This window comes from Pinus tabuliformis, chromosome 1_2 (genome assembly GCF_031772625.1).
Source record: "Pinus tabuliformis cultivar Carrire ecotype Pingquan chromosome 1_2, CPIR1, whole genome shotgun sequence".
NCBI classification, from domain to species: Eukaryota; Viridiplantae; Streptophyta; class Pinopsida; order Pinales; family Pinaceae; genus Pinus; species Pinus tabuliformis.
This window is the reverse complement of record NC_142298.1, coordinates 1,256,310,981-1,256,455,159: the sequence shown is the minus strand read 5'-3', so window position 1 is coordinate 1,256,455,159 and position 144,179 is coordinate 1,256,310,981.

Genomic DNA, 144,179 nt, shown 5'->3' with positions numbered 1-144,179 from the left:
GGAAACAACTAGGTTGCTTGGAGGTGGGAACGAATAGATGGTCGAATACAACTCTGACGAACTTCCTTCCCGCGGTAAAGGAACGGGTAGATTGCCCCCATGTTCATCGGAGTCTGTGCTTACGAAGAGAATTTGAATGGTGTCGTTCTTGTTCTCTTCGGTGACTGTATCATCTGAAGATGGATCCTCTGAAGGCAAGACCGGGTCAACTGCCGCCTCGACCTTTTGACTTTCGTCTGGTGTGGATTTAGATGGTTTATCTTCAATGATAGATGCTTCGGCCGACCACAAGGGCGTGTCAGCCAGATTTTCAACTAGTGATGGACTCGGCAAGAGTTTCTTATATCCAGGAGGAAGCCGTAACGGTGAAACCGGACGGTCATCCAAAACTCTTTTAGCTTCGTCTAAGAAGGGACAACGGTGGACGGCGTGATCGCCTTCACACAATTTACAAGGAAATTTATATTTTCCTTTTAGTCCAAGGGCTTCACTTTCACTAGTTGACGATGTATGCTCAACATGATCGTCAGAGGTTGATGACACCGGATTGTGCAAACGAGGAGACCAGTCCCTTAAGATCCGGGGGATGCAAGGACAATCTTGATGATAGTGGTCTCCTTTGCAAATGACACATGGTGATTTAGGCCTGGATGGTGCAGTGTGTGGATTTTCGCTAGACGATGCCTGGTCACCCCTTTTCGCCTTTGGCTCCTTCTTCTTCTTCTCTTTCTTCTTCTTCTCCTTCTTCTTCTCAGTTACTTGATTTTTGGCTTTACCAGCTTCATCAAGCGAAGAGGAAGGAGGAGAGGAAGAATTGGACGAAGTAGAGGGTTGGGGGGTAACTCTGGTATCGTTTAGTTGCTGACTTGATTGTTCAGGAATCACAGTGTTCTGAACGACAAAAGTTGAGAAGAGCCATACGCGCAAGCCAATTGTCAATCCTGGAAGAGACAACGTGGCCATATGGGGTGCACCAACATCTCCCCAAGAGGAGAAGGGACTAGGATTTCCTCCAAGGGGAACCCCTTGGTTGGTGGAATCCATTTTTCTCAACCTAAGACCAACATAGGAAAGGTGATGTTTATTCCGATTAAAATAAATTTTAGATGCTTTGACACAACTTGTTTTTTCAATTTTTAAGAGTCGAGAAAAAACAAAAGATGACTTTAGTCGTCTTCAATTTTTAATGAGCTTGAAGTGACAAGTGCTCAGATGGACCTTTTCCTTTAAGGAGTCTAAAAAGGAACGAAAGAGACTGCTCTGGAAATCTAGACAGAGGGATTACCAAACCAATCACAAAACTGAAGAATACTTTTTACAGTACGGCAGTCAATCTTCCCGAATGCTGTGTTCAGTGCATTGTGATCGATAGGGCGGCAGACACGGCTTCCTATGGATAAAGGATATAGCCTATTGTGGTCTCCCAAAATATACTCGACGGTACGTGGGAGCACAAGTCCGTACTAGCACTTGTCGCCTCAAAGTGGAGGAATCACCCAACCAACAATGAAAACAACAGTTACCAGGCTTTACGACGTTGGAATACGTCTCTAGCCTAGACTTCTAGATGTTGTGCGTTAGGTTCCAAAGCGTTTTTAGATTCATTAAATTTATTTTATAGTTGATCTTGCTTAAGAAATTTGCCTTTCAGGTTCACCGCATGATGTAGATGTACAATTCCTAAAATGCAATCTAAGATGATAAACAGTGGTTTAATCTTCTTTTTGCAATGAAAATCCTAACCTCTAAGGAAAGAGAGATGACGTTCTTTCAACATAGAGCACAGAGCACACACTATATGCACTGTCCTAAATCAAACCAACAAACGGTCTAAATGAAAATGCATGTGCATGTATTTGCTTTCAACCTTCTTAATGTGTGAATGATACAAAGAAAGCTAAGCGCAAATCTGAATTATTTTTCAAAGCGACGTTACTAACAAGTTTCTTTTTAAGACAAAATGAGGACAATGATGACACTTGCGACTTGGAAATGAAAACTTTCTTTCGACACTTGAAAAACTACTAATTCAAATCAAATACAAGAGTAACAACGTAATTGACTATCAAGAACAACCGAATTCTCTTCTATGACTGAAAACGACACTTGCGACACTTTCAAATCAAGAAACTACTGTACAATTACGCTACTTGTTTGTAAAAGAGAGCTGAAAATGACTCAAAATACATAAAAACATTTACAGTTCTTTGCGCAATGGAGGCGGAATAATGGCAAGGAAGGGGGTTTCCAACAGAGGTGTACTGACTACAGACAGCAAAACTCCTGAATAGAGCTGAAAAGAGTGAACACAGAAACCAAAATCTAAGAGCAGAAGAGGTCTGATCAGCGCACCTGTAACACAGGGAAACTGAAATGCAACGCACCTACCACACTCGGGAAGTGTGATGCATTCAAGTTTCAAAGAAGAGATAGTGCGATGGACCAGGGACGATACTTTAACTGGGTTCCAGGTCACAATTTGCAGCTCAGTTCAGGGATTTAGGCTGAGCAAGTGGTAATCAGTAAATGAATCACAAGGGTAGATCTAAGGAGGTTACTAGAGCCACCACAAGGGCAATTAGAGAGCTTGTAAATCAATTGTTTAATTTATAAACAAAACCCGGAGATAGACTGAAGCAGCATTGATCTACTTTGCACTTGCATAGCAAATCTAATTCAAAGGCTAGCTGTTAGGCCCCTATACTACTAGTGTAACCCCTTATTGTTATTAGTATAACCCACTTATTATATTGATGTACCCATGTAGTGCCCATATTGTTACTATTGTGCCCCATAGAAGCCCACTATTGTTATTATTATGCCCTTACATTATTATTGTTATGTCGGCTCTGATTATGTTATAACCCCTTAGACTCCTATATATAGAAAGGAGGTCTTTTCATTTGTATCATCCAAGAATTGTTCATTTATGTAATGTAAAGGAGGTTGCCCCCTCGAAGAGGCTGAATTCTAAGACGTGGATCTCTCTTTTCTATCTTTTTGTGAGCTGGTTTCATAACATTTGGTATCAGAGCTTTGGATTCTAGGGTTTTGCTGCTCCAAACAAGTCATCGTGGAATTTTCGCTATAACTTTTTTTCTCTGATGTTTCAGAAGTCGCAAAAAAACCCATTTGAGAAGAATTGACGCGGAACCTTGGGTCAAAATTTCAGAGATTTTTACACGATATTTTCGGAGATATGATCTGAGAAAGTTGGTCTTTTTGCAGACTCCTGAATTACACTCAAAACAGGTGACCTGGGGAAAATCGTCATAACTTTCTTTCTGAGCATTGGATTGAAATTTCGTAAGAAGGTACAGAAATAGAACGGACTGTAGTTTCTGTTTATAGATTTTTCAGAGTCACAGGTTGAAACAGTGACACGTGGCACTTCATACAAGTTCGCTCTACTGAACTAGTCTATAATCAGGTCACCGCGGGAGATTGTGCATAACTCTTTCTTGGAGAATCCAATTTGGATCAGACTTGTGGCATTGGAAAGAGGATACAGAGGGCTACTACAGGTCACAATTTCAGAACTTAAAGATCCGAAAGTACAGAGTTACAGTCGTTTCAAGGTAGAGCTCCTAAAATCAAGAAAAAGCAAGATGAGGAAGTTTGATGGCAAGGATCCGGTAAATTGGATACTTCAGATGGAGCAATATTTTGATATACATGGTGTACAACTGTTACAAAAGGTATGTATTGCATCTTCATATTTAGAAACAGATCAATTTTTATGGTACAAAGGGCTTTGTTCTCGTAAAAAACTTGTTACGTGGTCAATTTTCACGGAGGAAATGATAGCACATTATGAGGATACAAAGAGCAACACCTTCTTTAGAGCAACACCACAACAATTGTAAAGAGTAAAAGGGCTTTGTGACATATTAGAAATCAAAATTATGGAAACCAGGAAGCATACCCCTCACAACTATAAAGATGGAAGTGTTGTTTCTCCCAGCCTTCCACAACCTACAAGGGTTACACCACAACAATTGGAAGAAAAAAGAGAAAAAGGGCTTTGTTACAATTGTGATAGCAAATGCACTAAAGGTCAGAGGTGTGCTGAGAAGAAATTATTTTACATAGAATATGAAGAGGAGGAAGAAAAGGATCAAGAAACATCAAAAGAAGAGGATATACGTCAGGACACCACCCCAGAGAAAGAAGAAATGAATCAGACCATATCTTGTAAAGCATTGGCAAGAATTACCACTCCTCAAAATCTCAAGATAGAAGGACATATCAAGAAGAAAAAGGTGAAAGAAGTGAAAGATCACATCGAGAAAGAAGAAATGAATCCAACCATATCTTGTAATTCAATGGATGAAATTACCACTCCTCAAACTATCAAGATAGAAGGACACATCAAGAAGAAAAATGTTCAAGAAGTGAAATATCACATCGAGCATCAAGAAATGAATCCGACCATATCTTGTAAAGGACTGGAAGAAATTACCACTCCTCAAAAGATAGAAGGACATATCAAGAAGAAAAAGGTTCAAGCAGAGAAAGATCATATCGAGCATCAACAACAAGTTCTCCAACTTTTAAAGGATAACGCCACTTCGGTGCAAAATCAAATGAAACAACAGGTAGATCAACATTGTAGTGAAAAATGTTTTGATGTAAGTGATTGGGTATTTTTACTGCTACATCTCAAGCAAGCTATTTATGAGAAGGAAATGTTGGCAATACTACATGCACTTAAAAAATGGCGACCTTACCGAATGGGAAGACGCTTCAAGGATGAGGATGTGGAAGCATTGTTTTGTGCTATTTATATTATCCAATGAAATTGGATAAACGAAGCAACGGATGAATGGAAGAAGAACGAAGAAGTATGGCCACTTATTCAAAAGTTGCAAAAGATCCCAATTCAAGCAATATTGCTAGAAATTGAAGAGGAAGGAAAAATCATATTGGAACCTGGAGCAGTCACAGAAACAAGAACCCAACAGCTATGAAATCGATCAATTTCAGAGTATCTCATCAAGTGGAAGAACTTACCTGCTGAATATTCCACATGGGAGGACAAGAATTTTATATAGAAGCATCAAGAACTACTCAAGCGTTGAGGACAACGCTTTTTGAAGGAGAGGGGCATGTTAGGCCCCTATACTACTAGTGTAACCCCTTATTGTTATTAGTATAACCCACTTATTATATTGATGTACCCATGTAGTGCCCATATTGTTACTATTGTGCCCCATAGAAGCCCACTATTGTTATTATTATGCCCTTACATTATTATTGTTATGTCGGCTCTGATTATGTTATAACCCCTTAGACTCCTATATATAGAAAGGAGGTCTTTTCATTTGTATCATCCAAGAATTGTTCATTTATGTAATGTAAAGGAGGTTGCCCCCTTGAAGAGGCTGAATTCTAAGACGTGGATCTCTCTTTTCTATCTTTTTGTGAGCTGGTTTCATAACACTAGCTGGCTTGACTTCAGGCTCCGTCTGTAAGTTTATAAAGCAAACAAATGTAGATAAACAAACAACCTATTCCCTCCCCAGTGGAGTCGCCATTTTGTTATCGGGAAAACTAATGTCTATGCAGAGCTGCTAGTCCCACTAAGGCTGGTAGCTACCTTAGAAACAAAAAAACTAAAAACCACTTTCGTTTTCCTTTATGAGAAATAGATAAGAGGGGAATAAGGAGACCAACCTCTGTCTTGCGCTTGGTTTGCTCGATTCCTCTCCCTTCTGATAGGTCTTCGCCACTCGCTACCTCGTCTACCCAGCTTCAAAGAGCACCTGTAGAATCAAAGCATCATAACACTATCCAAGAACACAGATCTATTATCATAAACAATATAGGACCAGCTATATATTGACCACACAAATGCATATAACATCAAACATACAAGAATGTGGAGGAAAACTTGAATAGCTTTATTGATAATCAAGAAAGAGCAAAGAGGATTACAACCAATTGTTCTGACCCAAAATCATCCTCTCAGCAAGAAAGCCCTTCTTCACCTCATGAAAAGCTTAGATCACCCAACACTATGATATTGTACCAAGAAACCAACAACACTTCCTTACAAGATACAAAATTCTAACCTCCAGATCTCTGGGATGAGGGATCCATATATAGATGTTTGCAAGGGGGGTGATTTAGCTTTTGAGATTTGATTAGTGTCCTCTCTCTGATAGTTCTTGATTCCACTTGGAGATTGATGATCTCTTACTCATCCCTGGGCGAATGCAGAGAGGCAAGTGTCACAGGAGAAGTTTATGGAAGATTCCATGATCCTCCACCTTGCGGATTGACCCTGCCATTTGTCCACTCTTGCCCATTGCACCCCATAGAAGGGCTTTTCAACATGCATCGCACCTACTGTGTGTATTCAGGTGGGATGCAATGCACTTTGACATGGAGCAGGTGAAATGGTCCAGTTTTGACCAGTTCTGAGTAGTTTTTCATGGAGAACTTCTGGGAGATGTTGTAATCAGTTGACCTTGTCCTTTTAAGGGTTGTAACAACACTTTTAGAGACTTAGGAGCCCTTGGTTTATGGACATTTATGATTGGGGTTGCAGTGCCCAAAAATATCTATACTAGTTGCCCCCTAAAGCATGAGGTCGTTAATCTTTTGATGTCGGGCGAAATGTTTTATCATGAGGATCCGAAGTTTTTTCAAGCTGGAAGGCGACCTGTAATAAGATACAATACAATACATTATCTTCATAATATTTCCATGATCTAGCTGAGGCGGGCATTCCCATGCTCAACTTTATAAAGTCATTTTCATGTACACGAGACAGACAATCGTCTGAGTGTAGACTGATGATTCTGGTAGAGCCATCATCCCTTATATTGGATGATTATCTGTGCAGCAATGATGTACATTTGATGTCTTTATTTTCTTGAATATATATTGCAGCCTGGATGGATGAAACTAGATCCGGGGTCTTCAATCTCGTTCGATCATTACTCAAAGTACAAGTCGATCCATGTGAGAGATGTTTTGGAGTCGAACATGGAAAGACATCGTCTGATTACTAGCCAATGATGTAAGCTTTTAACAGGCGCGAGAGGGATCACCGATAATGATGATGACCCTCAAGGTACTACAGTACAATTCACGTGGTGTGAATAAGGGACTTGGCATCGAACACCAAGCAAAATCTTTCAGTCGAAGGCCATTGATGTAAACCTGTCGCCGGAAGTGAGAAACTTGCCATTGAGGCATGCAAGCTTCAAAGTAATGAAAGGGTTGTTCCTAGATCGACTTCTTGGATAATGAGCTGATGTCGAAAAGAAGCGATCCATCATAGGAGGGCCTTAGTGAAACCCACATCAATGACACAGAACGGAGCAAATGATTTTAATGGAGGTGAAAACGATCTGGTGATATAAGGTTCAAGGTGGCAGTCATGAAAGAATGGAGCGTAAATGTGTTGCAGTGGGTGAGACAAGGTGAATTCTCTGAGCGACTTCTCTTGAACATATCGGCGACACTAACATGATGGATCGGTAGCATTAACCCCAAATATGGATGGTGTGACGGAACCATATGGTGAAGAGCGACTTGCTACCAATAAAGTTTCTTCAAGTTTTCTTCTCAATTTTTCCCCAGTCATTGCTAACCAGTACCTCTTTATTTTTGTCAAGCTTGAGGAGGATAACATATGCTTGTTTTATAATTTTCCCTTCGGGAAAACCCATCGCTATGTTTTAACGAGCCTAGCAATAGTGAAATTCGTTCTTGTCTGTTATGGACAAGTTTGTCGCTATTCGGTTTTAACGAGTTTAACGACAAAGATAACTCGGTCCTTTTCAATTTTAGAGAGTTTGAAAAGGGGCGTAAAGAAGACTCCAACAATCCTTTTTCGTCATATAATCCCTTAAGTTCAAAAAAGTATAAAATAATACAAAAGGGATGAATTTTCGGTAATTTTAACGAGCCGAACAAAACAAGCGCTCGATCTTTTTGTGTAATAATCCCTCAGGTCCAAAAAGATTAAAATATAAAGGAGGGATAGCACTTCCGGTCACTTTAACGAGCTGGAGAGGCCAATTTCTCAACAATCTTTTCATATTTTACGAGTCAGTTGAAAAGAGCTTAAAGGAGACTCGTTTTTTGGGGAAATAGTGATAAATTTGGGTAGCAGCTAATTCCAGGTAAGGTTTGGAATTTTCCAATCATGACAGTGTCACAAGGATGGCTAACAGGATCACTCTTCACAGCTATTCCTCAAAAAGGGTAAACAATCAAATGGGGGTGAATGATTGGCCAATACAGAGTGGAGGTGATGATGAGAACACGACCAAGGCTTCAAAGGCTGATGATAATACATTCATGATGGTTATTTACCGGAAATTGGTTCATTTTTTAATGAGCTTAAAACTCTAGAGGAACATTTGCTCATTGCTTATGTTTGTTTTTTAACGAGCTTGAATTCCGCGTTAAAACTGCTCGATCCAGTCATATAATAAGGATGTCTCATTTATAAACGACATCTTTTCAAAGCTTTGCCCTACATCCTTTCTTTATGCAAGTTAGGAAATGACCAATCCTACGAGTTTAAAGGGTTAGAGGACCTATAAATTTAAAAAAATAAATGGTCGCTCTTCGCTTGCACGCCAAAAGGTTTGCATGCCCCCAGGTATAGCGAAGTAGAGTTTCCAGGTTACCCCTCAATTTGCAGACAAAACATTTGTTTTATCGGGAAAGGCCTACCTTTTCAGGTTACCCCTCAATTTGCAGACAAAACATTTGTTTTATCGGGAAAGGCCTACCTTAACAGAGGTATCTTATTCCGGTCTAATCCCATTTTCCAAAATGGACGGGTGTGTCAGGCCAGTCATATACTCTCTACGGAAACCTACCCTATACCCAAGGTTTTCCTGTCAAAACAGGCCAGGGTGCATGCCCCCTGGGTTTCAGTCATATCCTCCGAATCACTCGCACTCATCAGGAGGACGGACTAGGGATTGATGAGACATTCCTTGCGTGAAAAGACCATTTAGGGTTGGTATATGACTATTTGCTATGTGTGAACCAGGGAATGAAAGTTGGTCTACGAGCTTGACCACTCTTCCTTCGTGCGGAAAACACATTACTCTAAAGAGTGAGGAGACAGCGGCTCCCATGCAATAAATATAGTCGCATCCAAGGAGTAGATTATAATCCAGGGGTCCTTGGACTACCATTACGTTCATGTGAACGGTTTTCCTTCTCAATGTTATCGGCACATCGGGATGGATCCCTAACGGCCGACTGGTTCCTTTGTCAAAGCCTGTTAGATTTCTCATCTCAAGCAAAAGTGATGGCGAACCAAGCGCTTTCCAAGCAGTTGAGGAAAGGATACTCAAAAAAGCCCCTTCAACTATGATGGTATCGGCCATGACCATTCTATATATTTGAGCAATGATTCGAAATGGTACACTAGCCGGTAAGCGGGGTCAATCGAAGGAAACAACTAGGTTTCTTGGAGGTGGGAACGAATAGACGGTCGAATACGACTCTGATGAACTTCCTTCCTGCGATAAAGGAACGGGTAGACTGCCCCCATGTTCATCGGAGTCTGTGCTTACGAAGAGAATTTGAACAGTGTCGTTCTTGTTCTCTTCGGTGACTGTATCATCTGAAGATGGATCCTCTGAAGGCAAGATCGGGTTAACTGCCGCCTTGACCTTTTGACTTTCGTCTGGTGTGGATTCAAATGGTTTATCTTCAATGATAGACGCTTCGGCTGACCACAAGGGCGTGTCAGCCAGATTTTCAACTAGTGACGGACTCGGCAAGAGTTTCTTATATCTAGGAGGAAGCCGTAACGGTGAAACCGGACGGTCATCCAAAACTCTTTTAGCTTCGTCTAAGAAGGGACAACGGTGGACGGCGTGATCGCCTTCACACAATTTACAAGGAAATTTATATTTTCCTTTTTGTCCAAGGGCTTCACTTTCACTAGTTGACAGTGTATGCTCAACATAATCGTCAGAGGTTGATGACACCAGATTGTGCAAACGAGGAGACCAATCCCTTAAGATCCAGGGGATGCAAGGACAATCTCGATGATAGTGGTCTCCTTTGCAAATGACACATGGCGATTTAGGCCTGGATGGTGCAGTGTGTGGATTTTCACTAGACGATGCCTGGTCACCCCTTTTCGCCTTTGGCTCCTTCTTCTTCTTCTCTTTCTTCTTCTTCTCCTTCTTCTTCTCAGTTACTTGATTTTTGGCTTTACCAGCTTCATCAAGCGAAGAGGAAGGAGGAGAGGAAGAATTGGACGAAGTAGAGGGTTGGGGGGTAACTCTGGTATCGTTTAGTTGTTGACTTGATTGTTCAGGAATCACGGTGTTCTGAACGACAGAAGTTGAGAAGAGCCATACGGGCAAGCCAATTGTCAATCCTGGAAGAGACAATGTGGCCATATGGGGTGCACCAACATCTCCCCAAGAGGAGAAGGGACTAGGATTTCCTCCAAGGGGAACCCCTTGGTTGGTGGAATCCATTTTTCTCAACCTAAGACCAACGTAGGAAAGGTGATGTTTATTCCGATTAAAATAAATTTTAGACGCTTTGACACAACTTGTTTTTTCAATTTTTAAGAGCTGAGAAAAAACAAAAGATGACTCTAATCGTCTTCAATTTTTAATGAGCTTGAAGTGACAAGTGCTCAGATGGACCTTTTCCTTTAAGGAGTCTAAAAAGGAACGAAAGAGACTGCTCTGGAAATCTAGACAGAGGGATTACCAAACCAATCACAAAACTGCAGAATACTTTTTACAGTACGGCAGTCAATCTTCCCGAATGCTATGTTCAGTGCATTGCGATCGATAGGGCGGTAGACACGGCTTCCTATGGATAAAGGATATAGCCTATTGTGGTCTCCCAAAATATACTCAACGGTACGTGGGAGCACAAGTCCGTACTAGCACTTGTCGTCTCAAAGTGGAGGAATCACCCAACCAACAGTGAAAACAACAGTTACCAGGCTTTACGACGTCAGAATACCTCTCTAGCCTAGACTTCTAGATGTTGTGCGTTAGGTTTCAAAGCGTTTTTAGATTCATTAAATTTATTTTATAGTTGATCTTGCTTAAGAAATTTTCCTTTCAGGTTCACCGCGTGATGTAGATGTACAATTCGTAAAATGCAATCTAAGATGATAAACAATGGTTTAATCTTCTTTTTGCAATGAAAATCCTAGCTACTAAGGAAAGAGAGATGACATTCTTTCAACATAGAGCACAGAGCACACACTATATGCACTGTCCTAAATCAAACCAACAAACGGTCTAAATGAAAATGCATGTGCATGTATTTTTTTTCAGCCTTCTTAATGTCTGAATGACTAAGCGCAAATCTGAATTATTTTTCAAAATGACGTTACTAACAAGTTTCTTTTCAAGACAAAATGAGGACAATGATGACACTTGCGACTTGGAAATGAAAAATTTCTTTTGACACTTGAAAAACTACTAATTCAAATCAAATACAAGAGTAACAGCGTAATCGACTATCAAGAACAACCAAATTCTCTTCTATGACTGAAAACGACACTTGCTACACTTTCAAATCAAGAAACGACAGTACAATTACGCTACTTGTTTGTAAAAGAGAACTGAAAATGGCTCAAAATACATAAAAAACATTTACAGTTCTTTGCACAATGGAGGCAGAATAATGGCAAGGAAGGGGGTTTCCAACAGAGGTGTGCTGACTACAGATAGCAAAACTCCTGAATAGAGCTGAAAAGAGTGAACACAGAAACCAAAATCTAAGAGCAGAAGAGGTCTGATCAGCACAACTGTAGCACAGGCAAACTGAAATGCAACGCACCTACCACACTCAGGAAGTGCGATGCATTCAGGTTTCAAATAAGAGACAGTGCGATGGACCAGGGACGAGACTTTAACTGGGTTCTGGGTCACAGTTTGCAGCTCAGTTCAGGGATTTAGGCGGAGCAAGTGGTAATCAGTAAATGAATCACAGGGGTAGATCTAAGGAGGTTACTAGAACCACCACAAGGGCAATTAGAGAGCTTGTAAATCAATTGTTTAATTTATAAACAAAACCCGGAGATAGAATGAAGCAGCATTGATCTACTTTGCACTTGCATAGCAAATTCAGTTCGAAGGCTAGCTGGCTTGACTTCAGGCTCCGTCTGTAAGTTTATAAAGCAAACAAATGTAGATAAACAAACAACCTATTCGCTCCCCAGTGGAGTCACCATTTTGTTATCGGGAAAACTAGTGTCTATGCAGAGCTGCTAGTCCCACTAAGGTTGGTAGCTACCTTAGAAACAAACAAACTAAAAACCACTTTCGTTTTCCTTTATGAGAAATAGGTAAGAGGGGAATAAGGAGACCAACCTCTGTCTTGCGCTTGGTTTGCTCGATTCCTCTCCCTTCTGATAGGTCTTCGCCACTCGCTTCCTCGTCTACCCAGCTTCAAAGAGCACCTGTAGAATCAAAGCAGCATAACACTATCCAAGAACATAGATCTATTATCATAAACAATATAGGACCAGATATATATTCACCACACAAATGCATATAACATCAATCATACAAGAATGTGGAGGAAAACTTGAATAGCTTTATTGATAATCAAGAAAGAGCAAAGAGGATTGCAACCGATTGTTCTGACCCAACATCATCCTCTCAGCAATAAAGCCCTTCTTCACCTCATGAAAAGCTTAGATCACCCAACACTATGATATTGCACCAAGAAACCAACAACACTTCCTTACAAGATACAAAATTCTAGCCTCCAGATCTCTGGGATGAGGGATCCATATATAGATGTTTGCAAGGGGGGTGAGTCAGCTTTTGAGATTTGATTAGTGTCCTCTCTATGATAGTTCTTGATTCCACTTGGAGATTGATGATCTCTTACTCATCCCTGGGCGAATGCAGAGAGGCAAGTGTCACAGGAGAAGTTTATGGAAGATTCCATGATCCTCCACCTTGCGGATTGACCCTGCCATTTGTCCACTCTCACCCATCGCACCCCATAGAAGGGCTTTTCAACATGCATCGCACCTACTGTGTGTATTCAGGTGGGATGCAACGCACTTTGACCATGGAGTAGGTGAAATGGTCCAGTTTTGACCAGTTCTGAGTAGTTTTTCATGGAGAACTTCTGGGAGATGCTGTAATCAGTTGACCTTGTTCTTTTAGGGGTTGGAACAACACTTTGAGGGACTTAGGATCCCCTGGTTTATGGACATTTATGATTGGGGTTGCAGTGCCCAAAAATGTCTATAACACTCCTCCAATGATCTAGGCTCATCGAATTCAATCCCATCTTTAAATGTAATTGGTAGTCCACTGATGAATCTTTGAATCTTAGCCTTCTCCTCCTTGAGGCAAGGCACATACCTCAATAGTTCCAAGAACTTACTGGTATACTCATCATCTGTCATGGATCCCATCTTTAGTTCATAGAATTCTTCTTCCCTGTCATGAAAGTACCTTTCTCACAAGTACTTCTTCTTAAATAGCCACTCAAACTCACTCTAAGAAAAATCTTCTTCATTTATGTCCCTGACATTCTTCACAATTTCCCACCAGGTGTCTGCTTTACCTTTAAGATTGAAAGTAGCCACTCTAGCTTTTGTGTTCTCTAAGTAGTCATGCAACCTGAAGAACGTCTTCATACCGACTAACCAAGCCTCTTCATCCTGTGATATCTTTACCTCTCCATCAAAAGTAGGTGGCTTTACTTTCTTAAACTCATTCGGTAAGTATCCCCTGTCACTCCTCTTGTAAGGATGATAACGGTGATGAACATAGAATCATACCTATGTCTGTCCCTTCTCCTCTCTAGAGTGTCCAACAATTGTCCATCTTGGATTGTGTCCTCTCTATTTGATTTGTGACCACCATGCGATCTAATGAAATATGCCGCATTAGTTTTATCCTCCTCCTCATGACTGATTCGAAGTGGTCCTTGCTGCTGCGAATATGACAATCTCTAGAGTATCACTACATTTACTTCTGCTAATTTTTCTTGTGTCTATATGATTATGTAATTATCTACCTTACAACTCCTTATCTCTTCCTTTAAGCTTCTCAGTGTTATTACCAAATCAGAAGAGTTCCCAACACCATACTGCTCTTCGGATTTGTAGGGAGAGTTTCTGTAGTCAACCATCTAGCTAGCCATTTGATATTTCTTCCTGCAAGGCATAATATGTCAGATAAACCAAATCACAATAAATCAATGTACCTTAGTATAGCTCGAGGAGGATACCTTGTATGAAATATCACCAAATCAATGTGATACATGTATAACATAATCATAAAATCATATCTACATATGCAATTAAATGTATCAACTCAAAAATATCATTCTAGCTAGGGTCTAGTCATTAATGCAAGGCCATATCAACAATGCATGCTATGAACTCAGGCATGACAACAACCATTACTCCATTATACACAATGCTACATGCATCCAACAATATGCATAAGAAATTCCTAATCAACTACAAATATACATAAACGCATGTAGTCGAACATAATCGATCAGTTCTTTCAATCAACCTACAAGACTGATACATGTAATCCAAATATTCAAGAATGTAACCTAACATACAAGGATGTAAGTAGGTTCCATAAAATAAACATATAAACAACATATAACCATATGCAACCAGTCACATGCTCATGACAAATATGTTTCATGAAATCAATATCAAATTCTCCATGATAACCATACTACAACCCTAATCAATCATCAAGCAAATGTAACAAGTATATAAGTGTAAGAGACACACATGCAACTGACATGCATGCATGACTAACACATTCAACCCATCTAGTCTAAGAGTTGAACCATGCTCTGATACCACTCTGTAACACCCTCCTCTTAGGCCTACCCAAAGTAACCATGCCAACCGGTAAACATGAGATGAGAGGCTACTATGATCATATTCGACCTCCTATGTGACCTTAAGGAAGTGGAATCGATAGAACAACATATACAATCATCGAAAATCAACAAAAGAACCCTCAAGAGACAATTCAACCACTTAGATAGCGTGTCCCTGGGTCCCACGGTTGTTTTAGATCTCTCAGGCCAAGTTTGTTATGAAACCAACTCAAGAAAAGATAGAAAAGATAGATCAACGCCTTAGAATTTAGCCTCTTCGAGGGGGAAACCTCCTTTACATTACATAAATGAAAAATTCTTGGATGATACAAATGAAAAGACCTCCTTTCTATATAGGAGTCTAAGGGGTCATAACATAATCAAAAGTGACATAACAATAATAATGTAAGGGCACAATAATAACAATAGTGGGCTTCTATGTGGCACAATAGTAACAATATGGGCACTACATGGGCACATCAATATAATAAGCGGGTTGTACTACTAACAATAAGGGGTTACACTAGTAGTATAGGGGCCTAACATGCCCCTCTCCTTCAAAAAGCGTTGTCCTCAACGCTTGAGTAGTTCTTGATGCTTCTGTATAAAATTCTTGTCCTCCCATGTGGAATCTTCAGCGGGTAAGTTCTTCCACTTGATGAGATACTCTGAAATTGACCAATTTCGTAGCTGTCGGGTTCTTGGTTTTGTGATTGCTCCAGGTTCCAATATGATTTTTCCTTCCTCTTCAATTTCTAGCAATAGTGTTTGAATTGGGATCTTTTGCAACTTTTGAATAAGTGGCCATACTTCTTCGTCCTTCTTCCATTCATCCCTTGCTTCATTTATCCAATCTGGTTGGATAATAGAACTATCACAAAACAATGCTTCCACATCCTCATCCTTGAAGAGTCTTCCCATTCGGTAAGGTCGCCATTTTTTAAGTGCATGTAGTATTGCAAACTTTCCTTCTCATAAATAGCTTGCTTGAGATGTAGCAGTAAAAATACCCAATCACCCACATCAAAACATTTTTCACTATGATGTTGATCTACCTGTTGTTTCATTTGATTTTGTGCCGAAGTGGCATTATCCTTTAAAAGTTGGAGAACTTGTTGTCGATGCTCGATGTGATCTTTCACTTCTTGAACATTTTTCTTCTTGATATGTCCTTCTATCTTGATAGTTTGAGGAGTGGTAATTTTGACCAATGAATTACAAGATATGGTTGGATTCATTTCTTCTTTCTCGACGTGATCTTTCACTTCTTGCACCTTTTTCTTCTTGATATGTCCTTCTATCTTGAGAGTTTGAGGAGTGGTAATTGTTGCCAATGCTTTACAAGATATGGTCTGATTCATTTCTTCTTTCTCTCGGGTGGGGTCTTGGCGTATATCCTCTTCTTTTGATGTTTCTTGATCCTTTTCTTCTTCCTCTTCATATTCTATGTAAAATAATTTCTTCTCAGCACACTTATGACCTTTAGTGCATTTGCTATCACAATTGTAATAGAGCCCTTTTTCCATTTTTTCTTCCAATTGTTGTGGTGTAACCCTTGTAGGTTGTGGAAGGCTGGGAGAAACAACACTTACATCTTTATAGTTGTGAGGGGTATGCTTCCTGGTTTCCATAATTTTTCTTTCCACTATGTCACAAATCCCTTTTACTCTTTCCAATTGTTGTGGTGTTGCTCTAAAGAAGGTGTTTCTCTTTGTATCCTCATAATGTGATATCATTTCCTCTGTGAAAATTGACCACGTAACAAGTTGTTTACAAGAACAAAGCCCTTTATACCATAAAAATTGATCCGGTTCTAAATATGAAGATGCAATACATACCTTTTGTAACAGTGGTACACCATGTAGATCAAAATATTGCTCCATCTGAAGTATCCAATTTACCGGATCCTTGCCATCAAACTTCCTCATCTTGCTTTTTCTTGATTTTAGCAGCTCGAACTTGAAATGACTGTAACTCTGTACTTTCAGATCTTTAAGTTCTAAAATTGTGACATGTAGTAGCCCTCTACGTCCTCTTTCCAATGCCACTAGTCTGATCCAAATTGGATTCTCCAAGGACACGTTATGCCAAATCTCCCACAGTGACCTGATTATAGATTAGTTCAGTAGAGCGAACTTGTACGACATGCCACATGTCCTGTTTCAACCTTTGGCTCTAAAAAATATATACAAGAAACTACAGTCTGTCCTCTTTCTGTACCTTCTTACGAAATTTCAATCTGATGCTCAGAGAGAAGGTTATGACGATTTTCCCCAGGTCACTTGTTTGGAATGTAATTCAAAAGTCTGCAAAAAGACCAACTTCCTCAGTTCATATCTCCGCAAATATAGCGCGATAAGCTCTGAAATTCGGACCTGGGACTCAGCACAACGTATTCTCAAATGGTTTTTTTTTAGCTTCTGAAATGACACAAAAAAAAAGTTATAGCGAAAATGCCACGATGACCTGTTTGGAGCAGCGAAACCCTAGAATCCAAAGCTCTGATACCAAATGTTATGAAACCAGCTCAAGAAAAGATAGAAAAGATAGATCAACGCCTTAGAATTGAGCCTCTTCGAGGGGGCAACCTCCTTTAAATTACATAAATGAACAATTCTTGGATGATACAAATGAAAGACCTCCTTTCTATATATAGGAATCTAAGGGGTCATAACATAATCAAAACCGACATAACAATAATAATGTAAGGGCACAATAATAACAATAGTGGACATCTATGTGGCACAATAGTAACAATATGGGCACTACATGGGCACATCAATATAATAAGCGGGTTGTACTAATAACAATAAGGGGTTACACTAGTAGTATAGGGGCCTAACAAAGTTTCTCTCATGCTATGGGCAAGGGAGTGACCAGAAACCCAAAGTTTCTCGCATAGGCCTGCCTACCAGCGACTGTGGACAAAAATTTCTAGTTCTGTGCTAGCAACCCGGGGAATTAAGCCACTTTTTTAGGCCCATAGCCCAGGCCACTGCCCAGAATGGATTGAAAGCTCAAAATCAAGTAAAGTATAGGGAAACAATGATGCAAAAGTAAATAGTTGATGAGAACCTTAACTAGACCCCTACTAGCCATGATAGGTATTTCATCAAACATATCATCGACATGTAACCTACAAGTGTAAACAACATAATTAAGCGTAGGGATCTCATACTTATCTAAGAATTGCTATGAACCATTGTTCCTTCATACCATTTGCTACATATTCATATGTTAGGTCATAAACACATTATCCATTCATATATAAGTAAAATCATGTTGAGATCCATACATAGTCACTGTCATAAATTGTACATATCACCAACATAGTAGGAACAAAAATACAATAAACATATCAGCCATCAAAATCCATATATACATCAGTACATTTACATGTGAAAATCAAGGGAATGAATTTCTCATTAATGAATGCAATAAACCAACTGAAGATGGGACTACCATGTTCCACATGACCATAGAATGGCTGAGCCAAATCTCTCTTTATCCATTCACCCCCGTGCCATATTCCAAGCATGAATGTGGGATCTCATAGAACACATCAATCAAAACTCATCCAGGGCTTCCATAGACCATCCTCCTCAACCACTCAAATAGTGATTCCACCTCACGGTCTGACATCACAAAACCATCATCAAATTGGTCTCCATCCAAGCCTTCCAGGGATTCCAGAGCATTTTTCCAACGAAGGCTTCTAGAACTAGTAACTCAACCCACAACTTACATAGGGCTTCCAGATTTTTTTTTCCAACCAAGGCTTCAAGGAATAGTAAATCAACCCACCAAGGGCTTCCAAAGTGTTTGTCCAACCAAGGCTTCTAGGAATAGTAACATAACCCAAGCTGGTACAGGGCTTCCAGAGCGTTTGTTCAACCAGGGCTTCCAGGACTAATAAATCAACCCAAGCTAAGGAAACATGAGAACCAACCAAAAACAAACCATGAAAGTAAATCCACAATCACCATGGCTAACTAGGAAATGACAAGGCTAGGCAATCCACTTTTGATCCAGACAATCCTCCATGCCAATGACAAATCACAACCAAGAAATCACATGCATGTGCCATGCATGCCAAAACTAATGAAGAAAGCATACACGAAATTCGGTACATGTAAGAAAATCTGATGTATCTATTGATGCTGATGCTTTCTTATGGTTTCCTTCTCTTCGCTTGCCTTCTTGCTCCAAGAATCCAAGTATGCCACACCCTCCAAGAGTGCTCCAAGAAAACTCTAAGTATCGAAGAGTATGAGAGAGAGAGAGAGAGAATAATGAGAGCGAGCTCCAACATTGAACTAAAGAAAGGTTACCAACTGATCCTCATAAGCCTTTTTATGGATGAGGCCTCTATTTTCTCCATTTTCCATTATTTTCCTTCAATTTCCTCCTGACATGCAACCTGTGACCTTTCACCTCCTTTTTCTCCTAATTTCCATTACTTTGATAAATAAATGTGCCAAAAATTCCTTTTTGCCTTTTTAATACCTTAGTCATTTCTTTTGCCAACTTCCTTAGCCATAAACAACCAAATGAACACCCCCCTAGGATGTATTTCCCAAGATTCAAGTTGGAATAAGTGTCCCATCGACCATGGTTATTGTTTTTAACTTTTATTACATGGAATTTTCACCAAGGTTGTTACAAATCCAAACCTGGATCAATAGGTCCTAAACCGAGACTTCCCCCCCAGGATTGACTGTGTATCCCACCAAAACTAGTCAAGGGATTCCTAGGCCTTTGGGAATGAAACTTGAGACCACCTCCGCCCCAGATTTTGAAATCCATTTGGCAAACCAAAGCTCAAAACCGAGATAAACATCCCAACATACCATGACATCTAGAAAAAGGAAAGCCTAGGCTAAAAACCACTATCATAACTTGATAAAACCATGAAATTGATAACAAGAGAGCCATACACCAACATGAAAATCCATGCATGTCAAAACTAGTGAGGAAAGGACACATGCAATGTGTTACTTGCAAGTATTCCTGCTGAAGCTATGTGATCCTGCTCTTCTGATTCAAATGGAAATCGACCCATGGTATTTACCCATGGTAATGATCTGAATGGAAATCCGCCCATGGTATTTACCCATGGTAATGTAACTAAAAAATGTTATAAATAACGAGCCTCTTTTTGTAAGAGGACAGATGGGTCCGCACAATGTAGTTGTAACAAAATTTCTCTCTTAATAAAGAAATGGGGTTTTATGGTGCATTTTGTTATCTCTTTTCATTTTATGGTGTGTATTTAGTTCATGATTTATTGAGTGATGTTCTCACACAGGGTCCTCTGCTTCTTCTTCTTGGTTCCGTATCTTAGCCCCTAAGATATGGATTAGTGGTATCAGAGCTAGTTTTTCATGGGGGAAAACATTCGGCCAAAGGTCCCCTGATCAGCTCTATGATTCCCCTCTCGCATTGTGGGGATTCTAGAAAATGGCCACCTGTGTGAACAAATTTTTCCATAGCGGCCCTGTTACAAGCCTTCAATACGTTCGAAATGGGCATGGCGTCATTGCCCCCTTCAGTGACTTCGCTTTCTACATTATGAGACCAAGGGACGAGCTACTGCCAATGATGTTTCTACTATTAATGGAGGCAAGAAAATGTGAACTGTTATGATAAAAATTTTGTGTTTTTGGTACGTAAGACTCGTTGTTGGCAGCAACCTCGATAGAGGTAACAACGACAACCTTTGAATCTCTTCCTTCTTTAGGATTGTTGGTATTATTGTTATTGGTTGTGTGAGAAGTAATGTGACCACCCATGACCACAGGAGTTGAGAGTTTCTCCCCATTACAAGGAGGAGAGAATACTAAAGGCAAATACTCATCTGTATCACAAGCAAACCTGGAGTTCCGAAAAGGATCTTCTAGCGTGACTTGACCCTGAACTCTGGGATAAGTTACTTCACAGATCTTTCAAATTGAATGATTCCCATGGTTGTTTGTGGAAGGCCTTATATAGTTTCTAGATGGCCTTAGACATGGTCATATTGACAAATGCATAACCCAAATTACATTTGTTTTGAAATCAATTGGCAAATACACAAAATCGTAAGCCGAAAATGGCTCGCTTAGGTCCGTGATGTGCTTGTTTCTCTTGATACAGTGTTGTTCCAGCCTCAATAGAAGCATCTGCTGATTGTACTTATTGGGAATGCTTTTTGACAGTTGTTCTGGCTTGGCTAGAATTGGATTCTGCTTTAGCCTTGTCAAAGGCAAAATGTGAAGTGGTTTCGTTGTGTATTCTGGCAGAATTATTACTGCCAAACTTAGCAGAATAAACAGGGGGAAGAGGAGGCTTCATGCCATTGAATTATGTTGGGGAGTACTCACCTCTCATTTGTTTTGATTTCTTATGTTGGTGGTGGCTACCACTACCTCTCCTCCTTTTGACATCAATGCCCAACCTCGGGGTTCTCAGACTTTCACCTGAGAGCGTCTTCCAAGTAGGCCAGAGCCCTATTAGCTCTTATTCCTCTCATACCACCACCGTCGATGCTCAGAATGCACACTTTGCCTCTTAGAGAGCCTTATATAGTGGCCTTCTTGTTTCCTGACGTCATTGTCTCAATCAAACTTTTGACAAGCTCCTATAATAGCTGCAAAATCTAGATCTTGTGGTCACCATAGCCGAAGAGCCAATTTTTTTCCATCTTTGAGAAGATTTCACATCGTAGATTATCTGTGTCATAGCTAAGCTTATTCATCTCCTCTCCTTTGAAGCTCTCAGACGTGAAAGCCATTGAATAAAAGAAAAGAAATTCCTCCTTTTTATAAGCTAAAAGATTCAAAGTTTCTTCAACACAACTTTTGTACAAATCATGCCTATATCAAGTAATGCATTTGTTCATTACTGGCCCGTTTGTTGATGGGTTTTTGACAAATGAAAATGTGTTTGCAATTAAATATATCCCTCATGTTCTAATCTTCATTATTTTATCCTGCTTGATCTCGGCAATGACGACGATGGTCCACTTCAGTACATTCCTTATGGCTGGCCAGACATCTTGAGTTGCATATCAAGATCTAGAACAATTGAAGAGTGACTTGGTTCTGGAATTTGGCTACATTTTACTTCATGATCCAATTAGATGGAAAAATATTCTTGTAGTTGGCATGGGCTGGTATTGTTATTATCAATCAAAACAAAGTGAGCATCTTGTACGACTGTCTCAGGTCAAGTCTCTCATCATCCCCAAGAATGGATCCAAGAAGGGAAATGATAACACATGTATTAATTATTCCCTTGCCTTTATTGTAAAGGAAAATTTTGATTGGGCCCTTAGGGATATCTTTACTAAGTATTTTGAAGCATGATTCTGGCTACAAAAAATGCCTCTCCTGATGTTTGTTTTGGTGGGAATATCAAGTCACAATAGCAGGAATAAAAAATGTAAAATTTGATTACTTGGAGGAAACTTTTACAACATCTCATTGGATGGTGAGAATTTACAAAGATAAACCACTAGATCTGTACTGGATAGATCGAAAAGTGATCATGAGGTTCATTACATAGTATCTCTACCCTTGAACCTTCGTTCATTATGGTTATGGGTTAACCACACAAAACCCTTTGCCAACGAAGTCCATTTTCTCAGCCACGCACTATCCACCTCACAGTTATCCCACCAACATTATAGGGAATCTCTTTCCTCAACTCTTCGTTCATCATGGTTATGGGTCAATCACACAAAACCATTTGCCAAAGAAGTCCATATGCTCAGCCACACATTGTCTACCACACAGTTGGCCCATTAGAATTTGAAGGTATCTCTATCCTCAGATCTTCGTGCATCATGGTTATGGGCCAACCATGAAAAACCCTTGGCAGCAAAATCCATTTTCTTGGCCACACACTGTCAATATCACTGTTATCTCACAAGCATTACAGGGTATCTCTATCCTTGAATCTTCGTGTAACAGGGCTACGGGTCATCCACAAACCCTTGGTTATGGGTCAACCACACAAAACCCTTGTCCTTGATAGCACTTGGTCATCCACAACTCATCCTCGACAAAAGTTTCTCCAGAGGGAACTTCACGTAATGGGGACCATTTCTTCCTAAGGAGGGAGGAGTGATCTGAATGGAAATCTACCCATGGTACTTTCCCACCCATGGTATTTACCCATGGTAATGATCTGAATGGAAATCCTCCCATGGTGTTTACCCATGGTAATATAACTAAAAAATGTTATAAATATCAATCCTCTTTTTGTAAGAGGATAGATGGGTCTGCACAATTTAGTTACAACATTTCTCTCTTAATAAACTACTGGGGTTTTATGGTGCATTTTGTTCTCTCTTTTCATTTTATGGGATGTATTCAGTTCATGTTTTATTTAGCGATGTTATCACGCAGGGTCCTCTACTTCTTCTTCTTGGTTCCAAATCTTAGCCCCCAAGATCTGCATCATTTTCCTTCCTTGATCCTTGCTTTCATTCCTTTCCATTTTCTTTCCTTTCCTTCCTTAATCCAAATCTAGAGTGCTCCAAGAAAAATCTAAGTGACCAAGAGTGAGAGAGAGAGAGAGAATAATGAGAGAGCGCCAAAACGTGAACTCACAAAAGGTTACCAAATGACCCTCATAAGCCTTTTTATTAATGAGGTCTCTCTTTTCTTCATTTTCCATTATTTTCCTTCATTTTTCCCCCTCGCATCCAACCTGCGACCTTTCACCTTACTTTTCTCCCAATTTCCATTATTTTCATAAATAAATGTGCCAAAATTGCATTTTTTCCTTTTAATTCCTTTGCATTAGCCTTTGCCAATTTCCTTAGCCAAAAACACATCTAGTGATGTCCACTAGGATATCTTTGCCAAACATTAAACTTGGAATAAGTGTCACTTAACAATATATATACATATACCAAAACATCAACAAAAAATATGCCAAACATATACCAACATCAAACCAAAACTGCTTTGCCTCAACTGGAAAGCAATGAAGGATACATGGCCCACATCTGATATTTTGGGTGACCTTCTTAGTAGAACTTCACCACCATCAATGTCTTCTGATATACTGGGTGACCTGAGTATGTCTTGATGTGAAACCCCCTCAAGATAATATTCTTGAGCTCAATGCAATTTGACACATAGATCTTGTCCCTAAATCTCACCAAACCATCTACTATGAGACGATAATCTACATCTTGATCACCGGTACCTATCCCTGTCCCTGTACTTGTATCTACACCCACACCTGTGGTTGTACCTGTACCTACACCTGTACCTGTACTCTGCTTTAACCTATGCATGATCTCAATGTACTTGTCATCTTGCTGTCCTGCCTGCAAGATACTATCCTATAGCTTTGTATCATAAGAGCTCATAACTTCTATATGATTTAGCTATACCTTCCTGCTAAGAGCATCTCTAACCTGGTTCTCCTTCCCTTTGATGTATTTGATCTCGAAGTCAAACTCACTGAGGGTGGCCAACCATTTATCTTGCCTTGCATTCAGATTCAATGGTCAAACAAATGCCTCAAGCCACTGTGGTCACTCATCAGTACAAACCTTCTTCCAAGAAGATAATGCCTCCACATCTTCAATGCATGTATGATCAATGCTAGCTCAAGATCATGCTTCATATAGTTTTTGTTATGTCCATTTAGTTTCCGTGACTCATAGCACACTACTTATCCTTCTTGCATGAGAAATCCACCAAGTCCTCTCTTCAAGCATATGTACACACTACAAACTCCTTGTCCCAATCTGCAACATTTAGTACTAGTGCATGTGTCAACAACTGCTTAAGATGCTCAAAACTAGCCTCACATTCTTTTTCCCATTCGAACTTCTTACCTTTCCTCTGGAATGATGTGATAGGATATGAAATGCGTGAGAAGTTCCTAATAAACCTCCTGTAGTAACCTGCCAATCCCATAAATGACCTCACCTCATCCATGTTGGGACTCACAATTGACCTATTTTTTGACCTTATCTTTTGCCGTATTATTACCCTTTTGCAGTCATAAGTTGAAAACTTTTATTTTACAATGACATAATGACCCCAAGGTATGAAGTAACCTCCCGCATATCTATGTTTAATTGTTTATTTCATATTCGTGAATATCTTTATACTTATCCTTGGAAACGCTGACTAAATTGTCAAATAATTGCCTTAAGCTTGCAGGAATTATAATGTATAGTTGCTGTAACACCAAAAAAAGCAACTATGCAGTTGCTGTAACACCAGAAACAGCAACTACGCAGTTGCTGCAACACCAGAAGCAGCAACTCCGTAGTTGCTACAGTCAGCAACAGCAATCACCTAAAGCAAGCTATTTTGTAACAGCGGCGAATAACAGATGGCAACTATTTGAAGAACCTTGACGTGGCATAATCAGGCGGAGATCTAAAGCAAGAAGAACACAGTCAGCATGGCCTAAATCAGGAACAGCATGGGGAAATGAAGATCCCGAGAAGACGGTCGAAGTCAGTTACCCGCTGTGTAACAGCTAGAACTCAAGAAAGAATGTATTATCATACTGTTGTAACAACATTCTGAATTGCTTATTTTTGATAAGATGGGTTAACTGAATGGGCTGTAATACTTTATTGTAATAGATGTCTCCTCTATAAAGAGGAGACATCTACATGAAAAAGGGATTAGTCAGTGTCTATGGTCAGTTTGTAAGAAGAGATTCTGAGAACATCAGCAAGTCTGAACTCTATTGTATTTAATCTTTTTGGCAGATGAATATAAAACTGTTTTGAGCACTTAATCCAGTCTTCGTTTTCCTGGGGAATCTTGTGAGAGGGACTGGGCCCACCTTCCTCACAAGATTCGCCCATTTACTTTCTTGTCAAGTGTGTAAGTGTGCAATAGTTTCTTTTTGGTACTCTGCTTGGATTTGATAGCATTACCTCTGGTATTCTCTGTTTTTCCAGTACTCTGTTTCATTAATCATTTGAGTTTGTTTCTCACCGGTGAATGAGAGTGCAATGTGCATTAGTAAATATGATTACAGGGGCAGGTGCTGAACGTCCCCACCTGGAGGATAGGGTCCTGATCCTCTGCCAACAGAGCATCCATCATTTCGTTTTCCAGATTTGTAGTTTTAATTAATTGCTTTTACTGTAATGACATAGCGTAAGAATCACGTATACTACAACTTTTCAATGCTTTTAGATTTTGAGTACATACAGTACGCAGTAGCCTTTGGAATAAAAAGACTTTCCCTGGTTGACAATTAATGTGGTACTTGAATGTTTAATTCATAAACAATTCAACTAGCCAACATTTTGGCGCCGTTGCCGGGGAAGGCAACTAAAGAATTCTAAAAGCATTAATGGTTTCTTTGTGAAAATAACAGGTGTATGAGAGGACGCAAGAAACCTAATTTTACAGGTGGCAAAGGAGGAAGGAAGACTTACATTGACGAAATCATCTCTAAGGCCGAAGCATCACAGAGGACGAGTTCCCGGAGACCCTAGATCCAATACTCCTCACAAACAGACCAACAGACGGAGGAAGTAATAGGACCTGAAAGGAAGCTGGAAGCACCAGAATACACTGAGGAACCGATAGAGGAACCTGAAGAAACAGAAGACACAGAAGATAAAGCGAGTGATTCAGGGAAAAGACCGATGGAGGATAACAGAACAGAAGGAAGAGGGGAAAACTCGCTCTCTACCCTGGAATTCCCTATTGGGGAGCTCCCGAGAGGAACAACCCCCATGAAAATATTCCACTCTCGGCATTACCCAATTTTCATGGGTTATCCTCCGAAGACCCGGACGAATTCCTCTTTGAATTCGACATACTGTGTAGAAGCTATGATTACATAAGTCCTAATCAGAAGCTGAAATTGTTTCCAGCAACACTAAAAGGGAACGCATTGAGGTGGTTTATGAGCTTAGGAGCTCAGGCAATCACCACCTGGGACCAGATGAAAGAGGGATTTTTGGCTAAGTATCAAGACTACTGCCGGACAAGAGAAAGAAAGGAAGAATTGTTTAAAATGATCCAGAAAGAGGACGAGAATTTGGAAGATTTCGTGGAAAGATTACAGTATAATCTGCAGCGGTCTGATCATCCTAATATGAGCAAAGACATTTTGAAGACCATACTGCTGAAAGGGGTTAGAGATGATTGCCTGGACATGCTGAACATGCTTGGAAAAGGGGACATTTCTAAAGAACCCTTTGATGAAATTATTAGGCTCTGTATGCGGTGTTCAAGGGGAGCGGCAGGCAGATCAAAAAGCAGAGATAATGTGTATTCAAGGGTTCAGAAGTCAGCCAGTGGAGGAGCAACAAGAGCTGAGATAGGTAACTTATTAGAAGAATTTAAGACTGAAATGCTAAGTTCCTTTGCTTCACAAATTGATGCTCTGCAGGTCAAGAAGAAACAGGCAGAAGCAGAAGCTGCTCTGGAAATTTTCTGTTCAAAATGCAGAGAAAAACATCCACTTAGAGAATGCCCACTGGATAGGATGCCTATATGCACAATCTGCGAGAAGGATCATGAAACACAACAATGCCCCTCTCTGCCTGGAATCAAAGCAGCACTGCAGACAACTGAAGAAGAAGCTGAAGTAGTGTACCTAATGACACAGAGGAGGCAATGGCCGCAAAGACAAGGTACGAGCTCTAATACAACTTTCAATCGTTGGAATAATAATTCTCCTTTTTACCCACCCATGAATCAAATGCAATACCCACCATTCAACACAATGAACTGTCCACTTATGCAGCAACCAAATATTCCTTTTCCTGACCCTACTATGTGGAATCCTTGGGCTCCCCAGCAGCCATATTTTAATCAATGGAACCCAAACTGGGCAGCTCAACAGATACCTTTTGCTCAACAACAACAATCTCTTTCCTTACCATCTAATAATCCTCCAAATAATCAGGCAATGAGACCACAACTGCCTGTACAACCTAACCCTAATCCAAATAATAATAAGGCCCTGCAAGTTATTGACATTCAAAATCAGCCTATTTCTCCCCTGCAATGTAATGATATTCACCTTTGCTCAGGGAGAATAGTCGAACCTATTATAGATGATATCACGGACTCTGACAAAGAAGAGACTAGAAAAGAGAAACTAGCTAACCATAGTGTTGAAACAATAGAATCAACACCTAACAATAATGACCAAACGGTAGATCCACCATTCCCTGAAAGGCTGACTCTCACTAAAACACCTGAACAACCTACCTTCAATCTTTTAGGGGAGTTACAGAACTTGTATGTCAAAATACCATTATCGCAAGCATTAAGGGATGTTCCTATATATGCTAGAACTATTAGAGACATTTGTGTAAAGAAACCTGGAAGGAAGGCTAAAGATCCCCTCACAGTTCATGTGATGGGGGAATTAACTGCCTTAATGACTGAAAAAGATTATCATGTGAAGTATGGTGACCCTGGTCACCCTACAGTAACAGTCCAGGTCGGAAAAACCTTTATCTCTAAGGTCTTAGTAGACTTAGGAGCTGCAATAAATATCATGACACTCGAAACAGCTCAATTGCTCCAGCTAAAAAACTTTATCAGGGAAACTCCTACTATCTTAGAATTAGCTGACCGTTCTACGATCAAACCTAAAGGGGTCATTGAAGACCTTATAATCTCTGTAGAATCCTGGAACTACCCGGTTGACTTTGTGGTCTTACAAACTAAAACAAAGTTGGTGGGTCATCCGTTGATTCTAGGGAGACCTTGGTTGGCTACAACAGATGCTTTCATCAGCTGTAGATCTGGATCAATGACCATCTCCAATGGACAAGAGACTAAACAGCTGACCCTCTATCCTCATGCCACTCCCATGATTAACAGTGACAATTCCATATGGGTAGACTATGAGGATGAGGAAACCCAACCGATATTAACTATTGGGCAAGCTTTGACTTTTAAAAACTCCACCGAAGATGAACTAGTTAGCAGTTTTATTTCTGAACCCTCTTCGGTTAATCCAGAAACATTTAATCACTTCGCTGCAATCCTAGAACCTGAATCCCAGCAGAATATGAAAGATGAAAACTTATGCCAGACAGCATTAGGCAACTCTTCCAAGAGCACAACAGTTGAAATTGAACCTGGTAAAACGCTAAATATAAATCCTGATTTGAATGATGAAGAAAAACAGAAATTAATAAAGTTACTCCAAGCAAACAAAGAGGCATTTGCATGGGACTACACAGACATGAAAGGGATCTCCCCTGAATTATGTACTCACCGTATATACATTAAGGAGGGATCCCGGCCAGTCTGTTAACCCCAGCGAAGAATGAACCCTAACCTCAGAGAAATTGTGAAGGAGGAACTCCAAAAACTTTTAAATGCAGGATTCATATATCCAATATCTGACAGTGAGTGGGTTTCTCCACTCGTAATTGTACCAAAGAAGAATGGGAAATGGCGAGTATGTGTAGACTATAGATCATTAAATAAACCAACCCAGAAAGATCATTTCCCTTTACCTTTTATTGATCAAGTATTGGATAATTTAGCAGGTAAGAAATTCTTCTCATTCTTGGATGGGTTTAGTGGATACAACCAAATCAGGATTGCACCCCAGGATCAGGACGAAACCACATTTACCAGCCCATGGGGAACCTTTGCCTATAGAGTACTTCCATTTGGGTTGTGTAATGCTCCAGCGACATTTCAGAGAGCGGTGATAGGAATTTTTTCTGATATGTTAAACGATTCATTAGAAATATTCATGGACGACTTTACTCCTTATGGAGTGACCTTTGAAGATGCTCTGCAAAATCTTGAAAAAGTACTTAAGCGGTGCATAGAAGCACACCTCACTTTAAGCACTGAAAAGTGCCACATGATGATGAATCAGGGCATTGTATTAGGTCATTTCATTTCATTTGTAGGAATTCAAGTCGACCCAGCTAAGATTCAGGTCATTCAGAACCTTCCTATCCCCAAGACACAAACTGAGGTGAGAAGTTTTTTAGGACATGCCGGATATTATAGAAGATTCATTAAGGATTTTTCTAAAATAGCTTCTCCTTTGTTTGTGTTATTAATGAAAAATGCTGAATTCAAGTGGACTGATGACTGTGAGAATGCATTCAATAAACTTAAGCATCAGTTGTCCACAACTCCTATTTTGAGAGGACCTGATTGGGCGTTACCCTTTCATATTTCCTCTGATGCCTCAGATACGGCAATTGGAGCTGTCCTGGGACAGGAAGAAAACAATCTCCCCTATGCTATCTATTTCATCAGCAAAAACATGACACCAGCTGAGTTAAATTATACAGTAACTGAGAAAGAATTTTTAGCAGTTATTTATGCTATTAATAAATTTCGGCATTATATTACTGGCTATACTACCTTTGTGCAGACTGACCACTCGGCCATCAAGTATTTAATGAACAAATCAATTACAAATGCTCGAGTCACCAGGTGGTTATTACTATTACAGGAATTTGATATCACAATTGTAGATAGGCCGGGAAAAGAAAATGTAGTTGCTAATTTTCTTTCTCGTTTAAAAACTGAAGAAAATGTTCCAGTAGATGATTCTTTTCCTGATGAGTATCTATTTGCAGTATCTGCTCACTCACCTTGGTATGCAGACATTGCCAATTATCTAGTTGCAGGAAAATTACCATCACACCTATCACACAGGGAAAGAAGGAAGATCATCCAGCAAAGTGCTAGGTACAGCTGGATAAGCGGGTGTCTGTTCCACACAGGAATAGATCAAGAAATCAGGAGATGCGTTGGGGAAGACGAGATTTATGACATACTGAAAGCTTGTCACGATGGTTCTTGTGGAGGACATTTTGCAGATAAAAGAACAGCTCACAAGGTACTTAGAATGGGTTATTACTGGCCATCACTTTTTAAAGATGCTAGAAAATATGTGAAGGCTTGTGACAGCTGTCAGAGAATGGGCCAGCCCAACCATAGGGATGAAATGCCACTCAACCCCCAGGTAACTCTCGAACCCTTTGAGAAATGGGCATTAGATTTCGTAGGTCCCATTAATCCTCCATCTAATCAAAGAGTTTACATTTTAGTATGCACAGATTACATGACTAAATGGGTAGAGGCCAAAGCACTCATTAAAGCTAATGAAGAAGCAGTACTAACATTCTTATTTGAAGAAATCTTTGTTAGATTTGGACTACCCAGAGAATTAGTCACTGATGGAGGACCTCCTTTCAATTCTCATGGTTTCAAAGATACGCTTCAAAAATATCATATCAAGCATAAGATGACCACACCTTACCACCCCCAAGCAAATGGGCAGGTGGAAAGCACAAATAAGGTCATAGAAGCTATCTTAACAAAAAAAATAAAGGAGAATAGAAGGCACTGGTTTCAGCGCTTGCCCGAGGCTCTTTGGGCCTACAGAACCACTTGGAGAAACACAACAGGATTTTCACCCTATGAATTGGTTTTTGGAAAGAATGCTATTTTTCCTGTAGAGTTTGAAATTAAAACCTTAAGAACCGCCTTAGCTGTTAACCTTGATTTAACTGATGCACAGACAGCCAGGTTGCAGCAGTTGCAGGAATTGGATGAGAAAAGACTGGATGCCGTCCATCAAACAACTATGATACATCAACAAAGGAGCAGATGGCATGACAGAACCATTAAGCAAAAGCAGTTCCAGAAAGGTAACTGGGCTCTACTTTATGATTCACGTTTCGAGAACTTTCAAGGGAAGCTGAGAACAAGATGGCTAGGGCCGTACGAAGTGGATACTGTTTTCCCAAATGGAACGGTTAGACTATTAACAATTGATGGAAGCAGAACACCACTGTTAGTGAATGGCTACCGACTTCGGTTATATCAGTGGCCGGTTTCCAAAGAGGAATTTAAAGCCACTTGCATGGCAATAAAACAGTATTCTTTTCCAGGGGAACTTGCTGTCCCTCAAAGCACTTGAATTTCTATTATTTATGTAATTTTTAGGATTAGACATTTTTTTTAGAAACTAATAAATCCTGCCAAGGATTGCGATATTACATTTCGGTATTTTGCAGATGTTAGCATGGGGAAGTAGCTGAGAACAAAAGTCTCGAAAGGAATTACTGTGTGGACTCCGAATTCCTGTTGCTGCAACACCATTTCCCGTTGCTGCAACACCATTCCCCGTTGCTGCAACACCATTCCCCGTTGCTGCAACACCATTTCCCGTTGCCACAACACTATTCCTGTTGCTGTAACACTAGTTCCATTATTCCAGCACATTCCCCGTTTTCACAAACGTTTTCCCTTAATCCCTGTTGCCCCAACGGTAATTTTCTGTTGCTGCAACACCAGTCCCGGTGCCACGATATTGCTTCCCGATCACGAAATATCCTTCCCTCACGAAATATACCACCTCTCGTGATAATTACAACACCTCACTGTCACTTCCCATCATTATCATTACAAATCACCCATATTTCCGTGCTTTCATATCCGCGGTAATCATTATAATTTGACAGCGGACGAGAAAAGACTTTTTGACGCAGCGATAAAAAAGGTAAAGTACGAAGGTACGCACGTTTATGAATGAGCATTAAATAATAGATAAGCGGAAAAAGGTTGATAGGTCCATCAAATGATTGCATTCCCAATCATATCATTTACACGTAGGAAGTGGGGGGATTACCGAAGCAATTCCCATAATGACAAACCACGCCAACCACTGCCACCCTTAATGCTCCCGGTTGTATGTAAAAATTATGGCATGTTACCATTTGTGATGTATACTCTAAGTTGAAATCGGTAGCTCGGCTCTGAATTTTGAAGATTTACCGAGACAACAGCCATGGGAGGAACCCTCATTACTCATGAACCAGACACGACAACAGTCCTAGAACTCTTTCTGGAAATTTACCAAATTTTCTTGCAAGCTGGATGGATAGAGTATTTCAGGAGACTTCCGGACTTTGATGAGCAGCAAGTCCTGGAATTCACATGCAATTTGACAGAAGGATTCTCTGTCGTCCAAGGAATTCAAGTTCCGGTCACGGAAGAAATCATAGCTGAAGTCACCGGACTCCCAGCCACTGGTACACGGTGGTTCAGCAGAAAGCACCTGATTCTGAATGCACAACAAGACTTTCTCCGACCAGGCGAGGAAGTAGAAACCAAGGGCAGAGGTGTAGCATTGCGGTCGTTACCTCAACCATGGCCAAAAGTCGCTGAATTCGTCAAGCAATATCTGACATGCGAAGGTCGTTACCAGGTAATCTACCAGCACGACTTCGTCCTGTTAAATCATTTAAGAAATGGTCAATTATTGAATATGCCATATTATTTGCTGGGTTGTCTTAAAAATATGGCACGATATGCTATGAAAGCGAAGCATCCAGTTCTCTCCCTAAAACACCATCGCTTAATCCAATTGCTGATTAACAGAGCTCTTTCTCTAAACATCCCTCCACCCCCCATTAATCCCCATCCGGAGGAAAGAATTCCACAGCCTGTGCAGGAAAGTCCTCATCAAGAAGAGGAAACTTCTCGTCAAGCTAAGGACACACCTCAGCGAGACCAAGAGCCTCCTCAACAAATGGACGACATCCCTGAACAAATCCCTTTGGAAAACCCTCAGCAAACAGAGCATATTCCCGAACAACCCCAACAAACACCCCTGCATGTTACAGAGAATGAACAAGCAGCAGCGGAATTAACCACGTCTCCCAAAAGAACCAATTCTCCCGATCCCATACTCAGTATTTCTACTGATGATTCCGACGATAATATCCGAATTACGCAGCTTAAACGAAAAATGCAGCAGACAAAGAAAACCCCAGCAAAAAGAAGAAGAACGAGGGTTTCAACCAAAGCACCTACCACCCCGACTACTGTTCCGACCTTAAGGGCTAGCAGGAAGAGAAAAACACCTCAATTCCGTGCCTCTCTACCAAAACGAAAATCGACAGTAGTTGGATCCCCTAATTCCTCCAGCTCACCACCCATTGCTTTAAAAACCCACACTCCAGCCACTCCTTGAAACCCCTCTCCCCCACCCACAGAGGCTGAGATGCAGAGCGTTCATAGCTTCGTGGCATCATATCTTAAGACAGCTGATACACAAGAACCAGCTGCCGACACCCAGAATGATAGTGAGCAAGTGGCTGCAACACAAGAAACAGCCACTACCCCAGGTGACACACAAGAACCACCTGTGGGGAATATTGATCAAATTGACGTAGCAGAACCTCTGCCCCCACTGGAATCTACTGTCTCACAGGATCAGCCTACTATACCCGCCCTGCAAGAAGAAATTGAGTTTCTGAAATCTCAGATTCAGGATTACCAGGAAGAGATAATAAGGGTCAGGGAAGCATATCAGAAAGAATTCAGCCTGCATGTTTTAGCAAGAGTAGCGTCTGCAGCAGAGAAAAGCAAAGATAACGAATATATGTGTACAAATTGTGGTGAGATATATGCTCAGGCAGGATATAAGGTAGTACAAGAACCAATAAAGGAAGCCTCCGATGCTGGAAATGAAACAAAGGAGTCTGCTAATGCTGAAGTAGAAATCCCACAATTCTCTGCTGAAATAGAGAGACCTGTTGCTACACAAGAACCAACAGGATCTGCAGAAGAAATGCAGGTAGAAAGACCTGTTGCTACACAAGAACCAACAGGATCTTCAGAGGAAGTGCAGACAGAGAAACCTGTTGTTACACAAGAACCAACAGGATCTTCAGAAAAAGTGCAGTCAGAAAGACCTGTTGATACACAAGAACCAACAGGATCTTCAGAAGAAGTGCAGTCAGTGAAACCTGTTGCTACACAAGAACCAACAGGTCATCCAGAGAACATGCAGGACCAAGATCAAGAACTTACTGACACACAAGAACCAGTAAGTTCATCTGAAACTGCACAAGATCAAGAACTTACTGACACACAAGAACCAGTAAGTTCACCTGAAATTGCACAAGATCAAGAACTTACTGACACACAAGAACCAGTGAGTTCATCTGAAACTGCACAAGACCAGGAGCTTACTGACACACAAGAACCAGTAAGTTCCTCAGAGACTGCACAGGAACAAACAGAGGAGCTTCCTGACACTATGAAGGAAGAAAAGAAAGAAGAAAACAAGGACTCACCCCGGCCTACCCAATCTGCTATGCAAGAACCAGGAAATGAAGAAAGAAACACTGAAAGTGTTATGGAACAAGAAAAAGATATAGAGGAAAATGAGGATAAAGGAACAGATTCACCTCGGCATACCCAGAGCATTATGGAGGAGGAAGAAAAAGACACAGACTCATCACGGCGTGCCCAGACTATTATAGAAGAAGAGCAAATAGTTTCAGAAGGGAATAAAGAAGAATTGAATTCACCTAGCAAGAAGCAAGGAGCAGATGAAGAAAAAGAAATAGATTCACCCCGGTCCACCAAAACCAATTTGGAGCAAAATGGATTAGTCCAACAGGAGGAAGAAACCCTGGTCAGAGATGAAGAGAGAGATGCTGGATCATCCCAGCCCACTTCAACAGAGCAGATGACCATGATTGATGCCTGTATGCAAACAGAGCTTCCCACTGTTAGTGATGCATGTATAGAAACAAAAAGTTTTCAGGAATTGAAACGTAGATGGTGGAGAGAATATCAACAGTCTCAAGGCAAATCATTCGAACAACAAAAGGGGACCTGGTTTGATCATGCTTATAAGAACTGGGAAGCACTGGAACAGTGTAGGGCCCAGTATAAAGAAATCAAGGAACTGAAACACAGAATGTCCCAGATGTTTGAGTTATGTCAAAGAATGCTTGCCACAAAGAAACCCTCTTTTAACTATGCTACATTTCTGAGGGAAAGACTTGCATTCATTCAGCTGAAGGCTATCAAAGAGGGGAGGCCTCATCAAGTGGTCACAGCAGATCAATTTATGCAGACCTTTGCAGAGGCACCCGAAAGCGACCAAAACCTGCTATGTGAATTGTACCCCCATAATGAGGCCGTGTCTGAAGAAACAAACATGAATATGATACCTGTAGTTGGTGACATACAATTGAGAGCCTTCATCTCCTTTCTGGCTAATCAACTGACCTGGCAGAATGCCTATGTCTCAGGCCACCAAAACGAATAGAATTGTCTTCTGTGGATTCGAGCTGAACCACAGAACGCTACCACTTTCATTTCACAACACTTAAAAATGATAAGCAATTCTGATATGAAGGATCATGTTATGAGACTGCAAACAGAGGTCCTAACAGACTATCAGCAGTATGTAAATACCAAAGCATCCTTGGCAGTTAAAGAAAATAAACTGTTTTGGGATAACTGCCCTGTAGAAAGGCAGGAATATCACCCGTATAACCCATCAAATCTGCAAGTAGCACTTTCAAGGGTACCTCGGTATGTTGAATGCGTGCAGCGTTGTGATGAAAATTGGATGGGTTATAAATTTAAGTTCCCACTTTTATGGTTGTCTGGTGATCAGTATAAGGGCCAGTTTGGACTTTCTAACAGAGAAGAGGCAGCAGCATGGAAGCATATGCGAACTGTTTGTGGTTTCAGAGACAAGTTTGATGTTACTCCCTACAGCTATTGTCTTAGTAATCTGCATTGTTCGTCCCAGTTCTCTGACTCAGACTCAGAGTAGCCATTGCATGGGGACATGCAATCTCTTCAGTTGGGGGGGATGTTGGGACTCACAATTGACCTATTTTTTGACCTTATCTTTTGCCGTATTATTACCCTTTTGCAGTCATAAGTTGAAAGCTTTTATTTTACATTGACATAATGACCCCAAGGTATGAAGTAACCTCCCGCATATCTATGTTTAATTGTTTATTTCATATTCGTGAATATCTTTATACTTATCCTTGGAAACGCTGACTAAATTGTCAAATAATTGCCTTAAGCTTGCAGGAATTATAATGTATAGTTGCTGTAACACCAAAAACAGCAACTATGCAGTTGCTGTAACACCAGAAACAACAACTACGCAGTTGCTGCAACACCAGAAGCAGCAACTCCGTAGTTGCTACAGTCAGCAACAACAATCACCTAAAGCAAGCTATTTTGTAACAGCCGCGAATAACAGATGGCAACTATTTAAAGAACCTTGACGTGGCATAATCAGGCGGAGATCTAAAGTAAGAAGAACACAGTCAGCATGGCCTAAATCAGGAACAGCATGGGGAAATGAAGATCCCGAGAAAACGGTCGAAGTTAGTTACCCGCTGTGTAACAACTAGAACTCAAGAAAGAATGTATTATCATACTGTTGTAACAACGTTCTGAATTGCTTATTTTTGATAAGATGGGTTAACTGAATGGGCTGTAATACTTTATTGTAATAGATGTCTCCTCTATAAAGAGGAGACATCTACATGAAAAAGGGATTAGTCAGTGTCTATGGTCAGTTTGTAAGAAGAGATTCTGAGAACATCAGCAAGTCTGAACTCTATTGTATTTAATCTTTTTGGCAGATGAATATAAAACTGTTTTGAGCACTTAATCCAGTCTTCGTTTTCCTGGGGAATCTTGTGAGAGGGACTGGGCCCACCTTCCTCACAAGATTCGCCCATTTACTTTCTTGTCAAGTGTGTAAGTGTGCAATGGTTTCTTTTTGGTACTCTGCTTGGATTTGATAGCATTACCTCTGGTATTCTCTGTTTTGCCAGTACTCTGTTTCATTAATCATTTGAGTTTGTTTCTCACCGGTGAATGAGAGTGCAGTGTGCATTAGTAAATCTGATTACAGGGGCAGGTGCTGAACGTCCCCACCTGGAGGATAGGGTCCTGATCCTCTGCCAACAGAGCATCCATCATTTCGTTTTCCAGATTTGTAGTTTTAATTAATTGCTTTTACTGTAATGACATAGCGTAAGAATCACGTATACTACAGCTTTTCAATGCTTTTAGATTTTGAGTACATACAGTACGCAGTAGCCTTTGGAATAAAAAGACTTTCCCTGGTTGACAATTAATGTGGTACTTGAATGTTTAATTCATAAACAATTCAACTAGCCAACAATCCACATTCTTAAGAGTTGCCCACTCCATAATGACCGTTATCAATTTTGGATCTACTGCAATTCCTTCCTTGGAGACAACATGCCCCAAGTAATGTACCTCAGTCTGAAAGAAGCTACACTTGCTAAATTTAGCATACAACTGATGCTCTCTTAGCAATCTCAACACTGCTGCTAAATGCTCGACATGTTCTTCCTCATTTTTAGTATATACCAGTATGTCATCAATGAATATAATAGTAAACTTGTCCACATAAGGGTGCAACACACTATTCATCAAACATATAAATGTAGCTAGAGCATTAGTAAAACTGAATGGAACTACAACAACATCGTAATGCCCATACTTGGTCCTGAACGCAGTCTTGAAGATATCCTCTTCCTTGATGCGTACTTAATGGTATCCTGATCTCAAGTCGATCTTAGAGAACACTGCTGCTCCCTTCAGTTGATAAAAAAAATAATCAATCCTCGACAGTGGGTACCTGTTCTTGATCGTTACCTTGTTTAGCTTCCTGTAGTCAATGCACAAACTGAGACTACCATCTTTCTTCTTTACGAACAACACTGGTGCACCACAAGGCGATACACTTGGCCTAATGTATTCCTTTTCAATCATTTCCATTAACTGCAACTTCAACTCTACCAACTCATGTGTTCTCATCCGGTAAGGTGCCTTTGATGCCGAAGCTACCCATGGCACCAACTCAATAGAAAAGTCTACCTCCCTATGAGGTGGAAACTCTATAATATCCTCAGGAAATACATCCTGAAACTATTGTACAACTGAGTATCTTCTCAACACATCTGCATCCCCAACTTCCTTACCTTTGTCACTATAAATTTGAATTGCAAAAATCACACAACCTTTTATGCAACTACGCTTAGCTTGCATTGCGGTAACTATCCTCACTGATGTAGGCTTCTTCTTCCCCTGCAAAGTTCTCTTTTCCCCACTATCATCCTGTTGTAATGTTCAACAATCCCCATTTTAATATATTATAAATTTCCTATGAAATTTATTATATTAAAATAGGGACCCTTTAGTTTTAAAAAACCTTTTGATTTTATTTCTTTAAAAACAAAAAATTAAAAAATAGAAATCAACATAAAAAAAGGTTAATAAAATCCCATAACCAAAGTTTAATACTTAGTCTTTTTAATTAAAACTCAAGTATTAAACCTTGGTTATCAAAAAACCAAATTTTAAAATAGCCCTTGAGACCAAGACTATACTAAGGCTTTAAAAACCTTAAAGTATTAAACAATATGGGTTATTTTAAAAATAATAATAATCTGAGGTTAAATTCTTTATAATTCCGCCATACCCCTGCATCGTAAATCACATAATAAACAACACACCGTGATAAAAAATGCAGCCTTTAGCGAAATGCGGTTGCGATTGATAAGGCCGGATGCGACGGAGTCATACACTCCATTTAATAAAGCTCCCCGTCTCTGGGCAATCGCAAAAAATCCATAGATCAACACCTCTCTGCCTCTCTGCGATTCCGATTGCAATATTTAAACCATACCCAATCACAGATTTAAATCCATTGAATCAAAATATCGCAATCCATGATTTTCTCGCACCACCGATTGCGATATGCGATATAAGCCATACCCGATAGGATTATCCATGCTAGTCCATAAATTCCCTGCGTTCACGCAATCACAAGTTTTTATGGGACTTAAACCATTCTTCCTTTGTCCATTTTGATTGTGATTTGGTTTTGATTGATATATTTAGATTTTTGTCTATTTTGATAGGGATTCTCTCTGCTCGAAATATGATGATAATTCATCCCCTCCCGGTTGCAAAGTGATTGCGATTATTCTGGGTTCTGCCCACGATTCTCAAGCTATTGCGATTTGGATTTTGGTAAAAGTGATCCCATTTTTTTTATAACTTCCCGGTTGCAAAACCAATTTGCGATTTAATCAAAATGACCCACTTGTTTATTTAATTTTATTAGAGAAATATTAGTCTTTATTTACGATATACTTATCCATGACTTATCTTTCCAGGTATACACAAAGTTCAACAGCCAGGAAGAGATAACTACGCAGAGGAAAAGGCAGATTCGTTCCTTAGAATATGCAAAAAGCGAGGATATTTAGATCGAAAGTCAGGGATAATAAGCCAGAAATGGAAAACTGTTTTTATTTTTCATGATTCAAGGAACTTCATTTAAAATTTTCATCGTTGTGTGCAGACCTGCTATTTTTAAACAATTTGTATTATTATTTAAGCAGACATGATGGATTGATTTAAGGGTCCAGAATTTGACAGAGAAATCCTAAGGAAGAATTTGCATTTTTGTATTTCTTCTTGAATATTTGTTTGAATAAAATTTTCGGATCATAGCCTCTTTTATTTTTGCAAACAAGATTGAGAATTGTTACATTTTTGTATGAATTTAAAGTGTTGGAGCAAAGGAGAAAAGGCTGAGACTGCTAATTTCTTGAAAGCAAGCGTTTTTGGATACGGGTATTTCTATAAGTATTTTAAAGCGATTTTGTTTACTTTTATTATTTGCAGTTTCTCTCTATTTTGTGTTATATGCATTTCCATAAAACAACATTAGCATAAATTCATTTTTGAATATGTTTAAGTGCTGCAATATTTTAATGGCATGTATTGAAAACAATTAAAAATATTTTGATTGTGATATAAGTTTATCATAGTTCTTTTAATTAATTTCTTAATTAAAAGAATTAATTTAAATCGTTTTTCAATTTTGAAGTAAATGATTAATTTCTTACTCAACTACTAAGGAAAATTATTCTAGACTAAAATCAAATTGTTAAGAAATAACCTGGGTAATAAGTAGAATATTTTCATATGTTTTATATTTTAGTCATAAATCATTTCAAATCCATATTTTCCATTCCATTATAAGAATTTCTTATCCATTTTATTACCTCTCATTGGGAAATTAGTCCCATCATATCTAGTCAGAGCCACTTCCCCAAACAGAAAAGGAGTTGTTTAAGGTCCGGACTGGGTGGTTATCCCCCATGTTGGTGCAGCGAATTTCGAGGCATCAACATTTTGGTGCTAGAAGGAGGGCCACGACTATGATTGGCAAAGAGAACTCAATCTAAAATAACAAGACATTCCAAGAGTCACCCCCCTCCTTACGATCACCTCCAACTTCTTGATCCTCATCTAAAACTCCTACTTGTAGATGAAAAGTTGAGCAATCACTTCCAAAATCTCCTAGAAAATTACCCCCATCGACTGATTCATCTTCTTCACATGAGGAATCAGAGGTTGAAACTTTAATTGAAAAATTAGAAAGTATTTGTATCTTCGATAAAAAACCTCAATGATTAGAAACATATGAAGGTAGTGTATCTTTATCTTTTCAACCTATTTAGATTTTAACTCGTTCTCAAAGTGAAAAGCATGGGGTTCCTCCATTTGAATTTCCTCTTCCTACTTTTCAAAAGAAAACTAAGAATACGAGTCACAGACATCAACTAGAGATATTTTGTTAAATTCCCCTCCTCAAACACTTTCATTCCCTCCATTCGTTCCTACTTATTCTTCTCAAAGTACTGGTGCTAGCACTCAAACTGCCTCTATTTCCACTCAAACTCTAATAATGGCAGGACAACAACCAGCCAGACCATGGACTAATCCCGATGTTGTGAAAATGCCAACACCTCTCCATATTCTACCTAAACATCCTGAAAGATGGCTACCAAAATTCAATCCCAATGATGGATTTCCTGCTGAGGAACATATCCATAATTAGATGTTAGCTATCAATCTTAATGAGTATCTGAAGAATATTGTGTAGTAAGATTATTTCCCTACACTCTTCAAGGATCAGCAGGATCTTGGTACTTTTCATTGCCAGTCGGATCCATTACTAGCTGGGATATATTTGAAGAACAATTCTTAACCAAGTTTGGTGATGATCGCACTACTTCCACTTTGATTAATGATCTCTCCAATCTTAAAGCAAGTCCCAGTGAAAAAATCAAGGATTTTAATTCTAGATTTAATAAAATCTTAAATAAAATCCCATATACATCTAAACTTGGTGTTGATGTACAAAATGAGTGGTATATATCTGCCTTACCTTCAAATATCACAATTTTTGTCGATAGGGCTAATAAAATGACTCTAGTTGAAAACATGAAAGAAGCATTAGTAGTTGAGAAAAGAATACTTGCTTTAGAAAAGAAAACTACATCGGATGAAAGAAAAGCCAAAAAGGTTTCATTTAAGGATGAACTGAAAAAGAAAACTCCTAAAGATCCCTTTGATCTTGAAGGATTACAAAAAGTCTTAAAAAATATGTCTAATGAGATAGTAGAGATTAAAAAACAAGTAGCTGAATCTTCTTCCAAGAAACCATTTAGACCATTTAGAAGAAATCAACCAACTAATCCTCAACCTCCAAACACCATATCAAATGCTGAAACTGATGATGAGGATGAGGATGAAGCAACATTTTCTATTGACGAATTCCAAGATGAACAAACTGTTGAGTTAAACGGAATGTAGGATTTCATTCCTCCTATATGTGACAATGAAAATGAACATGAAGCACTACCTGTTAGCACAAGAAGTAAAGATCCAACTGATCCTATACAACCAATTCAACAACACAAACCTTCAACTCCTCTTGCTAAAGATAAATTTGTTAATAAAAAATCCACTTCCACATATAATCAAGAGATTCCATCTTCATCTAATTCTCCATCTCCACCCAAAACCTTAGTAGTTTCGGATAATATTGAGTATAACATATAGAGGACATGAAAAAAGAAAAAGTAAATATTTCCCTCTATGAACTCATTAAACTCAAACAACAACAAAATATTTTATTCAAAGAATTGAAGGCAGTGCCTACTTCTCCTCTCCCTGCCGCTGTAATATCCAAGGCTGCAAATGGAATAGTTAAACCTCCTATTAATTCATTATTTTATTCCTCTGATGCTATTTGGATAGGTGAGAGGGCTAATTCACATACCCCTCCTTTCTTGTTGACTTTTGAGATATTCAATAAAAATGTATATAAATGCTTGGTAGATTCAGGAGCTTCTTTGAACATTATGCCATATTCAGTTTGTTTAAAATTGAACATGTCTCCTCAAAAATATGTAATTCATATTGTGTAATTCGATAGGACAAAAGTCAAAGTCATAGGAGAAATGAATTCAGTCCTCATTCAATTATCTTCAAATCCTAAAGTATGTCAAATAATTGATATACTAGTTGTCGACATTCCAAATTTCTATGCTTTGATTCTTAGTAGGGATTGGTAAAAGAAATACACGATTATTTTCCCACTGATTGGTCTCGCTTGTGGCTTCCTTACAATGGTAAGCCAAATCAAATTAAAATCAATCGAGAAAAACACATGAAAAATTCGGTAACAGATTTTGAGGGTGAAAATGTGCAAGTAACGTTTACCCCACTCAATCATTTTTTGGGAATTTGAATGCACAAATGTCACCTTTTCTGAGTATATCAGTAACTTCCCAGATTGAAATTTTTTCACAAATAGATTCTTCTAGATGTGTAAATATGTTATAAAAACCATTAGTTAACGCTTTGTTTTGGAAATTGTATTTCGATGGATCAAAGTCAAGTGATGGTGTAGGAGCAGGTTGCATATATGTTAATCCTAAAGGTGAGAAGACAATGCTAACTTGCAAGTTAGAATTTGAATGCACAAACAATATTGCAGAATATGAAGCATTGGTTCAAGGTATGTGCAAAGAAATAGGCCTTAACATTAAATACCTTCAAGTTTTTGGAGATTCAGAAATTGTAATTAAACAAGTAAGAAACACTATGCATTGAATTTTTGGACACTTGAAGCATTATCAGTGTTTGGTTAAATCTCTCACTTCACAATTTTTAGCTTTTAACATTTCTTCTATTCCTAGGATTCAGAATGCTAGTGCTAACCTTCTTGCTAATGTTGCATCAAACTAATTCCAACAGAAGATTATAGCCCATCCATTCCTGATAATATCACAAATTGGTGGGTATTCGATGATGATGTAAACATCTTAAACTTCTTAACTTCAGAAAAATCATATGATAACCAAATAATTGATGAAGATGAACACAACAATCAATTAAAAAATAAAATCAACAATAATCCCATACCAAAATCTGTAGTTAAACTTGAGGATCTTTATGATTTAAAAGACAAATTCAAAAAGGTTACTAATTCAAAACTTCAAAGTTCGACTTTAAGGTTTGAATTAATAAACCTTGGGACAAATCTTAAACCTCAAAACATTAACTTAGGACTTGGTCTCTCATCTGACGAAAGATTATCCTTCATCCATTTGTTAAAGAAATATAAGGATATCTTTGCTTGGAGTTACGAAGATCTCAAAACATTTGACACTTCCATCATTCAACACACAATTCCAATGACATCTATGTTACAGGGAAAAGTGTCTATTTAGAACTGCTCTATCCCACTAAGGTGTGACAGCTTCCTTAGAAACAAACAGAGAAAAACTACTTTTGTTTTTCCTTTATGGATTATAGATAGAGAGGAACAGAAAGACCAACCTCTGTCTTGCGCTAATCCTTCAATTCGATCCCTCTCTTCTTTGATAGTCCTTAGCTACCTGCTCCCTTGCACGCTCAGCTTCACAAAGTACCTGTAAGATCACAGAAGCATAGCACTATACAAAGACATGGATCTATAATCATAAACAATCTAGGATCAGATATAAATTGACCATACAAATGTAACCAGCATCAATGATACAAAAGCATGGAGGAAAACTCAAATAGTTTTTATTGATAAACAAGAAAAGAGCCAAGAGGAGTTACAACCAGTTGTTCCGACCCAACATCAACCTCCCAGCAAAGAAGCCCCTCTTCACCTCAAACAAAGCTTAGATCACCCAACAATTTGATGTTTGTCTCAGAAAACCAACAACAATTCCTTACAATATGCCAAATTCCAGCCTCTAGATCTCTGGGATGAGGGATCCATATATAGATATCTGTAAGGGGGATGAGTCAGCTTGTGATTTGATTAGTGTCTTCTCTCTAATAGTTCTTACTTCCACTTGGAGACTGAGGGCCTCTTACTCATCCTTGGTCGAATTCAGTGAGGCAAGTGTCACAGGAGAAGATTCTGGAAGCTTCCATTGCCTCTCCACCTCGCGGAATGACACTGCCATTTGTCATTTCTCGCCCATCACACCCCACAGAAGGGACTTTTGAAATGCAACGCACCCTCACAGTGTATTTGGGTGAGATGCAATGCACCTAGCCAGTGGAGCAGCTGCAATGATCCTGTTTTGACCAATTCTGAGCAGTTTCTCATGGAGAACTTCTGGGAGAAGCTGTAATTTGTTGACCTTGTTCCTTTAGGGGTTAGAACAACACTTTTAGGGACTTAGGAGCCCTTGGTTTATGGACATTTCATGCTTGGGGTTGTAGGGCCCAAAAATGTCTATAACAGTTGCCCCCTAAAGTATGAGGCCGTTAATCTTTTGGTGTCGGGTGAAATGCTTTATTATGAGGATCCAAAGTTCTTTCAATGCTGGGAGGAGACCTGTAATAAGATACAATACAATACATTATCTTCATACTGTTTTCATGATCTAGCTGAGGCGGGCATTCCCATTCTTAGCTTTATAAATTCATTTTCATGTACATAGGATAGACAATCGTCTGAGTGTAGACTGATGATTCTGGTAGAGCCATCATCCTTTTGATAGGATGATTATCTGTGCTGCAATGATGTACATTTAATTTCTTTATTTCCATGAATATATATCGCAGCCTGGATGGATGAAACTAGATCTGGGGTCTTCAATCTCGTCCGATCTTCACTCAAAGTACAAGTCGATCCGTGTGAGAAATGTTCTGAAGTCGAACATGGAAAGACATCGCTTGATTACCAGTCAATGATGTAAACTGTTGACAAGCACGAGAGGAATCACCGATAATGATAATCACCCTCAAGGTACTGCAGTACAATTCACGTGGTGTGAATAAAGGACTTGGTGTCGAACACCACGCAAAATCTTTCGGTCGAAGGCCATTGATGTAAACCCGTCGCCGGAAGTGAGAAACTTGCCATTGAGGCAAGCAAGCTTCAAAGTGCTGAATGGGGTGTTCCTAGATCGACCTCTTGGATAATGAGCTGATGTCGACAAGAAGTGATCCGTCACAGGAGGGCCTTAATGAATCCCACATCAATGACACGGAATGGAGCAAATGATTTTAATGGAGGTGAAAACGATCTGGTGATATAAGGTTCAGGGTGGCGGTCATGAAATAATGGAGTATAATGTATGGTAGTGGGTGAGACACAGGTGGACTCTCTAAATGACTTCTCTTGAACGTATCGGCGACACTGATGTGATGGATTGGTAGCATTAACCCCAAATGTGGATGGTATGGTGTGACCATGGTGATGTGACCGGTGAATGAAACAACCCAACCCGACTCGGACACGGAGTGGAAGTGTCATGTTCAAGAGCGACTTGCTACCAACAAAGTTTCTTTGAGTTTTCTTCCCAATTTTCCCCAGTCATTGCTGACCAGTACCTATTTATTTTTGTCAAGCTTGAGGAGGATAACATATGCTTGTTCTATAATTTTCCCTTCGGGCAAATCCATCGCTATGTTTTAATGAGCCTAGCGATAGTGAAACTCGTTCTCGTCTATAGACAAGTTTGTCGCTATTAATCTTTTTAACGAGTTTAACGACAAAGATAACTCGGTCCTTTTCAATTTTAGAGAGTCTGAAAAGGAACATAAAGGTAACTCCAAAATTCCTTTTTCGTCATCTAATCCCTTGAGTCCGAAAAAGTATAAAACAATACAGAAGGGATGGATTTTTCGATACTTTAACGAGCCGAACAAAACAAGCGCTCGATCTTTTTGTGTAATAATCCCTCAAGTCCAAAAAGATTAAAATCTAGAGGAGGGATAGCACTTCCTGTCCCTTTAATGAGCTGGAGAGGCCAATGGCTCGACAATCTTTTCATTTTTTACGAGTCGGTTCAAAAGAGCTTAAAGGAGACTCGTCTTTTGAGGAACGAGTGATAAAACGAGTAGCAGCTAATTCCAGGTAAGGTTTGGAATTTTCCAATCACGATAGTGTCACAAGGATGGCTAGTGAAATCACTCTTCGCAGCTGTTCCTCAAAATGGGTAAACAATCAAATGGAGGTGAATGATCGGCCAATGAAAAAGTGGAGGTGACGGTGCAAACACAACCAAGGCTTTAACGGCTGAAGTACTACATTCACGATGGTTATTTACCGGGGAATAGTTCATTTTTTAACGAGCTTAAACGCGGGTGGAAACATTTGCTCATATATTATGTTTATTTTTTAACGAGCTTGAACTATGTGCTAAAACTGCTCGATTGAATGGTCCCTTTTTGATTTTACTATAAATAGCTTTGTTCTTTCAAAGATCGTACTGTATTTTCAACTGCTTCATCAAACTAGTAGAAAATGAACAATATATGCTTGAAAACGAGTTAGAACACTAATATTTTACTTTGAACTACGTAAAAAGTAATGAAAAAGTGTTTTTACCTCTCATTTTACCAATCCATTTGAACTTTGGTTTGTTGGAGGTTTGGAGGTGCTTTTCCCACTTGATTTTCATCAACTGATTTCGGGAGATTCTGTGGGCGATTCTCGGCGCCGTCTGGACCAGGTAGGAGCTAAACCTGAGCTCTTTCATTTCATGGTTTCCATTTTGCATTTTGAGCTTGATTCCTAGCTTTTCTGAGCCCCTGGGGTTTGAAGAACTCGTTCTGCCTTCAGCGCACCCTCTGTGTATCGAAAGGTGCATTGAATGTTGACCTGTCTAAAGGCTATCTGACATTCAACGCACCTAGAACACTGCTGCAGGTGCGTTGGGCACAGAAAAGGAATTTAATGCACAATTTTTGATGGAAATTTTGCCTGTTTCTTACCAAAATCAGGATCTAACTCTTCTCTTGTTTGTTTTTCAGAGATCTTTGGAGTAAGATGACCATTACATGGCGAGAACGTGAGCATGAAGAAGAGGACATGCTTGCCCTACATGATCCGGTTACAGTAAACGCACTGCGGAACTGTGGCTTGCTGAAGTTCTTCCGCATTTCTAGCATGAGACAACAGATCAACTTACTGCAGTATTTGCTCGATGCTTGGGATCCTACCAACCAGGTTTTCCAGATCAGGGGCAAATCTATCCCCTTGACTGTAGTAGACATCTATTTCTTGACTGGCTTGTCGAGGTGGGGTGCCCCCATCTCTTTATCAGGTTCGGCCCGAGGAGGCGACTCTGTGAGAGATTATGTTCGCCGGTACTGCAGAGAAGGATCTCAGCCGAGTAAAGACGGCAAGATCATCATCCGTGATGTCACTGACAGGTCCCTCAGGACTATTCTGTTTACTTTTGGTAGGATGGCTGGTGGTGCGGCTCTTCATGTAGCCAACTGATCTTACATGCAGTATGCCTTGGAATGCCTCCAACCGAAGGTGTTCAACTGGTGCGACGCAATACTTCTTGTGATGAAAGAACAATTGACCAAGATAAAGAGCAGGAGGTTGAAGAACTTTGGGTACAGTTCTATTTTGACCGCCTTTGCCTTGGAGAAGATACCACTGATGCAGTCGCAGTATATTGCACTCGATTTACCTTCTCCTACTGAACCACGTATGCAGAGATGGGTTGACCATATGTCTAGGCATGCAGGTCAGTCTCAGATTTCATTTTCTGATACCTTCTTCAGGTGGTTTGATCGTCAGGAGATGGTTTATTCCGAGTATCCATATGTGGGTATGGACTTCTGGGGTGATCTAGATTTAGTACTGCCGGATGGCGAACAGTGGGGCGCCATTGGTAAAATCTTTGACCATATTCCTGTTTATCGTTTTTCATTTATAATGTCCTTGTGCTTTATTCTATCAAGACTTTAATCAAACTCATGTGTATATGCAGATGTTGGTCCTGTTCGTCCAGTAGTTCGCCTGAGAGTACCAACTGTTGCCCCAGCAGGAGAGGCCGTCGGAAGGGCTATCCTTCATGACCTCGATGTGGCCGAGACTCTTACAGCATTACAGGAGCAGGTTGAGGGTCTCACTCTTGGTAGTCCAGATGTGAGGACTGACAAGCTACCTTTGAGGTTACAGCGGCATACTACTAGTGTGCCAAGACGATGGACTCATCTCTTACGCATGATCGCACAGGCTGTGACTTGCTATCACGAGCATCATTAGACTAGGGTGCCCCCTAGAATTTTGAGTTTTTTGGTCATTTGACCGATTTTGTCTTGGTTACAGAACATTATGTGTAAACCACAAACAGTTATATATATTTTTGATTTTCGGAGTTTTATTTTGGTTAAGTTACATGATCCACATGCAAACATTGATAGTATGTTTTCTTTTATAAATGTTGCAAATGTCTATCTAACACATAATTTGCTAATGATTCAGTTAATGTGTTTAAGTTTCTGGAAATGTGTTGATATTGAATAAAATCAAATTGTCTTTCCAAAATCTTAACCCTTAGGAACATGCGATAAATAGCTGGGTTTCGGACGGAATATATACCATTGAGTTGTAGTATTACGAGCTGTGAGTCTAGCCTGACAATTAGTCGGCGTATACCATGTGCGATGGCATCAGAGAGAAGTTCTATCAACGCGCTATATTCAACAATGTTATTTGTTGATCGACCAATACATACCCCTTTGAAACTTACTAACTCGCCGCTTGGATCAAAAATAGCCCAGGTTGCGGAAGATAGGTTCCGCGAACTACGAATCGCTCCGTTGGCATATCCAACACATGACTCCAATAGGTTTGACATCTGCAACAAATGTAAAAAGTGGATTACTTGACCAAAATAAACACGTTAGCGAAAACAAAAACATAACAAAAGCATACAGGTTACCATTAAGCATAGTAACGCTTGAGGTACAACCCATTACAAGGTTGCACCAGTGGAATTCCGTCATAATCCATTAACTCGTAGGCTCCTTTTTCTAACACTCATTTAACAATATAGGGGCCCATCCATAAAGACTTAAATTTACCTGCTCCAAATTTATCAGATTCTTGGTCGTAAAGCAAGACCAAGTCACCTTCTGAGAAGACACGGGGTTTGACATTTTTGTCGAACTGCGCCTTGACTCGTTTCTTATGGGCTTCATTAGCCAAAGCGGCATCACGACGGGTTTCATCCAATTGGATTAATTCCAAGAAACAAGCTTCTTCTTCCGAAGTTCCGGGGAGGAGATCAATTGCGAGTTTGAGAGACGAGATTTCGCATTGGATTGGTAAGACTGCTTCCAGGCCATATACCAGTTGGAAAGGTGTAAACCCGGTTGCATTCCTTACCGAAGTTCGGTAAGCCCACAAAGCTGAGTACATGATTAGGTGCCATCTTCTTTTTTGAACTCCAATCATCCTTTGCAGCATGCACTTTAGGACCTTGTTGATTGCTTCAACTTGTCCGTTTGCTTGCAGATAATATGGAGTAGAGCTGTCGTGAGACAACCCTAGTTTGGCAGCTAATTCGACCATCATGTGATTGCAAAAATGCGATCCATGATCTGTGACTATAGCCTGTGGTACGCCGAATCTGGTGACTACATGATTGAAAAAGAAGAGGGCAGCTGTTTCACCAGTATTATCTAATGTAGGCATCGCCTTGGCCCATTTGGTAAAATAGTCAACTGCGACTATGATATACCCATGCCCCCCGGTCAAGGTGGGGTTACATGTCATGAAATCGATGCCCCATTTGGCGAATGGCCCAACAACCACTATTGGCTATAGAGGTGCGGGTGGTCTTCTGGTTTTGCTATCGAAAATTTGACAAGCATGGCAACTTCTGACTGCGGTTATGCAATCTTTGAATATTGTTGGCCAGAAGTATCCTGCTCGTAAGATGTTTTGTGCTGTAGCATATCCAGATTGATGCCCCCCACACGCACCTGAATGACAATTATTCAGGACTTTTTCGGCTTCCTCATGGGTGAGACACCTTCTCAGAACTGTATCGATACCACGACGGTAAAGTGTATCACCGACGATCATGTAGTCTTTTGCTTGGTATCGAATACGTTTTTGTTCAGAGTGGGAGGTGTTTGGCCTGTATTTTTGGGTTTGGAGATAAATTATTATATCTCCATACCACTCGTTGCTTGAAGATATCAGAAACAAACTTTCGTCCACGATTGTTTCTTCGGATGTTTCATCGTTGGACGACGATGGGAGATCGCATAATAATTCTGCGAAGACTAGAGCTTTCTTCGACTTGGATTTTACAAATTCCAGATCAAACTCTTGTAGGATTGCTATCCATTTTGAATATTTTCCCCCCAGCAACTGTCGCGACAATATATAAGTCATGGGGTTGCAATCTGACAGAATGGTAGTTTTCCGAAAGAGGACATAGTGTCGAAATCTCTGTATCGCTTGAACAGCTGCAAGTGCTAGCTTTTCAACGTAAGAATATTTGCTTTCTGTATCATTTAAGTTTTTACTTAAATAATATATAGGATGTTCAATTCCATCGACTTCTTGAACTAAAACCATTGCGATGGTCGTATCTGCTGCAGCCAGATACAGGTTAAAATCCTTTTGATAATCAAGAGCGTAAAATAATGATGCTTTCATTAGTGATTCTTTTAAAGCATCAAAGGAAGCTTGCGCAACCTAATCCCAGACAAAGGGCACTTCCTTTTTCAAAAGACGTGTATAACCTTTAGCAAGTTCGGCGTAATTTGGAATGAACCTCCTCAGAAAGTTCGCTTTCCCTTGGAGTTTCTGAATCTGAAGCAAATTCGAAGGTGGAGGCAAATTTATGATTGCCTGGACCTTACATGGGTCGAGACGAATCCCGTCTTTCGAGACTACAAAGCCAAGTAAACGACCAGAACTGACGCAAAATACACATTTGTGTGGATTGAGTCGTATCTTGTAGTGTCGACAACGTAGAAATATCACTCTTAAATGCTGCGGGTGATCAGTCCGCTTTCGTGAATGAGCCGGTAGGTCGTCGAGGTATGGTTGAACGATGTTTTTGATGTCATGGAAGGCATAATTCATTGCCCTCTGAAACATCGCCCCTGCGTTCTTCAAACCAAAGGGTAATTTTCGATATGCGAACGTGCCCCACGGACAAATAAATGCAGTCTTTGACTGGTCCTGTGGGCGGATATTTATTTGATTATACCCAGAGAATCCATCCATGAATGAAAAGATTTCACATCTGGAGCATTCATCAATTATCTAGTCAATGAAGGGTTTAGGGTAGTTGTCTTTTGGACAAGCCTGATTTACATCCCTATAATCGACGCACACTCTAATTGTTCCTTATTTTCTCATAACAGGGACAATATTCGATACCCAATCCGTTAGAGGAACTGGGTAGATGAAACCAGCATGGAGAAGTTTTTCAACTTCTGCCTTAATGGCAGCGGCTTTCTTGGGGTGCACCTACCTTAGCTGTTGTCGTACTGGTTTGACATCTGGATACATCTTAATTTCGTGTTCAATTATACTCGAGTCAATGCCTGGCATTTCACTGTATGACCAAGCAAAGACATCTCTGAATTCGCGAAAAAGAGCGTTATATATTTCCAGTTCTGAGGGAGAACAACATTTGCCAACATAAATATTCTCTACAACATCTGTTTTGGTCGAGATATTTATGGCGATAGTCTCTTCAATATTGGACAAGTTTCGCTCGGAATCCACCGTGTTTACAGTATTTGATAGGAAATCAAAGACTGAAGGATGATAAAGGTCATCTTGAGTATCTTCTCCACAATCCGGGAGAAGGGAACGATGGTGGGAATCATTCCAAGGTGCCCCTTCGATTACCATTGATTGGACAATTCCTTCGTCGGTGACATGCACTCGCGACCAAGGATCTGAAGGGGTACCATATTCTTTAGACCTATCTATCCAAACGCTTGATGAGCGTTGATTTGGGTTTGCCCCCCATGCTAGGAACATTGATTGCTACAATATTTCCGTTGGGATTGGGGGCAAAACCATGGCATGATCCATGTCAATATCGTTTTCTGAGATCTTTTTAGAAGATATCATATTGCAAGTTCCTATCGACGCTACTTCCGCCAGGTTGATTGGAGGTGGAAGGGCGAAAGTTCCCATTAGTATAGGATCTTTTAGTAGGCCTACTCCGAAATTTTGAAGTGAATGGGGTCTTCCATGGATCATGGGAATGCTTCTTGTAACTTGAGAACCATTGGGGAGGAAGTTTTGTTGATCGACGATTGTAATCCCTCCTTGAAAGGGAAACACAATCTTCCTAAAATAGGTCGACACAACAGCCGCCATATCATATATCCATGGTCTTCCTAGTAGTATGTTGTAATCAAGATTTCCATCGATGACTTCAACATCTATTTCTACCGTTTTCCCTCCTAGTTCAACTTTCAAGTTACTTAGGATACCATATGGGGTATATGTCCTTCTGTCGAATGCTTTTAATGTCGTCGAAGATCGCGAAAAGGTTGGAGATCCTAAAGTTTTCCAGCAACTCATCGACATAATGCATGTAGATGCCCCCTCATCAATAATTGTTCGATGAACAGTTTTGTTGAGGACTTTCACTTGAACAAGGAAAGCTAGTTGAGCTGGTAATTGAGGATCGTATCCTTTATGATCGAAGGATACAAGATTGGAATCCTTTGGGTCAATCCCACCAATGGCTGATAATAAAGCCTGCCTTTGGGATGGGCAATTCTGTAGTACTTCGAGAGTCGACATAGCGGATGGCGATTGGGCCAAATCTTCCACTATATTATAATGCTGTGCCGCTCTAGCGCGGGGATTAAACGTCGACTTGTGTACTACTCCCTTTGGCGGTTTTATTGTCAATTCAGGAATGATGGGTGGCGCAACTTCTGTCGAAGTTGTTGTCGAACTACTTGGTTGATCTTTATCCTTGTGGTTCGACAGCTTTGGATTCCCATAATCTTTGTTCCTTGTCGATATCAAAGCATCATCTTGCTGTTTTGAAACCGACAACATTAGCACTTGACACCGGGAAGCATCTTCATTTTCAACCAGATTTGTTCCTGGATTTGGAAACGGATTAGTTAACACTGCAGAGGTTTTTGAATTCTTGAAGAATTTTTTAATCTCAGCTCTGTGTGGACAATTTGCGGTCCGATGATCCTCATCGCATATGAAGCATGGATTTTTTGGTTTCCTATCTCCAGGAGGGTTTGAAGAAGATTTCTTAGGGGATAATTCCTCCTGTTTCTTCTTCTTCCCTTTTCCTTTCTTCTTGCTCCCTGGTTGTTTGGTTTCTTTGCCTTTATCTGTTGATACGACATTTACTTCCGAAGCAAGAAGTTCATCTTTTGCATTCTGACTTGAAATCTTACGGGCCTTTTTGGATGTAGCCTTTGTCGATTTCGTGTCTGTTGTGCCAATCACGCCATCGTCGGCATGAGAGTCATTGTTCGATTTAGGAGGAGGAGGAATTGAGAATTCCGGTCTAGGGGTGTCAGGTATTTTATCGTAGAGCGTGCCAGACTGAGTGTAAATCAAGTCCAGATATTGCGCACGAGCGATGACTTGCTCTTCTGTTACGACTCCCCCCTTTGCCACATCTTCCGTAATGGAAGGTAGTAATGACTTGATAAACCATTCAGCTAAGAGCTGATCGGGGACATACGTTTTTACCATTCTACGACGACGTCGCCACTCATGAATATGATCAGATATGTGAGTGGCCGTTGTTTGTTTGAAATTGGTAAGAAGTTCTGTTCCCGTTTCGTACCTTATTGGTAACTAAAAATGGGTTAGAAAGGTTGTGGCTAAGGTACTGAAGTTGTCGAACAAAGCTCTAGGAAATTCGATGTACCATTTTGCCGTTGGACCCGTTAACGTCCTCTGAAAGAGGCGAAGTCTTATCGAATTCGATGGATCTTCACCCGGATTTCCATTAAATTTAGGAATATCTGATGGAATTTTATGCGGAATCGCCAGCCACCAAGGGGCGTAAGCGATTGGATCGTTTGTTAACCGATTTAAATCAGGTAACTCTAAAGTTTCCACAAAGGGTAACTGCTGATTCAGGTTAGGTGAAGCATACCCAGGATAAGATGGGATCGCCTGAGCAGTTGGTCTTTGCATACCGGCATAATGCATTTGATGCTGGTATGTTTGGTAAGGTTGGTGGGAAGGACCATTGTAAAATGGTTGATTTTGACCATTTTGAATGTATGACTGTCCACTATTAGCAAAGATTTGTTGCTCAGAACCCTGGTATACTTGTCGGAATTGTGGTTGTTGGTATTGCACTAGCCATGGTTGTGAAGCCACGTGCTGTTGCCCGATACTAACAGTTTGACCAAGATGTGGGGTAATTGTACCCGTCTGAACTTGTGTCATTCCACCAGTCAGTGATTGCGGTTGAGTCACAGGGTCAAGGGGCTGTTGCATTACAACCTGAGAAACCTGAGGTTGGCATACAACAGGCAGCGCTTGAACTTGCGACACCGTCACAATAGCTGGCGTAGTTGGGATATTTGACATAGGTAAGCATTGTTGCATCGAATATACAACTCTTGGTTGTTGAGGTAGTATTGGTACCCAACTGCTTGAGGTAATTCCAGTATAACCTGAATGTTGTTGTGAACTCCCGTATGGATATCCTCCCGGAGGGGATAATGAAAGGGTATACTGCCCCCCATACGGTGGTAATCCAGAACTCAAGGGAATTGTTTGCCCTTGGGGACCGGACTGCCCAAATTGACCTCCAAATGGATCAATTTGTTGAGACTCAACATAAGAGTTTCCGGATGTTATTCCGGATGAACAAACAGGAACCGACCATACTGTCGAAATGGCCCCTGAGTGGGCTCCTTCTAGCGGTTGAGAGCTAGTCGGGACAGATGGTATACCGGCGAACATTGTCGGAGTGATAGCAGGGAGTTCTGCCGTCGCTGTGTCAGACGACACAGTCCTAGATGTTGACGGTTGTTCAGACATTTGTAGTCTATCCAAAAGATTACCTAGCGATTCTACAGGAGCTTCCGCTGGTGGTAGACTAACTTCTAATGAAGAAGGATATAGAGTGATCCCGACTCCAAATTGCGACGGAGTACTTGTTGGAGGATCTTCTACACTTTATTCTATGGAAATCAGGCTAGGTGGAAGGGGAAGACCATCAGGTCCGTAGAATATTTCTGGTGCCAAAGAAGGTATGGAATCGACAACGACAGATGTTTGAAGAGCAAGACTCTCCGAACCGGTCGAAAATGGAACTGGTTCGGTAACACAAGTGTTTACTCTCAGACTAGGATTAGTATCACTGTCCTTCTGTGGCTGCTGAACTTCTTCTGTAGAGGCAGGGATTCCAGAAATGTTTGGAGTAACCGGAGTCTCTGATGTCATTGGAACACTTGTTCTAACTTTAATAGGAGATTTGGAACCAGTTAAACGAGTTCGCTTTGTTCGTACTGGCTTCGATTCCGGAGACAAAGACGGTTGACTCGTAAGCCTCCGCGAACGACGGGGTTTCAATTGACTTTCTTCCACGATTGCAGATTACTTGATCAACTAAAATAAAGGGGAAGTATGTTTCCGAATTAAATGAATTTTAGACGCTTTGACACAACTTGTTTTTTTAGTTTTTAAGAGTCGAGAAAAAACAAAAGATGACTTTAGTCTCCTTCGATTTTTAATGAGCCTGAAGTGACAAGTGCTCAGATGGACCTTTTTCGTTATGGAGTCTGAAAAGGAACGAAAGGGACTGCTCTGGAAATCTAGGTAGAGGGAGTACCAAACCAATCGCAAAACTGCAGAATACTTTTTACGGTACGACAGTCAATCTTCCCGAATGCTGTGTTCAGTGCATTGCGATCAATAGGGCGGCAGACATGGCTTCCTATGGATAAAGGATTAAGCCTATTGGGGTCTCCCAAAATATACTCGACGGTACGTGGGAGCACAAGTCCGTACTGGCACTTATCATCTCAAAGTGGAGGAATCACCCAACCATCAGTGAGAACAACAGTTACCACGCTTTACGACGCTAGAATACGTCTCTAGCCTAGACTTCTAAACGTTATGCGTTAAGTTCCAAAGCATTGTTAGATTCATTGAATTTATTTTAAGTTGATCTTGTTTATGAAGTTTGCCTTTCGGGTTCACCACGAGATGTAGATGTAATTCCTAAAATGCAATATAAGATGATAAACAAACTTTTTATCTCCTTTATGCAATGAAAATCCTAGCTACTAGGGAAAAGAAAGACAGAATCTTTTCACAAAGAGCAAAGAGCACACTCTAAATGCACTTTTCTAAATCAAGCCAATCAGACTGTCTATATGCAAATGCACATGCATGTATTTGTTTTTTGAATTTCTTAGTTTATGAATGCTAAAAAGAAAGTTGATGCACAAATATGAATTTCTTTTCAAGCGACAAATATAAACAAGTTTCTTTTCGAAATAAAAAAATGGAGATGATTACGACACCTTACGATTTTTAAATGGATACTTGTTTTTGACACTAGAAAATTACAAATTCAGACCAAAAGCAATAGTAACAAGATAATCGACCATCAACAGCAATCAAACTCTTTCCTAGGACTGAAATCGACACTTGCGACAGTTTCAAATCAAAGGGCGACAGTACGATTATGCTACTTTTGCAAAGGAGAACTGTAAACGACTCAACAAACACACAAAAACATCTACAGTTCTTTTGTACAAAGGAGGCGGAATAATAGTAAGGAAAAGGGGTTTCAAACAAACATATACTGATCATAGGCAGCAAAATTCAGGAATAGAACTGGAAAGAATGAATCACAGAAGCCACAACTGCACAGAGCTAGTCTGATCAGCGCACCTATAACACAGAGAATCTGAAATGCAGCGCAGGTTGTCCACTCGGGAAGTGCGCTGAAATTCAGAATCTTTGAAAAATACCTGTGCTGGGCCAGAAACGAGACTCTGTTCGGGTTCCGGGTCACAGTTTGCAGTTCAGTTCTTGGGTTTTGGCCGAGAAAAAAAGCAATCAGTAATGCAACAATCAGGGGTAGATCTAAGGAGGATCTAAGAGCTATCACAAGGGCAATTAGATAGTTTGTGAATCAGTTGTTTAAATCATAAATAGATCCAGTAGACGGATTGAAGTAACAGTTGTCTACTTTGCATTTGTTATGGCAAATGCAGTTTGAATGCTACTTGTAAGTTTATGAAACAAACAACAAAGAATGATAAACAAACAAACTAAATAGTTCCCCAGCGGAGTCGCCATTTTGTTACAGGGAAAAGTGTCTATTTAGAACTACTCTATCCCACTAAGGTGTGACAGCTACCTTAGAAACAAACAGAGAAAAACTACTTTTGTTTTTCCTTTATGGATTATAGATAGAGAGGAACAGAAAGACCAACCTCTGTCTTGCGCTAATCCTTCAATTCGATCCCTCTCTTCTTTGATAGTCCTCAGCTACCTGCTCCCTTGCATGCTCAGCTTCACAAAGTACCTGTAAGATGAAAGAAGCATAGCACTATACAAAGACATGGATCTATAATCATAAACAATCTAGGATCAGATATAAATTGACCATACAAATGTAACCAACATCAATGATACAAAAGCATGGAGGAAAACTCAAATAGTTTTTATTGATAAACAAGAAAAGAGCTAGGAGGAGTTACAACTAGTTGTTCCGACCCAGCATCAACCTCCCAGGAAAGAAGCCCCTCTTCACCTCAAACAAAGCTTAGATCACCCAACAATCTGATGTTTGTCTCAGAAAACCAACAACAATTCCTTACAATATGCCAAATATCAGCCTCTGGATCTCTGGGATGAGGGATCCATATATAGATATCTGTAAGGGGGATGAGTCAGCTTGTGATTTGATTAGTGTCTTCTCTCTGATAGTTCTTACTTCCACTTGGAGACTGAGGGCCTCTTACTCATCCTTGGTCGAATTCAGTGAGGCAAGTGTCACAAGAGAAGATTATGGAAGCTTCCATTGCCTCTCCACCTCGCGGAATGACACTGCCATTTGTCATTTCTCGCCCATCGCACCCCACAGAAGGGACTTTTGAAATGCAACGCACCCTCATAGTGTATTTGGGTGAGATGCAACGCACCTAGCCAGTGGAGCAGCTGCAATGATCCTGTTTTGACCAATTCTGAGTAATTTCTCATGGAGAACTTCTGGGAGAAGCTATAATATGTTGACCTTGTTCCTTTAGGGGTTATAACAACACTTTTAGGGACTTAGGAGCCCTTGGTTTATGGACATTTCATGCTTGGGGTTGTAGGGCCCAAAAATGTCTATAACAATCTAATGATAAACATGTCCAACAAAAATTAAGGAGAATTCATCCGAACTTAGAAAGTCAAATCAAAATGGAATTAAATAAACTCCTTAAGGCCAAAATCATTTTTCTCGTTAGGAATTCAAAGTGGGGTTCCAACTTAGTTTCTGTTAGGAAGAAAAATGGTGATATATGCATTTGCATAGATTTTAGAAACCTCAATAAGGCCAGTCAAAAGTGTAATTTCCCATTGCCTAATATGGAACAAATTTTGCAATCAGTTGCAGGTTCATAACTTATGTCTTTCCTTGATGGGTTTTCAGGATACAATCAAATCATGGTCCACCTAGATGATAGGCTTAAGACTGCTTTTAGAACTAAATTGGGAACTTATGCCTACCAAAAAATGTGATTCGGGTTAATAAATGCAGGGGAAACTTTCCTAAGAGCTATGGATATAGATTTCAAAGGTATGTTAAACAAAACGATTGTTGTTTACTTAGATGACATTACTATTTATTCTAAGAAAATAAATAACCATTTACATGACTTAAAACAAATCTTTGAACGCTGTAGAAAATATGGGATTTCATTAAATCCAAAAAAGTCTTTCTTCACTCTTAGTGAAGGAAAACTTTTAGGATTCATTGTATCCAAAGATGGAATTTTTATTGACCTTGCTAGAATAAAAGAAATTTCAGAAATTCCTCTCCCACATAATAAAAAATCCATGCAATCTTTTTTCAGACAGATCAATTTTGTCAAAAGATTTGTCCCTGATTTTTCACAATTTGTTCTACCATTACAACAAATGATTAAGAAAAACTTAACCTTTAAATGGGGTCATAATGAAATACAAGATTTAGACACAATAAAACAAGCAATCATTAATTCTCCCTCTCTGAGTACTCTGAATTTCTCTAATCATTTCATCCTATATACTTTCGCTTCTTCAACGTCTTATGCTGCTGTCTTAACACAAATTAACGATAAAAAAATCGAAACACCTATCTCTTTTTTCAGTTCAATTTTTTAGGTTTCTAAACTGGATTACTCAGAGGTAGAGAAACAAGAATTTGTTGTTTATAATCTATAAATAATTTTAGACCTTTTGTCTTAAAAACACATACGAAAGTGATAGTCCCATTTCCAGCAGTGAGACAATTACTTATGCAGAAAGAGTTAGGAGAAAAGAGAGCAAATTGGGTAACAACTCTTCAAGAATATGATATTGAAATAAAACTAACGAAAATTGTCAGAGGACAAGGTTTCTGCAAATTTATTACTTGAGCATCCAACATACCAGTTGATCAGGACATAGGTAACAATGGACATGCATCTAGGTAAGCCTTATTGATACTGAGTCCCAATACACTGATTTGATTTTTTATTTAAAAAATGGATATGATCCTCTTAAACTCAATCATAAAAGAAAAAGATCTTTAGAGTTGAAAGAAAATCAATATGAGATTGTTGATAATCTGTTATTCAGAAGAAACTATGATTCCGTTTTGTTAAGATGTCTTGAAAAATCTGAAGCCAAAAAGTTTTGCAGCAACTTCACGATGGACCAGAAAGAGGACACTTTGGAGGTGATACTACTGCACGTAAAATCCTCCATGCAGGATACTCTTTGCCCACTCTCTTCAAAGATACTCATTAATATGTAACAAAACACAAAACATGCCAAACTGAATCTGGAAGACAACGAAAACTAGTCTTGCCTCTGCAACCAGTCAACATCGAATAACCTTTCGAACAATGGGGACTGAATATCATAGGTGAGATAGTTCCTTGCTCTTCTAAACAACATAAGTATATTTTGACTGCTACAGATTATTTCACTAAGTGGGTGGAAGCAATTCTAATAAAGGTAGCTAATACTGACGTTGTTACTCAGTTTATTGATCAATTTGTCATTACAAGATTTGGTTTACCTTCTACACTTATATTTGATCACGTAACTAACTTTTCGGGTATTAGTATGATTTATTTTTCACTTAAGAGAGGTTTTAAACTAAAATATTCCGCGAACTACTATCCCTAGGGAAATGATTTAGCATAATCCACTAATAAAAACCTGCTAAGAATAATCAAAAGAACTGTTGACCAAAATCAACGTAATTGGCATAAATATTTAATATTTTCTCTATGGGCTGATAGGATAACTCAGAAGGCCTATATAGGTACTGTTACACAGTAATTTGTCACCGTCCCTGTTACCCCTTCTCCCGCACATTGGAGGACTTATTTCGGGACTTGTGAGAAGTGACATATCCTGAAAACACTTGCATTGTATCCCCTTGAGTATGTACTTCATATGCCCTGAAGACACCTTATGCAAAATACACATAAAAATAACCCTTTTTCCATTGGCGCGGTTCCACTGTGTATCACTCGTGCCAATGGGGGAAATCCTCCAAAGAGGGCGCGCTAGCTGGCGCTCTGTCTCAGAGTCGCACTCGCGCCAGCCCAGTTGGGTAATGTTTTAACAAACAAACTTACGAAGGTTCTTCCTAACCTATTCATGAACTTATTCCATCTTGAGTTAGTTCAGTTGGGCTTCGAATCTCCATAGAAGGGAAGTAGTTCTCCAACTCTTATGGAAGCTTCTTAGTGATAAAACCAATCCCATGAATCTTGTGGATGACCCTAACTCCTTCTCCTCTATCTATAAAAGCTTGTCCTTTTTCCTTTGACAAGTTAGTCTCCAAGTTCCAAATTCTAAGTCTCAAAGTCTGAGAATTGCCAAGTTCATGCTACAAGGAGCCTTATTCATTCCCATGAGGCTAAATCTTAAGTGAGGAGATTCTTATCCAAGTGACCAAGGAGAGAGAGGCTTGTCCCCCATTTCCAACAAGCTTTGCAAGGCATGTGCTGCTGATCACCCAGCCAAAGGAGGATTTGACGTCAGAACTATGGTTGTATTCTTCTTTGTTGTTTATCAATAATAGACGACTATCATTATGGTTCCACTCTTATTGTCTTTTGTAATGATGATTGAGTTATATCCTTTCCAACTGATATATAGTTGCATCTATTGGATTTTATGCTTGTGTTTGTGTCGTTCTTCGCATGTGCAGGTGTCCGTTCACGAGGATCGTGGGGATTGTGACCAGCCGGAGCAAAGGAACAGGAGCGACGAGTCTTTTACAAGTACTAGCGTTGGGATCCAGGTAGGCCCTCATCATCGGTCTTTGATTTGCAATTGGGAACCTGCGTGTTAGCGTTGTTTGATTGTTGCTAGACCCCATTTGGGCTAGTAGGGATCGCCTCTGTCCGCAGAGGGGATTTACCTCCACAACAATTTGGCAACTCACGGCGTCGTCATTTGATTAAGTTTTGGATTCTTGATCAGCTCCTGACCGATTGGTTTACAACCTCCTTTGTCCCTGCAATTGCACGGGACATCGCTATGGGGGCATGTGTAACTGAAGAGCAGGCTATTACGCGTGCTCAGTACCTTGACTTGGTTTATTCCCAGTCCGGTATCCTATATGATTATTTTCCTGATGCCCCGAGGCCCGAAACATCCAAAGCTCTGCCAAAACCATCTGTTGACGGTGTTATTGGCTCTATAAATCCATCTTCGAAGAAATCATTCGCTAACCCTGGGAAGAAAAAATCGAATGTTTCAAACGAAATCACTTCTTAGGGTGTATCTAATTCCGAAAATACTTCTGAGGTCAACGCCGTCCAATCCACCATGGCGGATAAAGCCTCAAAAGGAAAGAAGAAGGGGAAAGCGAAGGATAAATCTGAGCAACCCAGACAGGACTCCCCTAAACCTCCACCCGAGGAAGGAGCCAAACGTAAACCAAAGTATCCTTGTCTTATCTGTGACGAGGATCACTATACCAAAGATTGCCCCAGGTGGTCCGAAGTTAGTCATTTATTGAAAGGTGCTCCTGGGATTCCTGCGGTTCTGAAAGAACCTTTCCCCTCACAGCAAACGCAAATGGTGGCTGACCCATCCTCGTCTTCTTCTCCCTTTGGTTCCCAAGTGTTCATGGCCGGAACTATTCCCGTTCATATTACGACTCGAGCAAAGGAATATCCGTCATCCGCCGGGAAGAAGCCTGAGGTCTCTGCAAGCACTCCTCCGTCCAGTTCTGGTCCGCTCCATATCGAGAGACCTAGCACTGAGACGCCTATTCGACCCCCTCCTAAAGGTGTACTCTGGAGATCATCTTACAACCCTAATGCTCGTGCTTCCCAGCACTACAACATCGTTGAGGACTTAGCTCAGGCTCCGTCAGCTATGTTTGCTTTAGATGTTCTCCAGAGCTGCCCCCCCCAGAGGAAGTCCTTACTATCGGCCATCGGTGGCATTGACCAGGCCGACTCGGATTTGATCACGTTTGATCTTGAGAGCCATGTACCGCGATTGCCTCACCAAATTGCCTTCCTCATTCAGGTCATCATCAATTTGAAAACGATTCATCGTATAGTTATTGATGAAGGTGTGTCAACTTGCATTATGTCTGTTGCTTGTTGGAAGGCTATTGGGTCTCCGACTTTGAGTCAGTCTCCAACGACATTGGAAGCCTTTGACGGGAGAGAATCCCACCCTTACGGTATCCTCCAACGATTGCCAATTACTTTGGAAGGAAAGAGCGTTGAAGTGGAAGTTGAAGTTGTCGATGCTAACCTTACTTACAACCTCCTTTTGGGCCGGAGTTGGACATATGACATGCGTGCCATGGCTTCATCCCTCTTTCGTGTCATTCGTTTCCCTCATCAGGGGAAATTGTCACGGTAGACCAGCTCTCCTTCTTCGCTTCCTCTTCCGAAGGTAACGTGCCTTTTGTGGAGCATACCTCCATTCCCGTAGAGAGTGTGGGAGCCGGGCTCTTTAAAGACCCTGCCCTCATGGGTGTCTTCTCACTCCCACCTTCGAATCTTGCTTCGATCGGTTTGATTTCCACTCGTTCTGATTCCCCATTGCACACTGTCGCTACCCTCGGCCCCTTTGTGAAGGGGGGCATTGATTATCTAGCTTGTAACCCTCGCTCGACCGAGGGGCATGGGCAAATCATCGGTGCCGTTGATCATTTTACAAAATAGGCCGAGAAGACGCCTACACTATCTAGGCCGGTCACACAGCGGTGCAATAGGGTAAGTCCCGAAATGGGCTTGACTTGAACAAGTATCATGCGTGCACTCTATTTTTTGTACATACGTGTGCTTTCAGCAAGTGTGTTGTGTGTGCATGTTTTCATGTTTTGTCTTGGTGTGTTGGCGTGATTGCCGCTTATTGTGTCCTTTTTGCTTCTTGGACAGATGTCTGGTTCGCCTTACGTTGGTTTCGCTGATGGTGCCTCCCGCAGTACACGCAACTTGTCCTCTGCGGCATGGGTGATCTACGATCCTCATGGTGAGTTAGTAGACCTTCAAGGGGTTTGTCTAGGTTGTACCACGAACAATGTTGCTGAGTATAGTGCTGTGATTGAGTTACTAGCCGAGGCGATTAACCTCGGTATTCGAGCATTGGTTGTGAACTTGGACTCTCAGCTTGTCGTCCACCAGCTCAATGGGCGTTATTCCGTCAGAGACCATCGGATTTTAAGGTTGTATTTACGTGTTAAGTTGTTAGAAAGGGATTTTGATTTCATTACTTATCAACATATTCCAAGATGATTTAATACGTTAACCGATGCATTAGCTAATTATGTATTGGACAGGCATTTGCATAACATGTAATTTAAAATAGCATAAGAAGCATAAAACACAATAAACCATAAAACATATGTATATATATATGTGTGTGCTCGAATGTTTGCGCCGTGTGCATCATCAAAAAATAATACATGTTTGTCTTAGTACATCCGGAGACAACATGTCCCTCAAAAAAAAATGCATGGAAAAGAAATCCTAGATATCTAGTCCCGGTGGTGCTCATGGTAGTGTTAGCTTCCTATACCAATAGGTTTCATATATCATGATTGGCAAGGGAAATTCCAAATATGTTCTACTTTGATGATGCAAAGGTCCCATATTTGTGTGTAAAAACACATCTGTAAACAATTTTGTTGAGGTCCTAATTGTTGATGGGTGATCCAACAATTTAATTTGGATCATGCCATGTTTAAATTGATGTTGTAGAATAGAGAATGAGAATCTGTCCAAACTGTTTAATCTTGGCAGATTAATAGTTAGGTAGAGAATAAAGGTGCCCAACTGCTTAATCTGGGCCCTTGGAAGTAATAAGGGTAGTCTTAGATAGAAAGGCATTTGAAAAAGAAAAAGAAAAGAGCAATTGAGGGTTTGCAAGTCTAAATGCACCCTCCTTGAAGTAATAAAAAATGCTAGGTACTAAAATGGGTAGGTAGACAGGGGTTGCAAAAGCTTGATTTCCTTCATGCTGCTGACCTTGACAAAGAAAGCATATATTGCCAAGAACAGAGATATCTACTCAACATCTTGATAATAAAGCACGGAAGCATGTCTAACTTCCCAATCATTCCCCACAAAACTTCTTTCTAACATCCCCTCAGTGGACCAGTGGGATCTCCCCATCCAGTCCTAACATCACTCTAAGATTGTAGCAACATCAAGCCAAGGTGTTGGTTTCCATCACACAAGAAAACCACATTTCCTGTGTAAAATCATTCCCCACTCTCATATGCTTCCAAACCTAAGTTTACTTCTTAAACTTAGCCTTCAGTTCTTCTTTCACACTTTAAATCCATATTAACCTCTAATCTTACTATATAACTCCCTAAATATTATAGCTTTTTTATGCAAAAAATCCCCAAATATGTATACATCCTCCCCTTGGGAAATTTAGCCATATACCCTAAAGTGTGAGAGTATAATAAAGTTGAATTCTAATGTAAATTGATGTTCATACTGTATTTGGGGATTAAATTAACATCTGGTTGATTTAATAGCCCTAACCCACCTTACAAAGTTGTAAATTCATGTTCCTCCCGATTGTTTTAAAAATTTTTGCAAAAAAACCCACTCTAGCCGTTTATCCAATGTTTTATATCTCGGCGCATTTTACCAAAAAACAAAAAAATAATTAAAAAAGTCCCCGGATCCTGCCGTATCATGCTGGCATTTTCACTGTCCGTCATCCGTCGGATCTGGGCTCTCCCATCCGACGGTCCTCGGCGATTTCAGACCACCCCCGTCATCCGGCCTTTAGCGCCCGAAATTCTCAATCGGCTGACGTATTCCCTGGGGCACGTGTCAGTTTCTGATTGTATCGGGCAGCTTCCGAAAAATATCGAGCCCGTACCAAAAGCGGTTTGATAAAACCGCTTACCGCCTTTCCTTTCCAGCCCATGTCAGCATCGTGTCAGCATTACGTCAGCGAGTCATGTCCGCTCCCATTTACCCGTCAATCCAACATGGCCGCCCCATCACTCGTCCACCTCAGCCCAGTCACGCGTCACCACGTCATCCCGCCGTACCCGGACCTGACCAATGACGTCATGCTGACATCATTCATAAAAAGGCGCCAAAAATCGATTTTTTTCATATTTCGCACAAAAGTCATGTTTTTCCTCATTTTTCATTGGAAGAGTTTTCTGCCGCCTGCATGCCATTTTACGTCGTTTTCGCCAACCTCCAGAAATTTCAACCCTGAGCTGCTGCCGCCGCGGATTCACCACTGTCAGCACCCCCCCCGGCTGCGTAATTGCCAGGTATTTACCATTCCTCTGCGCAACCTGGTTTTCAGTCCTCCACTGTTAAAAATTCAAAATTAACCAGTCAATTTCCCTGTAACTGCAAAACTAAACTAAAAGTTTGTCAGAGGAGCATCCTGGCTCTAAACCCGTTCAATTCCCACACTCACTGCACCATTTTGGCTCAGACCCTTTGTCAAGCATTTCTCACTTCGCAAGGCAAACCACTGCATTATAATTCATCCTTTTCGCCTGTCTCAGTAGCATTTTACCTATGTTTCACCCAATTTACACCTTTTTTCTCTGCAAATTACTTTATCCATCAAAATTCACTGCTCAGTGTTACCTTTGTTCAAAAGTCAAGTACAATTCAGCTCCAAGTGACAACTAAGCAATGGAGGCCCCTGTGGCATTAAACATTGCACCTCTGGATGCCCCACATAAGAACCTAGAATGGTTGGCCCTTACTGACCGGGATTATCAAATGAAAGAAACGGTTGAAATAAGCAACAAATATCACATAGAAACTGTTTGTGAGCTAAAGAGGAAACACATAAGCGGTGCTGATGACATGGGTATCTTGGAGTCCAACTTGCCCATCTATTATCTTCCACAAGTGAATGTGTTCCCAGACTTCATCCATCAATGTTGTGAACACTATGAACCCACTCAAAGAGCAGTTTTGGCTCCATCTGGGACTGTTTTATTTCACATCACTCCTCAATCCATAAATGAGATGCTAAGCTTTGAGCCAACCAAACCTCTGGTACCCCTTTCTATGAATTTTCTGCTCAAACAGGGTACCAAGCTGCCTAGCTCAGAGGTCTCAAGGATTGGCCAATTGTTCATGCAGCTAGATTATCAGCCCCGACAACCTCCTCCTTATTTACATGTCTGGTTCAATGAAATAGGGAGACTGCTAGTGGATATGATATCCTACATCCTGGGTTACAATACCAGTGAGTATGTAGATGAAACAATCTTGGTAATGCTATCCATGTTCACTCCAGGACATCCCCCTGCTGTCCATTATGATTATGCCACATTCATTACTGAACGAATTCATGAGCAATTCATGAATCTAGAGAGAGAGAGAGTATTCAAATATACCTCATACCTATACCATTTAATATTATTCAATCAGCCTGACAGTTTCCCTATTTTTCTCAAAAAGCTGGATGCAAAAGGAAACAGGAGGTCAGTGATATTCTGGACACCAGTCTATCACCATATCTTTTATTCTCCATACAACTACTGTGAGTTCATTGATCTGTTCATCCATCCAGCCTTGTCCCTACTACAGAGTTCTCCTCCTCCTAGACTCACCGATGAAATGCAGAAGATCCTCCAACTGTCAAAGAACTATAGTATTGGAGATTGGTACTTCTACCAAGACCACACAGTTATCAGAATATATGGCTGTGTGCTAGCCCCATACAGACTGCCAAAATATGTTCCCATGAGGCTATTTGCCCTAGAATATTTTTGGCAATCTGACAATTCAGACATGGTACACTTCCATAGAAAAAATAAGAAAGCACAGCTGAAAATTAAACACCAACTGGGTCCATTCATTTTTAATAAGAGGGAAGAAGCTTGGGGAGAGGCAGACAAGATCCTAAAAAGCTTCCAGCTTAAAACAAGTTTCTATTGGGCACCATATGACCCTAACCATTTCATAAGCCTCAGAAGAATCAAGTATAGGCTTGCTACCTATGATCACCTTAGCATTCCACAAATTGAAAAATATGCTAACCAACTAGAGTGGAAAGAAGGCACATTAGTGGAGAGTTATTCTGAAGAAGAATTAGCAGAAAAAGCAATTAAGAAATTAGAAAAAGCAGTTGATTTGGAAAATTTTGGACAGGTTTGGTCACCAGCCCCTCGGCATCTTGGAGAAACTGCCTCTTCTTCCACTGTTCCCCAGCAATCTGCCCAAGCAACTGGTCCAGCAGCAAACATAGCTAAAGGCAAAGAAGTACAACAAGAGGAGCCACTTCCCAATTTGGAGCAGCAAGTAGAGCAGCAAGAAGAAATGGCTGAAGCACCTGCCTCCACAGAGCAGCAAACCCAAGAGCAAATCCCTCCAAGGCAGGAGGTAACAGTTGAAGCTTCAGTTTTACAAACACCAGCAAATGAGGAGAGAATGAAGAAAAGGGACAGATAGGAGGAGACTCCTCCTAACACTTCAACAGGCCAGCAAGGTGAGAAAAGGCAAAGACTTAATCCTTTCTCCGAGGAGGAAATGCCCTACAGACCAACTATGGGCATGGGTCCTCCTAGCACAGAGGCATCAGCCAACTCCTTTCAGCAGGAGCAAGAGAGACAACAAGGAGGGGAGGTCAGCTCCTCAGGGCAACAATCAAGACTAGAATCAGGGATCAAAAAGTAGTTCACGGACATAAAAGCAAGAAATGAACCAGTTAGATACCAGCTCTAAAACTAGCTGCTTAGAATGGCACTGACCAGTCAAGAAAGGCTCATGTCAGCCTATGATATTCAAGAAGGAAGGATGATTCTCAGTGATTTCAGACCGACCATACAACAACCTCAGTCAGCTGCAGACTACATCAGAACAAGCTTGGAGGTGTTTGCCAAAGACATCCACCCCATGGACCAGATCGAGCTACACAAGCAAATAGGGGAAATGGTCTATTCTACATTGGCTGATAAAACTCTACTAGCACACAGAATGCAGAATTCTCTACACAACACTACTGCCCAGTTAGAATTAGAGAAGGCTTCATCTCAAGCCAAGGACAATAGAATAAAGTCCTTGGAAGAAATTATTATAGAGCTGGGACATGATCCAAATGACCCTAAGGGTGTGCAAGCATTAATGAAGAAAAAGGATGAAGACATAGCAGCTTTGAGAAAGCAAATTAAGCTATCACCTTCCCTTCACCCTCAGACTGAAGGTGTTGCCCAGCAAAAGAAAGATGAAGATGTGGTTGCTTTGCTCTTAACCCTACACAAGAGGCTGATAGAGACAGAGGGTGCTTTGGAAGCGGACCTAAAGCAAAGGCCAGAAGGGCAAGCAGCTCAGCCACCACCAGCAATCATTAATATTGAGGATACTCCTCAAATAATAACTCCACTAGCTCCTTCCACTAGGCAAACATGAGAGGCAGGCCCTTCAGGCTCAACACCAGCATCAGAAGTGACAACACAGGTAGCAGCATCAGAACAGGTACCCAGCCTCAGCATGCAGAATATGATGAAAGAGCTTGAAGCTCTAGAAGTACAGATGGCTGAACTGAAAGAGGCTAAAGAAAAGTTAGCCAAGCTTGAAGAAAAATATGACAAATCCAAGCAGAATTTGGCTGAAAGGGTAAGAGAGATAAGAGCTCTGGAAAAAAGGATAAAGGAGTTAGAAAAAGAGCTTACTTTGGACAAAACTATAAGTGAAGTCAAGAAGATTCTATGGGCCAACATTGGTCAATCCATTACAGACCAATGGCAGTCCATTGAAACTATCCATGAGCAAATGGATCTCCTAAGCAGGGCAAAAGCAGAAAATCAAAGAGCCCGGGCATCCCTGGGGAATATGCCTGAAATAGCCAACAGAATGATTCAAGTCCTCAACAATTTCACTTGCCTTCAGCTAGCAGGAATGGGTATCAGAGATAGAACTGATACCATTTTATTAATAAAGAGGGTGCTCACCTTGAGAAATTATGTGCAGACATTGGACAAAAGGTGTCAAGAAATGCAGACAGGGGTCAATGATTTATTGCAAAAATCACAGCATTGCAAAACAGAGGTCTTCCCAGCTTGGTAACTAGTGCAGGAAGATTACTATCACATGAACATTATGCCAAGAGGGTTAGCAATTATGTAGCAAATCAAATAACAGCATCTGCAAGCATTCCAGAGGAAACAGGGCCCCCATCTGGGCAGACTCTCTATGAAAAGTTAGAAAATTTGTTTTTTATTGAGCATGAGATCAAGCACCTTTTTGAAGTGCCTCCAAATTACTACAAATATACTGAAGCTGATGAGACTCTAATTAAAATACAGAGACACCAATTGCCTACTGAAGATTGGTGGAGAGGCATGATAGAAACATTACTTTGATAAATCAAATTTTGGTTAAAGTCTTTTTGATCATTTTCGAGTCAGCATTTTCAAATGACTCACATGTTCAATCTACCTGGGCGGCAATAGGAAGAGCAGCTGGATAACAAGGATAATGACTTGGCACAAATAAACGAGTGCAGGTGACGAGGCAAAAGCAGTCACGCCGTGGCAAAGCAGCAAAAGGCGAAGTTCCTCGAAATGGATGCAAGCACTCGGTCGACCCAGTTGGTTGCAAAGTCAAAGAACTCTGACAGAAATGAACAGCTGTTGTTTGTCTATTTTAATAGAAATAACTGTTGTATCTGCTATTTTGAAAAGTTGGTAAGAAAGTTATGAGCTAATGACTCATCTTTCAGATATTTTTGTGAAACACTTTTGTATATATACCCCCACGCATAACTTATTTGTGGTTGTTGATTTTTATTCTCGAGAGCTCCGCTGTATCTTCTCAGAGTTGAATACAAGAAGCTGTTGGTGTTTTCAATTTGGCTTTGCTTGGACATGTTGTGATGAGATTGATGGATGCTGCAGGATTCCCGTGTTATCTCGTGATATAATAAGTTTCTTCTGAACTATGTTTTGTATTTTCTATGTTTGCAGAAACCATCTATGTTATATGTTTAATACTCTTAGCAGTAAGGAAAAATAATAGTTTAGGATTTGTCCATTAAGGCACCCTAAACTCAATCTTTGTTGCTAATTATGTTTTCTTCAGAACTAGTTATAGATGTGGAATTCTTAAATGCTCCCATTTTCTCTAAGTTTACAGGGTGAAATATATGCAAGAATTCTTAATTGCTCTTGAATAAATATTCAACCTCTTATTCTCGTCTTCATAGTGAAAGTGATCCAGGTGGATATTGGTGGCCACCTGCCAAGTCCACCTGGACCCCCACCATTGTCTTTCTCAGCATTTTCAGTTTCCTTAATTGTAGCACAACTTACTATTTTTAGCAGTTTTTCGGGTCCTGAACTTCCGGAGCCGTTTTTAGGCCCTAAACGACGTTTTTTGGGGAATCCGGGGGCAACACGAGTCCATGGAATGGACTGGTGTTGCCCGTTCCAACAATGATAGTGCTCGGATAGATCTTTCTAATGAGCTATTATACGCGTCAAATAGAGATCATATGCCAAAGTTACGACCCCGGGAAGTTGATGTACCAACTTACCCCCAAACGGGACCCACAGTTTGGCGTTTCATCTCCTAGGGTTAGGTTTTGGAATGTTAAGGGTTTTTCCATTGTTTCTCAACAATAAATAGGCCTTCGAGCCTCATTGTAACATGGTTCAGAGGCATGTAGCCATCACATCTCTTCTCAGAGATAAGCTACCATCGCCCTAGCTAGTTTATTGCCATTTCTGTTTGTAAGCATATTTCAGTATTTTTCATTAATGAAATGAAGTATTATTTCCGCTGCATCTTTATGTATATGGTTATCTCTGTAATTTGTTGCGTTCCTGTTTAAATCCGGATCAGTGGTATCAGAGCGGTCTGCTTTTTCTCTGTTTTTCTTTGCATGTCCCCAACAAGGTCGGGATATAAGGAGTTAGGGCTTGAACTGGTTGAACCTTTGCAAGACCAGCCTCGCAAATCCCGACGGCCTCCCATGGCGGTCGAGAAGAAAGATGAGGGGGCAAGAGATCCCATCAAAATCTTGCTCGAAGAAGCGCTCGAGCGACAACGGAACGCGATGATGGACAACTTTGCGCAGATCCTTCAGCGGCTACCCAGAAGCGGCGCATCGGCTTCCAGCAGCTCCTCTGGAAACGCCACACCCTTTAAGGTACAAGTTAATTTTGAAATCTCCATATTCGAGGGTCAGATAGATGCCGATGCCGTAGATAAATGGTTAAATCTGCTAGAGGGTTATTTTTCTGTTCATGAATTTTCGAGTCGGGAAAAGATTGTTTTTGCTCTTCTCAAAGCAGCCCCCCACGTCAAGGACTGGTGGGAAACCTACTGCGAGCAGAAGGATGAAAGTACTGGTTCACTATTTTCAGTCGCACCCACCTGGGATTCGTTCCGGGATGCCATCAAGGAGCAGTACTACCCTGTCGGAAGCTATGAGGATGAATACATAAAGTGGACCACGCTGCGGCAGGGAAGGGACCAAGACGTGCCGGAGTTCACCAATCTTTTCCATACCCTTCGCACAAAGTTGGGTATCAAGGATTCAGAGCAACATTTGATACTCAAATACCGTGGCTGCCTGCACAAGTACATCCAGGAAGAAATACAGTTCCTAAACATCCCCTCGCTCGGCGCAACATATCGGTATTCCGTCAAGGTCGAGCAGAAGTTTAAACAAAAGAAGCGAGACTTTGGATCTGTGAATCCAAAGCAGGGGAAAGGTGCCCCTAAACCACAGAACAAAGGACAAAGCCAAGGCGGGACAACCCAAGACAACCAGCCGAAGCTGCAAGCAAAGAGCAACGCCGCGAAGCCAAGAAAGGACACTGGAAAATGGTGCGAGTTCCATAAGAGCTCCACTCACAACACAAGTGAGTGTCGGGCCAAGCAGTCACTGGTGGCTGAGCTAAAGGTTTCAGAATCAGATGCATGTTTCGACTCTGAGTCAGAACCCGATAAGGGGTATGAAAAAGGGAAGCAGATCATTGATGCAGATCACAGCGCCACTGTTGCTACCGCAAAGATCGAGAAAAATGAACCCGAAGATCCAGAGGAGGAGGAGCGTCTCTTCCACTCCCAGATGTGGGTAAAGGGCTCCCCGATACAGTTCATTGTTGATAGCGGGAGTCAAAAGAACCTCATTTCGGCAAAGGTCGTGAAGCGGTTGGGCTTATCGACCACAGCACATCCACAACCATACACCATTGGGTGGCTTCACCAAGGGCGAGATCTTCGCGTGAGCCAGCAGTGTCGCCTTCCATACAACATCAAGCCCTTCACGGATGAGGTATTGTGTGACATTGCTCCCCTTGAAGTTTGTGATGTATTACTAGGACAACCATACTTGTGGAAGCGACATGCTGTGTATGAATCAAGGCCCCGTGCTGTTATTATTACATTGGGAAATAAGTTGTTCAGGATACCAGAGGTAGCACCACCTGCCGCCATCTCTTTGATTACTGCAAAACAATGCAGTAAGATCATTTCCAAAACCAGGAAATTTGTTTTCCTGATGATACGCCCTCAAGGGAAGAAGAAGACAGTGGCAGCGGCCTCCAAACGGGGTCCCTCTGCACGGCAGCTACAGATGGACAAGATTGTGGAGGAGTACGAAGACATCTTCACCTCCCCGGCAGGGGTTCCTCTGCACTGTCAAGTCAAGCACTCCATCGATCTGACCCCAGGTGCGCCGCTACCCAATGGACCAATTTATCGGCGCTTCGTTCTGGAGAACAATGAAATCAAGAGGCAGATTCAGGAGCTCCTGCAGAAAGGTCACATCCGTCCGAGTTCTTCGCCCTGTGGGAGCCCGATAGTGTTGGTACAGAAGAAGGATGGGACGTGGAGACTCTGTATTGACTATCGGGCGCTGAACAAGATCACTGTCCGCAATAGGTACCCGATCCCACGGATTGATGACCTCCTAGACCAACTAAAGGGGGCGAAATATTTCAGCAAGATCGATCTGAAGTCAGGATATCACCAGGTACCAATTGAACCCTCATATGTGTGGAAGACTGCCTTCAAATCCAAGGAGGGCCTCTTCGAATGGTTGGTCATGCCTTTCGGATTGACGAATGCTCCTGCAACCTTTATGAGGCTAATGGATGACATCTTGCGGCCATTCACCAACTCCTTTGTAGTAGTATACTTGGATGACATTCTGATCTTCAGCCAGAGTTGGGAAGAGCACCTCCACCACATCCGACAGGTTCTCCAAACACTGCGGCAACACAAGCTATGTGCCAATTTGGAGAAATGCACTTTTGGCATGACCGAGGTTCAGTATCTGGGATACATCATTGATGAACAGGGGGTGCATGTCGATCCAGCCAAGGTCCAAGTCATTCAGGATTGGCCCTCTCCAACCACTCTCACAGAGCTCCGCAGCTTTCTAGGTCTTGCCAACTTCTACCGCAGGTTTGTGTTGGGATTTTCTCATATTTCTTGGCCCTTGAGTCAAGTCACCAAGGGCGGGGCAAAAGCAAAATTCTTTTGGTCTGAATCTCAACAGAAGGCATTCAGGGAGTTGAAGGATCGCCTCTGCACGGCACCAGTGCTCGTGTTACCAGATTTACAACAACCATTTGAGGTCGAGGCAGATGCCTCTGACTATGCTATTGGGGCAGCCCTTACTCAACATGGACATCCAGTGGCATATCACAGTGAAACACTTTCAGACACAGTCCGAAAGTACCCCACTTATGATAAAGAGATGTATTCCATTGTACAGGCCTGCCGACAATGGAAGCATTACATTTTGGGGAAGGAAACGGTCATCCACACAGACCACCGACCTCTGCAGTTCATACAGACCCAAGGGAAATTGCAGAATGATCGCCATCAGAAGTGGTCTACATACCTGCAACAGTTTCACTTGAATATCAAGTATAAAAAGGGAAGCACCAATAATGTTGCAGATTGCCTCAGTCGACCACCGATCATGGCGCTAACCACCGTGCTCAACTCTTGCGGGCACGAGACTTCTGATTGGCCACTTCTCTACAAAAGCGACCCAGAATTCGGCCACACATACCAGACACTCTTGGAGGGTCGGCAGGTTGCAGATTTTCACCTCCAGGATGCCCTATTATGCCACCTCGGTCACCTCTGTGTTCCTTCAAGCAAGCGTGCCAAAATGATTTGGGAAGCACACTACAATCGGGCTGCTGGGCATTTCGGGGTCGAGAAAACAGTGGCAGTACTGCAAAACTATTTCTATTGGCCGAATCTTCGACAGGATGTTGGGAAGTACATCCGATCATGTACTGCATGTGCCATTGCCAAACCGACCATTAAGAAGCAAGGCCTCTATACCCCGTTGCCTACCCCTAGTCGACCTTGGGAATCCATCTCCATGGATTACATGTCAGGCCTTCCTTCCACTAAGCATGGAAATGACTGTGTTTTTGTGGTCGTCGACAGGTTCTCAAAGATGGCCATTATGATGGCCTGCAAGAAGAATATCATAGTAGAAGCCACTGCTAAACTCTTCTTTGAACGAGTGTGGGTGCACTTTGGGATCCCACAGTCTATCATCTCAGATCGGGACAGTCAGTTTCTCAGCACCTTTTGGTTTAGTCTCTGGTCAATGCTGGACACCAAACTCACGAAGTCCACAGCCTTCCATCCTCAAACTGATGGCCAGATAGAGGTTGTCAATAGGATGATTGTGCACATTCTGCGCATGTATAACTCAAAGCATCCACGCACATGGGACAAGAGCCTCCCCTACGTTCAGCACAGCTACAACCGAGCTCTTCACAGCTCCACTGGCCATAGCCCTTTTCAGGTGGGTTTGGGATTCCAGCCACTATGCCCCATTGATGTGGCCATGCCACTTGCAGCTACTCACATGAATTCAGCTCATGTCCAGTCCGAAACAGATAAGGCCACCAGCTTCATTGAGCGCATCCAACATATTCGCCAGCAGGTCCATGACATTCTTGAGAAATCAAATGCCAAGTACAAGCAGCGACATGATCAACATCGGGTGCCACACAAGTTTCAGGTGGGCGACAAAGTCTGGTTGCATTTGCAAAAGGAACGCCTTACTGGAGCCTATCGGAAATTGAGACCACTCCGATATGGTCCTTACACCATTACTAAGGCTATGGGAGACAATGCATTTGAGCTCAGCATTCCCCCATTCCTTGGCCTGCACCCAGTATTTAATGTGGACCGCCTTCGACCATACTTTCCACCATTGCTAGACACATCCGACATTGCAGAACAGCTCAAACCCACAGAATTAAATCCAGATTGCATGGAACAAGCTGCAACTGATCGGATCATGGACACACAGATCAAGAACACTCGCCAACAGAATATCCAACTGTATCGAGTTGTCAAAGTGGGCCAACTCCTTCAGCAGGGCAAGTGGCTCACCAGGGAACAAGTTCAGCAGAAGTTTCCTCATCTCATGGAGGAGCTCAACGCAATGGGGACCATTGCTTCCTAAGGGGGGAGGAATGATCCAGGTGGATATTGGTGGCCACCTGCCAAGTCCACCTGGACCCCCACCATTGTCTTTCTCAGCATTTTCAGTTTCCTTAATTGTAGCACAACTTACTATTTTTAGCAGTTTTTCGGGTCCTGAACTTCCGGAGCCGTTTTGAGGCCCTAAACGACGTTTTTTGGGGAATCCGGGGGCAACAGGAGTCCATGGAATGGACTGGTGTTGCCCGTTCCAACAATGATAGTGCTCGGATAGATCTTTCTAATGAGCTATTGTACGCATCAAACGGAGATCATATGCCAAAGTTACGACCCCGGGAAGTTGATGTACCAACTTACCCCCAAACGGGGCCCACAGTTTGGCGTTTCATCTCCTAGGGTTAGGTTTTGGAATGTTAAGGGTTTTTCCATTGTTTCTCAACAATAAATAGGCCTTCGAGCCTCATTGTAACACGGTTCAGAGGCATGTAGCCATCACATCTCTTCTCAGAGATAAGCTACCATCGCCCTAGCTAGTTTATTGCCATTTCTGTTTGTAAGCATATTTCAGTATTTTCCATTAATGAAATGAAGTATTATTTCCGCTGCATCTTTATGTATATGGTTATCTCTGTAATTTGTTGCGTTCCTGTTTAAATCCGGATCAGAAAGAAATCTTCATTGCCTTTCATTGTGTTGGTTCTTACTATTTTCCTTCGAATCAAAAATTTGTTTCATGAATATCCGTCTGGCTCTGCAGTGACACTATCCTTATCACATATTCCAAGAAACATACAATCACAGGCTCCCATTGCCCAATGGAATAAACTCTCTGAATATTGCATGCCCCTCTTTGGAACATATCATTCAACCAAACTTCAAACAAAATTCAGTGTTTCATAGCTAGCCTAAAATTCCCAAAACAAAGTTAAATCAGAAAGAGAGAGCCCTCTCTGATTGCAGGTAGGCTAGGACCTGCAATCCAAAGATTGGTCTGTGGTTACCTTGGCCGTATTCCCTTAGGAGTCAAAGGGAACAACCTGAGGATAACATTATTGGCAACTCGACTGGGAACAAAACGAATTTTTCAACTGCTGCCTACTCCTTAATGCTGTAGATAAATTCTGAATGACAGCTAGAAAGCATTGGAAACTGTTTATGCTTTGCATTTGCAGGAATATATAAAAGCTGCCCCAGTCAATCTTTATTCAATCTTAAGTTTTGTATAGCTGTTTCAAAAATTTGATCAGTTCCTTGCTAGTTCTAAGAGCATTCCCAAAAAATACCAAAACCTATTTGGAAGCTGGCTCCCAAAAAGAATTCTCATTATACAAGGTCCAACCCAGATCCAAATCCTCCTGCAGCTTTTGAAAATCCGAACCTAATCCCAAAGATCCTGAGGAAGCAAGAGCAAGTAGAAGATTTTGTTGACAATACTCCTGAAACAGTTAACCCAATCTGCATTCCAACCCCTGTCAAGGTTTTATTTCGTTCATCCCCTGCTTCCCCTTGTTCATCATCCACATCTCAAAGCACTCCTTCTACACCTCCATTTCCTGCACATACTACCACTACCACTGCAGCAGTTACTACTTTTCCAGTTACCCCTATTATCCCCATTGTTCCAGTTGTCCCCTTTGTTCCTGTAAATATGGCTAATAGATATGCGCCCTTGCAACTACCTGCTAATCCTGGGGCTTTGCCTCAAGATTATCAGTCCAAAATAACATATTTTGACAACAATGGCTCTTCCACAGCCCTTCAGCATACCAAGAAAATGCAAGACTATTTTGAGAATTATGAAATAGATGATGATAGTGTGAGGATGAGAATTTTTGTTCAAAGTCTAACAGGTGATGTAAGAACTTGGTTCAGATCACTTGCTGCAAATTCCATAACTACTCCTGATGAGCTTTATAAATCCTTTACCAATAGATGGGAGAAAAAGAAAGACCCCTTGCACATACTAGCTGAGTATGACACAATTAGAAGAGGCCCACAGGAAACTGTCCTGGAATATTGTGCAAGATTTAATAATGTCTACAATGCAATACCACAGAATTTAAGGCCTCCACCCAACCTTGCCTTGTATAAATTCCCTGATGGATTTGACCCAGATATGGCATACCAGTTAAAGGAAAGAGCCCCTCAAACTCTTGCAGACATGCAAAATGTTGCTGTTAGTGTAGAAGCTAACCTAATTGCCAAAAGAAATAGGGCCAGAATGGAAAGAAGAACCACCTTTAAGGAAGAGCCCTCAGCCCTAGAGCAAAAGCTTGATGCTATTATCAATGGCATGCAAAGACTAGGAGTCAGAGTAGAAAGTGTAGAGAGAAGAGCTTAATGGGAAGGACAATAGTCCAATACTACGAGGAACCCAAATTTTAGGAAAACCCATAACACAAGTGCTGGTAGGGCTGGCATGGAGCAAGACATAAGACCTCCCTTCCAAGAAAACTTTACTCAAGCATCAACATCAAATGAGCCAATAGATGACACTCACATCAACTTGATGGGCTTAAATGATGAGCAACAGATTTTCCTAACACAAGAAGACCAGGAGGATAATGATATCAAACAATTTCAAACCAAGTCAGGGGAGTCATTTGACTTCAAAGAAGGCTATGACACAACTGTCTATCAAGTTCACAAGCAATATAAGTTAAGAAGCAGGATCATAGATGTCCCTCAACCTGCCAAAACAAAGGATACCAAACAGCCCAGGATGATAAAGGAAAAGGATATCCTCGTAGAATCAGTTGACAAAATAAATCCAGACCCAAAACAAGTAACAATAGAGGATGTGACTAAGGTATTTCCCACAAAAAAGCAACCATGGGTAACATCTTCTTCACAAGACAACCCTGATAATACCCCCCAGAAAGTTTCCAAAACAGATATACTCCAACAGGAAATTGATAATCATGACAAAGTCACTAAAAACACAGTTGAAAAAGAAAAGCCTGTCACTCATAACATCAAAAGTCAATCTGAAAAACCCTTTGATCTTGGGGCAGAGATTGCCAAATTGAAGATAACCATTCCTCTCTCAGAACTCGCCAAACATGATGTGTATAAACAACAAACTAAAAAGTCCCTTAAATTGTTTGAAAATAGAGATGATGTTAATGTACAGGATGACACACCTGAGTTGCTTTTTGGTCCAGAAGTTGATGGAAAAACAATGAGCACAGGAGTTTTACCCTTTTATGTTATCCTGCACATCCATGACAAGATACTACATAATGCAATGTTTGATTCAGGAGCCTCACATAACCTCATGCCTAAATCTGTAATGGAGAAACTAAACTTAGACATTACAAGACCATACAAGGATTTATTTTCATTTGACTCCAACCAGGTCAAATGTTTGGGCCTAATCAAAGATTTGTGTGTTTCTCTAGTCCAATACCCAAACAAGACTATCCTGATGGATGTGGTTGTAGCTGATATCCCACCTAAGTATGGGATGCTATTATCAAGATCCTGGGGAGCCAAACTCCAGGGATCCCTCCAATTAGACATGTCATCACCATATCAATATTTGGGCAACCAAAGAGACTGTACAAAGAAACATTGATGAAATATGTGGTGAGCAGTGAGGATAAACCCCAAAACTTTCCTATTTATGCAATTCATTCTGACATGGATTCTTTTATCCTGTTTAATGATGATGCTTGCCCTATAGCTGATGATAAACCTTTGGTCCTCGAACAAGAAACACTCACAATTAAGCAGTCAGTTGCCCAAAACCTTGAAACTGTTTTAGAAGATAAATCAAATAAAAAACAAGAATCTCAATTGTCCATTCCAAATTCAACTGAATCTCCTAATACTGCCCAAGATCAAGGCATCCTTTGGTACCTTGAGTTTGATGGCTCAGTTAACAGATTAGGAGCAGGAGCAGGGGTATGGATCCACAATAGGCAAAACAATCATGCAGAGGGTTGTGCCTATAGGCTAAATTTCAGATCACTAACAACATGGTGGAGTATGAAGGCCTTCTATTAGGGCTCAAATTAGTCAAATCCTTACAGGCAACAAGAGTGTCAATTCTAGGAGATTCTGACCTGATTATTCAACAAATGAAAGGCAGTTTTGTCACTAATGACAATAGATTGAGAGCATACAGATCTGCTGCAACTGAAATACTTAACACTTTCATTGAATCTCAACTTACTGATATATCAAGAACTCATAACCTCCATGCACATAGTCTGGCCACTTTTGCCAGCACTTGTAAATTGCCCTTTGAGCCTAATCACTATTTCATAGCTGAGGTAAAGCACAGACCTTCTGTCCCAAACAATGTCAAAGACTGGCAAGTATTTGAAGATGATACACAGATAAACAACTTTTTAACTTTGCAACAAGAATTTTCAGGTTTAAATATTGATGCTGATTCTGTAAATGACTCACAACAACAAAGCAATCAAGGTCAAACAACTATATCAGCTAAAACATAGAGCCAAATACTTCATCCAACAACCTTTAGTAACAAGAATGTGCAAGAGCTTAAACAAATCAATCTTGATGAAATAGCTGGAGTAGAGGCTGAAGTTATAGAATTAAAAGACAATTTTTTACCCACAGGCCTGACTCCTTTGGAAGACATTTTTGACTCCAACGATATTCCTAGGAAACCAAAGATGCAACCCCTAAATGGTGCCATTGAAGAATGCATCATCAGAACAGTTGAAAAACCCAAGATAATAAAGCTATCAAAGTCTTTGCCCCTGATCAGAAGCAGAAGTATGTTGACCTCTTTAAAGAGTTCCAAGATGTGTTTGCATGGAGTTATAAGGACTTGAAATCCTATGATACTTCAGTCATTCAACATACTATTCCTCTCAAACCAAGTCAAAAGCCTTTCAAGCAGAAACTAAGGAGAATTAACCCAATTCTTCTCCCTTTGATTGAGAAAGAGGTACAAAAAATGTTTGAAGCAGGTATTATAGCACCCATTATATTTTCAGAGTGGATTTCTAATCTTGTCCCTACAAGGAAAAAAACAGGTGAGATTAGGCTTTGCGTTGACCTCAGAAATTTGAATCAAGCATCCCTCAAGGATAATTACCCCTTACCTAAAATGGATCACATCCTCCAAAGAGTGGTGGGAGCATCAAGAATTTCATTACTTGATGGGTTTTCAGGCTTTAATCAAATCTTGGTCCACCCGGACAATCAGGATAAAACAACATTCACAACCCCTTGGGGAACATTCAAATATGTCAAAATGCCTTTCGGACTGAAAAATGCAGGAGCTACCTTTCAACGGGCAATGGATATTGCCTTTGCCAAGGAGATACATGATTTCCTAGTTGTTTACCTAGATGACCTCACCCCTTTTTCAAAATCTAACCAAGAACACCTTAGACACCTAAGGCAAATATTCATGACATGTAGGAAGTATGGCATTTCCTTAAATCCCAAAAAGTCTCTGTTTGGTCTAGAGGAGGGTAAATTGCTAGGCCACATTATTTCAAAAGAGGGGATTAGAATTGATCCAGACCGGATTCAAGCCATTCTACAAGTCCCACAACCAAGAAATGTAAAGGAATTGCAAGCCTTTTTGGGAAAAATCAACTTTTTAAGAAGATTTATCCCAAACCTAGCAGAATTGATAAGGTTGCTAAACCACATGTTGAAAAAAGATTCCAAAGTGAAATGGACGTTGGAGGCCAAACAGGCCTTTGAGGGCATCAAGACCGCCTTGACTCAAACCCCAGTCCTTACAAGCCCCCAATTTGATAGGGACTTCATTATTTTCTCCTTTGCCTCCCAACATACTATCACTGCTGTTTTACTGCAGAAGGATGATCAAGGGAATGAGAAGCCCATTGCCTTTTTCAGCCGAGCCCTTAGAGATGCACCCTTAAAGTATCAGATCATGGAAAAGCAGGCCTATGCCCTGGTTAAGGCCATTAAAGATTTTAGAATTTATATTCTATACTCTCATGTCACCGCTTATGTACCAAATGCTATTGTGAAAGACATATTGACTCAAGAAGGGCTAGAAGGCAAAAGAGGCAAGTGGATTGCTAGAATTCTTGAGTATGGTATTGAGATAAAAACCACCAAGCTGATAAAAGGACAGGGTTTAGCCAAATTAATGTCTGAAACAAATTTTCAGGCCTTAGACATCAATGAACTGGACAATGAACCGGAGCTGGCGACTCCATAGATTAATATAGCCTTTGAACAATCCCCCTGGTATGCTGATATTTGTTATGTATTGCAAAACCTGTGTGCTCCCCCAGGGTTGTCTAGAACTAAAAGCAGATTTCTAAGAATGAAAGCTTCTAAATTTTGTGTTGCAGATGGTGCATTATTGTGGAAAAATCATGAAGGTATATTGCTTAATTGTTTAACTGTGAATCAAACTGACAACGTTATGAGAGATTTTCATGCAGGGGATTGTGGAGGACATCTGTATTGGAAATCTACTATGGATAAGATATTAAGGGATAGATACTATTGGCCTGTTATATTTGCAGGTGTCAAGAAATTTGTCACTTCATGTCATAAGTGTCAGATATTTGAAGGCAAAAGAAAGTTACTACCATTACCCCTTAAGCCCATTTCAACAGAGAGGCCTTTTCAACAATGGGGCTTAGATTTTATCGGGAATGTTCACCCTTCATCTTCAGGTCAGCACAAATGGATCTTAACAGCCACAGATTATTTTACCAAGTGGATTGAGGCTGTTCCATGCAGACAAGAAAATGACTCCACTATCATTCAATTCCTTGAAACTAATATTTTGTCTAGATTTGGTTGCCCTGAAAAGATCATTACCGACAATGCTGCTGCCTTCAGATCCAAGAAAATGGTCAACTTTTGCCATAAGTTTCATATCACTTTGGGCCACTCCACAACATACTATCCTCAAGGCAATGGTTTAGCTGAATCATCTAATAAGAGCCTTATTAACATCATCAAGAAGATATTGGAGGAAAACAAGAAAAATTGGCACAAAAAGCTGGTAAATGCTTTATGGGCAGACAGATTGACGACCAAGAGATCTATTGGGACCAGCCCATATGAGCTAGTTTATGGTATGGAGGCCAAGTTTCCCTCATCATTAGGGGTTCCCATCATCAAGTTACTACAATAAGTTCTAGCTTAGCCCAATGATATACAAAGAAGAATTAACCAAACCATCTGTTTGCAGCAAACTAGAGACCAAGTGTACAACAGGGTTTAGGTTCTGCAAGAGAAACTCAAGAAATTTTTTGACAAAAGAACCAAAGCAGAGGATTTTTTCATTGGGAATAAAGTGCTTAAATGGGATTCAAGAAGAGAGGACAGTGGAAAACATGGAAAATTTGATTCCCTCTGGAGAGGACCCTTTGTTATTCAAGCAATGCAAGGAAACAACACATATTTTTTAAAGAATCTGGATGGCACTGAGGTTGAAGAGGGCCCTGTAAATGGCCGAATGTTGAAGCACTATTTTGACTACTTTCCATGTATATAACCTAAGGCTGCCTTGTACATTAATAGTTGTATTTAATAGTTTATTTTCAGCAGGCAAATAGAATTTCAGTTTCGCAAATTTTGGGAATGATTAAGAGAAAAGGTACTCCTTCAAGATTTTTGTTTTGCTTTGCAAAGCTCTAGTTTTGGTCATCTAGAAAGCAAAAGTTCCAGATTCTGGGCAAAGGGCAAGGACCAAGGCATTCTGACCTGCTGTTCTTGGTCTTTCATATGGAAAAACCATCCCCAAGTGGAGCCATTGTTAGCCTCCTGTTGAAGCCCCGAAAATCGGGTTGACAACAAGGGGGATACCCACCCGGTCCGGACCTTGGTTGGCATCTCCTTATCCGTTTGGTATAGCGGGTCCGACTGGGGATAATGGGACTAGTTTCCCAATCTAAGGGTGTGTGTGTGTGTGCAGAGTTGGATGTTGCTGATCTAAGGATACTTAAAGCTAATCTAATTCAAACTTTCAAACTAACTTTATGTTATTGTAATCTAATGAAAAACAACACATCTAATCTATGCTAACCCAGGATGTATTTATTCTATTATGCGATCTAAAAAGATTTCAAACAATAACTAGTAATAAAGATCATTAAGCTATCACAAGAATATAAATCAATTAAGATGAACTACTTTGCATAAAAAGTTAGGCAAAACAGTTGTGAACAACATATCGCATAATAAGTTATTCATATATAAGACATAAACAAATGGCTCCACTGTACAAAAGTTCCAAATGGTAACTCACACATTCATGCAATAACATATAAACAACTAAAACTGTATATCACTTTAAGAATATAAGCAGAAATGGCCAAGAGATAAAAGTACCATTTATGACTGATTCTACTCATAAGCTTCAAGCAACAATGATTTATCTCTCCTTGCTCTAACATCTACTAAGAGTACAAAAGTGCAACATCAGTAGCAGATATCAAATGCAAACATTGATAAACCTTGACCCATCCATTCATCAAAACCCCCTCCGAGGGTGTAAAAGTGCATGTTTTGAGGACAAGTTTTTGACAAATTTCTGGACCCTTCTCCAAATGCATGAGAAGGGTTTAAATACTGCTAACTAATTAACTTAATTACATAAATTTAGGATACGGTTTAAATGACCGCCCTTCTTCTAAAGCAAAACTATTTCTAAAAACTGAATCTAATTCCTAACTATTTCTGCATTTGCTCCTTAAATGTTGCGAGCATTCAACATTCGCCTGGGAAGAGTCGGCTGGTTGCCTTCTGCTTCCGTTTGAGTTATGAAAACAGAAATGGCAAGCGCTGGCACCACTTTTTAGTACACTAGAAGATATTTTTGAGAATTATCTTCTGGTTGGGCGAATTTATTGCGTATATACTTGGCAACTGTCCAAATTTCCCTCAAACTGCTTCTGCTTTTGCTATTTCGGTTTCCGGACTTGCGAATGACTATGCAAGTTAGGGACTTTTCTTTCTGAACAATTTTCTTAGCGATGCGCGATTAGCGCTAGGCACTAATCGCGCATCGAAAACTGCCTCTGTTCATTGATCCGGGCTTTTCTGGTGCGTTTTCCTTCTTTAGCGCCTTTTTCCTTTACCGGGTAGAAGTTTCAGTATTTTTTGTAAACATGCTACTTTTGTGAGCTTTCTGCCCTTGAATTTTGAATCACCTATTGACCTCAGCATATGTTGAGTGATACTCTGGAATCTGTGGTTCTGTTGCATGCAGCATCCGTTTGTGAAGGCATCTCTTCTCTGTTCTTTGAGCCTTGACGCTTTCCCCTTTTCCTTGGATGTTTCCTGCTCATTGCTTCATAATGTTTCCTATTTTTTATGCCTGCAGTTCATGCAAAGGAAAAGAGTAATGATAATAAATACTGATACGAAAGCTCTAACCTCTATGAATGTATAAAATCATGACACCCATCGTGAACTGACTCTTCGAAAAACACAAAACTGTCGTTCATTAACACTTTGGCATATGTTCATTAATTTCTTTTAAGGCGCGCGCCTAATTTTTGGTTTACGGACAACTTTTCTTGAATGTTGAGCTGAGGATATTCGCGATGGGCGATAGCAGCATCGCGTCATCGCATTACCTATATGTGTCATCGTAAGCTTTTTCAGATCGGATTATCGCAGATCGCAGCATCCTGGATCGCATGAGTCATTAAATCATTGTGTGCTGCTTATGCGATATGCGACGTCGCACATCGGCCGTCGGAGATTTCTTAAGATTTTCATTTAAGAGCGCTTCTTAATGCATGCGATGCGATGGATTTCGCGTCGCTTTTTCCGCAGTTTTTTTATTACGCTCGTAAAGAAATGTTTATCTTCTTCGCGCAATGCGACATATTTTTAAGGAGTATAATACAAAAAGTTTTATAAAATGTTTTTGAATTTTTTATTAAGGGTCCCCATTTGCTTAGTGTTATTGCTAATACTAAACAAAGAGGGGGGTTGTTGGTGGCCACAACAATGGCGATTCACTGGGAAGAATCAGTTATCTCTGCTTTTCTATTGAATCTTAACTTCCAAAACAGAAAATTTTTCATAAGTCTAAATTTTGTTATGGACAGATAGAGTACATTATGCCTTATCCTATTAATGATATTTTGTTTCAACCTTTTTCTATTCTAATTGTTTGCTTCCTCAGGCTTGTTCTTGTACTTATATCAGCCACTACTTGGTCTTTTTAAAGATAAAATAAAGTCTTCTCTGTGTGCTGGCTTTAAAATATGCTCATTTGTCGTAGGTAGAGCCTCTGCTGCCAGCAGGAGTCCATAGCCTCGACAGGGTTACCTGTCACCCGACAATGATCCTTTATCCTGCTTAAGGCTATCTACAACCTTCGAAGAAAATTCCACATTGACACTTTTTCCTTTTTTTATTCTCAAAGAACAATGTCTTGGTTTGGTAGCCAAAATTATGACACAGTCATTCACTTGATTTACACTTTTGCTGAACAAGCTGGCTTGTGATGAGACCCCTTGTCTTTTGATTGCAACAATCTTGAGTCGTTGCCCTGTTTTGGTGGACAATATTGGCAAAGTCAGAAAGTTATAATATCTGTGATCATGATAAGCCGGCTCGTGATGAGACCTCTTATTCTTTGAGATATAGTGTTTCTCGGATTGTTCCTCTGAATGCTGCGATTTTCTTTAGTGGGGAGGAAGTCATTGTTTTTCCTTAAGAAAGCTCTCGACGACAATAATAGAGTTTGAAAACAACAGTTTTACAGAGAAGCCTTATTTTGCTATTGATACCTTTCATTGTGCTGATATAAAACAATTCCTTCGCTAAAGGTTGCTTTCATCAAATTTTTGAAGTTGAAACTAGTATCATATCTAGGCTAAAGTTTTTAACTGTATCTGTCAATAATAAAAATCAATTTTTCAAAAGTTTTTGCTACTTATACAAGTGAAAGCTCAAAATCTGAAAGAGAATTGGTGTCTTTTCCGTGAATACTTGTAGTAACCACTTACAACTGGTTTTATTATGAAAAAGAAAAGAAAAACTATTCTACAAAATAGAAGAATAATCTTCTATGGAAAATATATTTTAAGGATTTGTCCATTAACAGGCAAAGAATCCGTTCTACCTGCTAAATCCTGCAACACAAACGTTGATGGACTTATGACTTCAACAATCTGAAAAGGACCAAGCCACATCATTTGAAATTTCGTATGTTTGCCCTTTTCTTCATGAGCCTTATTCCATTTCAAAACTAAATCTCCCATCTGAAAACTTTTTCTAGTCATTATGCTTGAATCAAAAGAGGATTTTATTAGCGCTTGGTGATGAGAATGGGTTTTCTTAGCTTGTTCTCGTTGTTCTTCTAATTTAATTATTTCCATTTGTCTTAGTTGTATGGAGGAAGTAGATACTTCATCGATGTATTGTACTAAAGACAAAGAGGGGATGACTAAGTGAGTTGGAAGAACCACTTCTTTCCCATAAACTAAATTAAAGGGAGAAGTGTCGATTGAAGCTTTCTTCGTTATTTTATCTGCCCATAAAGCATTTACCAAAGCTTTGTGCCAATTCTTTTGGTTCTGGTCAACTGTTCTTTTAATAATCCTGATTAGGTTTTTATTTGTTGACTCAGCTAACCCATTACCTTGCAGATAGTAGTTGGCCGAATATTTTAGTTTGAACCCTCTTTTAAGTGCAAACTCAGTCATTGCATTTCTAAAAAGGTATGATGCATTATCAAACATTAAAGCCGTTGGCAATCCAAACCTAGTGATTATAAATTGATCTATAAATTCAATAATATTTTCAGAATTAGTTGTCTTGAGAGGAACTGCTTCTACCCATTTAGTAAAATAATCTGTTGTCGTGAGGATGTATCTATGCTTCTTAGAAGAGTGAGGAACAATCTCACCTATTATGTCCAAGCCCCACTGACTGAATGGTTTCTCGATGTTTACCGGCTGTAGTGGCAGGGACGGCTTCTTTTGTCTTCCAGCAGTTGTTTGGCAGACTTGACATTTCGTTACGTAACTGTGTGAGTCTTTGAATAGCGTAGGCCAGTAATATCCTGCACGTAAGATCTTATGTGCAGTAGCATCTCCAGCATAGTGTCCGCCTGCTGGTCCGTCGTGGAGTTCTTGCAAAACTTTTTCAGCTTCAGTTTTCTCAAGACATCTAAGAAAAACAGAATCATAATTCTTTCTAAAAAGAACATCATTTATGAGCTGATATTGTTTAGCTTTCAATCTCAAAGCTCTTTTCTTAGTGTGATCTAGGTGTGATGGAGCATATCCGTTCTTAAGATAATAAATGATGTCAGCATATAATGATTCTGCATCGTTTAGGCTTACCTCATACAATTGTACTTGTTTAGATGAATTTTCAGAAATCTGCGATGCTCCGGCCAACATTTTACAGAAGCCTTGACCTCTTACAATGTTTGCTGGCTTGATCTCAAGGTCGTATTCCTATAAAGCAGTGACCCAATTTTCTCTTTTCTTACCCACATCCTTCTGTACTAGAAGATTTGTTACCGCTGGAAACGGTACTATGATCTTAGTATGGGTTTTAATTAAGAAAGGTCTGAAATATTTGACTGCTTTGAAAACAACATATGCCTGTTTCTCCACGTCTGAATAGTTGAGTTCAGCACCTTGTAAATTCGAGCTAAAAAATGCGATTGGAGCTTCCGCTTTTTCTTGATTTGCTTGAGTTAGAATCGCAACATATGATTTCTCTGAGGCAAATGTGTATAAGATAAAAGATTCTGAAAAATTCAGGGTTGCTAAAGATGGAGAATTAATGATAGCTTGTTTGATCAGGTTGAATGCTTCATGTTCATCTTGACCCCATTTAAAATTTGAATTCTTTTTAATCATGGTTTGCAAAGGAGACACAATTTGTGAAAAATCTGGGACAAATCTCTTTACAAAATTGATTTGACCAAGGAAAGATTGCATGGCTTTTTTATTATGAGGTAGGGATATTTCAGAAATTTCTTTGATTCTGTCAGGCTCAATGTGAATGCCAGATTTTGACACTATGAATCCTAGAAGTTTCCCTTCACTTAGTGCGAAAAACGATTTCTTTGGGTTAAGTGAAATCCCATACCTTAAACATCGTTGAAAGATCTGTTTTAAGTCTCTGAGATGGTCGCTTCGCTTCTTGGAGTACACTGTTATATCATCCAAATAAATTACTACGGATTTATTGACTAAACCCTTGAATGCGATGTCCATGGCTCTCTGAAATGTAGCACCGACATTGATCAAACCAAATGGCATCTTCCGATATGTGTATGTGCCCCATTTAGTTCTGAATGTGGTTTTCAACTGATCATCGGGATGTACCAGCACTTTATTATATCCTAAAAATCCATCCAAGAAAGACATCAGTTCTGAGCCTGCTATTGCCTGTAATATCTGCTCCATAGGTGGGAGAGGAAAATTGTCTTTTAGACAGGCTTTGTTGAGATTCCGAAAATTGATGCAGATTCTAATATCTCCATTTTTCTTTCTAACGGGTACCATATTGGAGACCCATTTGGAATGTCTGACAGGGAAAATTATTCTGGATTTTAACAACTTATTTAGCTCGGTTTTTATCTGATTTTCTACATTGGGGTGGATCTTTCTCAGTTTCTGTTGGACAGGTTTTTCGTTGTCAATCATAGGAATAGTATGCTGAATGATAGAAGTGTCGTACGTCTTCAGCTCATCGTAATTCCAGGCAAAGACATTTTTATATTGTCTCAAAAGACGAATATACACTAGTTTTTCTTCAGGGGCTAAGCCGATGCCTAGATTAATGTTTTGTGGTTTATCATCGGTTCCTAGGTTTACTAATTCGTAGTTCAGAGTTGAACTGTAGAGCTTTGAATTGGCAGACCTTTTGAACCGATTTTTCAAATCGTATAAGTCTTCTAACTTAACCACCGATTTAGGTATAGCATTATCAGTGCCATTTTGTTGTATTTGTCGATCGTGATGGTCTTCGTCAATTATCTGATTGGAGTAGGATCCTTCGGAAGTGAGAAAATTTACAATATCGGGATCGTCATTGAATACTCTCCAATTTGTAATGTTGTCAGGGATGGATGGTCTAAAGATTAATTCTATTGAGAATCTATCTGGACTAAACTCTTTGGAGGGAATAAGCCTAGAGGCTACGTTAGCCAAAAGGTCTGCGCTTGCGTTTTGGAGTCTCGGGATTGAAGAAATATTGAATGCTATGAAATGCTCAGTCAGATCTTGCACCAAAGATTGATAGTGTTTTAAATGACTTGATAGGCAATGAATAGTGTTACGTACCTGTTTGACAACAATCTCAGAGTCTCCGAAGACTTGAAGATACTTGACGTTCAACCCGATTGCTTTGTATAGGCCTTGCACCAAGGCCTCATATTCTCCTGTATTGTTTGTGCAATCGAATTCGAGTCTGCACATAAGCATGGTCTTATTTCCTTCTGGACTAATCAGAACGCATCCTGCTCCTGCTCCTTCGTTAGATTTAGAGCCATCAAAATATAATTTCCAAAACAAAGATGTATTTACAGGTTTATCTACAAAATTAACACACTTTGAATTATCAGTTTGGGAAAAATTTTCGACTTGGGACAAAACTGAATTTTCTAAGGAAGGTGATGTATGAGCATTGAAATTGCTGAGAAAAGAATCTACCGAGTAATTGCCTATGATACTGCTATTATACGCTACTGCTTCATTTTCTCCCTCCAATTCCGTTACTATGTACTTCTGGTGTAATTCTCGTTCAACCTTTATTTGATTCGGTTTACCATTGTAGGGTAACCACATGTGTGACCAGTCGGTTGAAAAGTATCCATGGAGTTTCTCGGACCAATCCCTACTAAGAATCAAGCCATAGAATTATGGGATATCAACCACTAGAATGTCAATAACCTGACATACCTTTGGGTTGGATGACAATCTTATGGTTACTTGATTAAGTTCACCAATCACTTCGACTTGAGATCGATCAAGCTGAATTATGCGCATTATGGATTTTTGTGGTTGAACATTTAACTTGGCACATATTGATCTGGGTAAAATATTCGTTGAAGCACCAGAATCTACCAAACAATTGTGCACATTTTTATTGAAAATTTCATAAGTGAGAAGGAAAGGGGGACTGTGAGACCTTGATCTTCCTCCAATCAAGGCGATGTCATTTGGATCAATCTTATTGATCGTGTTGGTTGGAGGTCTTCCCATGTTGAGGGAAGCTACAACTGTAGGCAAAGATGTAATAGGCACGGCATGTAATTCTTTCATCATTATCTTCTGTTGATGTTTCAATTTGCTCAATTCGTAAAGGGTAATATTAGCCCTAGTCTTTTTCATGTCGTCAATAATATTGTATTCCATTTCATCCGACACTATTAGTGTTTTTAATGGAGTTGTTTGATCTAATTGGACCGGGCTAGGTTGAGTCGCTTTAGTGGTCGTTTTTTTTGTTGCGACTTTATCTTTTGCTGCAAAGCTTATGCTCTTCTACTTAGGGGTAGTTTGGGGAGGATCAAGTTGATTTTTGCTTCGTGTGATAACCGGAAATGCTTCTTGATCTTCTTCTTGTGGGAGGATAAAATCCCACATTCCTTGTAATTCCACAACTTCTTCGTCATCAGTCTGCCCTTCAGTGGTATTCTCTTCTTCTTCCTCTTCTTCGGATTCGACATTTGAAATCGCGTTGGGTGGTTTCACATCGATTGAAGGACCTCTTTTAAAAGCTCTGTAGGGCTTTTTCGAAGAAGTTTCTGCTACTTGTTTTTTTATGTCAATCATCTCATTGGACATGGTATTTAATACTTTTTGCAATCCTTCCAAATTGAAAGGGTCTTTCGTTTGTTTCTTCTTGGAGTCTTCCTTGAAGGTGACTTTTTTAGACTTGCGTTCCTCTATCGCAGATCTCTTTTCCAGGGCTATTATGCGTTTCTCTACTGTTATCGCCTCTATCAAGTTTTCAACTAAGGTTGTTTTATTTGCCCTATCCATGAAGATTTCTAAGTTTGATGGTAAGGCCGTAATATACCATTCACATTGTACTTCTTCACTGGGTTGGGAAGCAGTGGGAATTTTGTTGAGGATCTTATTAAACTGTAAATTGAAATCTTTGATGGGTTCTCTAGCCTCGGCTTTAAGATTGGATAGGTCATTGATTAACGTTGTTGTTGATCTGTCATCACCAAACTTGGTAAGGAATTGACTTTGGAAAATGTCCCAACTTGTGATAGACCCGGAGGGTAATGAAAAGTACCATGACCCGGCTGTCCCTTGCATTGTATAGGGAAAAAGCCGAACAATAGCATCTTCGTTAGTAACTCCGTTGAGATTGACAGAAAGCATGAAATTGTTTATGTGTTCTTCAGCTAGCATGCCTGCTTCTGGATTGAATTTGGGTAGCCATTTCTCAGGATGGGCCGGTATTTGACTCAAGGGTGGAGGCATTAAAACTGCCCCATGATTATTCCATGGAGACTGGGCCATCATTGAGTTGCTAGTGAATGAAAGTGCAGAAGATGATCCCTGTGGCTGGGAAGATGAAGATACTATGGTCGTAGATGATTGAAGAGGGGTTTTGGGAGTTCCAGTAAGCGAATGGATGATGGTTTGGAATGAAGATGTGGGTGGCTGACTTCGCGGTGAGGGAGTTGAAATGGAGGATGTAGATGAAAGAGTCTCACTATCAGACTCTTGTGGTGTTTTCCTCGCTCTTTTCCTGGTGGGGAGAGGCAATTCAGTTGGCTGGATGCCAAATTTTTCACTCTTTAATCTGGTCAGGGGATGAGCAGGATTGTACTGCGAAGTCACGCTGCTTTGAGATTTATCAAACCTCTGAGTAGAAATGGAAAATCTCTGGAGTTTGTGAATCAGAGTTTGAACTTCAGGGGGTTCAATGGTAGATTGGTCTAAAATATTAGGTTGTGTAGCAGCGGTTAATACTCGAGCGACTTCTGACTCTGGATTTAAACGTACTGGGGAAGTCGGGGGAGTTGATGAGGGCGATTTACTCTCAATATGGTATTTAGATTTTGATTTAGGTGCCATTCATAGTTCGGGTCCTCCTTATAGTGCCAAATATGTTGAAGCCCCGAAAATCGGGTCGACAACAAGGGGGATACCCACTCGGTCCGGACCTTGGTTGGCAGCTCCTTATCCGTTTGGTATAGCGGGTCCGACTGGGGATAATGGGACCAGTTTCCCAATCTAAGGGTGTGTGTGTGTGTGCAGAGTTGGATGTTGCTGATCTAAGGATACTTAAAGCTAATCTAATTCAAACTTTTAAACTAACTTTATGCTATTGTAATCTAATGAAAAACAACACATCTAATCTATGCTAACCCGGGATGTATTTCTTCTATTATGCGATCTAAAAAGATTTCAAACAATAACTGGTAATAAAGATCATTCAGCTATCACAAGAATAGAAATCAATTAAGATGAAATACTTTGCATAAAAAGCTAGGCAAAACAGTTGTGAACAACATATCGCATAATAAGTTATTCATATATCAGACATAAACAAATGGCTCCACCGTACAAAAGTTCCAAATGGTAACTCACACATTCATGCAATAACATATAAACAACTAAAACTATATATCACTTTAAGAATATAAGCAGAAATGGCCAAGAGATAAAAGTTCCATTTATGACTGATTCTACTCATAAGCTTCAAGCAACAATGATTTATCTCTCCTTGCTCTAACATCTACTAAGAGTACAGAAGTGCAACATCAGTAGCAGATATCAAATGCAAACATTAATAAACCTTGATCCATCCATTCATCAAAACCCCCTCCGAGGGTGCAAAAGTGCATGTTCTGAGGACAAGTTTTTGACAAATTTCTGGACCCTTCTCCAAATGCATGAGAAGGGTTTAAATACTGCTAACTAATTAACTTAATTACATAAATTTAGGATACGGTTTAAATGACCGCCCTTCTTCTAAAGCAAAACTATTTCTAAAAACTGAATCTAATTCCTAACTATTTCTGCATTTGCTCCTTAAATGTTGCGAGCATTCAACATTTGCCTGGGAAGAGTCGGCTGGTTGCCTTCTGCTTTCATTTGAGTTATGCAAACAGAAATGGCAAGCGCTGGCACCACTTTTTAGTACATTAGAAGATATTTTTGAGAATTATCTTCTGGTTGGGCGAATTTACTGCGTATATACTTGGCAACTAACCAAATTTCCCTCAAACTGCTTCTGCTTTTGCTATTTCGGTTTCCGGACTTGCGAATGACTAAGCAAGTTAGGGACTTTGCTTTCTGAACAATTTTCTTAGCGATGCGCATCAAAAACTGCCTCTGTTCATTGATCCGGGCTTTTCTGGTGCGTTTTCCTTCTTTAGCGCCTTTTTCCTTTACCGGGTAGAAGTTTCAGGATTTTTTGTAAACATGCTGCTTTTGTGAGCTTTCTGACCCTGAATGTTGAATCACCTATCGACCTCAGCATCTGTTGAGTGATACTCTGGAATCTGTGGTTCTGTTGCATGCGGCATCCGTTTGTGAAGGCATCTCTTCTCTGTTCTCTAAGCCTTGACGCTTTCCCCTTTTCCTTGGATGTTTCCTGCTCATTGCTTCATAATGTTTCCTATTTTTTGTTCCTGCAGTTCATGCCAAGGAAAAGAGTAATGATAATAAATACTGATACGAAAGCTCTAACCTCTATGAATGTATAAAATCATGACACCCATCATGAACTGACTCTTCGAAAAACACAAAACCGTCCTTCATTAACACTTTGGCATATGTTCATTAATTTCTTTTAAGACGCGCGCCTAATTTTTGGTTTACGGACAGCTTTTCTTGAATGTTGAGCCAAGGAAATTCGCGATCGGCGATAGCAGCATCGCGTCATCGCATTACCTAGATGTGTCATCGCAAGCTTTTTCAGATCGGATTATCGCAGATCGCAGATATCGCCAGATCGCAGCATCGTGGATCACATGAGTCATTAAATCATTGTGTGCTGCTTATGCGATATTGCGATATGCGACGTCGCACATCGGCCGTCAGAGATTTCTTAAGATTTTCATTTAAGAGCGCTTCTTAATGCATGCGATGCGATGGATTTCGGGTTGCTTTTTCTGCAGTTTTTTTATTACGCTCGTAAAGAAATGTTTATCTTCTTCGCGCGATGCGACATATTTTTAAGGAGTATAATACAAAAAGTTTTATAAAATGTTTTTGAATTTTTTATTAAGGGTCCCCATTTGCTTAGTGTTATTGCTAATACTAAACAAAGAGGGGGGTTGTTGGTGGCCACAACACCTCCTATACCAATAGGTTTCATATATCATGATTGGAAAGGGAAATTCCAAATATGTTCTACTTTGATGATGCAAAGGTCCCATATTTGTGTGTAAAAACACATCTGTAAACAATTTTGTTGAGGTCCTACTTGTTGATGGGTGATCCAACAGTTTAATTTGGATCATGCCATGTTTAAATTGATGTTGTAGAATAGAGAATGAGAATCTGTCCAAACTGTTTAATCTTGGCAGATTAATAGTTAGGTAGAGAATAAAGGTGCCCAACTGCTTACTCTTGGCCCTTGGAAGTAATAAGGGTAGTCTTAGATAGAAAGGCATTTGAAAAAGAAAAAGAAAAGAGCAATTGAGGGTTTGCAAGTCTAAATGCACCCTCCTTGAAGTAATAAAAAATGCTAGGTACTAAGATGGGCAGGTAGACAGGGGTTGCAGAAGCTTGATTTCCTTCATGCTGCTGACCTTGACAAAGAAAGCATAGATTGCCAAGAACAGAGATATCTACTCAGCATCTTGATAACAAAGCATGGAAGCATGTCTAACTTCCCAATCATTCCCAACAAAACTTCTTTCTAACATCCCCTCAGTGGACCAGTGGGATCTCCCCATCCGGTCCTAACATCACTCTAAGATTGTAGCAACATCAAGCCAAGGTGTTGGTTTCCATCACACAAGAAAGCCACATTTCCTGTGTAAAATCATTCCCCACTCTCATATGCTTCCAAACCTAAGTTTACTTCTTAAACTTAGCCTTCAGTTCTTCTTTCACACTTTAAATCCATATTAACCTCTAATCTTACTATATAACTCCCTAACTTTTCCCTTTCCCCTAGTATTATAGCATTTTTATGCAAAAAATCCCAAAATATGTATATATCCTCCCCTTGGGCAATTTAGCCATATACCCTAAAGTGTGAGAGTATAATAAAGTTGAATTCTAATGTAAATTGATGTTCATACTGTATTTGGGGATTAAATTAACATCTGGTTGATTTAATAGCCCTAACCCACCTTACAAAGTTGTAAATTCATGTTCCTCCCGATTGTTTTAAATTTTTTTGACAAAAAACCCACTCTAGCCGTTTATCCAATGTTTTATATCTCGGCGCATTTTACCAAAAAACAAAAAAATAATTAAAAAAGTCGCCGGATCCCACCGTATCGCGCTGGCATTTTCACTGTCCGTCATCCGTCGGATTCGGGCCCTCCCATCCGACGGTCCTCGGCGATTTCGGACCACCCCCGCCGTCCGGCCTTTAGCGCCCGAAATTGTCAGTCGGCTGACGTATTCCCTGGGGCGCGTGTCAGTTTCTGATTGTATCGGGCGGCTTCCGACAAATACCGGGCCCGTACCAAAAGCAGTCCGATAAAACCGCTTACCGCCTTTCCTTTCCAGCCCATGTCAGCATTGCGTCAGCATTACGTCAACGAGTCATGTCCGCTCCCATTTACCCGTCAATCCGACATGACCACCCTGTCACTCGTCCACCCCAGTCCAGTCACGCGTCACCACTTCATCCCGCTGTACCCGGACCTGACCAATGATGTCATGCTGACATCATTCATAAAAAGGCGCCAAAAATCGATTTTTTTCATATTTCGCACAAAAGTCATGCTTTTCCTCATTTTTCATTGGAAGAGTTTTCTGCCGCCTGCATTCCATTTTACGTCGTTTTTGCCAACCTCCAGAAATTTCAACCCTGAGCTACTGTCGCCGTGGATTCACCACTGTCAGCACCCACCCCGGCTGCGTAATTGCCAGGTATTTACCATTCCTCTGTGCAACCTGGTTTTCAGTCCTCCACTGTTAGAAATTCAAAATTAACCAGTCAATTTCCCCGTAACTGCAAAACTAAACCAAAAGTTTATCAGAGGAGCGTCCAGGCTCTAAACCCGTTCAATTCCCGCACTCACTGCACCATTTTGGCTCAGACCCTTTGTCAAGCATTTTTCACTTCGCAAGGCAAACCACTGCATTATAATTCATCCTTTTCGCCTCTCTCAGCAACATTTTACCTCTGTTTCACCCAATTTACCCCTTTTCTCTCTGCAAATTACTTTATCCATCAAAATTCACTGCTCAGTGTTACCTTTGTTCAAAAGTCAAGTACAATTCAGCTCCAAGTGACAACTAAGCAATGGAGGCCCCTGTGGCATTAAACATTGCACCTCTGGATGCCCCACATAAGAACCTAGAATGGTTGGCCCTTGCTGACCAGGATTATCAAATGAAAGAAACGGTTGAAATAAGCAACAAATATCACATAGAAACCGTTTGTGAGCTAAAGAGGAAACACATAAGCGGTGCTGATGACATGGCTATCTGGGAGTCCAACTTGCCCATCTATTATCTTCCACAAGTGAATGTGTTCCCAGACTTCATCCATCAGTGTTATGAACACTATGAACCCACTCAAAGAGCAGTTTTTGCTCCATCTGGGACTATTTTATTTCACATCACTCCTCAATCCATAAATGAGATGCTAAGCTTTGAGCCAACCAAACCTCTGGTACCCCTTTCTATGAATTTTCTGCTCAAACAAGGTACCAAGCTGCCTAGCTCAGAGGTCTCAAGGATTGGCCAATTGTTCATGCAGCCAGATTATCAGCCCCGATAACCTCCTCCTTATTTACATGTCTGGTTCAATGAAATAGGGAGACTGCTAGTGGATATGATATCCTACATCCCGGGTTACAATACCAGTGAGTATGTGGATGAAACAATCTTGGTAATGCTATCCATGTTCACTCCAGGACAGCCCCCTGCTGTCCAGTATGATTATGACACATTCATTGCTGACAAAATTCATGAGAAATTCATGAATCTGGAGAGAGAGAGAGTATTCAAATATACCTCATACCTATACCATTTGATATTATTCAATCAGCCTGACATTTTCCCTATTTTTCTCAAAAAGCTGGATGCAAAAGGAAACAAGAGGTCAGTGATATTCTGGACACCAGTCTGTCACCATATCTTTTATTCTCTATACAACTACTGTGAGTTCATTGATCTGTTCATCCATCCAGTCTTGTCCCTACTACAGAGTTCTCCTCCTCATAGACTCACTGATGAAATGCAGACGATCCTCCAGCTGTCAAAGAACTATAGTATTGGAGATTGGTACTTCTACCAAGACCACACAGTTATCAGAATATATGGCTGTGAGCTAGCCCCATACAGACTGCCAAAATATGTTCCCATGAGACTGTTTGCCCTAGAATATTTTTGGCAATTTGGCAATTCAGACATGGTACACTTCCATAGCAAAAATAAGAAAGCACAGCTGAAAATTAAGCACCAACTGGGTCCATTCATTTTTAATAAGAGGGAAGAAGCTTGGGGAGAGGCAGACACGATCCTAAAAAGCTTCCAGCTTAAAACAAGTTTCTATTGGGCACCATATGACCCTAACCATTTCATAAGCCTCAGAAGAATCAAGTATAGGCTTGCTACCTATGATCACCTTAGCATTCCACAAATTGAAAAATATGCTAACCAACTAGAGTGGAGAGAAGGCACATTAGTGGAGAGTTATTCTGAAGAAGAATTAGCAGAAGAAGCAATTAAGAAATTAGAAAAAGCAGTTGATTTGGAAAATTTTGGACAGGTTTGGTCACCAGCCCCTCGGCATCTTGGAGAAACTGCCTCTTCTTCCACTGTTCCCCAGCAATCTGCCCAAGCAACTGGTCCAGCAGCAAACATAGCTAAAGGCAAGGAAGTTCAACAAGAGGAGCCACTTCCCAATTTGGAGCAGCAAGTAGAGTAGCAAGAAGAAATGGCTGAAGCACCTGCCTCCACAGAGCAGCAAACCCAAGAAAAAATCCCTCCAAGGCAGGAGGTAACAGTTGAAGCTTCAGTTTTACAAACACCAGCAAATGAGGAGAGAATGAAGAAAAGGGACAGATAGGAGGAGACTCCTCCTAACACTTCAACAGACTAGCAAGGTGAGAAAAAGCAAAGACTTAATCCTTTCTCTGAGGAGGAAATTCCCTACAGGCCAACTATGGGCATGGGTCCTCCTAGCACAGAGGCATCAGCCAGCTCCTTTCAGCAGGAGCAAGAGAGACAACAAGGAGGGGAGGTCAGCTCCTCAGGGCAACAATCAAGACTAGAATCAGGCATCAAAAAGCAGTTCACGGACATAAAAGCAAGAAATGAACCGGTTAGATACCAGCTCTATAACCAGTTGCTTAGAATGGCACCGACCAATCAAGAAAGGCTCATGTCAGCCTATGATATTCAAGAAGGAAGGATGATTCTCAGTCATTTCAGACCGACCATACAACAACCTCAGTCAGTAGCAGACTACATCAGAACTATCTTGGAGGTGTTTGCCAAAGACATCCACCCCATGGACCAGATTGAGCTACACAAGCAAATAGGGGAAATGGTCTATTCTACATTGGATGATAAAACTCTACTAGCACACAGATTGCAGAATTCTCTACACAACACTACTGCCCAGTTAGAATTAGAGAAGGCTTCATCTCAAGCCAAGGACAACAGAATAAAGTCCTTGGAAGAAATTATTATAGAGCTTGGACATGATCCAAATGACCCTAAGGGTGTGCAAGCATTAATGAAGAAAAAGGATGAAGACATAGCAGCTTTGAGAAAGAAAATTAAGCTGTCACCTTCCCTTCACCCTCAGACTGAAGGTGTTGCCCAACAAAAGAAATATGAACATGTGGTTGCTTTGCTCTTAACCCTACACAAGAGGCTGATAGAGACAAAGGGTGCTTTGGAAGCGGCCCTAAAGCAAAGGCCAGAAGGGCAAGCAGCTCAGCAACCACCAGCAATCATTAATATTGAAGATACTCCTCAAATAATAACTCCACCAGCTCCTCCCACTAGGCAAACATCAGAGGCAGGCCCTTCAGGCTCAACACCGACATCAGAAGTGACAACATAGGTAGCAACATCAGAACAGGTACCCAGCCTCAGCATGCAGAATATGATGAAGGAGCTTGAAGCTCTAGAAGTACAGATGGCTGAACTGAAAGAGGCTAAAGAAAAGTTAGCCAAGCTTGAAGAAAAATATGACAAATCCAAGCAGAATTTGGCTGAAAGGGTAAGAGAGATAAGAGCTCTGGAAAAAAGGATAAAGGAGTTAGAAAAAGAGCTTACTTTGGACAAAACTATAAGTGAAGTCAAGAAGATTCTGTGGGCCAACATTGGTCAATCCATTACAGACCAATGGCAGTCCATTGAAACTATCCATGAGCAAATGGATCTCCTAAGCAGGGCAAAAGCAGAAAATCAAAGATCATGGGCATCCCTGGGGAATGTGCCTGAAATAGCCAACAGAATGATTCAAGTCCTCAACAATCGCACTGGCCTTCAGCTAGCAGGAATGGGTATCAGAGATAGAACTGATACCATTTCATTAATAAAGAGGGTGCTCACCTTGAGAAATTATGTGCAGACATTGGACAGAAGGTGTCAAGAAATGCAGACAGAGGTAAATGAATTTATTGCAAAAATCACAGCATTTCATAACAGAGGTCTTCCCAGCTTGGTAACTAGTGCAGGAAGATTACTATCACATGAACATTATGCCAAGAGGGTCAACAATTATGCAGCAAATCAAATAACAGCATCTGCAAGCATTCCAGAGGAAACATGGCCCCCATTTGGGAAGACTCTCTATGAAAAGTTAGAAAATTTGTTTTTTATTGAGCATGAGATCAAGCACCTTTTTGAAGTGCCTCCAAATTACTAAAAATATACTGAAGCTGATGAGACTCTAATTAAAATACAGAGACACCAATTGCCTACTGAAGATTGGTGGAGAGGCATGATAGAAACATTACTTTGATAAATAAAATTTTGGTTAGTCTTTTTGATCATTTTCGAGTTAGCATTTTCAAATGACTCACATGTTCAATCTACCCGGGCGGCAATAGGAAGAGCAGCCGGATAACAAGGATAATGACTTGGCACAAATAAACGAGTGCAGGTGACGAGGCAAAAGCAGTCACGCTGTGGCAAAGAAGCAAAAGGCGAAGTTCCTCGAAATGGATGCAAGCACTCGGTCGACCCAGTTGGTTGCAAAGTCAAAGAACTCTGACAGAAATGAACAACTGTTGTTTGTCTATTTTAATAGAAATAACTGTTGTATCTGCTATTTTGAAAAGTTGGTAAGAAATTTATGAGCTAATGACTCATCTTTCAGATATTTTTGTGAAACACTTTTATATATATACCCCCACGCATAACTTATTTGTGGTTGTTGATTTTTATTCTGGAGAGCTCCGCTGTATCTTCTTAGAGTTGAATACAAGAAGTTGTTGGTGTTTTCAATTTGGCTTTGCTTGGACATGTTGTGATGAGATTGCTGGGTACTGCAGGATTCCTGTGCTATCTCGTGATACAATAAGTTTCTTCTGAACTGTGTTTTGTATTTTATCTGTTTGCAGAAACCATCTATGTTATATGTTTAATACTCTTAGCAGTAAGGAAAAAGAATAGTTTAGGATTTGTCCATTAAGGCACCCTAAACTCAATCTTTGTTGCTAATTATGTTTTCTTCAGAACTAGTTATAGATGTGGAATTCTTAAATGCTCCCATTTTCTCTAAGTTTACATGGTGAAATCTATTCAGGAATTCTTAACTGCTCTTGAATAAATATTCAACCTCTTATTCTCGTCTTCATAGTGAAAGAAATCTTCATTGCCTTTCATTGTATTGGTTCTTACTATTTTCCTTTGAATCAAAAGTTTGTTTCATGAATACCTATCTGGCTCTGCAGTGACACTATCCTTATCACATACTCCAAGCAACATACAATCACGGACTCCCATTGCCCAATGGAATAAAACTCTCTGAATATTGCATGCCCCTCTTTAGAACATATCATTCAACCAAACTTCAAACAAAATTCAGTGTTTCATAGCTAGCCTAAAATTCCCAAAACAAAGTTAATTCAGAAAGAGAGAGCCCTCTCTGATTGCAGGTAGGCTAGGACCTGCAATCCAAAGATTGGTCTGTGGTTACCTCGGTCGTATTCCCGTAGGAGTCAAAGGGAAAAACCTGAGGATAACAGGTAGCACGTCACTGCTCGCACTAAACGTCTCAGGAGTCGGTGGATGCGATTGGGCACCCCCACCGTGTACCTCTGATACGCTAGCGGGACATCCACTAGCCGAGCATAATCCGGGATCCCTCGAGTGATACCCTCAAGGTTCTGGATGCGTTCCCCTCTATCATCACCCTCCTCCTGAGGATCTGCTGCAGCCTGGTGTCTCCTTGCAATAGGAGACATGCCAGCTGGGCGTTCTAGGCCAACATCTGCATACACAAATAACCGTTGTTAGAACGAACATGTATTAACAAAAAAATCATAAAACACAAAATCAAAATGAGGTCATACCTATCTCCTCATCCCAATCCTCTCCCTCTGGCAATGGGAGATTAGGGTCGCCGGTGAAGTCTGTCCCCACATATGGCCAGTCCTCCACCACGATCAATTGGCAGCGAAGCCACCCAAAAAACTCAGGTCTGAATGACATCTGCTGACCGCCCCCCCCTCTCGGCATCAGTGCCGCCCAACGAGCCAGCCTCAGCTCTCGAGGTGCCGGGTCAGGAACAAGGGCCCCTTGGCCCTGGAAGAGTGGCACACATTCCATGAAGAACGTCACCAAGATGGAGCCCTACCCGAACTGTTGCATCTTGCCACACTTGGCCTTTGTTAGCTGTCTCTTCATATTGGTCGTCACTGCTGACGCCCAATGGAAGACTGTCGGGTTAAGACACTCTGTCGCTAGTATCAGGTGATTCTTCGTAGCCTCATGGGGCACCTGTGCCCCCGCAACTCATGTGATGGTGAATAACAGAGCTCTGAGTGTTAGGTCCTGAACAGTGGGGATATCCACTTTCGAGCTGCCCAACCCATATCTTGCCCCTGGGCAAACTCGAGCCTTCACTTCTTCCATCTTCTCCCTGGATGGCCTACTACCAGTCAATCAGGGCACCGACCCTCTACGTGACAATCCAGTGATGAAATAGACGTCAGACACGTCTAATTCCAGTACTTGGTCCCGTATGTGGAACACTTGATCCTGTTCATCCCATAAGTTGATCAAATATTGCAAGAGCTCTGGCTGAGCTCGTAGATAAGACAGGAGGAAGTATTTCTTGAGCCCGCAAGCTCTAAGCGCTTCCATGCAGTTTTCATCTACTAGGGCCAATGTGTCTACTTGGTCATGTTCTCTTTCTTTCCATACAACTACCTTTTTTGTGTGTTTTCCTGCAATCACAAGGTCAAAGCATTGAATTAGACCCTTGATAAATTTAAAAATGCAGTAAAATGCCTTTAGAATTGTTAAATTTTGAAGGAAAAGTCCGCGCGGCTGTTAGCGCGACTGTTTCTAAAACAGTCGCGCCCATGGGTGCGAGCCTTTATGGAAAATTTCCCCATTGGCATGGTTTCATGCCCGAAACCCACGCCAATGCGCGCAACCCTCATTTTTGAAATCCCCTCCACAGAGGATGAAAAACAACCTAAAACAAATTTGAAACAGACAAAAATGGAGTAGGGGAAGATGCCTCTTACCTGTCACTGACAGCGCTCCGAATGGTCACCTGGATTTGTTGCAATCGTCACTTAAAGGTCGCACACCAAAAGCCCTAATGTCACTCTCAAGAGGTAAAAGTGAAAAGTAATTTCTTGTTTTTACCATTTTCACCTATTTTATAGCTTTTTTGACCCTCAATAGGTTTTAAAAGTCATTTTATGGATATTTTAATGTATATTTGTGTCGAAACTGGATTTTACACTAGGTTTTGTGCAGCGACAGGTGTTTGTGCGGCTTAGGCGACGAAACGAGTTGTATTTTATACTTTTTCGGACTTGGTAAATACACGAAAAAGTCACTCTAGAGTCATCTTTCTGCTCTTTTCTGACTCTCTAAACGTGAAAAGAATGCCGAGTTATTCCTCTCAACTCGTTAAACATAAATGAGAGGCGGTCGTCTTTAAACCCTTTTCCGACCGTGTAAAGACGAAAAGATCGTCGGACCCTTGTCATTTCAGGTTCGTTAACGGTTACGAAGCGACGTGGTTTCGATCACTTTTTTACTTTTTTCAGATCGAAATCACTACTCATGAAAATTACTCGTCAATCGTAATGATCAGGCGGTTCTTTCGAGCATTGTTTTATACTTTTTCGGGCTCGAGAGACACAACTTTACGAAAAAGGACCCCCCTGGAGTTTCCTTTTCTGCTGTCTTTTCAAACTCTCTAAACATGAAAAGACGCCGAGTTCTTCCTCTGTCAGGCTCGTTAAAACTTGATGACATTGGATTCCGTCGAAATGACGCTCACAAGCATATGCTATCCCCATCAAGCTTGTTGATAAAAATAACTGGGGTACTCGCCAGAAATGGTGGGGAAAATGGAACCACAATTATTGTCATGTCGGCAGTATGTCGCTCTTGAACATGGCACTTGTTTGCATTGGGTGGGGACATCTCATCTTGTTTTTACACTTGCCTCCGTGGGTTTGGGTTATCCTGTTTGACCTCTCATCTGCTCATTACCTCGTCACCATGACCCTTGATCATTTGATGTCAAATACTGCCAAGTCCATTGTCGTGCCGCCAATATGTTCAAGAGAAGTTGACCTCTGCAGAATACTCAACCTCCCTCTGATACCTCACACAAAACATCTTATCCTTCGCTGTCTCATGTCGATGATGTGGGAAACATTATGGCCCACCTTTGATCAAAGTTAGTTCCTGTCGACTTCAGCTCATTATCTAGGAAGTTGACCTAGAGACTCCCTTTAGGTGCCTTGGAGCCTGCATGCCTCAATGGTAGGTTCTTCGTGTTGGACGTGAGGTTTTCATCATTGGCCTCCGATCGAATGATTCTACGGGTGTTCGACATCGGCTCACTGATTCGCACGCCGTAGATTGTACCTATAGTACCTTGAGGACCATTGTCATTATTGGTGGTACCTCTCGCGTCTGTTAACACTTTTCATCATTGACTGGTAATCAGACGTTGTTCTTGCATGTTCGACTTCGGCTCCTATATTCGCATGCTTGAACTTGTACTTTCTTCGGGTCGAGATGGAGCGCAAGACCCTGGATTTTGTCTATTGAGATCCAGGTTGCGATTTTGTGGATTACATGACTCATTCACTGGATGGCTGTGACCATGCCTGAGTCTACTTATCGATCCTTACTGGATGGCTTTCACCCCTCTCTCTCTCTCGGGCTTCATGCTTTAGGGGGCATCTGTTACATAGTAATTTGTCACCATCCCTGTTACCCCTTCTCCCGCACATTGGAGGACTTATTCCGGGACTTGTGAGAAGTGACATATCCTGAAAACACTTGCATTGTATCCCCTTGAGTATGTACTTCATATGCCCTGAAGACACCTTCTGCAAAATACCCATAAAAATAACCCTTTTTCCATTGGCGCGGTTCCACTGTGTATCACTCGCGCCAATGGGGGAAATCCTCCAAAGAGGGTGCGCCAGCTGGCACTCTGTCTCAGAGTTGCACTCGCGCCAGCCTAGTTGGGTAAAGTTTTTAACAAACAAACTTACGAAGGTTCTTCCTAACCTATTCATGAACTGATCCCATCTTGAGTTAGTTCAGTTGGGCTTCGAATCTCCATAGAAGGGAAGTAGTTCTCCACCTCTCATGGAAGCTTCTTAGTGATAAAGCCAATCCCATGAATCTTGTGGATGACCCTAACTCCTTCTCCTCTATCTATAAAAGCTTGTCCTTTTGCCTTTGACAAGTTAATCTCCAAGTTCCAAATTCTAAGTCTCAAAGTCTAAGAATTGCCAAGTTCATGCTACAAGGAGCCTTATTCATTCCCATGAGGCTAAATCTTAAGTGAGGAGATTCTTATCCAAGTGACCAAGGAGAGAGAGGCTTGTTCCCCATTCCCAACAAGCTTTGCAAGGCATGTGTTGCTGATCACCCAGCCAAAGGAGGATTTGACGTCATAACTATGGTTGTATTCTTCTTTGTTGTTTACCAATAATAGACGACTATCATTATGGTTCCACTCTTATTGTCTTTTGTAATGATGATTGAGTTATATCCTTTCTGACTGATATATAGTTGCATCTATTGGATTTTATGCTTGTGTTTGTGTCGTTCTTTGCATGTGCAGGTGTCCGTTCACGAGGATTGTGGGGATTGTGACCAGCCAGAGCAAAGGAACGGGAGTGACGACTCTTTTACAAATACTAGTGTTGGGATCTAGGTAGGCCCTCATCACCGGTCTTTGATTTTCAATTGGGAACCTGCGTGTTAGCGTTGTTTGATTGTTGCTAGACCCCATTTGGGCTAGTAGGGATCGCCTCTGTCCGCACAGGGTATTTACCTCCACAACAGGTACTTCTCCATTTAACCTAGTGTATGGGAAGAAGGCCATCATTCCATCACATTTAGCTCTTCCCTCACTAGCCCTAGTTCAATTCATTGAAGAAACACCTACTTCTTCTTTACAATTAAGACATTCCCAAATCCTAAAACTAGAAGAAGAAAGGGAGAAAGACAAACTCACACACACCAAACATCAACAGATAGTGAAAACTTCTTTTGATGCAAGTTCAGTTGCACAAAAATCCTTCCAAGTTGGAGACCTAATTCTCAAGTGGGACAAAGCACATGAAGAAAAAGGGAAACATACGAAATTTCAAAAATTGTGGCTTGGTCCATTCCAGATTGTCGAACAGATAGGCCCATCTACATTCATACTACAAGATTTATCAAGAAAGAGAGATTCTCTTCCTATAGATGGGCTCATCTAAAAGAAATTATTTTCTTCAAAAATTTTAATAAAAAAATAAAAATAATAAAATAATAAAAAATCTGTAAAAAATCACTTCCATTGTACATCCTGCTGCAATCTATTTTCCTTTTATAGATCTTGTTAATAAAAATATTAAATAGTACTCGATTGTTTTTTTAGACATCTCTTGAAGTTATTTTTTATTTTTTCATTTTGAAGGTAGGAATTTTTTAAGAAGTGGTTACCAAAATTGAAAACTAGATAAAAATTATATAGCTCTAATTTTTTTCCATTAAGTTGTGTAATCTTTAAAAAAGCCTAAAAAATTGTATCCTTTACTCTAGTTTCAGTAAAAAAGGTTATCCTTAAAAAGTAAAGACTGTCTTACGACTAAGCACTTTCAACTCGGATTTGTCATCCAAAACTCTTAAGGAGTCAACGATTCTCCCCAACGATTAAAAAGAGATTTTTTAGTGTAATTTTAAAATATAATAAATCTGAAAAGATAAGAGGTCTCATCATGAGCCTACTTACCATGATCATAGGGAACTAGTTAAACTAACATTACCATATTGAACACCAAATCAGGGTAATGGCTTATGATGTTTCAATTTTAAGACAAGGGGTCTCATCACGAGCCAATTTGTTCAGTTTTATTATTACTAGTGAATGGAATTGTCATTATCTAGCCACCAAACTAGGACAATGGATTTTTAGCATCAGATAAAACAAAAAGAAAAGAAAAGAAAAATAAACTTACCTCTAATTATTGCACTATTAAATGGATGTGATACTGGATTATTGTTGGTTAAAAGGTAACCCCGTCGAAGCTATGAACACTTGCTGGAAGCAGTGGCTCTACCTATGACAAACGAGCACATCAGAAGCTAAGCTGTACAAGGCCCCCTACTTTATTTTTATAACTAATTAATGACTCATACAAGTAAATAGGTGTTTTTCTTTTTTGCTTAAGCAAGAGTCTTACCTTTTATTTCCATTAAAGTATAAAATGTATTACATAATGTACATCAGTTCACAAGGAACTGTGATCTAAGTGAAATAACCAAAACTAAAAATTACCAGGCTTAAGGCCTAAACCCCGCCCCTAACACACAACACTTCTAAACAATAAAAAGGAATACAAAGCCTTCAAACGGTCCAACCCCTAAAAGCCGACTCCCCCAGCAGAAGAGGCCCATCCGAAGTTGAGATTTCGGGTCGGAAAGACTTCCCAGTCCTAAAAATCGTCAAGAACCTAAAATCGTGCACTGCCCGACTTGCAAATTAAATCTCAGCCATTAGATCCTCTCAACCAATCCTACGGTTGTGAAGAATTTCGCACTGCGAAGAAGCCTGACCTTTACCCAGAATGTCCAACTAACTTGCACGGTCCATCCTAATTGTTGATCCGTCATTCCTAATTTGATGGCTAAGGATCATATCGCACGGGGAAAACTCACCGGACAATAACGCGCGATGAGGGCTGTTTTCCAACTGACCCCACTGCCACGTGTTGCCCGTCGTATGGAATCGTTCCAAAATCTTCAAAACCACTTCCTGCTTGCGCAACATGCGATCGTCAGAGAACTGCCTCCTTCGTGGTAAGATGATCGTCGTTGGAAAATTGACGGTATTGCGGCCAATAGATGATCTTGGTGATCGATCACTCATCATTTTCCCTCCACGCCTGTGCCTGAACCTGTGAACGAAACTGCATCCGCCCTTCAACCGATTTGTTAAAAATCTGAAACTCCCCATTTGCTTCCCTCTGGGATTTCTGGGCCAATTCTTTCCCCAGCCTGTAACCGACCTGACCATTCCAGAAAAAGCTGCCCATATTGAAACAAAGTCAGTAGGACCTAGCCTCAAAGTCTCTGTCCTCTTCCGCTTGCTCATGACACAGAATTTTTACTCTGCTCTGTGGCCACTCTTGCCACTCCATTGTTACCCTGATATCAAAATAGTTCACCCCTTGGTTGGCCAGCAGATCCACCAGTTTATTAGCTTTTCTGCGAACATGGTTGAAACTAATTGTACGAAGTCCCTGGAGGTGACCCTGAATTCTCTGGAAAACTCGGATTAGCCTCCAGTGTTTTGAAACTTTCTCCGGCCCTGATCCACAACTGATTCTTTTCACCGCGTTAATGATTAACTCAGAGTTCGCTTCTATATTCACATTCGAGTGGTTGTCCTGCTTCAGAAACTCTAAGAATTGCTCCATAGCCATTAGTTCCGCCATGTTATTGGTAGCTTTTCCTAAATGGCCATGGAAGATGGAGATAATACCTCCTCTTTCATCCCTTAAAACTCCACCATAACCAGCCGTTCCTGGGTTGCCTTTGGAAGCCCCGTCAATATTGTATTTTAGATACCCTTCTGGGGGGGGGAGACAACACTCTTTCTCCATATTTATCGTGATTTCTTTTCTATCCAGGATTTGGGGAATAAGCCCCTGAATAGCCAACTGCCTGAGAATTTTCAAATCTGCCTCCGAAGCAGGATTTTTAGGATAATTATGAACTGTGGTTCCTACTGTCTCCTTCAGCTGTTTCAAAATCATCTCAAACAGGAGATGAGGGGGTTTCTTTTCTTCCTTAAATATCCTCTTGTTCCTCTCTTTCCAAATATTCCAAATAATAAAGCTTGGTGTAAGGGCCCAGGCCGAGTTAAGCAATTCATAATTCGAAAAGTTTTTTCTCCAATTATTGAGGGTAATAATAATACTTCCTTTGTCCCTATCAGATTGATGAAAAATGATAGCAAATGTATCCCATAGCCAGGAGGTGAAGGTGCAGCTATTGAGTAAATGTTCCATAGTTTCCTCTTGAGCTTCACAGAGCTGACACCTAGAAGGCCCCAGAACACCCCTCCTCCTGATATTATCCCAAGTTAAGATTTTTTTGTGATGAACTAACCACATGAAGAGTTTGATCTTCATCCACCCTTGGTGCCTCCATAGGTTTGGCCAAGTCTTATCCGGTATTAGGGAATTCAACTCAAGTAGAATTCCTTTTGCCTCCTTAAGATTAAAGGTTCCCTCATTATTGTTGCCCCATCTTAGCTGGTCTTGCCCCCCTGTTACTAAGATCTTCCTTTGTTCTAGCGTTCTCCTTAGTATCTCTGCTTTTATTTTCAAGGGGCTCTCCTCTCTGCAATCGATGTTTTTCCAGATTCTCCACTTTTCTGTATGCTGTGTATGCTCCCAGAAGTCCTTTACCTTAATTAATCCTTGCATATCTGTCTCGTGCTTAAGGTCTAAAAAATCCTCTTTCAGTAGTATTGGTTCTTGTTGCCACTTATCCTCCTAGAATAGAGCTAGGTTTCCCTCTCTGATTTCCTAGAAACTATTTTCCTGTACTAGGCTTCTGTTCTCCCAGGCTTTGTTCTAGATGTATGAGCCTTTTATATTTCCAAACATTCTTATGAGATCACTAGTTTGCCAGGAGTTAGCATATTTTTCCTTCCAGATATTTTCCCATTGTGCCTTTGGATCTTGGACCCAATGCCACCAAAGTTTGGCCCCTAAAACATTGCTAAGAATTTCTTGATCATCCAAGCCTAGGCCTCCATGGTTCTTAGGCTTACAGATTTTATCCCAAGACACTAGGGCCCACTTTTTCCTTGTTTCCTCCTTACCCCACAAAAAGTCTCTTTGGATGTTTCTGAATTGCTGCAAGACCCCTTTAGGGGCTGGGAGGGCTGATAACATGAAAACCAGGATAGCTTGCAGAGCTGCCTTTGTGAGAACCAGCCTACCGGCTAGGTTTAGAGATCTGGTGGTCCATTTTCTTACTTTTTCCTCTAACTTATTTATCAATAGTTCCCAGATGCTTTTGTGCATTGGTTTAGAACCAAGAGGGATTCCCAAGTATTTTGAGGGGAGGGAATCCCTTTGAAAGCCTAGAATTCTGGAGATATTTCTCTGAACTGCAATATTGGTATTAAAGAAAAAAAAAATTGATTTGGAGAGATTGACTTCCATACCTATGGCCATGGCAAAGATGTTCAGGATTTGTTTGTAGGCTGTAGCTCCTTTGACTGTGGGGATTCCCTGTAGCATAGTATCATCTACAAATTGTTGATGAGTCAGAGCTTGACCATTCTTAGTTAGTTGTAGGCCATTTATCTTACTAGTTACTTTAGCATGCTTGATGGACCTACCAAGTCCTTCCATCATGAGAATGAAGAGAAATGGAGAGAGTGGATCTCCCTGTCTGAGGCCTCTGGAAGGACTAAAAATCTCAGAGGGAGAGCCATTCACCAAAATTGAAAAGCTGGAGGAAGTCATTAAGGCCATAACCCATCTGACCCAATTATGATCAAATCCAAAAGCAATAAGAACTCTCTTCATATAGGTCCAGTTTACCTTATCATAAGCTTTGGCTATATCTAACTGCATGATCATCCCAGCTTTCCTTTTGCTACTTAACGAGTGAACCACCTCTTGGGCTTGAATGATATTGTCTAAAATTTGTCTACCTTCCACATAACTGACCTGTTCCCCTGAAACTAGGGTAGGAAGTAGAGGTTTAAGTCTATTGGCCACTACTTTGGATATTATCTTGTAAACCACATTGCATAGGGCAATGGGTCTATACTTATCCGAGGTTTGAGAAAACTCCTGCTTAGGGATAAGGGAGATGAAGGAGGTATTGAGCACTTTCAAAATAGTTCTGTTTAACCTGGAATCCTCCACTACATTCAAAATATCATGTTTAACAATTTTCCAGCATGCTTTAAAAAAATCCACATTGAAACCATCCGGTCTTGGTGCTTTTCCATTCTGCATATCTTTGAGGACATCACCTACCTCCTCTTCAGAAACTAGCCTGTTTAGGTTGAAATTGTCCTCTCTGGTCACCAACTTTGGTATATTTTTAGTAATATCACTGATGCACTGATCTCTGTCTGAATTATTTTCCTGAGTAATTCTTCGGAAGTGCTGAACTAACACAGCTTCAATGTTCTCATGGGAGGTGAGAAGATCCCCATCCTCGTTCTTAATTGAAGATATTTTGTTGTGGGCTCTATTCACCATGGTGGATCTGTGAAAAAATTTCGTATTACGCTCCCCTTCTTTTAGCCATTGAACTCTAGACTTTTGTCTCCAAAAAATTTCCTCCTGTTTACATAGATTATCCCATTCTTGATGATATCTGTCTACTTGATTACTTTTAACTCTATCATATCCTTCCATGATCAGAGCTTGGTTGAGAACCTTCATTTTGTTTTCAACAGATTTTTTTTCCACAAAAATATTGCCAAAATCATTCCTGTTCCAGTCCTTTAGTCTGAGTTTGATGTGCTTTAATCTTTTATGTAGAAGAAACATTCTTGTTCCCTGAATCTGTAAGTCTTTTGACCACCATTTTTTAATATTGTTGAAGAAATCTGGGTGGGAAATCCATATATTTTCAAATATGAAAGGTCTATTCCTAAGAGTACCTATTAATCTCCAGTTGAACCGGCCAGTGATCCGAGCCTCCAAAGGGGAGAACTTTCATTGTTACTTCCTTGTCTGTTAGCATAAGATCCTCTAAGATAATGAATCTGTCTAACTTTGAGGCTACCTGAGACTCTCCTCCTCTTTTATTATTCCAAGTAAAGAGGCCAGTATTCATATCAGTGTCCAAAAGATTCATATTGTCTGTAAAGGTTTGGAACTCTAAAGAGTCTTTACTTAGAGTTCTGATTCCTCCTTTTTTCTCCGAAAGAGATTTAATCATGTTGAAGTCCCCTGCCATGATCCAAGGTATTCCTGCATATCTTTCCTTGAGATCCACCAGGGAATCTAAAAACCTGATTTTGTCGTCTATTCTTTGGGAGCCACAAACATTTGTGACCAGATAGATGTACTTGTCTCCTACAGGTTGAATAACTACTGATAAATAATTCCTGGATGCCTCAGCATCTATTATGCTGATTTTTTGAGGGTTCCAAAGAGTGAGAATTCCCCCCGTTGTGTTCTCTGCTTTGACATCTAGAAACTCAAATCTACTAAGCCATTTACTGTGAATTTGTCTTAATTTTTGAATGGAACATTTCGTTTCTTGGATGAAGATTATATCTGGCGTTTCTTGTTTCATTCTATTACTAAGAATTCTCTGCTTTCTCTTACTCCCTAGACCTCTGATATTCCAAGATGTAAACTTCATAATTAAAGATTTGTAAAGGAGTAGTTGGCTAGATCTTTCATCTTACCTGAATCTATCATTAGCTTTCCACACTCCATCAAGAGTTCATTTTGTTTTTTCCTGCCTCTTTTCTTACCTGGGTTTCTAGTTGCTAGTCCTAGAGTTGTTTTCATCGTTTTAACTCCTCTGTTATCCTGCTTGTCTATGTTTTTTCCTTTCTCCAACGCATTAGCTTGCGTTTTCCATAAAAACAACTGTTGTATTCTATTGAGCTCTTCTTGAGGTAACGAATCTACTCCTCCTGTGGTTCCCTGAATCAAGAAACCTTCCAGGTCTAGGTTTTCTTTATCAAGAATCTCCTATAGCTCATGGTCCTCTAGGTCCATTTCACTCTAGGTCATTTCTTGATCTATATCATGTTCTGCTTCACTCATCATAGTTTCTTTCTGATAATCAATATCCTGTGTTTGTTCATGGTCGTCTTCTTTCTTCTTTTCCCCAGGATTTCCTTCCATTGTTTGATCTTCTTTTGTAATCTCTTCATCTTCTTCAAGAACTTGGAACTTATTTTGACTGACCTGTTGCCCTTCATCTTGATGTTTCTTTGGTCCTCTTTTTCCGCCTTTTACACGATTTACCACTTTCTGGAAGCTGTCCGTTTTCTTCATTGTGTTAGCTTTGCTTTTGTTTACAACTTTACCGAGGGGACAGTCTCTGAATAGGTTCTTGTGCTCATGACATCTGTGGCATCTAAACAGAATATGCTCATAGTCTACTATTTTCACTCTTTCTTCATCAAAGAATTCCAAGATCACTTCATCTGGTAGAGCCCCTAATAGATCCATTTCCACACATATCCTAGCAAAGGAAGTGTATTTACCCCTTCTTGTGGCTTCAGAAGGTTTGACAAAGCGACCTAATTTATTACCTATGGCTGTTAATGATTCATTTTGCTAGTAATCCAAAGGTAAAGAATAGAGTCTTATCCAGACCGGTACCAAAGAAAAAGTCTCTCGTTCCGGGACAAAATTCATCATCCATGGCTGCATATAGAGTCTAGCTGCTTCATAGAAGTAGGGCCCCCCTTCAAATATTCTGTCCTTGTCTTCAATATTCGTGAACACCATAGTGAAGAATCCCTTTGACCCCAGATGTAGGTCAATGCTCCCTTTAGGTTTCCAGTGATATTTAATCCAAGTCTGTAATGCTTTTTCAGTAGGCCACAGTCCCATGAATTTACAGATAATGGCATATGTCCGCATGTGCTCCCTGTTCACTTGTAGAGACAGATTTTTTAAAATAACTTTGCGTGTGATCTCTGCTTTGGGTTTGCAAGGTCCCTTTTGTTTTTTGCCTTTATTTCTGTCTTTTTTGTCTTCTACCTCCTTGTCCTTTGTGCCATTATTTTCCTTAGTTTTGGCTCCTACTGTCTCCTCTTCCATATTTCTTTTACCTTCCTCTGTAGTACCTCTAGCATTTTCTAAAGGTTTCTTGCCTCTACTAGCAACGACCTCCTTGTAGGAGGGAGTGGAGCTCCCTCCCCTGCGACCCTCCATGGGGAACACTGTCTGCATCTCTCAGAAACCCTCGCTGTTTCCATGCTCACTAGCTAGATCTTATTATCATATTTCAGGAATTAATATCATTAACATGCAAACCTAAGTAAATAGGTGTTTTTCATTCATGAAAGGTTTTTTAAAATAAATTTCCATTTAATGAGTTCTATAGCCAGAGTAATTTTATTTATCTAAATGTTTCGAAAAATAGTTTCCACTTCCTAAAATTATTTTTACTGAATCTTTGAAGAAATTCGTTATTATTCATTAGAGATAACTGGTTCTTCCAGTGAATTGCCAATTGTTGTACTGTTCAACAACCCCCATTTTAATATATTATAAATTTCCTATGAAATTTATTATATTAAAATAGGGAAACTTTAGTTTTAAAAAACCTTTTAATTTTATTTCTTTAAAAACAAAAAATTAAAAAATATAAAATCAACATAAAAAAATGTTAATAAAATCCCATAACCAAAGTTTAATAGTTAGGTTTTTTAATTAAAACTCAAGTATTAAACCTTTACTATCAAAAAACCAAATTTTAAAATAGCCCCCGAGACCAAGGCTATAGTTAGGCTTTAAAAACCTTAAAGTATTAAACAATATGGGTTATTTTAAAAATAATAATAATACGAGGTTAAATTCTTTATAACTCAACCATACCCTCGCATCGCAAATCAACATAATAAATAACACACCGTGATAAAACATGCGGCCTTAGTGAAATGCGATTGTGATTTAATAAGGTAGGACATGAAGGAGTCATACACTCCATTTAATAAAGCTCTCCACGTCTAGGAAATTGCAAAAAAGCCACAGATCGACACCTCTTTACCTCTCTATGATTTCGATTGCGATATTTAAACCGAACCCGGTCACGGATTTAAATCCATTGAATCAAAATATTGCATCTGGCGTAATCGCAAGATACAAAGGCCTAAGTCCATACTTTTCCCACACCACTGATTGCGATATGTGATATAAGTCGGACCCGACGGGATTATACATGTTAGTCCATAAATTCCCAGCATCCGCACAATCGCAAGTTTTCACGGGACTTAAGCCATTCCTCCTATGTCCATTTTGATTGCGATTTGATCTTGATTGATATATTCAGATTTTTGTCTATTTCGATAGGGATTCTCTTTGCGTGAAATATGATGATAATTCATGCCCTCTCAGTTGCAAAGCGATTGCGATTATTCTGGGTTCTGCCCCCGATTCTCAAGCGATTACGATTTGGATTTGGATTTTTGTAAAAATGCTCCCAATTTTTAATTATAACATCTTGGTTGCAAAACCGATTTGCGATTTAATCAAAACAACTCTCTTGTTTATTTACTTTTATCTGATAAATATTAGTCTTGATTTACGATATACTTATCCATGACTTATCTTTTTAGGTATACACAGATCTCAACAGCTAGGAAGAGATAAATACGCAGAAGAAAAGGCAGATTTGTTCCTTAGAATCTGCAAAAGCGAGGATATTTAGATCGAAATTCAGGGTTAATAAGCAAGCAATGGAAAACTGTTTTTATTTTTCATGATTCAAGGAACTTCATTTATTTTTTTCAGCGTTGTGCGCAAAGCTGCTATTTTTAAACAATTTGTATTATTATTTAAGCAGACATGATGGATCGATTTAAGGATCCATAATTTGACAGAGAAATCCTAAGGAAAAATTTGCATTTATGTATTTTCTCTTGAATATTTGTTTGAATAAAATTTTCGGATCGTAGCCTCTTTTAATTTTGCAAAAAAGCTTGAGAGTTGTTGCATTTTTGTATTACTTTAAAGTGTTGGAGCAAAGGAGAAAACGCTGAGACTACTCATTGCTTGAAAGAAAGCGGTTTTGGATAAGGGTAGTTCTATTAGTATTTTAAAGCAATTTTGTTTTGTTTTATTATTTGCAGTTTCTCTATGTTTTGTGTTATATGCATTTCCATAAAACAACATTAGCATAAATTCATTTATGAATATTTTTAAGTGCTGCAATACTTTAATGGCATGTATCAAAAACAATTTAAAATATTTTGATTGTGATATTATCATAGTTCTTTTAATTAATTTCTTAATTAAAAGAATTAACTTAAATCGTTTTTCAATTCTGAAGTAAATGATTAATTTCTTATTCATCTACTAAGGAAAATTATTCTAGATTACAATCAGACTGTTAAGAAATAACGCGGGTAATAAGTAGAATATTTTCATATGTTTTATCTTTTAGTCATAAATTATTCCAAATCCATCCTTTCCATCCCATTATAAGCATTTATTATCCATTTTATCTCCTCTCATTGGGAAAGTAGTCTCATCATATCCAGTTGGAGCCACTACCCCAAACAGAAAAGGAGTTTTTTAAGGTCCGGGCTAGGTGGTTATCCCCCATGTTGGTGCAATGAATTTCGAGGCATGAACACATCCACACACTCAATGGCCTTATCAAAGCAATCCACTTTGGTCTTGTGAAGTTAAAGCCAATCCAAATCCAAAATCATACTATACGAACCCAATGGTAGTACATTCAAATGTGTTGTTGTAGCATACCATTTAACTCAAATTCACAAGTTCTCACCCAATGGTGAACTCTCTTCTTTGTACATATAGCCAACTACACCAACCAAGATTCTGCATGCACTTCTTTTCTCAAACCACACTTATCCACCAGGTCAAGATTAATATAACTATAGTTAGATCCAGGATCAATCAAAATAGAATCAACTTGATCACAAAGCTTACCGTCCATCTCAATGATAGATGTCTGATGATCCATCTATATGTTGTCCATAGCTACATAGATCTGAGGGATGTTATTACCAACATCGACAACTGTATGTGCCTCCTGAGCACTATAGATCTGGGGTCTGCTACCACTTTGATACTGCGAACAATCCATCTTATGATTATCCTTACCACATATCTAGCATTGCAATGGTTATCTACCATTGCCTCTAGTCTGCTGCTCTCCATGTCCCATCTTAGTTATATTGAACTTCTTGTAAGAGACTACATTTTCTTTCTCACTTGCACCTTAAGGTATTCCTCGCTTTGGTGGCCATTTTACTTTAGAGTTCTCATTTAGTTTCAAGTCACGCTTAGGCTCAAATTTGTGCTTTGACTGTTCATAAAAATGTTTCAACTTTCGGATGGCCTCCTCCAACGATCCAGGTTCATTGAACTCAATCTGGTCATTGTATGTTACTTGCAGTACACTAATGAATCTCTGAAACTTGGAATTATCATCCTTGAGGTAAGGCACATATATCAACAACTCCAAGAACCTGCTAGTATACTCATCATCTGTCATGGAACCCATCCATAACTCATAAAACTCCTTAGCTCTATCATCAAAGTATCTTTCCGACAAATACTTCTTCTTGAAGAGACTCTCAAACTCATGCCAAGTCAAATCATCCTCATGTATACCTTTAACATTCTTCACATCTTCCCACCAAACATTTTCTTTACCTTTGACACTGAAAGTGGCTATCTTTGCTTTCATATTTCCTGAATAGTCTTGCAATCTGAAGAATTTCCTCATACCAAGCAACCATGCCTCTACATCCTGTGATTTATTCATCTCTCCATCAAAGGTAGGTGGCTTTTATTTCTTAAACTCATCCGAAAAGTATCCCCTATCACTCCTCCTATAAGGATGATAACGATGATGATCATGATGTTTGTCTTAACCAGAACTAGAATAATACTTGTGTCTATCACCTCTCCTATACGACATGTCCAAAAACCTACCATCTTTAATCATGTCATCTCTATCTAACCTATGACCACCATAATACCTGCTTCCATATGCCCCATTAGTTCTATCCTCCTACTCATGGTTGATCCGAAGTGGTCCCTGTCGTTGCAATTCTAACAAACTCTGAAGTAGTATTGCATTAACCTCTACTTGTTTCTCTTGTGCCTGCATGATTTTTTCATTTTCCACCTTAGCAATCCTCATTTATTCCTTCAAGCTTCTCAATGTATCTGCCAAATCATAAGAGAGCCCAACACCATGCTGCTCATTTGATTCATAGGGAGAGTCTTTATAGTCTACCATCTTGCTAGCCATTTGATCACTTTCCTGCAAGGCATACTATGTCAGCTAAACCAAATCACCATAAATCAACGTACCATAGCATAGTTCAGGGAGGATATCTCATCTACAAGATTATCAAATCAGTGTGATACATGTACAACATAATCATGACAACATATAAAACATAACACATAGGCATGTAACCATATTTTCATCATTCTAGCTAGGGACTAGTCATCAATGCATGAACATATCAACTACACATATACCATGACTACATGCTTGACAACCACAACCATAACACCACTGTATACTTGACCACATGTAAACATTAACATGCATAAGCAATGTGTAATCAACCACAGACATGCATGAACACATAATCAAGCATGAACGACTATACTTGCGACCAAACTGACAAGAATGGTACATGCAATCAAGCATGCAATAATGTAACCAAACATACAAGAACGTAACCAAGCATACAAAATGACACACGCAAGAGCAATATAACAACATGTAACCAATCATACACTCATGAAAACATGCTTCGCACAACGAAATCCTTATCCCCATTGAGACATTACTACGGCTGTGACCAACACCATGCATATGCAACGAGCATTCATGGATGACTGACACATGTTCAACCGACATGAAATCATGACAAACACATTCACCGAAGGAGAGCATAACCATGCTCTGATACACATCTCTAACCAACCTCCTCCCACATCTACCCAAGTAATTGACCAACTGCGGTAAACATGCGACGAGAGAGGCCACCATAAGGGATTCAACCTCCTTGGTGACCTTAAGGAAATGGAATCATGGAACACATCAATCATACCTTACACATCAGCGACAACAAACCCAGGAGACATCTCAACCACTCAGTGATCCTGCCCCTAGGTCCCACTGATATTTTATGCATCTTAACTTCTAGATGATCTCATTCTATAGGTATACCAGCGTCCAAGGACCTCTGGATGCTCTCACAGGCCTGCAAGCCAACATCCAGGGACCTTTTCTAGTAGACCTGTTCCAGCGTCCACAAAATTCATGACACTTTTCTAGCCCAGAATTATGGCCACTGCTTAGAACTTGTTATAACTTCTAGAATCCATCAAAGAAATGAAGACAAAGCTAACAAACCAAAAATCAACCTCAGGACTAAGCCTGACCATCCCCAACTGGGACTGACATTATGTCAAACACTTGGCATCAATGCAACCTATAGGTCTAATATACAAGACAAAGCATGAATGACTAAAAAAACTTATGAAACATGAAAAGAAGGATCACTACCTTCTCCATTGGATTGTTATAAAATCAATTATGTCTTTCATTCATCAATTTGATAATTAGAAGTAAATACATTAGATAGCCATGACATGAATCAGTCAATTAACCATGTTTATAACCAACATAAAACCATGTAAATAAAATAGATACAAAAAACATGAAATCCACATACAAACAAGTGCAAAATCAAGAGAACTTAGCTTTCATTAATCATAGGAAAATCCAACTAGGTTCGAGACTTCTACATACCACCTGACCGTTGACATGGCTGAACCAAATATTTCTTTCAGCTAGTCACCCCCGTGCCATATTCCAACCATGAATGTGGGATCTCATTGAAAAACCAATCCAAAAACAACCAAGGGAATCCAGAGGCTAAACCACCTCCGCCCTCACCAAACCGTGATCACACCAAAACCGATGCTCTAACCACAACCGAACCAAACTTGGAATGCCATCCAGAATCCATCACTATCCTTAAGGAATTTTCCGTCTCCTTGTCTCTCAAGCTTTACTGTAATCCAATTCCGGATCACTAGGCCCTAAACCGAGACTAGTCTCTTGGGCTTTACCGCAATCCAAACTTGGATCACTAGGTCCTAAAATGAGACTCCCCCCTCAGGCTTTACCATGTATCCCACCAAAAATGGTCAAAGGATTCCTTAGCCTTTGGGAATGAACCTTGAGCCTACCTCTACCTTGAATTCTAAAATCCATCTAGAAAACCAAAGCTCAAAACCGAGATAAACATCCCAACATACCATGGCATCCAGAAAAAAGAAAGGCTAGGTTGAAAACCATTGTCATAACCCAGAAAAACCATGCCACTGATAACAAGAGAGCCATACACCAACATGAAAAGCCATGCATGTCAAAAATAGTTAGGAAATCACACATGGAATGTGTTAGCTGGAAGTATTCCTGAAGCTACCTGATCTTGCTCTTCCTTCCTTGATCCTTTCATTCCTTCCTTTCCCTATGCTTGCTTTTCCTTCCTTGATTGAAAGCTAAAGTGCACCAAGAAAACTCTAAGTGACCAAGAGTGAGAGAGAGAGAATAATGAGAGAGCTCCAAAATTTGAACTGACAAAAGGTTACCAACTGATCCTCATAAGCCTTTTTATTAATGAGGTCTCGATTTTCTTCATTTTCCTCCTCACATGCAACCTGTGACCTTTCACCTTACTTTTCTCCTAATTTCCATTACTTTCATTAATAAATGTGCCAAAAATGCCTTTGCTTTATCCTTTTCTAATTTCCTTATCCAAAAACACATCTAGTGATGCCCTCTAGGATATCTTTGCCCAACATTCAACTTAGAATAACTGTGCCTTACCCATGGTCTTATTTTTGCTTGATTAAATTTTATTACATGAACTTTTCACTAGGGCTGTTACATTAGCTAATCTTAGTTGAATGGGAGACCATGTTAATTTTGGTTACCCATCATTTCCCATTTACTTTTTAGTAGTATATTTACACCTGACCCCAAGTCCAATATAATGTTGTCCATTTATCTGACCTATGCACTGAACCTAAATTCATTTCTCGTACTCTTCCTATGGACTACCTGATTTACTGTGTGTGGTAATGCTCACATGGTAATGACTTCAGGTTCCTTGTCACATTGTTCTACCATTTTCCTAAATTTTTCAAACGCCCATTCGTTCTTCACTAGCTTGAGATAACTTTGGAGCAGGTTTTGGACTATATTTTCTTCTGTCACGGGCTCCTTGTAAACAATGTCATCATAGACAATCAAAATTACTACTTCTTGAACCATGTCCAGCCTATCCCACTCTAAAAACAACTATCTCCCTTTTAGCTTCTTTGTAAGTCACTTTCTCTCGGGCAGGATCAAACTTAGGAGGAGGTTTAGGCGCCCTTCTAACCCATTGTGGCTGCAGAGTTCCAGATTTCGTAGCATCCACTCCACTTCTGACACCTCCTCGAGTTATTGCACCAACCCAGTGTTGGGATCTACGGGCTCGATGATTATCATATGTACGTTTGGCCCCTTCTTCTCTTGACATTTGATAATCATTTGTCTGTAATTCTCAATAGAATGGTCCAATGCCTTGCAATATGTACATGTGCAACAAAAATTAGGGCAATGTCACATGAGATGTCCTTGCTGACCATAATTGTAGTAGACAATGATTCCCTAACCTCTTCCAAGTCCTCCTCTTTCTTGGGTTGATCCTCCTAAACCTCTAGTTGTCATTCCTTGTCCTTGATAAGGCTAATTATATTTCCTAGTATGATTATATCTTGTTCAATTGAAGCCTTCCATCACAACTTCAGTTACTTCAGGTCCCTGTGCCTGAAATGAATTGAATGTCTATTCACACATCAATTCTAATGTGTGCCAGTGGTGGATATCATGTCCTATTGACTTACAAAAAATGAAAAATAAAGTGTGGACAATTGATTGATACTTTTGCATCATCGGACAATTATGTGGGGTGTGGCTTCACACTCAAAAAAATTCACACCAAAACCCTCTTCCATGAGCAAGCAGATTCAATGTGATTATTTCCATGTAATCTATTAGCAACTTGCATTCATTTCGTTGGTGACCCTCTGTACTATAGATTGTGCACCACCCATCCTCCTGCTTCTATTTCCCTTGGTTAGATCTTGTAACGGTAGAGTTAGACCAACCAACTTTGAATGTGTTCGAGCCATACCATTTCTCTCCCCATTTCCTCGTAGCAAGGCTTCCACCTTCAACGCGAGCTCCAATGCCTCTAACTGTGAGCCAATTCATTGTTGTGACAATGGTATTGTAATATGTAGTAGTAGTCCAATAATGAACCACTCCTTATGCTACACATCCAAAATCTTGAATGTCAACCTATCCTTCAAAATCTTAAAATGTTGGTCAAAATCCCACATAGACTCACTTGAGCCTTGCTTGATCAACTTCAACTTAGTAATATATTGTGATTCAGTTTTCAACTTTTGAAACTCCCTGTTCAAGGCCATAAGACTACAGAGCAATAGCCCCTAGTGGGTGTGTGTAATTTTCCATAATAGGTTCTAATTACCTTCTATACTATTTGTGACAGTACGTTGAGTTCTTATTTCTAGAATTTTAGAAGAGCACAGAGTCATGGGTTTGACACTAGGCATGTTCTAATTCTTCTATCCAAGATCCAGGGACTCTATGCTACATGGAATTAGCTACTCCTCTTGATCCACTTTGGTGTGTGCGGTACTAAAATGTTCTCCTTCATAACTTTGGTCACTTGCACTACTCCTTGTCCTTGGGTGGTCTTTCCTTTCCCCTCTTCTCGGGCTTGTCCTTTAAGAAGGCATCAATGCTAACCAACCTCCTCCAACGTCACCCCATCAAAACATCCATCCAATATTCAAGGTGCCACCCTCAAAACTCTCTATCTCCATACCGCCTCTTCATTTTCACCTGCAAAGTCTTGTACTCATTGTCAACCTCCACCACAATATTTCGACCTTTCCTCCTATCTCTCCTTTTATACTACCTCCTAGTTCTCCTCCATTTCCCCTAATAGGTGAGCAATTTAGCCACTCATGTAGTCTAAATGCAAGAACAGTACTCCGTGGTTGCAAAATAACATCTTAATGATAGTGATAGTGACCATATAAACCTATCTCATGGTCCTTTCAGGATTTTCCTCTATGTTGCACTATAAGAGACTATCGCTTCTATTGCAATTTCAACAATATTACCTTCCCACACACTTTCAAACCACTTGCAATTGTCATACCTCATCCGGGTTCCACTATCTAGGCCCCTCATAGCGGTAGGTCAGATTCTTTTCCTTTAGCTGTTGAACCCACTCTTCCAGAGTATTTAGATATTCTCCAAAGAAGATTTTGTCAAGTTCGGTAAACATGTACTTCTACAACCATTTCTCCATGCTCTGCCTTTTATCCCTGATTTATTTTGCCGCAAAATCATGCTGTTGCCACTTAAACCAAAAAGTAATCTCTTCTCCAGTGGGATTCCATGGTTTCCACATCTCTATCATAGAAAAATGCCATCATACAACGATCCTAGTTGCGAGATTCTATCAGACCTCTGATTTTCTACATAGTTGGCCAACAAACCTGCTCAGCATCGGCCCTTTTTGGCATCACCCACAGAGTGGATGTTCTAGATCATTTAACTTCAAGGATGCATTAAAAATTACATTTAAAAGAGCATAAATAACCAAGTAACTTAAACACATGAAAAGAAGTGGAAACCATAAGAAACATGAGATCAAATACACAACAATTTGATTATGAAGTTCACCCAATTTCGGCTACTTCTCTGGGCCCTCCTCAAAAGTGGGGAGGCATTATTTTATTAATTGGCATTAAATAAATCAGTTAGAAGCAACTTTACAAAAATTACCATTATACCGCCAATTCGGATGATGGCTTTAAAATGGAGAGTTCAACTAGAGAAACAGATTGCACGGATGGATTCCTGTCGCAAAACATGTAAAATCGACTATAAACTTGTCAAATGATGACACTAGCACCTCTGGCCCTCTAAGGGAATATTTTCAACATCTCTAAGATACCCTCGCTTATGGTTCCACAAACTTTACCACTCAGGTTTCCCCTCCGCCCTGCTCTCCGCTGGTCTCCTGAGAAAATTGAAATGAACTCTTATATAATTTCTTGGGTGGATTGGCCAAGGCATGGGTTGTTGGCCCAATGGTAAAGTTGCTTGATTATTTTGGGGTCGAGTAGGGTTCAAATCCCACTATCACACGGAATGAGTCGATCTTGCGGACAAGATAGACCTTCCTAGAATCTAACGATATTTAGTGACAATCAAGCCAATCAAAAACTATCTTTCTCTAAATATGCAATTATAAACAAAGGCAAACAAGTGTTTTAGGCCTACCTTGGGTCCAATGCAAGTTTTTGGAAGCCTCGCTCCTTTGATCCAATTGAGCTCCCTTGTTGCGAATCTGCAAACACAAACAAGCAAACAAATTAAATAGCACCTGAAAAGCCAATATCATAAAGCATACTTAACATGATGATCAAGAAATTCATGAAACAAATGACATAAGATAATTTGTTGAGAAAAATGAATCTGATTGTATTAATTCATATCAAAGAAGAACTTTACAACCTATGCCTTGATGCTGTACAAGCTCCTCCCAGGGTCCAACAAGAAGTCTCCTCTACTTTGACAAGTTTCACTCTCTTCCCAATGAAGCCAAAAAGGTATGTGATCTCTCCTCTCAAGCTTAACTAGGAAGTCTCAATTCCACCAGAATTTACCCTAAAAAATGTTTAGCTTCTAACCTCTCTAGCAACCAGCCCAATGCCTTAATTTATAGTGCAATGGAGGGAAGTTACTAGGTCTTCCTTCAAAGGGATAAAGCCCTCCTTCAAAGGGATAGCTCCTCTCATCAAGGGACTAGCTCCTTCTCTTTTGGGATGCATGAACCACCTAAGAGCGACCAATCCACGTCAAAATTCATTCTAGAATCATCTAGAATTAGCCCAAAGTGAGTTTTTTAGAATAAACTTGCACCTTTTTGACTTTCACAGGGGTTCACACCCACTCCTTTAGGGACAGAGCGGGCAGGTCCGCAGGTATTGTGAACAGGGGGTGCGGGACCGCAGGCAACAGTGAGAGAAAGTGCGGAACCAGAGCTTTGTTGATTTTCAATGTCTTTCTCTCATTTTCAAAGCTTGACTTGAAGAGCTGAGGTCTGAGACTTGCTTAGGAGGACAGTACAAGTGATGATAGACCCATAATGACGGCAAATAGTCATGGTGACGATATTTTTGTGTAACAGATTGCCCCCTAAAGTGCGAAGTCTGTAGTAGATGAGGATTTCATTTATCATTTAGGAAGAGTGAAGTACTTTATCATTTCGAGGATCATCTTGTGGAGAGCCCGGTCGGAACCTATAAAAACTTTCAATGCAAAATATATATATGAGATCATATCATCGCCGAGGTAGGCATTCCCATACTCAGATAAAAACTGACTAGAAAACTAACTACTGCTTTGATATAGGAATGATCTTGTAATACATCACAAGTATAGACACATGTAGACACAGTATGGCCACAGCCATCTGTTTATGAGTAGTCCACAATATAATGAATACAAAATTCCTCGCAGCCTGGATTGCGGAAACTAGATCCAGGGTCTTCATTTCTACTTCCCGAAACAATACGATTCTATCCATGCGAATGAATGTGTTGAAGTCGAACATGGTAGAAACCACTTGATTACCAGTCAATGATGTAAACTGTTAATAAGTGTGAGAGAAACCACCAGTAATGTCAATGGCTCTCAAAGTACCCAGTACAATCCATGAGATGTGAACAGATGTGTTGATGTCAAACATGTCACGGAATCCTTTGATCGAAGGTCAATGATGCAACCTGTCATCAAAGGCGAGAAACCTGCCATTGAGGCATGCCGATCCCAAGGTACTGACGATTTCTAGATCATCTTTCTAGATAATGAGCTGAAGTCGATAGAAAGCGATCCGCTGTAGGCAAGCCCACAACACGAAATTAGATCAAGTTGAAGAAATTTAGTTGCAAGGACTGACTCAGGGATGGTCAAGATCGATGACAGATATTTTGCAGATGAATGGCTTATTGGCACTGACCTCTTGAACACATAACGACACCGTAGATGGTTTGGTAACAATTGACCCAAAGTTAATACCCAGAAACCGGCTGAAGACTTTCAATGTGGTTTGATCAACTGTTAGGCAAAGGATTTCCCAACCTAGGTGAATAAAAGTGTCATGTCCAAGAGTTGTTACAAAGTATGACAAACAGGCTCATTTTTCTTTCTTTTCCCCCACCATTTCTGGCAAGTACCTCTTTATTTTTGACAAGCTTGAGGAGGATAACATTTGCTTGATTATAAGCTCATCCTTCGGATGAGTCCAACTTAGTTTAAATTCAAACCCTAAGAAGGAGTGGTTCGTTCCTGTTTGTAATTGAACAGGTCCTTTACTGTTAAATTTTAACGAGTCCAGTATAGGAGAAACTCAGCGTTTTTCAACTTTAGAGAGTTTGAAAAAACTTAAGAAGACTCCAGGGTTGACCTTTTTCGTAAGTTTGTGTCTCCCAAGCCCGAAAAAGTATAAAATAATACTTGAGAGAACCGCTTGATCTTTACAACCAAGGAGTACTTTTCATAATTAGTGCCTCTAATCTGAAAAAGTAAAAAAGTGATCAATGACACGTCATTTTATAACCAATATCGAATTTGAAACGACAAAAATTAGGTAATCTTTTCATGGTTTTTACGGTCAGAAAAAGAGCTGTAAGTGGACCGTATTTTTAGTTCTGTTTTAACGAGTTTAAAAAGAAAAACTCGGCGATCTTTTCATGTTTTAGGAGTCAGAAAAGAGCTTAAAGGTGACTCTAAATGTTTTTCGTCGAAAATGACCGATTTCGCCTAAAAAATCCGTTATCTTGAACAAAAATGCAAACATTACTCATACCTGTTCGAGATGGATAAAAATGCTGCAAAAGTTACCTTTCTAAAGTGAAACATAAACAAATTTACAATTCATTTATTCAAAAAACTTATAAAAAGGGCTTTCGTCAATTCATTTTTACCGTTTGAGATTTGGGTGAGAAAATAGTGCTTTTGGTCAGAAACTTCCCGTGAAGATTGTGGAAAATCCATCTGTCGGAATCGAGTGCCATCTCCTCCAAGTAATCCACATCATCCTACTCTTCAATTTCAACCATTTCAATTTGTCTTTTAGGGTTTTATTTCATTTTTTAGAGGATTTTTAGGCTAGAAACCCGCGCGTGGGGGCCTGCAGGCATAAACAGGCAGCCCGCGGACCCTGATTTTTTCTCAATGGGGAAAAAGTCAGGGGTCCGCACCTACCATGAAGGCAAGGTGTGGACCCATGCACTGTCTCTAACAGAGAGGGTGTGGTCCCCGCAGTAAGGGTTTTTAACCCTAAATTTCTCAAAATTGATCCAAACAATTTAATTTCTTGCATTCTAATTCGCCTTTTTGTTGGATGTAGAGTATACATCATGCTTGATTGGCGAGAACGAGAGCATGAGGACATAGATCTTTCCGCGTTAAATCACCAACCTTCGATCGATGCATTGAAGGCATGCAGCTTGTACAAATTCTGGGCCATACCTGGCATGAGGGCCCAGGTGGACTTCTTGCAGTGGCTGGTAGACAGGTGGAGCATACAGGACCAGTTCTTCTTCATTGGTGGCCACCAGCTCAAAATTGAGCCGACAGACATATACTTTTTGACTGGTTTGCCTAAGAGAGGCGAAGACTTGACTCTATTCGGGACTAGGCCAGGTGGCCAGTCTGTCGATATCCTCCAGCTGGAGTTCTGCAATAACCAGGCTAGGGACAAAGGGATAGACATTAAAACCATATCCGTCCTGAACTCATGGTGATCGCGTTTACTGTTACCGGGCTCTGTGGGAGCGCTGCACTACATATTGCCACTGGATCCCAAATGCGGATGGCAGTTGACTGCTTTCGAGGCACCATCTTCAACTGGTGCGATGTTGTGTTGGCTAATGTAAAAGGCCAACTGACCAGAGCCAAGAATGGACAATTGAAGACCTTTGGTTATGGCGCTTTAGTTGTGAGCTTTGGTCTGGAGAGGGTCCCGATGTTGGTCCCGCAACACCTTACTGTTGGAGCTAGGCTTCCTCGAGAGCCCAAACTGATGCGATGGGTTGCAGTTATGGCCCATCATCCTAACGAGGGGACAAAGGTCATTCGATTCAAACCTGAGTATTTCCATTGGTTGGAAAACCAGGTTTTTTCTATTCAGGATTTCCCTTATGCTAGGGTAGATTTTCGCGGTGACCCAGACATGGCTCTTCCACTAGGAGAGCAATGAGATGACTAAGGTAAAATCATTTTCAACATTTTCCTATTTTGAATTTTTTTTGTTTTTATCTCGTCCCAAAACTGATAGTAAAAGTTTCAAATGCAGATGTGGGTCCACAACGACCAGCCGCTCTCCGGCCTTACGAGAGGAAACAACCAGCTGTAGCGGCACCAACCCCACAGGATGAATCAGCAGAGACCTTGGCCGAGTTGGAGAGTCATCTAGAGCATTTGATAGGGGAAATTCCAGAGACCAACATAGATGACATTCCTCGTCGACTACATCGCTATGTGATTGGGGTCCCAGGACCTTTTAGGAGGTTCCTTTGTAAGGTGGCTCGTACAGTGGTTTCTTATCGAGATCATCACTAGTGATAGGATGATCGCCTATTGTAGACACATATGACATTTTTGCTTTTTGTACTTATCATTTTTGCCGATCGTAAGGTGTTTTTCAACCTATGATCGAGGACGATGTATATTTTGACACACTGCTATATTATACTATATCACTATTACCGGTTTATCTTGTAAAACATGTTATGGAATGCTTTTAAATTTACATGTATGATTATTGCAAATGTCTATTTAACATTCGAGAAGCGATTGCATCTGCTAATGTATTTAAAGATCTTGGAATATGCTGATATTCAATATAATCAAATTCACATTCCAAGAGACGCACTCTAAAAAAAAATCTCAATAACACTGGATTTCTAATGGCATATACTCTATTAAGCTATAATACAACGAGTTCAGAATCTAACTTCACTATCAAACTCCGAATCCCAAATGAAATAGATTCAGATAATAACTCAATCACTGCACTATACTCTGCAATGTTGTTCGTTGTTTGACCGAGGCTTACCCCATGCATAGATACCAACTCGTCAGAGGGCAAATAGATAACCCAAGCTGTGGAAGAAACGTTCCGTGTATTATGACAAGCATCATCAAAAAAACCAATGTATGGTTGGAGATGCATCGACATCTGCAATATCAAGAGTAAAACCAAGATAAGCAGGAATAATGACGAAAAACACTCTCTAAGCTAAGCACACTTTTTAAACTAAAACACACCAGCTAGAAAGAAAACTATCCTAACTAAAAATCTCCACACCCATTCTTTAAGCATAATACCTCTTTAGGTAAAGACCATTTCTGGGTTTGCCTAAAGAGTCCCCGTCAAAGTTTACCAATTCATAGGCCCCTTTTGCTAGCTTTCGCTTGACAACATAGGGACCATGCCACATAGGAACAAATTTTCCAGCGCCTAATTTATCATTAGCTTGATCGTACAATAAGACTAGGTCTCCTTCCGAAAAATTTCGAGGGGTCACATTTCGATCATACTGAGCTTTAATACGTTTTGCATGAGTTTCGATCGCCAATGCAGCATCACGTCAATTCTCATCTAGTTGAGCTAAGTATAACAAACGTTTTTCCTCTTCAGAAGTGGCTGGAAGTAACTCGATGGCCATTTGCAATGACAAGATTTCGTATTCAATGGGTAACACAGCTTCCAGACCATAAACTAGTTGGAAAGGAGTGAACCCTGTTGACGTTTTTACTGAGGTTCGATACGCCCAAAGCGCTGAAAATAGCATGTTATGCCAATTCAACTGATGAATCCCAATGATTCGTCGGATCATGATGACTAAAACTTTGTTGATGGATTCAACCAGACCATTAGCTTGTGGATAATAAGGAGTTGAACTATCGTGACGCAAGCCAAGCTGGCCTGTAAGTTTGGTCATCATAACGTTTCGAAAATGACGCCCATGATCAGTGATAATCGCTTGTGGAACACCAAACCTAGCAATTATATGATTGAACATGAAAATCGCAGCTGTTTTGCCATCTGCCTCAAATGTAGGCATCGCCTCGGCCCACTTGGTAAAATAATCTACCGCAAGGATGATATACGCATGCCCCCCAACTGAGTGAGGGTTGCATGTAATAAAATCGATACCCCATTTGGCAAAAGGACCAACGGCAATTATAGGGTGGAGAGGAGCAGGCGGAGCGTGCATCTTTCGATAAAATATTTGGCAGTTGTGGCATTTTCGGACCGCGTTAATACAATCTTTAAACAAAGACGGCCAGAAGTAGCCAGCGCGCAATATCTTTTGGGCTGTGGCATACCCAGACATATGATCGCCACACGCTCCAGAGTGGCAGTCATTTAGAACCCTTTCAGCTTCCTCGTGAGTTAAACAACGTTGAAAAATAGAGTCCACCCCACGTCGAAAAATACGATTCCAGTCCCAATAATTCTGAATTGTTGGGACTGGAATCGTATTTTTTGACGTTTTGACCTTGAAATTTCTAGCCGAAAGGATTGGGTCTGGAGATAAATGATGCTATCCCCATACCACGGATCTAAAGTGCTGATTAGAAACAAGGATTCGTCCGCAATGGGCTCCTCTGCCACAGTTTCCGTGTCAGCATGCGGGAAGTCACACATTAACTCTGCAAAAACTAAAGATTTCTTAGACTTAGATTTTTCAAATTCCAAGTCGAACTTTTGCAGGATCACAATCCATTTGGAGTACTTGCCCCCTAGCAATTTCTTGGTCAAAATGTAGATCATAGGGTTGAAATTAGAAATTACTGTAGTTTTACGTAGTAAAATGTAGTGACGAAAATGTTGGACAGCTTGAACAACTGCCAATGCCAATTTCTCCACATGTGAGTATTTTAGCTCAGTTGGATTTAAATTTCGACTAAGGTAATATATCACATGTTCAGTACCAAATTCATCTTCCTGAACTAACACCATTCCAATGGTGGAATGGGAGGCGGCGAGATACAAGAAGTAGTCCTGGTTGTAGTTGGGAGGATGCAATAACGGTGCATGGGTCAACGCGTGTTTTAGTGCATCAAAATATTTCTGAGCTATCTCATCCCAATAGAATGGAGTATTCTTTTTCAACAACCGGGTAAAAACCTTTGTAACCTCGGCGTAGTTAGGAATGAATCATCGTAAAAAGTTTGCTTTCCCTTGCAAACTTTGGAGTTGGCGAAGACTCGAAGGAGGAGGCAATTTGACAATAGCTTCAACCTTCGAGGGATCGACGCGAATGCCGGCTTTCGAAACAACAAACCCTAGCAACTGACCCGTTTCTATACAGAAAACAAACTTGTGTGGATTCAACCTAATCCGATAATGCCTACACCTCATAAAGGTTGCTCGTAAATGGATGAGATGATCAGCTCGATGTAATGAATGAGTAGGAAAATCATCGAGATAGGGTTGCACAATGTGCTTGATGTCATGAAACGCATAAGACATGGCCCTTTGAAAAGTTGCCTAGGCATTCTTGAGCCCAAAAGGTAATTTGCAATAAGAAAATGTCCCCGATGGACAAATGAAAGTCGTTTTTGGTTGATCGGCAGGTAGAATATTGATTTGATTGTATCCGGAAAAACCATCCATAAAGGAGAATATTTCACTACCGGTACAATCATCAATGATTTGATCGATATAGGGAGTTGGATAATTGTCCTTTGGACAGGCTTGATTAATGTCGCTATAATCGATACATATTCTTATTGTTCCTTGCTTTTTGTTAACCGGAACAATATTCGATACCCAATCCGTTAACGGAATCGGATAAATGAAACCTGCTTTGAGTAATTTTCAAATTCTGCTTTAATCGCAACAGCTTTTCTCAGGTGAATCTGATGCAAACGCTGCCATACAGGTTTAGCATCCAGGTAAGTTTTGATTTCATGAACAAAAATTGTGGGGTCAATTCCTGGTATTTCCTCATATGACCAGGCAAACACGTCGCGAAATTCTTGAAATAGGGTCTTATATATTTGAATTTCATCTTCCGTACACGAGGCATCTATATGAATGTTTTCAACAATTCCAGGCTTAACCAAAATATCAATAGGAATAGTTTGAGAAATGTTTCCCAAATTTAACTCTAAATCAAGATTTTTCATTGGATTCTGAGGTTCCTTGACATATTCAGTCGTAAAAATTGATGAGAAATCATTTTCAAAACAATCATTCTCGGGTAAAAACGAAGATCTGTGATGAAGATCCTCCCATGGTAAATCATCGACACATAGGATTTCGCGAATTTTCTCATTAGAGTGAACAAGTTCGGAAAACGTTGTTGAATCCGAGTTTGATGTGAAAAGTGATTCCTCATGGACCACATTCATTAAGTCAATTTTGGTTGAAGATGGGTCGGAAAACGACTGCACGGCCTGATACGCAATTTCATATGGACTCAAAGGCATAACATCACCAAATGAGTCTATCTCAGATTTAGAAGGTACGATCCAAGGATCATCATAAACAATGGTGTCTGACGAAATCATATGAATGGTTGCAAAAGAAGACGATGCGTTGATCAGAGGAAAAGGAAAAGTTCCCAACAAATCGGCATCTTTAACTAGTCCTACTCCAACATCCTTATACGGGATAGTCGTTTTACCGACATGCTGAATGCTTTCAGAAGAGGCTGGGTCAGATGAAAAGTAAGCCAGCTAGTCTATTGTTATGATCTTTCCATTATGAGGAAAATTTCTAACCCGAAAGACCGATGAAACGATAGCTGTCATAGCGTAAGACCAACTACGACCCAAGAGAAGGTTGTAATCTAGAGGGGCATTAACCACCTCGACATCTATATTAACAGTTTTTCCTTCAACCCCTATAGGTAAATCCTATAGAATGCCAAAAGGATGAAACCCACGGCCATCAAAGGCCTTTAGAATTGTCGGGGATTGATTTAGCAAAGGAGAACCAAGCGATCTCCAACACTGTATCGACATAATACACGTTGAGGCTCCCTCATCAATCACAGTCCTATGAATAGGTATGTTTTTGACTATCACTGGGATATGGAAAGCCATTTGATGAGGTAAGCGCGGTGTACTATTTTCAAGATCAAAAATTATAAGGTTCGAGTCCTTAACGTCAACAGCTCCTATAGCCGACAAAAGTAATTTACGCTGTGCTGGACATGATTGCAGCACTTCCAAAGCCGACATTGCTGAAGGTGAAACAACTAAATCCTCAACAATGTTATAGTTTTGAGCCGCTCTCGCATGTGGATTGAAAGCTGACTTTCGAAGTATACCCTTGGCGGGCGGTTTGATTACTAAGTCTGGATTAGGTTTCTCGATTTGTAGTGGATCGGAACCGGGAGTTAGGTTGATGGGTTAGAATGAGAAGATTCTGCTTCTTTACCATCAACAGGACTTTTACTACCACAATCATGCGATCGAGTCGCAATCCTAACATGGGACATCATCAGTATGTGTTCTTCGTTGGCATTTCAGGAAGAACCTATCATCTTACTGTCTTGACTTGGAAAAGGATCCTTCAAAACAACAGGCGTTTGGGAACCTTTGACAATTTTCGCAACCTCTGCACAATGAGGGCAGTCTCTTGTAAAATATTCTTTGTCACAAACGAGACAAGGATAACGAGGTTTGCGTTTCTCATCATTTGATTTCGCTTTTTCTGGTTTCTCTTTCGAATTTTTATCTGTTTTATTTTTCTTCTTCCCTTTCTTCTTACCACCGGATTTTGATTTGGCTGTAGATGATTCTACAACATGAATATCGGCAGAAATCTCCACGGAAGAATCTCCTGTCGAGGAATGTGGCAAGGTTATGATAGGAGAAGAATTCTTGGAAGACTTCTTCTTACTTTTGGTATTAATCGTACCAATCATATCGTCAACGGCATGAGACCCTGAAGGAGCTGCAGTGATTTGATTTTTCTTAGGAAGATCAGGGATTTTCTCATGTAACGTACTTGACTGAGTATAAACTAAGTCAAGGTACTGTGCTTGAGCAATTACTTGCTCCTTAGTAACGACTCCGGCCTTAGCTACATCCTCAGTGATCTTTGGCAATAAAGATTTTACAAACCATTCAGCTAAGATCTGATCCGGAATAAAAACCTTCACTAAACACCGTCGACGTCTCCATTCATGAATGTGATCCGAAATGTAAGTGGACGTCGACTGCTTTAATGAAGTTAGTAATTCCGTGCCATTTTCATATCTGACTGGCAACTGAAAATGAGTTAAAAACGAAGTAGCTAACTGACTAAAGTTATAAAAAGTGGCTCGTGGTAACTCAATGTACCACTTGGCCGCAAGACCAATTAGAGTGCGCTGGAAAAGCCTTAAACAGATTGAATCATCTGAAATGGAATTAGACGCACACCAGAGGTGATAAGTCATCACATGGTTTGACGGGTCCTCTCTTGATTTGCCTTCAAACTTAGGAATATCACTAGGAAACTTATTCGGAATTGGCAGCCAAAACGGAAGATAGTTAATGGGATCGTTTGTTAGGCACGACAAGTCAGGCAATTCCAAAGTTGCGATAAACGGTAACTGACGATTAGGGTCCCTAAAACTCTGGGTCATGAGACCAGCCCCAGGAGGAGGATATCCAGGATAACTAGGAATTGGAATTGCGTTTGGGATATTGTATCCTCCCAGAAAACCAGGATTAACCGGACCGTACTGGGGTTGTTGAGGTTGTTGATATGTATACCCAGGGTACGGTTGATACTAATAGACTGGCTGCTGCACAGCAGGACCGAATTGGTACTGTCCCTAGTACGGTTGATAAGTAAATTGTGGTTGACTTGTGACAACCGTACTTGAACTAGGTTGTCCTACAGGCATCTGAACCAAAGTTTGAATTGTGGATCCAGACTGAGGTAAAGATGTCTGAGGAGTTGATACAGGAACAGTAGAAACCGGAGCTGTCGATACTCCAGAAGTAGGTGGGGTTGATTGAACAGATGTTGCAGCAGCCATTTGAGGCGGAGTACGAGGTGTACTAGGCACGGGCTGAGAAACTACCGAAGGTACAGAAGTTTGACTAGTAGACTGGACAGGTTGCTGGGGTGAAGCAGAAACTAAGGGTTGTCCAGTTTGAGATGACAACTGTACATTCGGTTGCAAGACCTGTTGAGTTTGTGATGGATCCCACACTAAGTTCATTCCGAGGTACGGACCCATAACAGGTTGAGAATATTGAGGACCATAACCGGGTTGAGGGTAGGGTTGATAATTCAAAGGTACATTTCCCGTTCCTTGAACATATGATTGATCGGAGGGTGGTTGGAAACCTTGGTTCGAGTACTGACCTTGGGGTTGATACCCTTGAGGCACGTACTGATACTGGGGTTGACCTTGAGGTACATATTGATACTGGGGTTGACCTTGAGGTACATATTGAGTCTGGGGTTGACCTTGAGGAACGTACTGTCCCGTAGGTATGTACTGTCCTTGAGGTTGCCCCCCAGGCACAAATTGGGTACCTTGAGGTTGCCCCCCAGGCGATAATTAAGGATTTTGAGGCTGACCCCCAGGCGGTAACTAGCCACCTTGAGGTTGAGGATTAGGAATAGTACCTGACATCATGAGAATATCTTCTACACTCAACAACTTAGTACCATTGTTTCCAGTTAATAACACTTGTTCAATGGGTTGAGGAGATGCTCCCGCAAAAGTACCAGAAAATGACTGATACCCAGAGGGAATAGAAGAACCGCCGTAAAAAAATGATTCTGGTGATTGAGAAAACATGAACGACTATCTTGACATATTTAACGGAGGATAGTAACCTATAGGTGTTGGGTGATAAGGAATACGAGGTGGTGAAAAACTTAGTCCCGGGTTTTCCAAAAAGTTAGTCAATGAAAGATACCAAGCACTGCTCCTAGGTGGACTGTAAAAAATTGATTCACACTCCCTAAGTTCGATAACAGGTTGATTTTCAGGGATAGGGATTCCTACTTCTTCTTCCGGAGTAGCAAGTTCTTCAATAGCTATAAGTCCAGAAGGAAGATTTTGGGTAAATATTCTTTCTACCCTGGGTGATCCAGGACCACTAGAAGTTGGAGAGGTAAACCCCGATGTTGGAATAGCAGCAAATTCACTTTCAGGTTCAGATATTTCAGGTTCCTCACCTATATCACTAGTAGATGAAAAGCTACTAGTAATTTAGGAAACAGACACCGATTGTGGATTATAATCTGCTACTAAAGCTTGAAAATCAGGATGTACCACCAAATAAGACTCTCCTTCTTCAGGTGACCCAACTCTACTGTCTCTAGGAGTTACGAGGGCTCTTAACCCTTCAGGCTGGCTCGGTGAAAACTCAGGAGGTTGGCCCGAAGTCTACGGGACTTCCTCTATAATTCAGCCACGATTAAAATTTTTTAACTACTTCACATGCAAACAAAGTAAAATCTCAATGAAAACCACCTAAAGCCTCTAAAGAACCAAACAAATTTTGAATCACACGCCTAAAGAATCTAGGAGATCAAACCACACACAAATAGTAACTTTCCGTACTGAAAACACTAGTTGGTGATGAAGCCCAACGTCGCAGAGTTCAATACAAAAATGGCGGTTGGAACAGTTACCTTGGCAACCTGCTTAATGAATAGACTGGCACAAGTTCCTCCACTAAACCGTCTCGAGTGAAGAGAACCCCCCAGAAAATCCAAGTGAGTCTAGCTGACATTTGCTCCAGGTACAGTGGGATCTTCCCACCACTGTCACCTTAGGAAGAATCCTATAGAATATGGTCACTAAGGTTACCAACGAAAACAAATATACCTAGGGGAACAGTCTACGATCCGATACGCACACAAGGGCAGAGTAACAAACTCAATGCCCTTGAAGGCTCCTTGATATAATCCAAGGTTTACCAACAAGTGACCCTAGGCTGCTCGACAATGGTTAATCCGAGGTTTACCGTTTTTAATACGTGAATATTTGGCGTCGTTCCCAATGAGGAAGGATTGATTCCCAAACTGGTTCAGACACGATCTCGTGCTTCTCCTTTAAGATGATCTTTCCCAGAGTATAGATGCAACAATTGGATTTCTCTCCTACCACAAGATACAACTACTTGTTTGTTTTATTGTCTTGGAGAGTTAATTACTCCCTACTCCAGGACACTAGCCTAAGCTATGTTGGTGTATCAGAGCCCTAGAAACAAAAAGATTACTAGATAGATTTTACTTTAAGCGTTATTTTTATTGGTTTTTGTTTAAGTCAAGAGGTGCGGAGATGAAACTCATGGTGTGAAGGCTCGAGTCGAAATCACTAAAAAATGCACTTAAGATGATTAAGCAATCTTTTCCCTTCAATGAACTTCTAGCTAGGAAAGAGTTTGAGAATGCAAATGCTTGTAAACACAAATCTTTCTTAACAAACAAATTAAAAGAAGAGATTTTTGTCTTTTCCAATGCACTCAAAACGAGACAACTAGTTATTTTCACAAAAATTTCCCTTTTCTTTCAAAACACTCAAATACTACAAAAAAAACTTTTTCCGAAAGAGATTTTTTATTTTTTATAAAACACCCAAAACTATGGAACTAACTAATCTTGAGATCTATAAACTATAAAAAAATATTTGAAGTCAAAGCTTACAAGATGTCTTTTTCAAGGATGTTTTACTTAGCTATAAGAAAACTAAGGACTATTTTGTCCAGAATCACAAATCAGTCAAAAAACAACCAATTTTTGTTTTCTTTTCTAAAAATGAAATCCAAACTTTTAACACAAGCCTTTTCGAAGTTTCATAAAGAGAAAACACAAGGTGGATTCCTCAACAAAGGTAGATTTTGCAAATGGTCAGACTCATAAGAAGGCCAGTAAAAACCAAGGTGATCTGAGGCTTCTACAACTTCTAAGCTCTGAGCTACTACAAGACCAAAATGAAAACCAAACCCAACAATCAAAACTTCTAGGAATTTCACCTAAAACCCTAACACCAATGGAATTAACCTAAGAAAAGCTTCTGACAGGTTATATGCAGGTCTGGGCAGGGGATAATAACATCTAAACAAAAACTAAGCTGACTAACAGAGAAAATCTTAGGTTTTCCAAAATTTTGACAGGGTCCACAGGCCCACAGTTAACACAGGTGCGGTACCGCTCTGTGCTAAAAGCAAAAGTGCGGATAGGTCCGCACTGTGTCCCAAGCCGAGGGTGCGGTCCTCTCCCAAAGTTATGAAAAACAAAAAATAATCCTAGATCTACTAAATCTACCCAATTCCACACACAACAAGCCAAAAACAGAAACAAAAACACAGTTTCTTAGGTCAAAGTAAAAACAAGGAAAAAATCAAGTCCCTAGCAGAGTCGCCATTTTGTCACACAGAATGAGTCGATCTTGCGGACAAGATAGACCTTCCTAGAATCTAATGATATCTAGTGACAAGCAAGCCAATCAAAAACTATCTTTCTCTAAATATGCAATTATAAACGAAGGCAAACAAGTGTTTTAGGCCTACCTTGGGTCCAATGCAAGTTTGTGGAAGCCTCGCACCTTTGATCCAAGTGAGCTCCCTTGTTGCGAATCTGCAAACAAAAACAAGCAAACAAATTAAATAGCACCTGAAAAGCCAATATCATAAAGCATACTTAACATGATGATCAAGGAATTCATGAAACAAATGACATAAGACAATTTGTTGAGGAAAATGAATCTGATTGTATTAATTCAAATCAAAGAAGAACTTTACAACCTGTGCCTTGATGTTGTACAAGCTCCTCCTAGGGTCCAACAAGAAGTCTCCTCTACTTTGACAAGTTTCACTCTCTTCCCAATGAAGCCAAAAAGGTATGTGATCTCTCCTCTTAAGCTTAACTAGGAAGTCTCAATTCCACCAACATTTACCCTAAAAAATGTTCAGCTTCTAACCTCTCTAGCAACCAGCCCAATGCCTTAATTTATAGTGCAATGGAGGGAAGTTACTAGGTCCTCCTTCAAAGGGATAGCTCCTCTCATCAAGGGATTAGCTCCTTCTCTTTTGGGATGCATGAACCACCTAAGAGTGACCAATCCACGTCAAAATTCCTTCTAGAATCATCTAGAATTAACCCAAAGTGAGTTTTTTAGAATAAACTTGCGCCTTTTTGACTTTCATAGGGGTCCGCACCCACTCCTTTAGGGACAGAGCGGGCAGGTCCGCAGGTATTGTGAACAGGGGGTGCGGGACCACAAGCAACAGTGAGAGAAAGTGCGGAACCAGAGCTTTGTTGATTTTCAATGTCTTTCTCTCATTTTCAAAGCTTGACTTGAAGAGCTGAGGTCTGAGACTTGCTTAGGAGGACAGTACAAGTGATGATAGACTCATACTGACTGCAAATAGTCATGGTGACGATATTTTTGTGTAACACCCACCCACCCCAAATGTGGTGCATTTTGTTAACAACGCGACAATGGTATATATGTTAACTCGACGGTTAAATGTTGGCATTTGTTTTAACATATTTTGGTTTGGGCAGTTTTATATTATGGCCAACGATTATGGTGCTAATACACACAAAGACACACACACACACACACACACACACACACACACACACACACACAGATATATATATATATATATTTGTTGGTTCCACTGAGGTTGGGCGAGCCTGTTGGGGGTGGCCCACCCACCCAATACTCACTTTTTTTTTCATATATATATATATTTGTGTTGTTGGTCATTGACTGTTGGAGGGTGGTGGTTTGCCCCCCAAATATATATATATATATATATATATATATATATATATATATATATATATATATATAGATATTCAAACCATGTAGTTAAAATTCGCCCACCAAAAAATAAGGGTTATTAGACAAATTAAAGAGGCGAAAAATTCATTTGTTTCGACCTATGGACTCCATGTGTCGAGATTCCGCCAATTTGTTGCCTCGTTAAGGTTGCCACTTGGACAAGTTTGACGAGAAATTTGACTAGCTATAACTTGAGCATACGAACTCAGATTTGAGTGTCATTCACACCATTGGAATCAGGGTGATAAGCATTATGATCTAGTTCTAGTTTCACTTCCATCTAATGACTTTTATTTTTGAGCTATATTCAAGTCCACTTATATTTCTGGATGCTCCCAGATCATTCCTCCCCACTAATGAGATTTTGGACCACTAAAAGCTTTATTAGTCAATTGGAAAGTGAGGGAATTTCTCCCTCACTTTCTCCTTTTCAATCCATCCAACCTTACTGGGATGCATTCCTTTGAAGCCAATACGAAGGTACTCCACGTATCCTTGTCGTGAAGTCATGGTCTTCCTGTCGATAATGATGTCATATGGTAGCTTGTCCAAGTATTTAGGTGCAAAATAATCCACTGTATGAACTTGTCCAACCTCTTCGGTGTTCATGATAAACAAAGGCTCATAAAGATTCAAATTTTCAACGTTCACCACTGAGTACATTTTCATCTATGCTAGCAAATTGAGACAAAAAGCAATGTCTCCAATCTTCTCCAATATGGTGAATGGGCCATATCAGATTGGTCGCAACTTATTTCCTTCCCCTTTCATCCTATCCTTGTTGATGTGGAGCCACACTTTGTCTCCAACTTGGAGCTAGTGATCAACTTTGTGCTTGTTATGTCGGGCTTTGTATTGAGCTTGACTCTTCTCCAACTGCTCCTGCACTACCTAGTGAATCAACTAAATTCACTGAATTAACTTCCGCACTTTGTCCCTATCATATTTCCCACTATAATATTCATCTTTCCCAAAGACCATGTCTAAGGGACCCTTTGGTAAATAACCAACACATGCCTTGAACGGTGAGCTCTACGTGGATGAATGCACTACTCGGTTGTATGCATGCTATACATAAGGAAGCTGCTCATCCCACAACTTGGGATTCTTGCCACAATAGCCTTAGAGTAAGTGTATCATTGTGCAGTTGAAAACCTCTACTTGTCCGTCGGTCCACGGATGAAATTTCGTGCTCCTCTTCAACTTAATGTCCATCGTTCTCCACAAACTCATCCAAAACTCTCCAAGAAAATGAGAGTCTCGATCAGGCACAATGGATGTGGGCAGCCCAAAGCGGACCCATACAAATTGGAAGAAGAGATGAGAAGTCTGCTCTATAGTGACCTGCTTTTTACAAGGCATTAATACACAAATTTTGCTAAATCGATCCACAATGACATACAAATAGTCATGACCTCTCCTAGACAAAGGAAAATCGCCTACAAAATCCATTGACACACTTTACCATGGACAACTTAGAATAGGGAATGGTGTGTAGAACCCCATTTTCATATTAGTGGGCTTGCTAATTGAACACAACACACATCCCTTTACATATAGAGTCACAAACTTTTTCATGTGAGGCTAATAACACAACCTCTACAAATGACACAAAGTTTTCGCTATACCAAAATGACCCGACACAAGATAGGTATGTTCCTTTCTTATTACATGTATTCATTCATTGGTGGGGACACAAAGTTTGCCAAGGTGATACAACAAATTTCTTTGCAAATGGTAATTATCCATCTATGATCCATGAGTTATATTTACATAAATCTCCTTAAAATCATGATCATAAACATACTTTTCAACATAACTTTCAAAAGATAAATAGGCATTTTACAAAACTATAGATGCAGAAATAGGAGGGTGAGAAAGAATATATGCCACTTTATTGTTGGTGTCCTTATTGCATTTTATCAAGAAGTAAAACTGCTGAAGGAATCCCATCCATATGAATTGATGTGCTTATTGAATCTTGGTCTGTGATTGGAGGTATTGCATGGGTTGCTGATATGTGTGAATGATGGTATCCTTGTCGATCAAATAGTGCTTCCACTTATTCACGCTTTGAACTGAGGCATACAACTCCTTTTCATATGTGGGATAGTTCATAACAACTTGGGAGAACGTCTACGAATGGTAAAATACATGTTTCTTTTGCTGCATTAATACTGCTCCCATGGTGTATCTGCTGGCATCAGTCTCAATCTTGAAAGGTTGTTGGAGGTTAGGTAAGGAAAAAACTGGTGCGATGCTGATCTTCTCTTTTAGTTCATCAAAGGCTCTCTGTTGCTTTCCTCCCCACTGAAAGGTTTGCTTCACACTTGTCAATGCATGTATGGGGATGAAATGAACCTTCTCCAGTATTGTACTACACCCAAAAAGCTACAAACCTCTGTAATGTTAGTGGGTTTAGGCCACCTTACAATCACATCAATTTTAGAAGGATCTATTTTCAATTGTCCACCTCCAATAATGTGGCCTAAGTAAACAAAAGAGGTCTTCCAAAAATTACATTTTGACATTTTGACATACAATTTTTATTTTTTCAAAAAATCAAACACTTTCTTAACATGACACACATGATCATCCCATGTCCTACTGTAAACAAGAATGTCATCAATATACACAATTACAAAATCATCAAGAAAAGGCCTAAAAATATCATTCATCATTCTCATGAATGTGGCTGGAGCATCGCTGGTCGGTATTACAAACTTGAAGGTTTATTGAAAATTTGCAAGTAAAGTTTTATGTCTTTTAGGAAATGGATCAATTTTCTAAAGACCATAAATTAGTGGTTATTAAATTCAATT